This window comes from Simochromis diagramma, unplaced genomic scaffold, assembly GCF_900408965.1.
Source record: "Simochromis diagramma unplaced genomic scaffold, fSimDia1.1 OVJJ01000338.1, whole genome shotgun sequence".
Taxonomy (NCBI): domain Eukaryota; kingdom Metazoa; phylum Chordata; class Actinopteri; order Cichliformes; family Cichlidae; genus Simochromis; species Simochromis diagramma.
In genome coordinates this window covers 80,577-224,755 of record NW_024387088.1, presented here as the reverse complement: position 1 = coordinate 224,755, position 144,179 = coordinate 80,577, and the positions used below count along the sequence as shown (strand labels likewise).

Here is a 144,179-nt window from a genome sequence, read left to right as displayed (position 1 = left end):
ACAACAGGCAGAGATTCCTATAAGTTTTGTTCTTCTGTGTAAACTATGAGTAAAAATATTAGATTGTTCGATTTGCTATCATTTGTGTCAGGACACCTCACAGTGTGCTTTTCCATACACGACTGACCTGATCTGGTAAGTTTAAAGGCCTCATGTGTTAAAACTGGTTAATGTGTAAGTTCAGCAGCTCTGAGTGGCAAAAATCGGAGAGCATGGAAATAAGATACAAATCAAAGTGTTAGTATGCTGATTTTCTTGCAGAAAATAGCCCGATCCCTCCCCTTTGCTTAGGTGCACCAAGCCCACATACCTGGCATCCATCTTTATGTGAGACTGCACAGCATTTTTATTATTTATGCCTCTTACTGAGAATGTATGTCACATTTTGGCTAACTTTACGTTTTACTATTGAACTCACATGCATCTCAAAAGAGATGATTCACAAAAATACAGATGTGCATGCTCATAGAAACCCAAAGATGATGACCGGACAACAGCAGCTGAAGTAACAGTCAACAGTTGTAATACATGAATGTCAGAGGCTATTGAGGCTGTGGAGAAGTTTCAGTTAAGATGACCTGGGGAGCGTAATTCTTCATACAACTGATGCCAAACTTATAACCTGCACAGGGTCTTGTCTGACTTTTTTGGGATGTGCTGTGGAGTTTTCCCCATGGATCGGGGGGACCCTTTGACACTTTGGGATCTTTGTGATGTGCCTTTGCCATACTGCCACACTGGGGTTTGTGCTTTGCCTATAACAAATTGTCTCTGTTTACGTGGGTGGTACTTCTCAAAGTGACATCCACATTATTGGCAGGAACTAAGTTTCCCAGCAGAGCTTTGTATTCTAACAAGATTTTAATCAATATGTTTTTTTTTATTGTTGTGGCTGAGTAGGTGTCACAGAGTGAAAGTTAATCAGAGTGGTTATATGAATTATGGAGGGACAGCACTGGTTGTGTAATCCTAGACGTGTTACTGTGAAGGAGCGTTTCTGTGGGTTGAATGTTGAACTGCCACCTGTTTGGAATGCATCAATATGTCTTGCTGAGGGAATCTGTTATTCCTGTGGGTGTTTGAATCCAGTTCGGCATCAGCTGATGCAGAAGTCATCCAAACGTCAGTGGCTGTGGATAATTAATGAGTCCCAACCGCTTAATGGACACACAGCTGAACGTGTTGTCTAACCCACGTTTTAGCTTAAAACCTGTGTTCTTTTAGGACCCAAGCTTCACATTGTGTCATATTTAGAATTTGATTTGTAGAGATTTTCTCCTTTCTACATTTTCTTTTTACCCGATCGCTCTCTTTTTTTTTTTTACTATAGTTTTGAACTTTTTTTTGTGATAAGTGATGAGTTTTTTACAGCTCTGTGGAGGAATAATGGTCCACTCATATTTGCAGAATTGTTACAAATGTGGAGAAGTGTAAAAACACATATTGGGTGAAGAAAAGTGAATGTATAAGAAACATGGGAATCCCCAGCAGCCTAGACCTATGGCAGCATAACTAAGGGAGGATTCAGGGTCACCTGGTCCAGCCCTAACTATATGCTGTCGCAAAAACGAAAGTTTAAAGCCTAATCTTGAAAGTAGAGATAGTGTCTGTCTCCCATTCTACTTTTTAATACTGTAGGAACCACAAGGTAGCAGTCTGAGTGCCAAGTGCTCTAAAGGGGTGATATGGTTTTGAGAGGTCTTTAAGATAAGATGGGGCCTCATTATTCAAGTAAGTATGTATGTATGTAAAGATGTAAGATGTATGTAAGAGAACATTGATCCATCTTTTATTGTTGATCGGTTTTGAAATGTATGACATGAACACCTTCAAGCTTGTGTATCCCACCAGAAAGCATCTGAACAATGTTGGTTTAGCGTGTTAACATATCAGAGGATGATGGGAGTTAGTGTCCTTGGTTTTTCCTGTGTTTGCTCCCAAAAGGTGAGATGCTAAACTAAGACTTAAGATATCTGAACATGTCATTTGTAAGTTATCCCACTTATCTTCAGTCAGCTACAACAAAAATATAAAATAATTGTTAATATTTAAAAATAATCCCTCTGGTGTTTTATAGGTGGTGAATCCAATTTCAGGCTCATCACGGCCACTATTTTTACTGACCTACTTATTTTAATTTCTTTCTTTACTTTTAATCCTCTTTAATCGTCTTTGCCCGTCATATATTATTGCAGTAGGTCAGTTTGGGTACTTCATATTTATAGCCTTTGCTTTTCTTTTTTATTTTATATATAACCATAGGTAGGAGCACTGGTCAGGTAGCATACCTGTGTGTGTGTGTGTGTGCAGTTGTTGACAAGAAAAGCCTGCCGTGGCACAGCATATTTTTCCAAGTGTTGGGTGTAGCACCGGTGAAGTATATTTTGGTTTTTGACTGACAGATGCACAATGTTTCTCTTTAATCCTGAGAAGAAATGTAACAAAGGGCCTGCAGGAGAGATGAAACGAAATGAAAAGAAAAAAACAACGAGTTCGACAGCTACAAGGAAGAGGCACCGGCTACTGTCAGCACTTCTTAGAAGCGTCATTTTTCATGTGGGATTTATGAACGTCTGTGTGGTGCTCTACAAAAACAAACTAAAACCGACCAATGGCTAAACTTAAACTGTAAGGGAGAGGAATTTACTTTAATCCTCATATTTTTGCAGTCTCCGTGACTCAGTAAAAGAAATCTTGTGTTGTGATATTTCTATTGGGAAGTAAAAGGTCAACAAGGTTGTCAGGCCATAAATCTTTAGATTATTAACTGATTATTAATTCATTTACTATATATCCATCAGTAAAGGATATGGGCGACCGTGGCTCAGGGGGTTGGGAATCGCATCTGTAACCGGAAGGTCGCCGGTTCGATCCCTGGGCTCTCTGTCCTGGTCGTTGTGTCCCTGGGCAAGACACTTTACCCTACTTGCCTACTGGTGTTAGCCAGAGGGGCCGATGGCGCGATATGGCAGCCTCGCTTCTGTCAGTCTGCCCCAGGGCAGCTGTGGCTACAACCGTAGCTGCCTCCACCAGTGTATGAATGTGAGAGTGAATGAATAGTGGCATTGTAAAGCGCTTTGGGTGCCTTGAAAAGCGCTATATAAATCCAATCCATTATTATTAAAGACTTGTAATTCTTTGTATATCTGTAGTGTTTGTGTCATTTGTGTCTTTTAAATGCTTTCAAATTCCCTTTTTGTTCATTTCCTTTTTCCTTTCTGCAGTGTGATGCATTGAATCAGAATCACTATGGCGTATTTATTCAAACCTTTGCATTGATAAGCTTTTCCTCTGTTGTTCTTCTTTTTATTTCTGCCTCATAGAAAGAAAAAAACGAACTGCTTCAGCAATAAATTGTTCATTTTGAATATAATATAAATGTGCATGAAGGATTACTGAAGTCAGTCCAATTCAAACACTTCACACTGTTGAGGAAATTTTGACCAAAGAGACCAAAGACCAAAATACGGACTAAAGTTTACACTAGTGGTTACTCTATTAGACTCTCTGTCAACAAAGTCAACCAATCACATGAGCATCAGAACCGGGAAGAAAACAGGCTGGGATTTTCTTACATAACTATCTCTAGGGTTTACAGCAAAAGTATCTGAATCTGAAAAAGAAAACGTGAGCATGCAGTATGCAGTGAGCATCTCTGAATGCTCTTCTGCACGGATTAGGAGGCAATAAATCAGCAGCAACTGTGTGACGCTGTCATGTTAATATGGACCAAAATCTCTGAGAAGATTTTCCTCTGAGATGTTGTTAAAGCAATGCCATGAAAAAATTAGGTCAGTTCTGGAAGCCAAAATGGTCCAACCAAGTACTAGCAAGGTGTACCTAATGAAGTGGCCAGTAAGTGGCCCAGTGTCTTACTACAGCGTCCCAGTCTAAATCTTTAGGACTGCTCCAATAATAATCACAGTATAATCACAGTATAATCACAGTATTTCACTGGTACTCTGATAGACTCTGATAAACTAGAACATAACCAGTTTCCTTCTTCTTCTCCTGTTGGGGCTGTTAGAGTAGATTTCACTGTTACATCACTGTTATATTAAAAACAACATTTCTCTGCATAATTAGCGACTACTGTCCTACATAATATAGGATCAAGTAGTTTTCTCCTAATAACACGAGACAGTCTGAAAATCTCAACAGTCATCACAACACTGTTTATTTTAATTACAAAAGGAAGGCTGTATAAACAATAACCTGGAAGAAACTATATTATTTGTGGACAGGTTGTTTCTAGATTATATGACTAACCGCATACAAAAGGATAGTAGCCTTTATTACTGCAGCAGCACATGACTAAACATAATGACTTATATGTGCAAGGAAAAAGGGAAGGTCCAGAAATTCAGTCATTATCCAGGAAAACAGCAGATTTGCTCCTCGGTCCAAAAGCAAAAGGTGGCGCTGTTGAGCAAAAAAAAAGTGAATGCAGAGAAAAGTTGCTCAGTTGTGAATCAGCAGAACTCATCAACATGACTTTCTTATTTCTGTGAATTTGTTGTGGGTGTTACTCCACAGCTAACCCAGATCAACAGATCCTCCGTCCACACAGTGTTTTCACTTCCTGCCTGTGCTAAAGTCTACACTATTTTATCCTTTGACTGTTTCTAACTAATCTACATAACTACACTGTGACAGGTCAGATGACGATGTACGAAAATTAACATTTGTGATAATTCAACATTTTAGAGACTGTTCAGGAGTCAACATTAAAGAATGGTTTTGTTTGTGAGTCTTTCACACCAGACCATTTATTTATATTAATTGTATTACAAAAGTTGATTTTATAATTAATAATCAGCATTTACATCAACTTGTATGCTTTTCCACATGAGACAGAAAGACTAAGTTCAGCGCGGTTTCCCTGAAATTACAGCAGGCCGTTCTCACTCCCGAGGCTTAACATCCCGACGATTTGGAGAACGATTTGCTGCCACCTGCTGGCTAACCTGCAAATTATCGCATACATCTGTACATAAAATGTAAAAGCACAGCTTTAAAGTCCATCACTGGTCATTTTGGAAATTGAATCAACAAACTTCTTTATTTTTTTGACTGCACTTTCAACTGGTGTCAATATCCTACCATATCTATCTATAGATAGATAGATAGATAGATAGATAGATAGATAGATAGATAGATAGATAGATAGATAGATTATACACACACACACTTATAATTCAAATTAGTTTTTACTTTGCTGTTTAAAACCTAAATCTAATGATGGAACTATATCAACTATATCAATCAAAATCAATGACAAACAGTCAGATGTTTGTACCCCGTCAACATCAGCAAGTTTATTTATTTGATGATTTAAAAAGAATCACAAAATGATCAGTTCAATAAAATTAAAATCAGAGATTTTCCAACAAAGCAGACGCCTCCGAGAAATGAAACTGCAAACAGAAAAAATACATTTTTAACAAAATCATGAGCAGTTTAGCCAAGCATAAAGCCTCAATGTGGGTGGAAGCGGCAAAATCCAGCATGAAGTCTAAACTTTACCAAGTAAAAACAAAAATATAAAAAACAAAAAAAAAACCTTTGGTTATATATGAAGGTCTTTCCAGCACACACCAAGTCATTTCTGGTCTTTGGGTTACGCTCAAGTGTAACGGGCTAGTAGATGTAGCTAGCAGTTATTAAGTAGCTCCAATCTTCTCAGCAGGAAAGCAGCATACTAAAAAACTTTGAGAACTCCAGCCTTACTTTATCAAATTCAATCTTAAACACAGAAATGTTCTAGAGGAACTCAGGTCTGCAACAAAAGCTGCCTGAGCCTGTCCTGCCAATCCTGGAGATGCACAGGGTCTACAATTGATTGCAAAGGGGACCACAGCAGTTAGCACTACAGCCTCACAACCAAAAGATCCAGTGTTCAAATTCACTCTAGGATCTTTCCTTGGGGAGTCTGCATGTTCACATATCTGTGTTCTCTCTCTGGGTACTCCTGAATACATGCATGGCTTTATGTAAGCTGGTGATTCTAAACTGACTGTTGGTATGAACGTCTGTCTCTCTGATGACTTGGATAATTAGGAGAAAATGGACTGAATAACTCTGAGCCCTGCAAACCCCATTTGAGAACCAGTGCTATAAGGGGATATGAGCAGCATGATAACTGTGAAATGTTTTTCTCTTCCCACACTGACCTTGTTATTGTTCGCTTCTTGCATGTCTTCTGTCAAGGATTCAGAGGACCTATCTGTCAGTTCAATGCTTCGCTACAGCTCCTTATTGTTGCAAGTGCGTGGACAATAAGATTATGCGCACACAGCGACAGTCACCTTAAAAGTGCATGAAACAAGGTGCTGCAGTAATAAGGAGAGGTAGTAAGACACTGTAGTTAATGCTGGATGGACCTGGCCCATCCAGGTCATCGTAGTTCTTCAGAACTCTAGAAAGCTCTCAGATGAGAGGTGAAACGTCTTCAAGAAACTCAAGTACAGAAGCTTTTCTTTCCAAGCTCCTTAGATTTAATTATGTTTGATAGAAAATGTTGTCCAGCATAATATAGTGTAGCTTACATAGCTCCTGAGGTTATTGAGGGACTACAGATATGTTCTTGTCCGTCTTGGAACTAGACGTCAGCACACAGTGAAAGAAACCTTTCAAGACTGAGTGTTGAATACCTTACTATGTGACATTTGACTAATTTTACTTCCAGAAACTCATACATCATACTCATACATCATCATACATCAGTTTCTGTGAAGACGTGTGTGTGCCAACAAAGACCTTTTGCACATACAACAACAATAAACCATGGTTCACTCCTAAACTCCAACATCTTCGTAAGGCCAAGGAGGACGCCTACAGAAGTGGTGACAGGGCCCTGTACAAGCAAGCTAGGAACACACTGACCAAGGAGATCAAAGCAGCTAAAAGCATCTACTCCCAGAAGCTGGAAGAAGGGCTCTCAGCCAACGACCCAGTGTCAGTGTGGAGGGGCCTGCAGGAAATCACCAGCTACAGACGCCCCCCACCCACTATTGAAGCAAACAAAGACCTGGCCAACGAGTTAAACACATTCTATTGCAGGTTTGAGACGGACAGACTCCCACGCCCCACCCTCCCCTCCTCAGGGACATTGCTTCAGACATTGACCCCCAACACACCTTCCACCTCTCCCCCCTTCACCCCCACCCTCCCCAATCCAGTCTCAACGACCACCCCCATCCTCCCCAATCCAGACCTAACGACCACCCTCCCCAATCAAGACTCAACGACCACCCCCACCCTCCCCAATCCAGACTCAACGACCACCCTCTCCAATCCAGACTCAACGACCTCCACCACACCTCTCAACCTCCATTCCTCCTCCCTGAAACTCAGAATACACACTCAGGATGTGAGCCGACTATTCCAGAAACAGAAGCCCAGGAAAGCCCCCGGACCAGATGGCGTCTCACCCTCCTGCCTCAAAACCTGTGCTGAACAGCTGGCTCCCATCTTTACTCGCATCTTCAACAGATCCCTGGAGCTGTGTGAAGTTCCCTCCTGCTTCAAACGCTCCACCATCATCCCTGTTCCCAAAAAACCCACCATCACAGGACTGAATGACTACAGACCTGTCGCCTTGACGTCTGTGGTCATGAAATCCTTCGAACGACTGGTGTTAGCCCATCTGAAAGACATTACAGGCCACCAGCTGGACCCTCTGCAGTTTGCCTACTGGGCAAACAGGTCGGTGGATGATGCAGTGAACATGGGGCTGCATTACATCCTGCAACACCTTGACCGCCCGGGAACTTATGCCAGGGTCCTGTTTGTGGACTTTAGTTTGGCTTTTAACACCACTGTGCCTGAACTTCTCTCCTCCAAACTCTCCCAGCTCACCGTGTCACCAGCTTCCTGACAGACAGAAAGCAGCAAGTGAGGCTGGGGGAGATCACCTCTGAAACTCGGTCCCTCAGTATTGGTGCCCCTCAAGGATGTGTCCTCTCACCACTATTGTTCTCCCTCTACACTAACGACTGCACCTCCAAGAACTTGGCTGTTAAACTCCTAAAGTTTGCAGATGACACCACTGTCATTGGCCTCATTCAAGATGGTGATGAGTCTGCATACCGGCAGGCAGTTGAGCGGCTGGTACTCTGGTGCAGTCAGCACAATCTGGAGCTGAACACTCTTAAAACTGTAGAGATGACAGTGGACTTCAGGAGACATCCCTCAACTCTGCTCCCCCTCACCATATCAGACAGCCCTGTGTCGACTGTGAAGAGTTCCTGGGTACAACCATCTCCCAGGACCTGAAGTGGGAGACCAACATCAACTCCATCCTCAAAAAGACCCAGCAGAGGATGTACTTCCTGAGACAACTGGGGAAGTACAGTCTTCCACAGGAGCTGCTGATCCAGTTCTACACTGCGGTCATTGAGTCTGTCCTGTGCTCCTCCATCACAGTCTGGTATGGAGCAGCCACTAAACAGGACAGGAGCAGACTGCAGCGGACTGTACGGGCAGCAGAAAGGATCATCAGCACCCCCCTGCCCTCCATCCAGGATCTGTACCTCTCAAGAACCAGGAAATGGGCAGGGAAAATCATCACAGACCCCTCACACCCTGGACACAGACTTTTTGATCTGCTGCCCTCTGGCAGACGGTACAGAAGCCTGCAGACCAGGACCACCCGACATAGGAACAGTTTGCCACTGCCACTGCCAGACTGCACCTTATGTACATTTTGTAGTATTCATTCCACCTCATTTCATTTCTGTATTTTATGTACACAAGTTTAGATTCGTTATTTATAGTTGGTTTACACAGCTTTGTGTATGTATGTGTAATGTGTGTATATAGACACGTACGTGTGTGTGTGTGTGTTTTATATTGCTGTGCTTGAGAGCCACCATCTACCGGAACCAAATTCCCTGTATGTGTCTGCACATATACTTGGCCAAAAAACACGATTCTGATTCTAGCACCTCATCTTCTTTTCTACATCATGTGGTACCATGGTGATGTTCTCTGATAAGATGTGAATGTGTTTCGTAGGACAGAAACTCAGAATAAAACCCAGATTCTGCTCCATAGTCTAGGCCTCTGGTGTCCTTGCAGTAAAATGAGTGATCCTTCCTGTTTATACTTCACTTTATGTGATCATATGCAAACACAGCCTTTCTTAACATTTGATTTAATTTTTAAAATTCAAAACACTGCTGACATTCCTCCTGCTCGACACAGGTAAAGTTTCTTGCTTAGAGATGGTAATAAAAAAATTATATATCAGGATGTAATAAACTTTTCTGGCCCTTACCAGATCTTAAAATTAGGTAAATGCAACATCAGATGAACAAAAACACGACATATTACAACATGACATTGTTTGTTTAATAAAACTAAACCAAAATTCAAAAACAATGTGTAAAAAAAAAAAAAAAACCAAATGCAGTCTATGAATCAGTAGCTTGTAGAACCACCTTCAGCAGGAATGACTACGTATGCACTTTAGCAGCCTCAAATCACTGTAGAGGAATTTTAGCTCACCGTTCTTTACACAGTTAAAGGGTTCAGAGCTGGACTTTAACTCTCTGCAACACAAGACCCAGTTTCAGTAAAGACAGACAGATGGCCTCACATTTGAATAGTTTGGTACACAGAGGTGGTCATGGTCGACTCAGTGACCACACCACCGTGTCTGACAGCTGATTGGTGTTTCTGCTGATGCTGTGCTCGTTTTCTCCAAACATGGTGCTGTGCATTATAGCTAAACATCTCTACCTTGGCCAGGTCAGAAGTCTTGTTCAGATACACTTTAATCAACCTAAGCCATGCTGTCACATTGTTTTTAGAAGCAGAAGAGACTTTCTGCTAGCAACCCTTCCAAACAAGCCATACTCGTCAAGTCTTTTTCTGTTTTTTTTTTTTGTTTGTTTTTTGCACTCTTTGAACATCGCACAGTCCGACCTTGGGATCATGAGACGTCAACTTCTGGGAAGCGTGTGGCATTGTGTTAACCTCTGCTTTTATAGAGGTCCACACACATGCTGATGATAAATTAATCAAATGAATTTGACTAGCAGGTGCTGCTAACCTCCTGCATTTTGGCTTAGCGTCTGTTAAATTGGGACAAAGTGTAGTAGGCCGTGTGTTTTTACACATCCAAAGTTGCCTTTCCCCATTTTTAACAACTGGTGAGGACCAGATGATTATTTTATTATGTCCTGATATAAAAAAAAAACCCTTAGAATTGAATGAGGATCTGCTTTTTTACCATTACTACAAACCCGTCTCTTGACATTTCTAACATATACATGACTAATTTTAATTATTTTGATTTCTTCCATTTATCAAAATTAATCTGCCATTAGAACTTCTTACAAATGCTGTGGTCCTACTGAGGTTTTGCCATTGGTTTCTGCAGGAGAATGTACTCAGCAAAATCCCACACAGCTCCTGATCCCCTAGAAAGGGGGCAGATGTACTTTGCAGCCTTTGAGGCCAACTCTGGAGCATCCCCGGGTACTGCACTCAAACCTGCCAGCTTCAGCAATTTCTCATCTGCTTGATCAAAACCTGATGGGGGAACAGAAAAACATAGTGAGGCTAAACTGAAATGATAACTCTCAAGAAATAAGAGTGCAGTTGTTTTACCCATGAATGCCACATGTTTCCAGTCCAGACTCTTGTTCTTCATGACCTCTTGCAAATCGTTCAGCGGCTTCTTTCCCACCTCCATGACCTGGCACCCTGTCCTTTTTTGAAGTTTGGCAGCCAAAGACTGGGCCACAGCGTCATCACTGGAGGTCAACAGAATGACCTTGTGAAACAAGACAGAGGGCAGTTTGTGGGCAATGTTATACATGACGGGTCAGTTTACTCAATTCTGTTCAGACAGCTGATGAAAAAAAGCCAACCTCCACTTGTTTTTCCTGCAGCATGTGAATAGCAGATGTGTTTCTGGTATTACTAGACAGAGCGTTGATTCCTTCTGCTAAACATGCAGAAACATTGCAGAACAGCAGGCGGACTACCTTACCGGGGTACCCGTACCTGATTGAGGAAGCATAGATTAAATGAGGAAAAAGGAGTCGATAGTTGATTAAAAGCAGACTGAGAGGCGCTTCTCACCTGAGAACCCTCTGTTCTGCAACAGGCCAGTCGATGTCTCCATCTATGTCCACACTGAACTCCGGCAGCATCTCATAGTAGATCGACTTACCGCCCTAGAGAGGTGAAAATGCAAGGGTGACAAAAATATGCAGTTACCTGAATGAAAGATGGTGTAGTTTCATGCACTGGTACTTGAGGCACAGTTTTGCCCCATTACCTGCAACTGTCCCGTCTTAATGAGATCTTTTGTGGTGAAGTAAAACGAGCCATTCTCACACAGCTCTCCGGGCCAGTCCTGACGCCGCGGCCGTTTGGCTGGGTCCAGATTTATAGCCTCAGTTTTTTCATCAGCTAGGAGGAGGAAAGAGGCTCAATTACATAAATTGAAGGATTAAAAGCATATGACTGAATAGAGTTTCAAAAATCAAACATAGTGGAAACTCAGGCTATCATTGCAGCAGCCGTGTAACTAAATTTGGAAACAGGAAAAACATAAAATGAACCTAATAACAGAGTTATCGGTTGTTATCAATTTGATAGTGAGTGCTCATTTTCTGTATTTCATGTATCCAGAATTTTAAAAGCCAAGGCAAAACCTTCATCACTCAGAACTAGGATCTTCATCTCGCCGATCTTTCCATTTTTAGTTTCACCTTCAGGTAATCAATTCTTTCCTCTATTGGTGAAGTGGTACTAGCTACAACATGAGCCCAAAGCATTCCCGATCCGTACTTGTGTACATAGGTTTTCCACGAAAATGAGAACAGCACGTTGCCACTCCTCAGTCCGCCAGTCTTCCTGAAAGCCTTTTGCAGTTACACCAGGAGTTCAGATTTCTAGTGAAGAACAACAAGCAACTCTAAAAAGATTTCTTGATCTTCCAGACATCAACTAATGCAACATTTATAGTCCTGCATTGCTATAAGTCTTTGACTAGACAGTGAGGATGACTGTGGGGATTTAGGGAGCAAAATTCTTTGTTTAATGCAAAGAGCTTTAACTAGAGGAACAGAACAAAAACAGCCAGATGGTTGTTCCTCATATTTGAGGCCAAGCCCCTCTAAGACAGTAAACCACTTTAACATGTAAAGTTGGGCCTGCTGTGACAGACAACCTACACACAATACCACCATAACAACTGATATCTAATTAATTAACTGATGTCACTCTAACATCTAAAATTCAAAGGATGTGAGTGATCAGTTGTTTGTTCAGACAGGAGAATATTCGAGTTGCATCGGTAGGATTTGTTTCATCCCAGTTAATAAGTTACTAAGGTGGAGGTCCACTGGCACATTCAAAGTAGGTCCACACTGACCAAAAAAAGAAAAAAAAAAGATTTTGCAGAACTGACAGACTGCAACTTGTAAAGATATGCACATAGATCTATTTAGCAAAACAACAAATAAAACATCAACGAACCAAGACTGTCTAAAATTACTTCAAATAGGCTGTTGTAATGTCATTTACAGATACAATATAATGTCAATATTATTCACTCACTTATCCAAATAATTGAATTCAGGAGTATAAAATCAAACACCTACTATTACACCTACAGGATGCTACCTGTGCAGCAAGTCCAGTTGTGAAATTTCCTTGCTATTAAATATTTCACAGTCAGCTGTTTGTGGTTTTATATCCAAGTGGAAGCAACTGTGAAAGACAGCAACTCGCCTACAAAGTGGTAGGCCACATAAAATCACAGAGCAGGCTCAGCTAATGGTGAGGCACACAGTGTGCAGAGGTTGCCAATCGCTTCGGACCTCCAAACGTAACATGGCCTGTAGACTAGCTCAAGAACAGTGCATGCTATGAACAACTGTCTGTGAACTCAGCATGCACATAACAGTCAAACATGTGTTAACTTACATAATTCATCTACCTCCTTCCACCGAAACTGGTGTCTCCTGACCACTGAAAAGACTGAGTCATAGCCGTCCTCTGTGATCTTTTTTAAGGCCTCCTTCACATCAAACGGGTGGAGGCACGGGGATGTAGCCTGGATGTTGCAAACTATATCCACCTCTGTGAAAACAAAAGCCAAAGAATTTTCAACTGTGTGGCAGAAGAATGATGCTCATGAAACAACAGCGTAAAAACTGATTCTTTGACACTTCAGCAGTTTTGCGTGATGGGGAGGGGCAGCTGTGGGTTGCAGGTGTACCTACCATTATGGTATTCGAGGAACTCTTGGATAGTTTCTAATGATGAAGTAGAGTCTCTGGAGACTTCAGGACTCCTCTGGTGCACCTGAGCACCCCATGCCTCAGCAACTTTCTTAATCTCGGCATGGTCCGTTGATACCCACACACTGTGAAAGAAAAGACGCATTGTTGTTGTTTTTATTGCATTTCAAATAGGCATGTTGCAACAACAAGAAAGTTGTAGAGAGCCGTCTGGTGAAAAAACTACACAATATAAACACTCATAGCATGGTTGAAGGGTGCTTCTCTTCTTCACGTTTCATTTTTATTTATCGGACACTATAAAGGCCCATACTGACAGATGGACAAATTGATAACAGTGGGCAAACATATCCACCAACAAATAAATAAGTCGGCTGAGTAACCCCATCACTCAGACCGCTCACACATGGACTCTATACACACACACAGTCCTTTGCGCTACTTCAAAGCACTTTGTTCTCCAATTTCTCCCTTTCTCTTCTTTTATATATCCCTCTTGATTGTGTATATGACGAATCTGTGGATGCAACACGGAGAGTGGAATATGTAAACAAATCTAACCAGTAATAATAACCCGTAAAAAACAGTTAGCCTGGAACACCGACTCAGAGTAGATTGATAAGCCATTCGTTAATACTTAAAGAGCCACCTATAAGAAACAGGGAAATGCGCAGTAGGGTACAATGATCATCCCATGTGGATCTAATTTGAACTGGTGGTTCCACACGGGACATGGAGGAGTCTCGAGTCCAGCAGACACAGAGATATGAGCTCCTTGCAGCTCTAATTCAGTTTGAAATCACCGTCACACATTTGCAACGTACCTATCAAAGACTTCGGAGTCCACAGCAGCCCTCAGCACCCATCCCATGAGGGGGACACCGGCTAAGGGCTTGATGTTTTTAAGCGGAATGCCTTTGCTTCCCCCCCGTGCCAAAATGAGAGCAGCTACATGTCTCTTCTGGTTCTTGTTGGAAGAAGCAGCTACTTGTCTCTTCTTCTGTTTCATGTCGGAAGAAGCAACTCCGTCCGCATCGTTGTCATCGTGTCTTCGCTTAGCGGACATTAAAGCGGTTCTTGTGGTTAAGAAACAGACTTTTGGGGCAAAAAGGAGGAAATGAAGCTGCTGGAAACAAATTCTTCTACTTCTTTATAGGGTTTACTGGCGGTTAGCAAACAGCAAAATGGTGCATTACCGCCACCAACTGGCGTGGAGTGTGGACCGAAATGACAGAGAAATAAATAAAAAAAAAATCCTCCCAAACAAACGAGTCTGCCTTAAAAACCAAAATATGGCCTGCTAGCTTTCACTCACTGAGTTCTTGCGAAATAAATCAACCAAGTCCAGTTTTACTTTAATATCGTCAAGCTTTTTGATCAGTTGTCTTCTTTCGTCATCGTGCTTCTGACACTGCAATAAAACATGCAGTCACGCTTCGCTGCAAAGGTCTCGGTCGTTGTGTCTTTGGGCGAGACACTTCACCCGTTGCCTACTGGTGGTGGTCAGAGGGCCCGGCAGCCTCAGGGTGGCTGTGGCTACAATGTAGCTTGCCATCACCAGTGTGTGAATGGGTGGATGACTGGATGTGTAAAGCGCTTTGGGGTCCTTAGGGACTAGTAAAGCGCTATATAAATACAGGCCATTTACCAGGCCATATTACAGTCCCATTTTCCTGTATGGCCCTTTCCTGTTAAAAATAACCTGCTGCCCAAATCTAAGTTGTGATTTAACTGTCTCATCTCTGCTGTTTTTCTTTGGATTTTGTAAAACCATCTTCCTTTTCTCTCTTCGCATCATTGCTTTTGCCACCTTTCCTTCATTTTCTGCTTTATTATGCCCTTTTTCATTGTCCCGCTGACACCGATAACCACATCCTCTGAAAGACTTTTTGTGGCTTTCATACCCTTTAACTCCACAGTGTGCTGGTACCCAAAAAAAGTCTCCTTAAGCCAAATCAAGTGTTTTGTGAATTTCTATCAGGATGTCTGCTCTGCTGTCTGAATTACAGCACTGTAAACCGGTTAATGATGAACTTGACTCTAGGCACATCACTGCTCTTTATGGCCTTGTGTCTTCTCTATTGAGTAGGTAAAAGGTATTGAAAGCATTTCTCCTGTGTATACTGACGCCCCAACCAAAGGCCGATATACTGGGGTGGCGTGTGGCACCCAGGTTTTGCATATGACAATATTGTTTATTAATATAAGCTAGCACTAAGACTTTGAGCTTAGCTACAATTAACACAGAATATGAATTCAAAAACTGCATATACTGCATTATGTTACTGCCTCCCATTTAAAAAAAAAAAATGGTTCAGCGCGTAGTCTGAAACTGCATTATTTCTATATTTATATAAATATAGAAACATTTTTATTTCTATATTTATTTATTAATCAACATCATTGGCAATTTAGATTACAACAGAGGTGCTAGATTGCTAAACTCTGGAAAAGCCATGAAGGTGTGAGTTATTAACCTAATAAATCATGAAAAAAAAAAAAGAGGTTTGTTCATGACAGTGCAGATTTTTGACATTTTTTGGAAATTTAAGCATGAAAAAAAAAAAGATTATTTCTGTGTATGTGTATACTTGCTGTACTTGCTGTATTTTAACCAATGATATAGTACACAAAGAATATAACACCTGCATATATGTAAAGAAATGGCTTTGATTTTGTCACCCTATAAGAAACTTTCTCTAGATCCGCCACTGACCCCAACACTGATCCTTTTCCTGCTTTGGCATGAAAACCATGCGCAACAAATGCCATTCCAGCTGGGTTTGTTGGCTTTGGTGCATCTGTATATATTTGGACATAACTGTAAAACTGACCCATGCATGCAAGTTTAAAATGATACTCACTGTCCACACAGAGCTCTTTATCCCTCCTTCCTCTTCCCAGCAGGGTTTAAACACATCTTGTGTTGGATGATCTTGTCCGTGTATCCTGGCATTTCTCCGTCTACCTGTAACCCTACTGCTGGGTTGTTTTAAAATCCAGGAAGCATGTCAAAGCAGTCATCCCCAGTGTGCACGCGCCTTCTAGTGGTCCGCGAAGGTACTGCAGGTGGCCCGCAGTAAAGACAGAAACGATTGCATATTTATATACATGTATTCATTTCTATAAAAATCGACTTAAAGCTGCTTTCTGATGTTACATTCCTCTCACCTGAATTTCCCTTACACTGTAGTTTGTTTGGGGATGACACACTGGCCTCATTAAATCCCCTCAGTCAGTTTGCAGATAGGAGCTTTAGTTTGTATCAATTTTGCTACATCTGGCATTTTTGGTGCAATTTATTGCTTCAAAATTGAATATGGAATTAATCCAGGTTTTTGAAGAAAAAAAATCCATATAAAAATCATGCCAATTGCAAAAGTCGCCATCAAGTGTGGGATTTACTGAGGAAATGCTCTGCCCCCACTGCTGTGTTACATAGGTCTGAACACCCTCAGCGAGATAACTGAAAAGAGTGGCTACACATACCGATTATGGAATGGAGCAGTCTTGAGCCACATCCTCTCTGACATCAAGATGTATGCCAGGAGGGAACGAGTTACTGATTGACTGATCCACACCACTAGTATGTATGCCTACCCTTACATGTGAGAAATGTGTTCACCTGAAGCATGATTGCATACTCCCTCCCTTCAGTGGTGGTGGGGATGAATAGAATAAAATCATTCTATTTTATACTATTTTCATATTCATCTTTGGAGGACACAAGGCCCTGGGTTGGCTAAGCATTTGATCTTGTTAGTGCCCAAGTTCAAAGCTAACCTTGAAAAAAAATTTCAAGAAATTGTAAAGAGTAATACAACATCAAGGTGATGCCAAAACTACCTGATATTATCATATTTTAATTGAAACAGGAGGATGTCAACATGTTGTAATGAAAACATCCCAAAACATCCAAGTATTAGTTTAGCTCTTGCCCTTCAAGGGCAGTTGTGCTCTCTGGGTGCTCTTGTTGTTATAGTCATTATGTAATATTCCCTCATACCTCTCCTTTAGGCTACATGCATTTCTCTGTAGTAGATCATTAATTTATCCCTTTTATCACAAAGCCATCGGACACTTGCTGAACAGGACTTGCAGACAACACCATTCATCCATGCCAAAAATTAAATATTGACTCAAACATCCTAGTCAAAGGCACACACCTGCAGTGCAAACAGAATTTAGAAAGGCACCACTGCTGCTCTGTGTGGTTTTCCTCTCATAGCAGCTGGACAGAGGGAAATAAAGCGAAAAGCCTCTGTTTGAATCTAGAGTATACAGAAATATGAATCTATTTAGATTTTTAAAAGAGACAACCCCATTTCCTTTCATTGATCAGGATATTACATCTGATTTTTAAAAAAACGTGTACTTCATCGTCTCATGGAGTGTTTTTACTAATCTTTCTGGAAGCAGCCCTGTAGAGACTCCAGCAGGTTTGATTTTCAACCATATCATCAAACACACACAACCTCAGAGAGACTTTCTTATAGATTAGTAATTTACACCTCACACCTCACATTGTTAGGTGCATCTTTTCATTTACTCGTTAACCCAAATATCTAATGAGCTAGTCACATGACATAAGTGGTCAACGCAGCCTGTTTAGATTCAAACCCAGCATCAAAATGAGGAAGAAAGGGGACTTTGAACTTGACATAGTTAGTGGTGTGAGTATGTCAAAAGGTTACAGAGGATGGTCTGAAAAGAGAAAATTTCCAAAATTGAGGAATTGTTGATGCCAGAGGTCAGAGGAGAGGGGCCTGATTGCTTTGAGCTGACAGGAAAGCGGCAGTAACTCGAATAACCACTCATTTGGTGCAGAAGAGCATCTCTGGTCTGGTCTGGTCAACAGCAGCAGAAGACCACACCAAGTGCCACTCCTGTCAGTTAAAAACAGGAAACTCGGGCTACAATTGATACAACCTCACCAAAGCTGGACAATAGAAGACTGGAAAAACTTTGCCTGGTCTGGTGAGTCTCAATTTCTGCTGATACATTTGAATGGTAGGGACAGAATTTGGCATAAACAAAATCAAAGTATGGATCCATCCTAGCTTTTATCGATAGCTCAGGCTGGCAATGATGGTGTAATGATGTTGATAGATATTTCATGGCACCCTTCAGGTCTCTTAGTACCAATTGAGCATCATTTAAACGCCACAGCCTACATGAGAATTGGTTGCTGACCATGTCCATCACATTTGTTCCACAGTCACCAGATCTCAGTCCACTAGAGCACCTTCGGGATATGATGGATCAAGAGAGTCTCATTGTGGATGTGCAGCCGATAAATCTGCAATAACTGTCAGCTGCTGTCATGTCAAGTGCCACAAAGAAGCTCCAACCTGGCAAGGGTGTGCCTAATAAAGTGGCTGGTAAATGACATTTGCGGATGCACCTGCAGTCGTCAGGCAACTTGCACAAAAAATGAACGATAAACAGCACAATTGTCACTTTTGCTATTTCAGTATTGGTTCTTCATGCAGAAACAACCGAATGTTGATGATCTGTCATATTGAAAAATCACATCAGGGAAGCTGGATAGAAAGACAAATAGCTCTCTTTCCCAAAATACCTGGGAACTGTAGTTTTTACCAAAAAGGACTTCAAGTGCCTTTTACTTAATGAGTGCTTTAAAGAATATTTGCCACTGTAAGGCTTTGGATAGCCGACAATAGGCTAAGGGTTTTCAATTTCTGTGCATTTTGGGATTAAAATTAAATTAGAGCCAAAAAAAAAAGAAAGAAAAGGATTTGCCATTACGTCAGCATTTGTTAAGAATTTAGTTTCTGTATTCAATCATCGTTTCTGGTGTTTCTGGTGTCTCTGGTGTCTCTGGTGTCTCCAGTTTATTTTTAAAAATGTTTGCTGGTGACTTGCTTTGTTTTTCTTCCTCACCTTTGTTCTCCTTCCTTCATCATTATCGTTTTCACCCAGCCAGAGTAGTTTCACTTACACTTCTTTGCACTTTCCAGTCAGTCCTGTGTGTGTGCAATTTTGTTCCTCCGGCTCCTCCCTGTGAGTTTATCCTGTGCTCAGTTGTCTGCATGCCACAGGGATGAGTTTGTCCATTTAAAGCTCTCAATGAATTGATGACGGTTTAACTTATGAGGAGATGAGAAGGAATTATTGGTTAGATCAAAAGGTTAAATCCTTGCCAGATGGCTCCAAGTTTAATGCCATTTACGCACATCCTTAAAGGAAAGTAGTAAGGCCTTTTAAGGGAACTGAAGACTTCTTTATAGGATTATGACACCTCTTGTAAAAATAAACGCAGTAAGAATCATTAAAATAAAATTGAGACGTTTAGGGTTTTTTTTAAAAATATGATTAAATAAAGTATTGGACCTCCTTACAACTGTATAGTCTACAAGGTTAGGTGTCTGTGAAACAGGAATCTGGGTATCCAAATGAAAATCAGTGAGCCTGACGGTTTTTAACTCCCTGCATAACTCTGGAGAGTAAACTGTGTGAGTTTGATGTTTGCTGAAGGGGAAAACACTCTTAATAGTAAAGAAACATCTCAGTAGAGGTGGGCCCAGAGATGTACTGATAAAGCAGGCTGGTCTAGTTAAGCACAAAGATTAAAAATGTGCTGGAGGGGGTTTGGCAAGCAGACAAAAACTTACAATGACAGCTTTTATTTTCTTAGCAAAAGGCAAAGAAAACAAAAGCAAACACAATAACAGAGCAGACCAGACCAACAGACAATGAGGGTGGACATGACAAAGAGATATAAACACAGTAGGAGAGTAGGGCAGAATGGAAACACCTTGGAGCACAGCTGAACAGATGCTAACTGACAAGACAGGGATAGTAAAAAGGAACATCAACACCAGACAGGCACGGGACCTGACTGGGGAGACAGACTTCGAATCACAAAAAGAGATTAGACTAGAGAGTAAACAGACCGCAAAAAGTTTATATAATTCATGATCAGGGAAAATAACAACATACTAATATTACCAAGACTTAACATAAGATACTAACTCTAAATTACTGGACCCAGGACCATGAAAGAAAACAATGAGCTGCTACACAATAACAATGGACACAATCATTGTACATTTGCTAAAATACCCACCCATTGATTTCAGATAATACACAAACGTATTGCGTTCGTACATTCACAACTAATATCATCGGTGTGTCTCAGTTTGCATAGTTCTGTTAGTTCACTTTGACTTGTGTGTGACAGAAAGATGATCTTTGGCACAGTGTTACTAGAGACAGGTCACTATATCCAACATCATATTCCTGCATTGGGAGCCTCATTGTCAGCATGCTGGACGGGCACAGAGGCCTCCTCATTACCAGTGTCAGTTAGAATGTGTCTTTATTGTCACTGTAATGTTTAACGTGTGCAACTTAATATAGTGCAAAGATCTCAACAGTGCAAAGATCACTCACAGCGGTCATAAAAAAACCCCCAAAGAAACTATAAGCTACATAAGATATAAAAACAGAAAAAAATTACAACAGCTATTCCCAACCCATTTGTGCACAGAGCAGATTCAAATAGATGCTGCTGTGTTTAATGCTCGTACATTGATGCCCCATTAAAGAAGATTCAAGTCATGTAAATAATAAGCTCTTTATGGAGGACAAAACAATCTCAGAGAGACTTGTTCTTCCTGAGGACCCCCAGGAAGTATAGTCTCTGCTATGTCTGCTGTGATGTTTACACTCCAGGTTAGATCCTCTTTGATGTAAAGTCCCTGAAACCAGAGGTCTGTGACCCTCTCCACAGTCCCCCAATGATATTTAAAGGCTTATTATCTTGTTTTTTTCTTCCTGAAGTCAGTGATCAGTTCTTTTTTCTTGGATGCATTCAGGACCAGGTTGTTATCTCTGGATTGCTGACACATTTAAAGCCGTTTAAACATTTTGTAGCCTTCATTTTTTCATTTATCCATTCATTTTAAGAGATTTACTAACAGACAATAACAAATAAATGTCATTGACTGGACTTAGGAGGTGTGGAAATCCTGATTATCTGGTTGTACAGGTGGAATTGGTGACATTTTTCAGTCAGGTGTGTTTGTGACAAGTAGATGAATACTTTAGAGATGAGTCAGTGCAGGCAAGTGGAGACACAAAAAAAGCAGGATTTATTCCTGTCAGTTAATTATTTGTGCATCCTTATCTTCTTTGGGACTAAGACGTAAAGAGGGGAATCGAGGATATGCAGTCTATGAAATGAGAAAGGGCATGGAAATGACACACGGCAAAAAGGGCAAAGCAGTGGCAAGGCAACACTCAAGGCACAGGGACAGTTTGGCAGTTAGTTCTGTCTTTAAAGGCATGACCTTAGATGCAAATGAACAAACCTGATTTGCAACTTTCATATGCAAAGATTTTCATTGTATAAACTTCTAATAAAACAAGACAAAAGCATCTGCACTAAGAAATTCTAGCGATGAGAGTTTGGCATCAAACTATCAAGATATCTTGAAATAAACTCCATGTGCATTTAAGCCTGTTTGTTTTTCAGTGGGCATATTTTAGATGCAGGTGATTCGGTCCCAGGCTGCTCCAGTTTGCATGCCAAATGTCCTTGGGCAAGATACTAACCCCATGTTGTTCTCTAGTCTATGAATGTTAGATAGAGCACTTAAGAGCTTAGAAGAAGTGCTTGTATGAATGGGTGAATGAATTAGTTGTATAAAGCAGTTTGAGTGCTCAGACAGAGTCATAATTAGTGACGTTTACATCCAGAAGTGTTTCCCATGAAATTTAAGCAAAGGTATTAAGAAGTGTTGTCCCCATCATCCCCAGACTCTGCATACTCCACGGAAGACATGCAAGTGGGATTAGGAAGGTGCTCAAAGTATTCCTTTCAACACCCAACCAGAAGTCACTGAGGCAATTAAACAACTCATTGGTGGCAGGGCCCCTGGGGTGGATGAGGTTCGCCCTGAGTTCCTGAAGGTGCTGGATGTTTATGGCTGTCTTGGTTGACATGCCTCTACAATGCTACGTGGAGATCAGGGGCGTGGTGGAACCAGAGGGTATGCTCCAACTATAGGGGGATCACACTCCTCAGCCTCCCTGGAAAAACCTATGCCAGAGTGGTGGAAAGGAGAGTCCGTCCGTCAAAGGCACCTTTGGTAGCACCCAAAAGGCGGAGGAAGATCGCACAAAATGTTGGACTTCTTGATATGCTAAAGGAAGGTAGAAGTTACCATATTTTTTGGACCATAAGGCACACCGGATTATAAGGCCCATTAAGCGAAACATACCAGTTAGATAAGTCAGACTTTACTCAACTGAATCTTCTTGCTTCCTCTACTTCCGTACCACTGATTCATTAATGTTGAATTTTCACGTGCTACTCTATTCCCATGTTCTAGACCTGAAAACTTTGATCTTTGGTTTCATTCTATAATACTGACCTTATTTTTCTATGAAGGTTTGAACTTTGAGCGTTTTTAAAGAAGAGAGAAAAGTGTGAAAATGTTCATACCTGTCTGAGAAAAGTGTATAAAGTGTGTACTGTGGGGTTTTTCAGACTTACAACATCTATAATAATTGTAAAAAATAAAGCTGGCTACTTCGCGGATTTCACCTATCATGGGTTATTCGTGGGCCGGCAATAAGTCGGACTCAACCAGAAACGAGTCAGAAACGAGATCATGTCTGTCACCGATTCTGTTTGTAATTTGAGGACAGAATTTCAAGGCATAGCCAAGTGGTGGAAGGCTTTCACCACTTTCAGATTTGGCAGTGGAAGGCACTGCCAAATCTGAGGCCATGGTCCTCAGCTGGAAAAGGGTGGAGACCAAAATTGACCCGTGCCAGAATTTCTTTTGGCAGAGAAATTGTCCGATGTTCAAAATAACATTAGCAAATGCCATGAAGTGTTGAGTTTTTGTGATGACCTAAATTGTCTTTGTCCAACTACATTCCTGTTAAGAAAATGGATAATGATGACAGTACCCAAACTTGTTTTGTTAACTTGAAATACAAGGAAATTCATTTTATTAATTTAAAAATAATTATAAAATAATCACAATCCAGTCAAATTAAAACCAGAGAATGATTTAAAAGACATTTAACCAAAACAAGCACAGGAGAAAAGCAATGCAAAATCTTTGAATAACAGAATTGAAAATGGAAAGAATACACCTTTACACATACACCTTACCCCACCTTCCCCCCCTCACAAACACTGTTAAATTCTTATTTTTAAAGAATACATTTGCTTTCTTACCCTATTCTAGAATAATCTAGAGTATACTACAGTGAGGAGAAACCTAGCTAAGCATAAAGCCTGCAAAAAGAGGAAAGTGACAGAATCCAGCTAGCTTCACCTCCAAACCTTACTAAGAAACCATCAAACTTCAGTTTTATTTAAGGCATTGCCCTTATGTTTGAAGCAGGGCAGCAGGGCAGCAGGGGATATCAGCGGCATAAACAACAGATGCATGATAACTGTGACATGTTTTTGAGTGAAGAGGTGATAGAGGACTTCATTTCTTTTTCACATCGACCTTGTAATTATTTGGATTTTTGCATGACTTCTTCCCAGGACTTGGAGACACTATCTGCCAGTTTCAAAAAAGAAAAACATAACAGTGACGCCATCTGTAGATTTGTGATTACAGAGAGATCTTACACGGCAGCTTCAGAGTTGACCCCAAACATTGCTTTCTAGTACAGACCTCCAGTGTCCTTGTAGTAAATGTAACAGTTCAGTGCAGCCTTGCTAGTGCTAGCTTAACGCGTTATGTTTACATTTGGTGCTTTACTTTGTGTGATGGAATTCAACCCTAACCTAAATTAACATCTGATTTAACGTATGAAATTCAAAGCGTTGTCAAAATTTCTTCTTTTATTCCATGTGCAAGAATCCTATTCATAGTGTGTGTGTACGTGCGTGTGTGTGGGGAGGGGGGACAAAAACCTTCACTGCATGAGGTCCGGGTGCAAGTTTCTTTGCTTTAACCCAGCTACTGCCAAGTCGGACATGAATGCCAGGGAATATTTTTGACCAGGTTTATCAAATCAACCGGAAAAAAAAAAAAAAAAAAAAAAAAAAAAACTTCTATTAGTGTTAAAAATGAAGACAATTTTGAGAACCTAAGAGGTCAAGTACATTGCTTAGCCATAGTGAAAAAAAAAAGAAAAAAAAAAAGACATTTTTGGTGCAACAAGTTTGTTGTTTGGACCTTTAGTGGGAACAGTTTCCTTGTAGTTTATTTTTTAAAACAAAAGTGTTTTATAATGTGTTAATGTGTTTTGCGTTTATGTACGGACCACATGACTTTTTTTGATGTCCTGATATATAAAACCTTAGATTGAAAGAGGGTGGGCTACTGTAAATCTGGCCTCAATATTTCTAACATGCATGTGCATCGTTTTGTTTTATTACTCTCAACCTTTTCCATGTAGACTTCTTTTAAGATTAGAAGTTGTGGCGGTCGATGCGGTCGTGCTCCCTCTGAGATTTTGCCTTTTGCTTCTGCAGCAGAATGTGCTCAGTGAAATCCCTCACGGCTCCCGATCCCCCAGCACAATGGCAGATGTACTTTGCAGCCTTTTTAGCCACAGCTGGAGCATCGCCGGGTACTGCACTCAGCCCTGCCAGGTTCAGGCATTTCACATCTGCTTGATCAAAACCTGAGAGGGGAACAGAAGATCATTAGTCCCTATAATAATTTACTTAAACAAGCTGCAGAGATTGGCTGCACAAACACAAACAGTCAGACATCTTTGTTAATTTGTTGCCAGACACTATTCAGATTTGATTAAAACAGCAAAACACTTTTACATAAATGTTAAATACACCACTTTTTAAAGCAGTAGCCTCAATATGTTTCCAATTCCTGCCAATTAAACTGTTAACAAATAAAAATACAGTTGTTTTACCCATGAACGCCACATCCTTCCATTCCAGCTTCTTCTTCTCAACGATTGATTTTAAATCATTCAGCGGCTCCTTTCCCACCTTCTCGACTTTGCACATTATCCTATCTTCAAGTTTTTGAAGCAAAGCTGGGTCAATGGGGTCTTTCTCTGTGGTCAACAGTATGACCTGGTGAAGCGAGACAGAGTGCAGTTTTGTGAGCGATGTTCCACAAGATGGGCCAGTTTACGTAATTCTGTTCAGACAGCTGAAAAAAATCCAACCTCAACTTGTTCTTCCTGCAGCATCCAAAGCCCAGTTGTGTCTCTGGTGTTGACAGGCACCATTGCCTCTCCCGACACAGACATAAAGATCTTTCCATCAGTTAAACAGCCGGAAATGTTGCAGAACATTAGGCGGACCACCTCTGGTGTGTCCTTACCGAAGTAACCGTACCTGATTGGAGAAACATAGGCTGCATCAGGAAAGGGAATGGATAGTTGATTAAAAGCTGACTGGTAGACATTATTTTCAGCACTTCTCACCTGAGAACCCTCTGTTCTGCCACAGGCCAGTCGATGTCCACGTCTATATCTACGCTGTACTCCGGCAGCATCTCATAGTAGGTTAACTTACCGCCCTACAGAGGTGAAAACACAAGCATGACAGATGTATTGTTATACAAAGGGTTTGGAAAAGCCGTGGAGCTGTCACAGTCCAATTTGGTCCTTTGGTTTATTACAGATTTTTTTTCCCCTGTTGGGTACCAGCCAGATCTCTGTCCTTATGTTTTGGGTTTTGTTTTGTTTTTTGACAGATTCTTCTCCTAAATACATCAAACTATACAACAATTAAAAAGAGAAATATGCAAGACTGAGTATCAAATGAAATCGAACCCAATATCAGTTTCAGTAAGAATCCCACAAAAATAGAGCACAACTAACTAAACTTTCAACACAGGAAATCCAGCTCAGAAAGTCTGTTTTTCTTTACTTCCTCCCACAGTTAAGTTCAGCTTCTTATTCAATGACACTTTTTCCCTATAAACATAACATTGTTCCTGTTTTAAGCAGACTTTTTTTCCTGCAGTCCAAGGACTCCTTTTCATAATAAAGAGTCTGGAGATTTCAAAAGGTTGCAGACAGCATGCCCAGATATTTTTCCAGCAAAAGGGATTGAACAATCTCTTTGACAACGTAGCTGATGAAATCTGATCCATTTGTCATCAATCTCATCTGCTGCTGTCTTATAGGTGTGTGTTTAATGTTGGTGCCAACCAGGAATAAAAAAGGCACGATTTAACTGTTGGGTATTGGGGCTGTTTTTTCAGTCATTATAAAGACATTATAGTCATTTTAAACCATATATGCACCACCACCATCATCACCACCACCTTTACCTGCAAGTGTCCTTCCTTTTCAATGATCTCTTTTTTGGCGAAGTAAAATGAGCCATTCTCACACAGCTCCCCTGGCCAGTCCTGACGCCGCGGCCGTTTGGCTGGCTCCAGATTGAATGGCACCGTTTTCTCACCAGCTAGAAGGAAACAGGATCCATTAATAACAATGCAAACTCCTCTTTCCATCAAGTAGTTATTTACACAGAGAAGCTGTCTGCTCTTGACATAGTAACCAGTGTGTGAGTGAACTGAGTTTTTAAAAAGACATTTAAGGGAAATTCATGCCATCATAGTAGGTGGGTGACCAAATCTGTGAGAAATGTGTTAAATTCTGTAGCTTTGTTTGTTTGTATGTCTTTTATCATATACATGTTAAGAGTTGTATTGATCTGTTCATAAAACTAATGAAAAAAGGAAACACGAGTGTGCACGATGAAGAAGGATGAAAAGGAAATTCCAGTAAAAGGAACAACAGTCACGATCTATACCTCCAACAACCAGTTTATGAGTTAACCTTTAAACTGGTTGTAAACCTGGAGGTAGGTGTGTAACCAAGTGCACTGACAGGTTGTGTGCATGTGGGTAATTACAAACACAACTTAGAAATACATGTATGTGCCAAAGTGAAATGACTTTATGCCAAGTAAAACAGGATGCATGGTTCAAAATGTCTTATTGGTGATAAGTAAGCAAGGGAAAAGGAATTAACAACTAAATTAGGACTTAAAGTTTGATTTTATGATTCACCGCATCAGGATATATTAGCACTCCGTATGGTGACAGTAGGAACTTAAGAGTCTTTTAGTTCTTGTCTGAGGGGATTCACTGTTCCTGCAAAAACCCTTCACTTCTGAGAGATTCTGGGTCTTTCATGCCTCTTTTAAAATACAAAAGTGTGGGACTAGTCAGCTAGATTTTTAAATGTTAGCTGTTATTAGTTTTGTTTTATTAATGCACAGCAGCAGTTTAATGTTCAAAGTTACAATGCCACCAGCCACTACCTGGAGCTGCGCACCTGACAGATGGCTGCACTCCTCTTTGGCAATGAATGCAAGATATAAATGAAGAAAAGTGGAAAATGAACTAGTGACAGCCGTGATAACCGGCGATGTTTTGGATTATTATTAGTATAACTATGGAGAGTGAACAAGATTGAAAAGATCAGTGTTTTGTTATTTGTTCAAGCTATCAACATACTGGGAAATGATGTAAGTACCTGACTTTTGTTTTGTTACATGAATCTGCTGCATCTGATTTAGGTTGGTAAGAAATGTCAGGCACAGTGTGCAGTGACTTAATTATTGGTACCTCTTTTAACTCAGCCAAAAAGTGGTAGGGCACATATAATCACAGAGCAGGGTCAGCAGATACTGAGGCACTATGTGAGGAGTGAATTAGAGAGAAGATTGTGAGGCAGGTCTTCTCATCATACATCACTGTCTGACCTCGCAAATGTGCCCCAGGAAGAATCATAAAAAAAAAAAAATTCCCATATAACTTCTAAATTTTGTGGAAAGCCTTCCCAGAAGAGTTGAAGCCATTATAGTTGCAAAACGTCAGCAGAGATCATATTAAACCCTATGGATTAAGAATGGGACGTTCATATGCATGTAAGGTTAGACAAGCAAATACTTTTGGCAGTATATTGTATTTTGTAAACACTCTCTGCAGGGAGACGAGTAATCCATGAATGCCTAACAACTGCCTTTGTGCTTCCCCCGGGTGGAAAACAAGCACAAGTGTGAGTAAGTATCAAAACTGAAAGCTGCTTGCATGCAGATCAATAATTATCAGATGAAGGGAGCTGATAAGCTTGGAAATTTAGTACTGTAATAGCTCAAATAACCAGTTCTCAACTTGGGACCAGTTCTCCAATCCCATTTTTAGAAACACCAAGCAGTTAAAAAAACAAGTATAAAAAAGAAAGACTGTCACTGTAAGGATTCATTGTTTGTCCAGTGAAGCACCTGTTGGATTTTGTTTATCGCAGTTAATAATTACTAAGGTGCAGGTGCAAAGATCGTGTATTTAATGGCTGCTCCTCCCTGTCATTTGAATCCTTTAACATACCAACAAGAAATCTGACCTTTTTGTGAAAATTGAGAAAGTGAGTGTAAAAACACAACACACAGGTCTATTTGGAAGAGAAGACAAACAAGATGAACAGGATAACCACACCCTCTAAAAATAGTTTAAATACTTTCCTTTAGGCAGCTGAAATATAAGAAGCACTCCAAGAGCACAAACCTCATTCATTACATAAATTTTATGTTCTTTGTTGTTTTTAAATGCATTTTAAGAGGTTTGTAGTGCAATAAGAATCAGATAAGGGGGGCATTGATATGTTTAGTTATACAAACATGTAGGAGCACGTAATGGATAATAGATGAATAACTTGAGCTTATTATATAAAAATATACTACAGTATATTTCTAACTAACTAGGCAGCTCATTCTCTTTCTCTTCATAATACTTTCTGTAAGACAGTAACACATTTTGTAAAAGGTAAACGTGAGATCAGAGGTCAAATGTGCAGACTTGCTCACTTACATCCTTTTTTAACCTCCTTCCAGCGAAACTGGTGTCTCCTGACCACTGCGAAGACTGAATCGTAACCGTGCACCGTGATCTTCTCCAAGGCCTCCTTCACATGGAACGGGTGGAGACACGGTGATGTAGCCTGGAAGTGGCAAACTATATCCACCTCTGTGAAAACAAAAGCAGAGTAATCTGCACTGTAGTGGCAGCAGGGCCATGCTTTGAGACCATCTTAGAAACACGTTCCTACCTTTATGGTGCTCAAGAAACTCTTGGATGGTTTCTACTGAGGAGGAAAAGTCTCTGGAGACTTTAGGACTCCTCCGGTGCACCTGAGCACCCCATGCCTTTGCAACTTCCTCAATTTTATCATGGTCCGTTGATACCCACACACTGTGAAAGTGAAGGTGCATAATCATTATTATTAATTGTAACCGTCTCTTTTCATAACACTACTAGACATTCTGTATTTTGTCCTCATAGCCAAAGCTATAGTGATTAGAGATCGTCCAATGTAAGCGATTAAGAAAAACAATACTCTGATATATCGCCCGATATTTTTGTTTTTGGATATACAAAACAGTTAATTTCTCTACCAACTGTCATGAGTTATTTTTTTAATTGTTTGTTTACTCCCGTTTTTGTTCGGCTCAGTGTGTTGAAGTTGTGGTGTTGCAAGAGGGAAGTTGGAACTTTGAACAGTCAACACTGGTAATATAGTTGAAGGGTGTTTCTTCCGTCTCTTTTTTGCTTATTTAATTTCTATGTCGACATTTTTATATCAATATCGACTTTTGGTCTATGGATGTGATCCATTATAATTAAGGAGATTAGACTGAGACTCAGTCTCTTCACATTTTATTTTACTTAACACATGAAAGCTCACTGAACAAATTGGGGGTGGATCAGGAAATTTGCAAAATCAAATCTGTGTATCCACCTGTTGGGGCGACTTAAGAGGGATTCTGGGCTTAATATTAATAAATGTGTCCAGTATAATTGTCGACAGTGACACAGCCAGCTGTGATAATGATGGCAGAGAAGTCTCACCTTATCAGAAAACAAGACATGACCTGCAAAAAGCTAACAAAACAAAATGAGAATTTGTGTCTGTAATTAACCACACGCACACAACCTGCCAGCCTCTTGGTGACACACGTACCTCCAAGATTATCGGTAAACTAACAAACCAAGTTAACAAACAATTTGTATAATAAAGGTAATTTTTAACATTTCCAATCGGAAGTACAGAGTTATAGAGACATGACAGGACTGCTTTTGTAAGTGTTTTGTAAAAGAAGTACAACGTCAATCAAGAAAAGTTGGGATAGTGTGTTAAATTTCAGTGTTAAATTTTCATTCAGACTATGCATGTGGGGAACCGTGCACGTCTTCCCCACACTCACTGAAACAACAGCTCAGGTCCCTCCCAAACTTCCTTTGGTCTCTGTATTAATGTCTGATAGCTCTCTGTTAGATTAATCTCAGGACCAAATGGATTCTAGTTTGTTATTTTTATATTATTTTGTTATGGAGGTGAAAATGTAATATATTTGCATTCGTGTAGGACGTTTCTACTCTATAGACCCCTCAAAGTCCTTTAACAAGAATTCACACGTCAATCATACATTCATAGAACACTTAGGCTTCTTCAAGGGGATCCCAAAAGAACCAGTAACCTTCTTACTGTGTCAACTATTATAGACATGAAGTCAAGACTACATCTCTCAGTCACCACTCAAACCTGTATGATGTCTTCCTCATGTGCGCCATAGATGATACCTACAGTATTGTAATTTTAACCAGTAGGTGCATGACTCTGTGGGAATAGTGATAGGTGCTGAGAAAAAAGAGAGATCTCTGACACTGTCAATGCCCCCTTGACTTCTGTCACCACATTACATTAAATCACATATAAATAAATAAAAGGCACACAGATATAATTTTCTAAGTTTAAACATTTGAAGCGTTTTCTATGTTCTATTGTAAATAAATCTGGGGGTGAGATTTTCTAACATGTGCAATCTGGCTTTATTTAGATTTTCCAAATATTTTAGAATTGGATGGAATGGATTGAACAAGAAAATAAAGTCATGGAGATTTGGTGAGTGGACCATTAATCTGAAGCAGGGTAAAGAACACGTTAATTAGTGAACAGAACAAATGTCAAGGAGACGACAAGAAAATACCTCCTTCTTTTGTTCCTCTGTTTTGTCGAAAAACTTTTCAAATCGTATTTTTTCCACTTCTTTTTTTCATCAAAAAACTGCGGACGACATTGATTGAAAAACAATTATTTTCCTAATAATTCTTTTAATTTCTTTTCCACGTTCTTCTGACTCTGGGTTTTAATAAAAGAAATAACTTTTATCATTCAACTTTTTTTACCTTCTGATAGTTGATGTTCTTTGGGCTTTTCATGAACCAGCTTTTGGATTTGTAGACTGAACTTCTTATTTGGATCAGAGTGTCAAACGTACTTAGAAAACCATTAACAGTAGTAATAACAAAGAGAAATTAGTAGGAAGAGATCAAACAAGTAGATAAATTAAAATAATGTCTGATACATGTTGAGTTTGTAAGTGGGGGTGGATTTTATTAGATTTACATAAAATTAATGAATAAATAGTCTTTAAATATACTCACCAAGGCGAGTGTATTTGCTGGCCATATCGGCCATAGTTGATATGATTTTCTGTCTCTGCTGATGTTCTGCTGCACAGTTGTTTCCTCTGTATTGCTCTGCAGTGTTTGAATGTGTAGAAACGTGCCTGAGAGGTGGGGCAGAAAGATCAAAAGGAAACAGGAACGGTTAGTTGTTGGTTAGATGTCATTCAAATTGAGTTACTTTTGTATGAGAGATGAGTTCATACTTTGTGTATGTTGTTTGTGTTTGGTGCACTGAAGAAAAAGGAAGAGCTAATGTCTAATCTAGGGTGTTAAACCTGTGTAAGTGTGGACAGTTAATCACAACCTCGTATTTCATATTGATGTTTCTGTTGCTTTCACACACTCTGCCGGGGTTATTATTTGTGACTCAAACGAGTATAGTTTGTGCCAGCTGACTAAAATGGGCATTTTATATGTTAGCTGAGTGTTAAATTCTTCCTTTCCATGTCAGCATTTTTAATTTGGCTTTTTATTAAATGAAAGAAAAACCATATCAAAAGGTAGGATGTCTGACCGGGCAGCCAGGGCAACGCCCAAAGCTAGGCAAATACTTTCTCTGTCACATACACAAACAACATACAAAAGAGGAGATCAGGCCAGAGTGGACACACATGGGGAACAAAGCAGAACAGAATTTGAATGATGATGAGGGAAGCAAAATTGGAGATGGGAGACTATCAAAATAAAACAGGAAGTACACATACACACACTCTCACACAGACTGGGGAAGATGTGAGACACACAACGAACTAGGTGAGACCAAGGAGCAAAACATAGTGAAACAAACAGACACAGGTACAAAACACTGAGTGAAACAAGGATGGACTAGGCACGAAAATCAAAGGAAAATAATGAGAGCAAATAGGAAACGTTTTCCTTCCTGCGGCTCTATATATTTCTGTTTTCTTGTTAAATAAACTTTTGTTTAATGAAACTGATTTCCACGCCTCTTCTTTGTTATAACGTGCCTGTGTGCCTTTATAACTGTTAAAACTGTTGCACTGGCTAGTGTAATATTCTCTGGGGTGTAGTCTACCTCCAGGTGACGTTATCAGTACCGTTTAATACCTTTACTGGTTTTCCTTCACCCCACCACGCAAACACAAAAATAAATGGAATCTTAATTTTAGAACAGATGACTCAGTTAGTGAAGTTTTTTACATACAAACTGCTCTATTTGAATAACTCAATACATGAACGCAGCTTAACAGGCTTCCATATACAAACATATTCCTCAAACATATTAAAAAACTTTGTTTTTAGATGTTCTGGCTCTCCGCATGAATCCAAGTCGCTTGTGCAGAGACAAGAGCCGACTTTAACTAATTACTGTCCATACACTCCTGAAACGGGCAGAAGGAAATCCAAACGAAAGAAAGTCAAAGCAACACGTCTGTATTTAGCGCAGAGAAGCGGTAGCGGTCCCGCTGAAAGCTATCAGACGCCCCACCCAGAACCAGACGGTCTGTAATGTATCGTGAAATTAGCATGCAAGAGACGATTACGACAGAAGTATACTAGATCGACAAGTCAAAGTTATACACCGATCAAACGGCGCCGCCCGATTCTCAAACAAAGTGCTCCAACCTATAAACACACCTGTTTACTACAAGGTAAAATAATAAACGATGACACAAATAAAAACATACTAGCAATCGATGTAGAGAACGATCTGCAGGTGACTCTGCAAAAACATAAGAAGCACAAATGTAACAAAAATATGGCCAATCAGACAACAGGGACTCGTGACTCTTACCTCTGACAGCTGGGGAGGTCATGAGTCCGGAAACGGATATTTTTTTTTTTTTTTTTATTGAAACAAATTTTCATATCAAAACAAGTCAAGGAAACAGACCAGAATGTAACAATTACATTATAAAGATGGTGAAGCAAGTCATCATAACTTACAGGGAGAAAATAAAAGTTCCTAGGGTAAAGAAATAAGGAACATAGACCTTTTGACACAGGCAAGAAAAAGAATAGCAAGTATTTGTGATTTTACAGTATAGTACAGCAGTTTTTAGGAAACCCGGATACACACGAAAAAAAAAAAAGGGATTGGCCATCTCTTGGATTTTTGTAAGCATCTTGCATGCATTTAACACAATTGCCTCATGCTTTAAAGTTAAGTATAACAATAGTGTGGAAACCACATGAATGCAGAGAGCGTATATTAATGTTCATATCATGTTCGAGTGAAGTAGGTCAATAGCAATGTTAAATCTCTCGACACCGCACGGGATTTCAGTCTCGTGGGCTTGGATCGTGTTTGAGGAAGGCATCCATCTCAGTCAAGTCGAGCAGGCCTCTACTTTTTTTGGTATAGCGAAAAAAGATTCGGTGGTGGTTACTAGTGATGGGTAGATGAGGCCCGTGAAGCGTTTCAGCACATTCCCCAAACTGTATCGAAACTGCGTCGACACAGTGTTGCTGTTTTACTCTATGACACCTGCTGGACATTAATATATCATTGCAGGCAACTTACTTGAGACTCACACAACAGACACTGATTCAATGACCAGTCATACTTGTATACACTGTAAGATTGTACTTTCCATGGAATCATTTTATTATTTTACATTGCAAATTAGACACTTTAAAATATTGTGATGACTTAAGTGAAAATAAATGAAAGTATTGAATAGAATTAAACCCATTTAAATTAATAATGTGCACAGAGTTTTATATAAATTTCCATTCAGAAAAGGATATATCGTAAAGGATCCCTGGACTGGAATGTTCCTCCGACACTCTCCACAACTAAGGGTGGCACTCCTTTATATAAACACGACAGCCTGGTCCAGAACAGCTTCCCAGGGCTTGATTTCAAATAATAAACACATATTAATAAAAAAAAAAAAAAAAAAGATGATAAAGCTGTTCAGTGTCAAATAGGCCGACGTGTTCATCTCAGTGTGTTTGTCTCCTCATTTTCAGTTTGGCTCGGTAGCCTAAACACTGAGGAGGTGCTTTTTGTTGTGGAAGAAAGCTCCGCAGAACAGATGTGACTTCACCTGCATAAAAGAAATAAATAATTTACGCTCAAGTCACATTGTGCTTTTTTTCCTATTCTGATAGATACACTGAAACAAGGCAGACAAACTAATCCTCTATTTGCAGTTAAAAGATCAAAATGATCCCCACAGCAGAAGCTTTCTTTTCTTTCGGGCTCCATTTTGTTATGGAGAGATGTGTATTTTATTTGTTGTAGAGAGATAGGTATTTTTTTTTTTGTCTTTGCAAGAGTAATTTTGTGGGGGGGGGGGTTTTGGTGGTGACTCATTCCGTTGGCAGATGTGGTACCTTTTTTTTGTGTGTGTGTCCCGTTTGGATCTATAGCCATCAGAATTGTTGTCTTAAGGCCAGAAAGATGCCAAGCGGATTATTTACAAGTGGATCATCATGGCCTTGCCATTGGTCCATTGATTGACCTTTATTAAATTATGAATTTATTTTATTTCAGTTGCTAAAACGGGAACAGACATGACTGGAGGATAGAGACAGGGAGAAAGAATGAAAGAAAGAGAGGGAGAGAAAGAAACCAAAGGGGAGAAGAGACGGTGAGAAGGGGGGGAAAGAAAAAAAAGGAAACAAAACAAACAACCTGGATCCTGTATGGAGAAAAAAAAAACAGAAGAGAAAGCAACAAAAAAAAGCAACATAATAAAAAAAAACAGCACCCATCACATAAACTACTAGCAGTAGATATCAGTAATACTAAATAATAAACGATATTGTGCGAGCACGCAAGTAGACAGCGCACAATGTGCTTTGAGGCAGCAGCCAAGAAGGGTGTAGTCCGCGTCGTGAATACCCGAGTGTACACCTGTGTGCACCCTGTGTGGATCAGCATGCTTATATCCATGTAACGATCTGCTAGGGAGTGTGGGGAGCCATAGCCCCGTCCACCAGGGATGAAAGCAGGTATGGAGGAGATCCAGCCCCAGAGTACCTGGATGCGGTACCTTTTAAACACAGTGTTGGCGCGTTGGCAATGAGCGATACAGAGCAGCTTTATCGATCACGTGACTTTTTTTAAAGCGACGCACGCCCCGATACAGGCTTGCGCTCGTGAGCCTGATAAATGCGTCGGTGCGTTAGTGTTGCTGGACCCATCACTACCTAGCGTCCATTCAAATTTAGAGTCATAAAACGCCAGGTCACATGCTTGCTGGGGCAGGCACATTCGATGCTGGAATGCTTTTTTATCGTAACTTGTGTAGTCTGAGGTCACCTGACGCACAGAGTGTCCTGAGCCTCCTGAGCGAGCTGTATGCTCTTTGACATTGCAGTGCTCGTCACACCATCGTCCACGAGAAATCCTTCATATATGAATTGAGATGCAAGAGGAAACTGGTCTCGTTTTCTTTAGCAAGATCATCAATCTATCAATCAATCTTTATTTATAAAGCACTTTACATACAGAAAAAATGTAGCACAAAGTGCGTTAACATAGTTAAAAGCAGCCCACCCCCCCCCAACTCACCCCAAACACTCCAATACACACATATACCCCCCAACCCCCACACACACGCGCACACTTAAAGAGTAAAAATTGGGCTGGGCTCGCATGAGCCAAGTGAGGAAACATAACAGAGAGCCGTCTGCACCGGGAGACGGTCACAGACCGCCGCACCTCCGGGCTGGGCACACAGCGGAGGGAGGCAAAGGAGCCCCCCACACCAGGCTGAGAGACCCCAGAGCCAGCAGCCACGGTCAATAACAGCCCCGGTGCAGAGAGCGCCCTCCGAGAAACACTGTAGAGAGGACCAATACGATAATAACAGGGTAAAATAATAAAATAAATAAGAACAGGATGACAATATAATTAAATATAAATAGAGTAGAAGATTAAAAATGAATAAGAATAAAATCAAAAATATTAGGTAATTCCTAAATTAATAATAGAATACAAATAGATAAATAGCAGAAAAAATAAATAAACGCTAAGTAAAGCTAAATTAAAAAGGTGGGTCTTGAGCCTGTTTCTTAAAAACAGGTACGTTCTTGCGGCCCTGAGCCGCTCCGGCAGGCTTGTTCCCGACGAGGACCGACCACTGAAAAGCTGCCTCTCCGTGAGCATGTGTCCTGACTTTAGGGACAATCAAAGGCCAGTAACCAGAGGAACACTCAGGGTCCGCGGGGTTCGTATGGTAAAAGTAGATCTGAGAGATAAGAAGGCCCAAGACCATTAAGACATTTAAAAACCAATAAAGAACTTTAAATCGTCCTGAAACACACGGGGAGCCAGTGCAGCGATTCTAAAACCGGTGTAATGTGGGCCCGCCCTCTGGTCGTCGTCAGCACACGAGCTGCCGAGTTTAATCCCATAATTTGCACACCCTGGCGAGACGTAGCACCGAAAAAGGTGCACCTTCATCCGAAACTCTTTGGGCTCGGTGTTCATTGCGCCATTTTTCCACCCTAAAAGTTTTTAAATAGTCTCTGTCTGCTTCAACACATGAAATTGATGGAACATTTTTTCAATGTCGCATGATGAATGCATCTTGATACCTTTTAAACTGATAAGAACACACCATTAAGGCTGATCAGCAAATCTGGACCTGACAGCAAATGATCATTAAACTGGTACATCTGTGATTTTGCGGAGCCGTCAAACACTACCCTGAGAGGTCTGGTTTTTGGGGGTAATATATATCGTGGTGAGGAATATACCACCTTCTCCTTCTTTAGCTTCATCTGCGCTTCTCTGCAATCACTTTTTCTATGATTTCCACACTCAAACTTTATATAGCCGTTCCTTGTACCTTGGTCTTTTGACAGTTTGGTTTTTGAGACTTTGAAGCTGCAAACAGTGGCCATTGCTTATGTCTGGTAAGAGAGGGGTCTGTCCTTAAATGGAGTGGCATTTCATAATGTCCTTCAGTGTTTTTGTAAAGGCCTTCCTTTAACATGTTCAGAAAGAGAATGTAATCTGGAGACACTGATTTGTTATCCTTGAATCATCCTTGAAGAGGAATTCAAGTACCATTGATTTACATCAGCTGAGTCACTAGGGAAATAAAATAATAATATATATCTCTCTCTATATCAATCTATCTATCTATCTATATATAACCCTATACTATCTAACTATAACTGCAACCTGTGACACACATTAGACATGCTAGATGCTGCGGTGGGTGGCTGGAATTTCCATAAGCCTGAACTGACCTGGGATCCGCCCTGGGCAGGGCCAACTCCAGCTCCTGCACACCTGGAGCCTATTGCAGGCAATCAATTATTTGTAATATTGATTTTTGCATGACTTCCCAGGACTTGGAGACACTATCTGCCAGTTTCAAAAAAGAAAAACATAACAGTGACGCCATCTGTAGATTTGTGATACAGAGAGATTAACACGGAGCTTCAGAGTTGACCCCAAACATTGCTTTCTAGTACAGACCTCCAGTGTCTTGTAGTAAATGTACAGTTCAGTGAGCAGTGCTAGTGCTAGCTTAACGTTATGTTTACATTGGTGCTTTACTTTGTGTGATGGAATTAAACCCAACCTAATATAACATCTGATTAACGTATGAAATTCAAAGCGTTGTCAAAATTTCTTATCCAGTGCAAGAATCCTATTCATAGTGTGTGTGTGTGGGAGGGGGGACAAAAACCTTCACGCAGAGGTCCGGGTGCAAGTTTCTCTTGCTTTAACCCAGCTACTGCCAATGGACTGAATGCCAGGGAATATTTTTGACCAGGTTTATTCAAATCAACCGGAAAAAAAAACTCTATTAGTGTTAAAAATGAAGACAATTTTGAGAACTAAGAGGTCAAGTACATGCTTAGCCATAGTGAAAAAAAAAAAAAAAAAGACATTTTTGGTGCAAACAAGTTTTGTGTTTGGACCTTTAGTGAACAGTTTCCTTGTAGTTATACTTTTTTAAAAAATAATGTGTTAATGGTGTTTTGCGTTTATGTACGGACCACATGACTTTTTTTGATGTCCTGATATATAAACCTTAGATTGAAAGAGGGTGGGCTACTGTAAATCTGGCCTCAATATTCTAACATGCTGTGCATGTTTTGTTTTATTACTCTCAACCTTTTCCATGTAGACTTCTTTTAAGATTAGAAGTTGTGGCGGTCGAGTGCGGTCGTGCCCCTCTGAGATTTTGCCTTTTGCTCTGCAGCAGAATGTGCTCAGTGAAATCCCTCACGGCTCCGACCCCCAGCACAATGGCAGATGTACTTTGCAGCCTTTTTAGCCACAGCTGGAGCATCGCCGGGTATGCACCAGCCCTGCCAGGTTCAGGCATTTCACATCTGCTTGATCAAAACCTGAGAGGGAACAGAAGATCATTAGCCCTATAATAATTTACTTAAACAAGCTGCAGAGATTGGCTGCACAAACACAAACAGTCAGACATCTTTGTTAATTGTGTGCCGACACTATTCAGATTTGATAAAACAGCAAAACACTTTTACATAAATGTAAATACACCACTTTTTAAAGCAGTAGCCTCAATGTTTCCAATTCCTGCCAATTAAACTGTTAACAAAAAAATACAGTTGTTTTACCCATGAACGCCACATCCTTCCATTCCAGCTTCTTCTTCTCAACGATTGATTTTAAATCATTCAGCGGCTCCTCCCACCTTCTCGACTTTGCACATTATCCTATCTTCAAGTTTTGAAGCAAAGCTGGGTCAATGGGGTCTTTCCTGTGGTCAACAGTATGACCTGGTGAAGCGAGACAGAGTGCATTTTTGTGAGCGAGTTCCACAAGATGGCCAGTTTACGTAATTCTGTTCAGACAGCTGAAAAAAATCCAACCTCAACTTGTTTCTTCCTGCAGCATCCAGCCCAGTGTGTCTCTGGTGTTTGACAGGCACCATTGCCTCTCCCGACACAGACATAAAGATCTTCCATCAGTTAAACAGCCGGAAATGTTGCAGAACATTAGGCGGACCACCTCTGGTGGTGTCCTACCGAAGTAACCGTACCTGATTGGAGAAACATAGGCTGCATCAGGAAAGGGAATGGATAGTTGATTAAAAGCTGACTGGTAGACATTATTTTCAGCCTTCTCCCCGAGAACCCTCTGTTCTGCCACAGGCCAGTCGATGTCCACGTCTATATCTACGCTGTACTCCGGCAGCATCTCATAGTAGGTAACTTACCGCCCTACAGAGGTGAAAAACACAGCATGACAGATGATTTGTTACAAAGGGTTTGGAAAACGTGGAGCTGTCACAGTCCAATTTGGTCCTTTGGTTATTACAGATTTTTTTTCCCTGTGGGAGCCAGCCAGATCTCTGTCCTTATGTTTTGGGTTTTGTTTTGTTTTTTGACAGATTCTTCTCCTAAATACATCAAACTAACAACAATTAAAAAGAGAAATACAAACTGAGTATCAAATGAAATCGAACCCAATATCAGTTTCAGTAAGAATCCCACAAAAATAGAGCACAACTAACTAAACTTTCAACACAGGAAATCCAGCTCAGAAAGTCTGTTTTTCTTTACTCCTCCCACAGTAAGTTCAGCTTCTTATTCAATGACAACTTTTTCCCTATAAAAATAACATTGTTCCTGTTTAAAGCAGACTTTTTTTCCTGCAGTCCAAGGACTCCTTTTCATAATAAAGAGTCTGGAGATTCAAAAGGTTGCAGACAGCATGCCCAGATATTTTTTCCAGCAAAGGGATGAACAATCTCTTTGACAACGTAGCTGATGAAATCTGATCCATTTGTCATCAATCTCATCTGCTGCGTCTATAGGTGTGGTAATGTTGGTGCCAACCAGAATAAAAAGGCACATTTAACTGTTGGGTATTGGGGGCTGTTTTTTCAGTCATTATAAAGACATTATAGTCATTTTAAACCATATATGCACCACCACCACCATCACCACCACCTTTACCTGAAGTGTCCTTCCTTTCAATGATCTCTTTTTGGCGAAGTAAAATGAGCCATTCTCACACAGCTCCCCTGGACGTCCTGACGCCGCGGCGCCGTTTGGCTGGCTCCAGATTGAATGGCACCGTTTCTCACCAGCTAGAAGGAAACAGGATCCATAATACAATGCAAACTCCTCTTTCCATCAAGTAGTTATTTACACAGAGAAGCTGTCTGCTCTGACATAGAACCAGTGTGTGAGTGAACTGAGTTTTTAAAAAGACATTTAAGGGAAATTCATGCCATCATAGTAGGTGGGTGACCAAATCTGTGAGAAATGTGTTAAATTCTGTAGCTTTGTTTGTTTGTATGTCTTTTTACATATACATGTTAAGAGTTTATGTATGATCTGTTCATAAAACTAATGAAAAAAGGAAACACGAGTGTGCACGATGAAGAAGGATGAAAAGGAAATTCCAGTAAAAGGAACAACAGTCACGATCTATACCCCAACAACCAGTTTATGAGTTAACCTTTAAACTGGTTGTAAACCTGGAGTAGGTGTGTACACAAGTGCACTGACAGGTTTGTGCAGTGTGGTAATTACAAACACACTTAGAAAACATGCATGTGCCAAAGTGAAATGACTTTATGCCAAGTAAAACAGGAGCATGGTTCAAAAGTCTTATTGGTGAAGAAGAAGGAAAAGGAATTAACAACTAAATTAGGACTTAAAGTTTGATTTTATGATCCCGATCAGGATATATTAGCACTCCGTATGGTGACAGTAGGAACTTAAGAGTCTTTTAGTTCTTGTCGGAGGGGATTCACTGTTCCTGCAAAAACCCTTCACTTCTGAGAGATTCTGGGTCTTTCATGCCTCTTTAAAATACAAAAGTGTGGGACTAGTCAGCTAGATTTTAAATGTTAGCTGTTATTAGTTTGTTTTTAATGACAGCAGCAGTTTAATGTTCAAAGTTACAATGCCACCAGCCACTACCTGGAGCTGCGCACCTGACGGATGGCTGCACTCCTCTTGGCAATGAATGCAAGATAAAATGAGAAAAGTGGAAAATGAACTAGTGACAGCCGTGATAACCGCGATGTTTGGATTATTATGTATAAACTATGGAGTGAACAAGATGAAAAGATCAGTGTTTGGTTATTTGTTCAACTATCAACATAGGGAAATGATGTAAGTAACCTGACTTTTGTTGGGTGTTTTCCCAATAAGAACAATCCGAAGGTCAGCCTCTCTGAACATTTCAACTGTGAAGTATCTTCCTGCATTTCTCTGAACCATGGTGTTGACTTTCTCCAGCAGCTCTCTGACCTGAGAGGGATCCGTGTCTCTGTTGTTAAAGAGGTGATATCCTCCACCACACTGACTGATGAAGTCACTGAGAGCTGGATTTTTACTGATTAATTCTTCTATGGTGTTTCCATCTGACTTCAGGTCATCTCCATGGGTGAACAAGACTAATGTGGAACATGCTGACCTTTTTCCAAACATCTTCTGAACAATTTTCACTGTTTCTTGATCTTCTTCTGTGAAGCAGTTTCCCTGAATCACAACCAGGAACACATGTGGACCAGGAGCAGCATAGCAGATGGCTCTCTCCATCTCTGCTGTCAACTCCTCTTCAGTTCTACTGGAGTCACACAGACCTGGAGTATCAACTATAGCCAGTTTTTGACCTTCAAACTCTCCCGTTTCCTTCTGACACTCTGATGATGTCAATACAAAAGCATTCCCTTTTCCTAGGATGGTGTTTCCTGAAGCACTCTTTCCAACTGCAGTTTTTCCAAGAAGCAAAATCCTGAGCTCTGGCTTCTGTGGCTTCTCTGGTTCTTCTTGTTTTGCTGAAGAGTATTAAAAAATGTTAAAGTTAAAGTTTATTTTCACAATTCACACTCAGAGGACAAACAGTGTATACTTTCTACATTGGGATGCAAAAGTTTGGGCAACCTTGTTAATAGTCATTATTTTCCTGTATAAATCATTGGTTGTTACAATAAAACATGTCAGTTAAATATATCATATAGGAGACACACACAGTGATATTTGAGAAGTGAAATGAAGTTTATTGGATTTACAGAAAGTGTGCAATAATTGTTTAAACAAAATCAGGCAGGAGCATAAATTTGGGCACTGTTGTCATTTTATTGATTCCAAAACCTTTAGAACTAATTATTGGAACTCAAATTGGCTTGGTAAGCTCAGTGACCCCTGACCAAAATACACAGGTGAATCCAATAATAAGAAAGAGTATTAAAGGGGGTCAATTGTAAGTTTCCCTCTTTTAATTTTCTCTGACGAGTAGCAACATGGGGGTCTCAAAACAACTCTCAAATGACCTGAAGACAAAGATTGTTCACCATCATGGTTTAAGGGAAGGATACAGAAAGCTGTCTCAGAGATTTAAGCCGTCTGTTTCCACTGTTAGGAACATATTGAGAAAATGGAAGACCACAGGCTCAGTTCAAGTTAAGGCTCGAAGTGGCAGACCAAGAAAAATCTCAGATAGACAGAAGCGACGAACAGTGAGAACAGTCAGAGTCAACCCACAGACCAGCACCAAAGACCTACAACATCAACTTGCAGCAGATGGAGTCAGTGTGCATCGTTCAACCATTCAGCACACTTTATACAAGGAGATGCTGTATGCGAGAATGATGCAGAGGAAGTCTTTTCTCTGCCCACAGCACAAACAGAGCCGCTTGAGGTTTGCTAAAGCACATTTGGAATAAGGTGCTGTGGACTGATGAAACTAAAATTGAGTTATTAGGGCATAACAAGGGGCGTTATGCATGGAGGAAAAAGAACACAGCATTCCAAGAAAAACACCTGCTACCTACAGTAAAATATGGTGGTGGTTCCATCATGCTGTGGGGCTGTGTGGCCAGTGCAGGGACTGGGAATCTTGTGAAAGTTGAGGGACACATGGATTCCACTCAGTATCAGCAGATTCTGGAGACCAATGTCCAGGAATCCATGACAAAGCTGAAGCTGCGCCGGGGCTGGATTTTTCAACAAGACAATGACCCGAAACACTGCTCAAAACCCACTAGGCATTCATGCAGAGGAACAAGTACAACGTTCTGGAACGGCCATCTCAGTCCTCAGACCTGAATATTACTGAAAATCTGTCTCGAGTTAAAGAGAGCTGTCCATGCTCGGAAACCATCAAACCTGAATGAACTAGAGATGTTTTGTAAAGAGGAATGGTCCAAAATACCTTCAACCACAATCCAGACTCTCATTGGAACCTACAGGAAGCGTTTAGAGGTTGTAATTTCTGCAAAAGGCGGATCTACTAAATATTGATTTCATTTCTTTTTTTGTGGTGCCCAAATTTATGCACCTGCCTGATTTTGTTTAAACAATTATTGCACACTTTCTGTAAATCCAATAAACTTCATTTCACTTCTCAAATATCACTGTGTGTGTCTCCTATATGATATATCTAACTGACATTTTTTATTGTAACAACCAACGGAAAATAATGACTATTAACAAGGTTGCCCGAACTTTTTACCCCACTGTATATCATGTGCAGGCCAAACTGACATTAAATCACTGAGTAAATAATAAGAAACACTGGGCTCCAGCAATTATTTTTAAACTTCGACACAGTCCAAGAAAAGAAAACCTACAAGAGCTGATCAGCAGGAGTGAGAGAAGGAAAACTGGTGTTGGGTTTCCCACTGATGGCTTATTTTTTAACAAACAATTTTGTATAATAAAGGTAATTTTTAACATTTTTCCAATCTGAAGTTACAGAGTTATAGAGACATGACAGGACTGCTTTTGTAAGTGTTCTTGTAAAAGAAGTACAACGTCAATCAAAAGAAAAGTTGGGATAGTGTGTTAAATTTCAGTGTTAAATTTTCATTCAGACTTTATGCATGTGGGGAACCTGCACGTCTTTCCCCACACTCACTGAAACAACAGCTCAGGTCCCTCCCAAACTTTCCTTTGGTCTCTGTATTAATGTCTGATAGCTCTCTGTTAGATTAATCTCAGGACCAAATGGATTCTAGTTTGTTTAATTTTATATTATTTTGTTACATTGGAGGTGAAAATGTAATATATTTGCATTCGTGTAGGACGTTTCTACTCTTAATGACCACTCAAAGTCCTTTTAACAAGAATTCACACGTCAATCATACATTCATAGAACACTTTAGGCTTCTTCAAGGGGATCCCAAAAGAACCAGTAACCTTCTTACTGTGTCAACTATTATAGATCATGAAGTCAAGACTACATCTCTCAGTCACCCTTCAAACTCTGTATGATGTCTTCCTCATGTGCGCCATATATGATGATACCTACAGTATTGTAATATTTAACCAGTAGGTGCATGACTCTGTGGGAATATGTGATAATGTGCTGAGAAAAAAAGAGAGATCTTCTGACACTGTCAATGTCCCCCTTTGACTTCTGTCACCACATTACATTAAATCACATTAAATTAAATAAATAAAAGGCACACAGATATTTTAATTTTCTAAGTTTAAACATTTGAAGCGTTTTCTATGTTCTATTGTAAATAAAATCTGGGTGTGAGATTTTCTAATCATTGCAATCTGGCTTTATTTAGATTTTCCAAATATTTTAGAATTGGATGGAATTGGATTGAACAAGAAAATAAAGTCATGGTAGATTTGGTGAGTGGACCATTAATCTGAAGCAGGGTAAAGAATCACGTTAATTAGTGAACAGAACAAATGTCAAAGGAGACGAACAAGAAAATACCTCCCTTCTTTTGTTCCTCTGTTTTAGTCGAAAAACTTTTCAAATCGTATTTTTTCCACTTCTTTTTTCATCAAAAAACTGCTGACGACATTGATTGAAAAACAATTATTTTCCTAATAAATTCTTTTAATTTTCTTTTCCTACGTTCTTTCTGACTCTGGGTTTTAATAAAAGAAAATAACTTTTCAGTCAAACTTTTATTTTACCTTCTGATAGTTGATGTTCATTTTGGGCATTTCATGAACCAGCTTTTGGATTTGTAGACTGAACTTCTTATTTGGATCAGAGTGTACAACGTACTTAGAAAACCATTAACAGTAGTAATAACAAAGAGAAATTATTAGAGGAAGAGATCAAACAAGTAGATAAATTAAAATAATGTCTGATACATGTTGAGTTTTGTAAGTGGGGGTTGAGTTTTATTAGATTTACATAAAATTAATGATATAAATTAGTCTTTTAAAATATACTCACCAAGGCGAGTGTATTTGCTGGCCATATCGGCCATAGTTGATATGATTTTCTGTCTCTGCTGATGTTCTGCTGCACAGTTGTTTCCTCTGTATTGCTCTGCAGTGTTTGAATGTGTAGAAACGTGCCTGAGAGGTGGGGCAGAAAGATCAAAAGGAAACAGGAACGGTTAGTTGTTGGTTAGATGTCATTCAAATTGAGTTACTTTTGTATGAGAGATGAGTTCATACTTTGTGTATGTTTTGTGTTTGGTGCACTGAAGAAAAAAGGAGAGCTAATGTCTAATCTAGGTGTTTAACCTGTGTAAGTGTGGACAGTTAATCACAGACCTCGTATTTCATATTGATGTTTCTGTTGCTTTCACACACTCTGCCTGGGTTATTAATTTTGTGACTCAAACGAGTATAGTTTTGTGCCAGCTTGACTAAAATGGGCATTTTATATGTTAGCTGAGTGTTAAATTCTTCCTTTCCATGTCAGCATATTTAATTTGGCTTTTTATTAAATGAAAGAAAACTCATATCAAAAGGTATGATGTCTGACCGGGCAGCCAGGGCAACGCCCAGAAGCTAGGCAAATACTTTCTCTGTCACATATCACACAAACAATACAAAAGAGGAGATCAGGCCAGAGTGGACACACATGGGGAACAAAGCAGAACAGAATTTGAATGATGATGAGGGAAGCAAAATTGGAGATGGGAGACTATCAAAATAAAACAGGAAGTACACATACACACACTCTCACACAGACTGGGGATAGATGTGGAGACACAACGAACTAGGTGAGACCAAGGAGCAAAACATAGTGAAAACAGACAGACACAGGTACAAAACACTGAGATGAAACAAGGATGGACTAGGCACGAAAATCAAAGGAACATACATGAGAGCAAATAGGAAACGTTTTCCTTCCTGCGGCTCTATATTATTTTCTGTTTTCTTGTTAAATAAACTTTTGTTTAATGAAACTGATTTGCCACGCCTCTTCTTTGTTAATAACGTGCCTGTGTGCCTTTATAACTGTTAAAACTGTTGCACTGGCTAGTGTAATATTCTCTGGGGTGTAGTTCTACCTCCAGGTGACGTTATCAGTACCGTTTAATTACCTTTACTGGTTTTCCTTCACCCCACCACGCAAACACAAAAATAAATGGAATCTTAATTTTAGAACAGATGACTCAGTTATGTGAAGTTTTTACATACAAACTGCTCTATTTGAATAACTCAATACATGAAACGCAGCTTAACAGGCTTCCATATATACAACATATTCCTCAAACACTATTATAAAAACTTTGTTTTTAGATGTTCTGGCTCTCCGCATGAATCCAAGTCGCTTGTGCATGAGACAAAGAGCCGACTTTAAACTAATTACTGTCCATACACTTCCTGAAACGGGCAGAAGGAAATCCAAACGAAAGAAAGTCAAAGCAACACGTCTGTAATTTAGCGCAGAGAAGCAGTAGCGGTCCCGCTGTAAAGCTATCAGACGCCCACCCAGACCAGACTGTCTGTAATGTATCGTGAAATTAGCATTTGCAAGAGACGATTACGACAGAAGTAATACTAAGATCGTAACAAGTCAAAGTTATACACCGATCAAACGGCGCCGCCCGATTCTCAAACAAAGTGCTCCAACCTATAAACACACCTGTTTACTACAAGGTAAAATAATTAAACGTATGACACAAAATAAAAACATACTAGCAATCGATGTAGAGAACGATCTGCAGGTGATCTCTGCAAAAACATAAGAAGCACAAATTGACAAAAATATGGCCAATTCAGACAACAGGGACATGTACGTGACTCTTACCTCTGACAGCTGGGGAGGTCATGAGTCCGGAAACCCGGATATTCTTTTTTTTTTTTTTTTTATTGAAACAAATTTTCATATACAAAACAAGTCAAGGAAACAGACCAGAATTGTAACAATTTACATTATAAAGATGGTGAAGCAAGTCATCATAACTTTACAGGGAGAAAATAAAAGTTTCTAGGGTAAAGAAATAAGGAACATAGACCTTTTGACACAGGCAAGAAAATTAGAATAGCAAGTATTTTGTGATATTACAGTATAGTACAGCAGTTTTTTAGGAAACCCGGATACACACTGAAAAAAAAAAAAGGGATTGGCCATCTCTTGGATTTATGTAAGCATCTTGCATGCATTTAACACAATTGCCTCATGCTTTAAAGTTAAGTATAACTATATAGTGTGGAAACCACATGATATGCAGAGAGCGTATATTTAATTGTTCATATCATGTTCGAGTGAAGTAGGTCAATAGCAATGTTAAATCTCTCGACACCGCACGGGATTTCAGTCTCGTGTGCTTTGGATCGTGGTTTGAGGAAGGCATCCATCTCAGTCAAGTCGAGCAGCCGCCTCTACTTTTTTTGGTATAGCGAAAAAAGTAATTCGGGTGGTTGTTACTAGTGATGGGTAGATGAGGCCTCGTGAAGCGTTTCAGCACATTCCCCAAACTGTATCGATACTGCGTCGACACAGTGTTGCTGTTTTACTCCATACTGACACCTGCTGGACATTAATTATCATTGCAGGCAACTTACTTGAGACTCACAACAGACACTGATTCAATGACCTAGTCATACTTGTATACACTGTAAGGTATTGTACTTTCCATGGAATAATTTTATATATTTTACATTGCAAATATTTTAGACATCTTTAAAATATATTGTGAATGACATTAAGTGAAAATTAAAATGAAAGTATTGTGAATGTAATATTACCCATTTAAATGTAATTGACTCAGAGTTTATTATAAATTTCCATTCAGAAAAGGATATATTCGTTAAAGGATCCTCTGATCTTGGAATGTTTCTCTCCGACACTCTCCACAATACTAAGGGGTTGGCACTCCTTTATAATAAAATTCACGACAGCCTGGTCCAGAACAGTCTTCCCAGATGCTTGATTTCAAAATAATAAAACACATATTAATAAAAAAAAAAAAAAAAAGATGATAAAGCTGTTCAGTGTCAATATAGGCCGACCTGTGTTCATTCTCAGTGTGTTTGTCTCCTCATTTTCATGTTTGGCTCTGTAATGCCTAAACACTGAGGAGGTGCTTTTGTTTGTGTAAGAAAGCTCCGCAGAACAGATGTGACATTCAACCTGCATAAAATGAAATAAATAATTTACGCTGCAAGTCACATTGCTGTTTTTCCTATTCTGATAGATTACACTGAAACAAAGGCAGACAAACTATTACCTTATTTGCAGTTAAAAGATCAAAATGATCCCACACAGCAGAAGCATTTCTTTTTCTTTCGGGCTCCATTTTGTTATGGAGAGATGTGTATTTTTATTTGTTGTAGAGAGATAGGTATTTTTTTTTTTGTCTTTGCAAGAGTAATTTTGTGGGGGGGGGGGTTTTGGTGGTGACTCATTCCGTTGGCAGATGTGGTACCTTTTTTTTTTGTGTGTGTGTGTCCCGTTTGGATCTTTAGCCATCAGAATTGTTGTCTTAAGGCCAAGAAAGATGCCAAGTGGATTTATTTTACCAAGTGGATCATCATGGCCTTGCCATATTGGTCCATTTGATTGACCTTTATTATAATTATGAATTTATTTTATTTTCAGTTGCTACAAACGGGACAGACATGACTGGGGGATAGGACAGGGAGAAAGAATGAAAGAAAGAGAGGGAGAGAAAGAAAACCAAAGGGGAGAAGAGACGGTGAGAAGGGGGGGAAGAAAAAAAAAGGAAACAAACAAAACACCTGGATCACCTGTATGGAGAAAAAAAAAACAGAAGAGAAAGCAAACAAAAAAAAGAGCAACATAATAAAAAAAAAACAGCACCATCACAATAAACTAGCTAGCAGTAGATATCAGTAGATACTAAATAATAAACGATATTGTGCAGCACGCAAGATAGACAGCGCACAATGTGCTTTGAGGCAGCAGCCAAGAAGGGTGTAGTCCGCGTCTGTGAATACCCGTGTGTACACCTGTGTGCATACCTGTGTGGATCAGCATGCTTATATTCCATGTAACGATCTGCTAGGGAGTGTGGGGAGCCATAGCCCCGTCCACCAGGGTATGAAGCAGGTATGGAGGAGATCCAGGCCCCAGAGTACCTGGATGCGGTACCTTTTAAACACAGTTTGGCGCGTTGGCAATGAGCGATACAGCAGCTGTATCGATCACGTGACTTTTTCTTAAAGCGACGCACGCCCCGATACAGGCTTCGCTCTGTGAGCTTGATACATGCGTCGGTGCGTTAGTGTTGCTGGACCCATCACTACCTAGTGCTCTTTCAAGTTTAGAGTCATTAAACGCCAGGTCACATGCTTGCTGTGGGGAGGCACGTTCAGATGCTGGAATGCTTTTTTGTCGTAACTTGTGTAGTCTGAGGCCACCTGACGCACAGAGTGTCTGAGCCTCCTGAGCGAGCTGTATTGCTTCTTTGACACTTGGAGTGCTCGTCACACCATCGTCCACATAGAAATCCTTCATTATAAATTGAGATGCAAGAGGAAACTGTGTCTCGTTTTCTTTAGCAAGATCAATCAATCTATCAATCAATCTTTATTTATAAAGCACTTTTCATACAGAAAAAAATGTAGCACAAAGTGCTTTACATAGTTAAAAGCAGCCCACCCCACCCTCCAACTCACTCCCCACACTCTCAATACACATATATCCCCCCACCCCCACCCACACACACGCGCACACTTAAAGAGTAAAAATTGGGCTGGGCTCGCATGAGCCAAGTGAGGAAACATAACAGAGAGCCGTCTGCACCGGGAGCCGGTCACAGACCGCAGCCTCCGGGCTGGGCACACAGCAGGAGGGAGGCAAAGGAGCCCCCCAACCAGGCTGAGAGGACCCCAGAGACCAGCAGCCACGGTCAATAACAGCCCCGGTGCAGAGAGCGCCCTCCGAGGAAACACTGGAGATATGACGCAATACGATATATACAGGGTAAAATAATAAAATAAATAAGAACAGGATACAATATAAATATAAATATAAATAGAGTAAGAAGATTAAAAAATGAATAAGAATAAAATCAAAAAATATTAGGTAAATCCTAAATTAATAATAGAATAACAGAATAGAATAAATAAGCATAAAAAATAAATAAACGCTAAGTAAAAGCTAAATTAAAAAGGTGGGTCTTGAGCCTGTTCTTAAAAACATGTACGTTCTCTGCGGCCCTGAGCTCCTCCGGCAGGCTGTTCCACAGACGAGGACCGTACCACTGAAAAGCTGCCTCTCCGTGAGCATGTGTCCTGACTTTAGGGACAATCAAAAGGCCAGTACCAGAGGACCTCAGGGTCCGCGAGGGTTCGTATGGTAAAAGTAGATCTGAGAGATAAGAAGGCCCAAGACCATTAAGACATTTAAAAACCAATAAAAGAACTTTAAAATCGATCCTGAAACACACGGGGAGCCAGTGCAGCGATTCTAAAACCGGTGTAATGTGGGCCCGCCCTCTGGTCTTCGTCAGCACACGAGCTGCCGAGTTTAATCCATAATTTGCACACCCTGGTGAGGACGTAGCACCGAAAAGGTGCAGCTTCATCCGAAACTCTTGGGGCTCAGTGTTCATTGCGCCATTTTTCCACCATAAAAGTTTTTAAATAGTCTCTGTCTGCTTCATACACGTGAAATTGGTGGAACATTTTTTCAATGTCACATAATAATGCAACTTGATGCCTTCTAAACCTGATGAGAACACCATTAAAGCTATTCAGCAAATCTGGGCCTGACAGCAAATGATCATTAAGACTGGTACCTCTGTATTTTGCGGAGGCGTCAAACACTACTCTGAGTTTGTCTGGTTTTTGGGGGTGATATATCCCGTGGTGAGGAATATACCATCTTTCTCCTTCTTTAGCTTCATTCTGCACTTCCTCTGCATCACCCCTTTCCAATATTTCACTCATGAACTTTATATACTGTTCCTTGTACCTTTGGTCTTTTGACAGTTTGGTTTTGAGGCTTTGAAGCCGCACAGTGGCCATTTGCTTATTGTCTGGTAGGAGGGGTCTCTCCTTAAATGGAAGTGGCATTTCATAATGTCCTTCAGTGTTTTTGTAAATGCCTTCCTTTAACATGTTCAGAAAGAGAATGTCATCTTGAGACACTGATTTGTTATCCTTTATATCATCCTTGAAGTAGGATTCAAGTACCTTGATTACATCAGCTGGAGTCACTAGGGGAATAATAATAATAATATATATCTCTCTCTATATCTATCTATCTATCTATCTATCTATCTAACCATCTATCTATCTAACTATAACTGCAACTCTGTGACACACATTAGACATGCTAGATGCTGCGGTGGGTGGCTGGAATTTCCATAAGGCTCCTGAACTGACCTGGGATCCGCCCCTGGGCAGGGCCAACTCCAGCTCCTGCACACCTGGAGCCTATTGCAGGCAATCAATTGTTTTGTAATTATTTGGATTTTTGCATGACTTCTTCCCAGGACTTGGAGACACTATCTGCCAGTTTCAAAAAAGAAAAACATAACAGTGACTCCATCTGTAGATTTGTGATTACAGAGAGATCTTACACGGTAGCTTCAGAGTTGACCCCAAACATTGCTTTCTAGTACAGTCCTCCAGTGTCCTTGTAGTAAATGTGACAGTTCAGTGCAGCCTTGCTAGTGCTAGCTTAACGCATTATGTTTACATTTGGTGCTTTACTTTGTGTGATGGAATTAAACCCTAACCAAAATTAACATCTGATTTAACGTATGAAATTCAAAGCGTTGTCAAAATTTCTTCTTTTATTCCATGTGCAAGAATCCTATTCATAGTGTGTGTGCGCATGCGTGTGTTTGGGGAGGGGGGGACAAAAACCTTCACTGCATGAGGTCTGGGTGCAAGTTTCTTTGCTTTAACCCAGCTACTGCCAAGTTGGATTTGAATGCCAGGGAATATTTTTGACCAGGTTTATTAAATCAACCGGAAAAAAAAAAAAAAAAAAAAACACTTCTATTAGTGTTAAAAATGAACACAATTTTGAGAAACTAAGAGGTCAAGTACATTGCTTAGCCATAGTGGAAAAAAAAAAAGACATTTTTGGTGCAACAAGTTTGTTGTTTGGACCTTTAGTAGGAACAGTTTCCTTGTAGTTTATAAAACACTTTATTTAAAAAATAATGTGTTAATGTGTTTTGCGTTTATGTACGGACCACATGACTTTTTTTGATGTCCTGAAATATAAAACCTTAGATTGAAAGAGGGTGGGCTACTGTAAATCTGGCCTCAATACTTCTAACATGCATGTGCATTGTTTTGTTTTATTACTCTCAACCTTTTCCATGTAGACTTCTTTTAAGATTAGAAGTTGTGGCGGTCGATGCGGTCGTGCTCCCTCTGAGATTTTGCCATTTGCTTCTGCAGCCGAATGTGCTCGGTGAAATCCCTCACGGCTCCTGATCCCCCAGCACAATGGCAGATGTACTTTGCAGCCTTTTTAGCCACAGCTGGAACATCGCCGGGTACTGCACTCAGCCCTGCCAGGTTCAGGCATTTCACATCTGCTTGATCAAAACCTGAGAGGGGAACAGAAGATCATTAGTCCCTAAAATAATTTACTTAAACAAGCTGCAGAGATTGGCTGCACAAACACAAACAGTCAGACATCTTTGTTAATTTGTTGCCAGACACTATTCAGATTTGATTAAAACAGCAAAACACTTTTACATAAATGTTAAATACACGACTTTTTAAAGCAGTAGCCTCAACATGTTTCCAATTCCTGCCAATTAAACTGTTAACAAATAAAAATACAGTTGTTTTACCCATGAACGCCACATCCTTCCATTCCAGCTTCTTCTTCTCAACGATTGATTGCAAATCATTCAGCGGCTCCTGCCCCACCTTCTCGACTTTGCACATTATCCTATCTTCAAGTTTTTGAAGCAAAGCTGGGTCAATGGGGTCTTTCTCTGTGGTCAACAGTATGACCTGGTGAAGCGAGACAGAGTGCAGTTTTGTGAGCGACGTTCCACAAGATGGGCCAGTTTACGTAATTCTGTTCAGACAGCTGAAAAAAATCCAACCTCAACTTGTTCTTCCTGCAGCATCCGAAGCCCAGTTGTGTCTCTGGTGTTGACAGACACCATTGCCTCTCCCGACACAGACATAAAGATCTTTCCATCAGTTAAACAGCCGGAAATGTTGCAGAACATTAGGCGGACCACCTCTGGAGTGTCCTTACCGAAGTAACCGTACCTGATTGGAGAAACATAGGCTGCATCAGGAAAGGGAATGGATAGTTGATTAAAAGCTGACTGGTAGACATTATTTTCGGCGCTTCTCACCTGAGAACCCTCTGTTCTGCCACAGGCCAGTCGATGTCCACGTCTATATCTACGCTGTACTCCGGCAGCATCTCATAGTAGGTTAACTTGCCGCCCTACAGAGGTGAAAACACAAGCATGACTTAGATGTATTGTTACACAAAGGGTTTGGAAAAGCCGTGGAGCTGTCACAGTCCAATTTGGTCCTTTGGTTTATTACAGATTTTTTTTTCCCTTGTTGGGTACCAGCCAGATCTCTGTCCTTATGTTTTCGGTTTTGTTTTGTTATTTGCCAGATTCTTCTCCTAAATACATCAAACTACACAACAATTAAAAAGAGAAATACGTAACACTGAGTATCAAATGAAATCGAACCCAATATCAGTTTCAGTAAGAATCCCACAAAAATAGAGCACAACCAACTAAACTTTCAACACAGGAAATCCAGCTCAGAAAGTCTGTTTTTTCTTTACTTCCTCCCACAGTTAAGTTCAGCTTCTTATTCAATGACACTTTTTCCCTATAAACATAACATTGTTCCTGTTTTAAGCAGACTTTTTTTCCTGCAGTCCAAGGACTCCTTTTCATAATAAAGAGTCTGGAGATTTCAAAAGGTTGCAGACAGCATGCCCAGATATTTTTCCAGCAAAAGGGATTGAACAATCTCTTTGACAACGTAGCTGATGAAATCTGATCCATTTGTCATCAATCTCATCTGCTGCTGTCTTATAGGTGTGTATTTAATGTTGGTGCCAACCAGGAATAAAAAAGGCACTATTTAACTGTTGGGCATTGGGGCTGTTTTTTCAGTCATTATAAAGACATTATAGTCATTTTAAACCATATATGCACCACCACCACCATCACCACCACCTTTACCTGCAAGTGTCCTTCCTTTTCAATGATCTCTTTTTTGGCGAAGTAAAATGAGCCATTCTCACACAGCTCCCCTGGCCAGTCCTGACGCCGCGGCCGTTTGGCTGGCTCCAGATTGAATGGCACTGTTTTCTCACCAGCTAGAAGGAAACAGGATCCATTAATAACAATGCAAACTCCTCTTTCCATCAAGTAGTTATTTACACAGAGAAGCTGTCTGCTTCTTGACATAGTAACCAGTTTGTGAGTGAACTGAGTTTTTAAAAAGACATTTAAGGGAAATTCATGCCATCATAGTAGGTGGGTGACCAAATCTGTGAGAAATGTGTTAAATTCTGTAGCTTTGTTTGTTTGTATGTCTTTTATCATATACATGTTAAGAGTTGTATTGATCTGTTCATAAAACTAATGAAAAAAGGAAACACGAGTGTGCACGATGAAGAAGGATGAAAAGGAAATTCCAGTAAAAGGAACAACAGTCACGATCTATACCTCCAACAACCAGTTTATGAGTTAACCTTTAAACTGGTTGTAAACCTGGAGCTAGGTGTGCAATCAAGTGCACCGACAGGTTGTGTGCGTAATTACAAACACAACTTAGAAATACATGCATGTGCCAAAGTGAAATGACTTTATGCCAAGTAAAACAGGATGCATGGTTCAAAATGTCTTATTGGTGACAAGTAAGCAAGTGAAAAGGAATTAACAACTAAATTAGGACTTAAAGTTTGATTTTATGATTCACCGCATCAGGATATATTAGAACTCCGTATGGTGACAGTAGGAACTTAAGAGTCTTTTAGTTCTTGTCTGAGGGGATTCACTGTTCCTGCAAAAACCCTTCACTTCTGTGAGATTCTGGGTCTTTCATGCCTCTTTTAAAATACAAAAGTGTGGGACTAGTCAGCTAGATTTTTAAATGTTAGCTGTTATTAGTTTTGTTTCATTAATGTACAGCAGCAGTTTAATGTTCAAAGTTACAATGCCACCAGCCACTACCTGGAGCTGCGCACCTGACAGATGGCTGCACTCCTCTTTGGCAATGAATGCAAGATATAAATGATGAAAAGTGGAAAATGAACTAGTGACAGCCGTGATAACCGGCGATGTTTTGGATTATTATTAGTATAACTATGGAGAGTGAACAAGATTGAAAAGATCAGTGTTTTGTTATTTGTTCAATCTATCAACATACTGGGAAATGATGTAAGTACCTGACTTTTGTTTTGTTACATGAATCTGCTGCATCTGATTTAGGTTGGTAAGAAATGTCAGGCACAGTAGTGCAGTGACTTAATTATTGGTACCCCTTTTAACTCAGCCAAAAAGTGGTAGGGCACATATAATCACAGAGCAGGGTCAGCAGATACTGAGGCACTATGTGAGGAGTGAATTAGAGAGAAGATTGTGAGGCAGGTCTTCTCATAATACATCACTGTCTGACCTCGCAAATGTGCCCCAGGAAGAATCATAAAAAAAAAAAATTCCCATATAACTTCTAAATTTTGTGGAAAGCCTTCCCAGAAGAGTTGAAGCCATTATAGTTGCAAAACGTCAGCAGAGATCATATTAAACCCTATGGATTAAGAATGGGACGTTCATATGCATGTAAGGTTAGACAAGCAAATGCTTTTGGCAGTATATTGTATTTTGTAAACTGCCTGAAAAACAAACATTCTCTGCAGGGAGACGAGTAATCCATGAATGCCTAACAACTGCCTCTGTGCTTCCCCCGGGTGGAAAACAAGCACAAGTGTGAGTAAGTATCAAAACCGAAAGCTGCTTGCATGCAGATCAATAATTATCAGATGAAGGGAGCCAATAAGCTTGGAAATTTAGTACTGTAATAGCTCAAATAACCAGTTCTCAACTTGGAACCAGTTCTCCAATCCCATTTTTAGAAACACCAAGCAGTTAAAAAACAAGTATAAAAAAGAAAGACTGTCACTGTAAGGATTCATTGTTTGTCCAGTGAAGCACCTGTTTGATTTTGTTTATCGCAGTTAATAATTACTAAGGTGCAGGTGCAAAGATCCTCTATTTAATGGCTCCTCCTCCCTGTCATTTGAATCCTTTAACATACCAGCAAGAAATCTGACCTTTTTGTGAAAACTGAGAAAGTGAGTGTAAAAACACAACACACAGGTCTATTTGGAAGAGAAGACAAACAAGATGAACAGGATAACCACACCCTCTAAAAATAGTTTAAATACTTTCCTTTAGGCAGCTGAAATATAAGAAGCACTCCAAGAGCACACACCTCATTCATTACATTAATTTTATGTTCTTTGTTGTTTTTAAATGCATTTTAAGAGGTTTGTAGTGCAATAAGAATCAGATAAGGGGGGCATTGATATGTTTAGTTATACAAACATGTAGGAGCACGTAATGGATAATAGATGAATAACTTGAGCTTATTATATAAAAATATACTACAGTATATTTCTAACTAAATAGGCAGCTCATTCTCTTTCTCGTCATAATACTTTCTGTAAGACAGTAACACATTTTGTAAAAGGTAAACGTGAGATCAGAGGTCAAATGTGCAGACTTGCTCACTTACATCCTTTTTTAACCTCCTTCCAGCGAAACTGGTGTCTCCTGACCACTGCGAAGACTGAATCGTAACCGTGCACCGTGATCTTCTCCAAGGCCTCCTTCACATGGAACGGGTGGAGACACGGTGATGTAGCCTGGAAGTGGCAAACTATATCCACCTCTGTGAAAACAAAAGCAGAGTAATCTGCACGGTGTGGCAGCACGGCCACGCTTTGAGACCATCTTAGAAACATGTTCCTACCTTTATGGTGCTCAAGAAACTCTTGGATGGTTTCTACTGATGAGGAAAAGTCTCTGGAGACTTTAGGACTCCTCCGGTGCACCTGAGCACCCCATGCCTTTGCAACTTCCTCAATTTTATCATGGTCCGTTGATACCCACACACTGTGAAAGTGAAGGTGCATAATCATTATTATTAATTGTAACCGTCTCTTTTCATAACACTACTAGACGTTCTGTAATTTGTCCTCATAGCCAAAGATATAGTGATTAGATATCGTCCAATGTAAGCGATTAAGAAAAACAATACTCTAATATATCGCCCGATATTTTTGTTTTTGGATATACAAAACAGTTAATTTCTCTACCAATTGTCGTGAGTTATTTTTTTAATTGTTTGTTTACTCCCGTTTTTGTTCGGATCAGTGTGTTGAATTTGTGGTGTTGCAAGAGGGAAGTTGGAACTTTGAACAGTCAACACTGGTAATATAGTTGAAGGGTGTTTCTTCCGTCTCTTTTTTGATTATTTAATTTTTATGTCGACATTTTTATATCGATATCGACTTTTGGTCTATGGATGTGATCCATTATAATTAAGGAGATTAGACTGAGACTCGGTCTCTTCACATTTTTTTTACTTAACACATGAAAGCTCACTGAACAAATTGGGGGTGGATCAGGAAATTTGCAAAATCAAATCTGTGTATCCACCTGTTGGGGCGGCTTAAGAGGGATTCTGGGCTTAATATTAATAAATGTGTCCAGTATAATTGTCGACAATGACATAGCCAGCTGTGATAATGATGGCAGAGAACTCTCACCTTATCAGAAAACAAGACATGACCTGCAAAAAGCTAACAAAACAAAATGAGAATTTGTGTCTGTAATTAACCACACGCACACAACCTACCAGCCTCTTGGTGACACACGTACCTCCAAGATTATCGGTAAACTAACAAACCAGTTGTAGGAAGACTAAATAACTGGTAATTGCTATTCTTTTCGCTGGAATATAAATTATGCCCTAGCTCAGTGCGCATTTTTTTATGAACGGAGCTGATGTACGATAAAAACAAACAAACAAACAAACAAGACAACAACAACAAACCTGCACTTATAGTAAGCAGATTTTTTTGATGAATGATCTCATGTTGGTTAAACGATGGCTGCAGCGGCACTAAACTGTTAACGGATAATTAAACTGAGCTCACAGTGCAATAACTTATTGGCAGTTTGGACGTTTTAGGGTTTTGTTGCATAATTGTATGAATTGCTGTAACTCACAGTTTAAGTGTATGAGTAGTTATGTTTCAGCTGAGGGTGACTTTAATAGGAAGAGACAAATTCCAGATCGTAATAGTGTTTGTAAAGTCAAAATAAGTTTGACAAAAATGTTAGAAAATGTTTCTCATAATCTGCAGGTTATGTCTGCGGAGTCACGCCGATGAAAAAAAGAAGTGGAATATAGTAGATAAATGCGAGCAGTTTTCTTCCTTTGTGACTTTGTTTAAGTAAACATCCTAAAAGGACGCGTGGGACTCCTCCACGTCACACTGAAAGCTGAACACGCAGCTGCTCAGCAGTAGCGGTCAGGGAGCAAACTGATGTATTTTATATTCCCTGACTTTACTGATGTGCAGAATACTTTAAGGAGGCCGTTATGACACGTGGGCAGAAGTAGGTTAATATAATCAAATCTGCTCTGATTTGATGTTTTCATTACCAAAATAAATTAAAGTTGGCTGCTGTTGATCGTTCATCTGACCCTACAATAAAAGCTCTTGTCCTTCCTCACCTGTCAAACATTCCCGAGTCCACGGCGGCCCTCAGCACCCACCCGATGAGCGGGACCCCGGCCAGCATCTTGATGTTTTTCAGCGGGATCCCTTTACTCCCCCCTCGAGCTAAAATTAAAGCTGCTATGTGACTCTTGGCATTCCGCGGCATCTTGCTCGATGACTGACATTCGTCTAACGAGGTCTCCTTGTTTCTCCGTCTAGCGGATGCCATAACGACATCAAAGATCTACTCCTACTACGAAGCAAGGTCTGGTTTTATCCGAGTGACTTCCGTGGCCTACTATGAAGGTGGCTCACTTATTACCGACATAAATCGCTATGATAACCTGTGCAGTAGATCTACCTGCTCCGGAGCAGGTTAAGTAAAATTTTAGAGAGCGACAGGTGTGAAAGCACCGCCCACTGACCAATCAGGTCTCCGGAACACAGCGTCATCATTAATGAAAGATTCCTCAGCCCTCTGCAGGGAGAGGAGGCGGGTTTATAGTTTGTTCTATGCGCCTTATTATATGAGCTGAACCAGGACATACGCACTGTACCGACCTGTGTGTGTATTAACGTGGTGATTTGGAAAATGTATTAAATTTTATTCTCCTCGCTTACATTTTGCTGTACCTGCAGCTGTTTGAACAGCGAACACACACCAGGAACACCTGTTCAATCAGTAACATTAACTGTGATCTGCAGACAGACTGAAGCGATACCTCTTTTTCCTAACTGGAATAAGAGGTTAAAAGAAGGGTAGGGGAACTGCAGTCAGGAAATGAAAAGAGCTGTCCGCTGTGTTGAAACTACAATTTGAATGAGATGGATTCAGCAGGCAAAGGATAAAAGCCTGTAAAACAAAAACAAAAAAAAAAAAAACCCCATCGGTTACAAAGGCTGTGATTTTAAAGAACCAAACGTTGGCTCTTGTCTAAAATCCTTCACTCAGCCCTCACACTGAGTGTTTAGATGCCAGCCCCATTTATTGCTCTGTTATTGTTGATTTTTCCAGCAGCTCTCTGACCTTATAGAGCGGTTTTCGTTTCTCTTGTTAAGAATACGATGTCCTCCCTCACATTCACTGATAATGTCACTGAACGTGTTGCACTGAGATCTGGATGTTTATTGATTATATCTTGCTCCTTCAGATTATCTTCACGGGTCAACAAGGTCATTGTGTAACGTGCTGCTTGTTCACCAAAGGTATTTTGAATTACTTTTTCCTTCTTGGTGAATCTGAAAAAACAACAAAAGAGAACAATCTGTCTATTCACCTCCTTTTCAGTTAGTCCAGTTTCCGTACCAAATTGTGAAACACAAATCAGTTTAAAATGACGAAATTTACAAGCTGCTATGAAACCAGATGCTTAACTGTACTGCATGCTTTTAGGAAGGAACATCTGGTTTACTTACTCCTAAATGACCCATTCCTAAGCAGCATTTTCTGAACTGTATTTCTGATTTCACCACAAGTTGACAGCGTTTTACAATAATGTGTTTGTACTGAAATAGGGCTGATCCAGTGACATTGAGGCGGTCTAGTAGTAAATACCGTATATCACAGTAGTTGTTGTAAGAAATATTTCAAATACAATAATTGTCAATTTAATATAATGTATTTGATGTAATTTAATTTACAGTAAAATTACAATTATTACAATATCTCATATTGTATCCTGTTTGAGTAAAGCAACTGTAAGTTTAATTTAGAGTAAAATTAATGTATAAAACTATTATAGTGTTTTACCATTACTGTAATGTCTTAAGTTTTTTGCAGTGTTTGCATCAGTCTTATTTTATTATTATTTAAACATTGTTGTAGTTGTGTTTAATAAATGTGCGTTTTCAGTTCCAGCCTTAACTTCAGGTCTTTTTGTACATTATTCTCATATTAACAAGTTTCTCTGATCTTTTTTGACACAATTCACACACATTATTTCTGATTAATTATTACTTTGAGCTGATTTTGATAGCAGCAGTTGATTTAAAAAAAATCCATCCACATTCAGTCTCGTTGATTTCGCATCTCTCAGCACAGATGAGCACACGCTTAAAGTTCAGAGGTGAAATAAATATTTCTGCTTCGTTTGAAGTTTGACTGCAGGTTAGAGTTAGTCCAGCAGGTGGTGCTGCTGGATGAAACCAAACAAACTGATTCACAATGATGGCTGGTGCATTTTTTCCAACCCTCTGTGTGCAGATTATTTTCACTTGACTGTTGACTTCTTAATTTGTTCCATCTAATCACTGAATAAAAATGTATTTAACCCAGTGGAGAAAACATGAAATAAATGTCATTTGATCAGCTCAAACACCTCAGTGAAACTTCTTCATGGGAAACTGGTTCATTCCAGGTTTTTTTGTTAGAAAAGAAAAGAAAACCCCCCCATCAATACATTTAATCTGTTTTAGTAATGAAACATTATTTCAGGAGATCAAACTAAATGTGAGACCACAGCTTCAAGACACATTAAACCAATAAGTCTGTCAGATTATGTACAAAGTAGAATTCAAAATTCAAATTCCCCCAATCATTAACTAGGCTCAGAATCGTGAGATGACATGTTTCTATCAGCAACGAAGAAACTAGTTATTGAGAATATTCCGTCCGGGGTAACCAACAAGGGCAATATAAAAGTAGTTGCTAACGTATTGTGTTAAGTCTTGAACATGTGCTATTCAGCAGATGAACAAAACTATGTGTATTAAGAGGTTGGGTATCAGACGCTACCTCTCTGGGGACATCTCAGGCCCTCCAAGGTTTGGAGGCCTATCTCCCCCTACCACCACTTCCCCTGCCAGTGGCGGACCCCCTCAGACATCGGTGCGTTGGTGGTTCTTTGTGTCCGGGGGTGGGCGTCCAGGTACACACCGGCTCACTCCTTGGCGGCCGCTTATCGGGGCCTGGAGCCTGGGGCTCGCTCGGGCCACTTCGGAGGTGGGGTGCCCCCGGCCTCTCGGCCTGGGGCTCGGTCACTCAGGCACAGCTGGCTGCCGGCGGAGCTCACGGGCGCGTCACTGCAACTCCCCCTGGCTTCTGCTCCGCGGCTGCTGAGTGAGCCCTCATCTGGGACTCTCCTCAGCTCTTACTGGGACAGTGGCGCGGCTGCCCCTCTGTTGGTCTTCCTTGGTCTCTTGTGTTCTGGGGGCCTCTGGATGTCTGGAGTTTTGATCTCCTCCATACCTGCTTCATACCCTGGAGGACGGGGCTGTGGCCCCCCCACACCCTCTAGCAGATTATTACATGAAGGAACCTTTTAAAAAAAAACAAAAAACAAGCGCGTCCATGCTCACAGGTGTACACACGGGTGATCACACCCACAAACTACACCCTTTTTGGCTCCTACCTCAAAGCACACTGTGTTCTGTTGATCTTACGTGCTGCACAATAATGTTTAATATTTAGTATTTACTGTCATATTCACATATATCATTGTGATGTTGTTTATTCTATTACTCTTGTTCTCTTCTGCTTGCTTTCTTTTTTCTTTCTCAGCAGGTGATCCAGGTGATTGATATATGCATTTTTTTTCTCTGCCCGTTCTGTTGGTTTTTGTTTTTTGCCCTTCTCCCCCGTCCCTCTTCTCAGCTGTTTCTCTTTCCCTCTTTCTTTCTCCCCTTCTTTCCCCCAGTCAAGTCTGTCCCGTATTCAGTAAGTGAAAATAAAATAAACAATAAAAGGTGAATCAAATGGACCATTACGGCAAGGCTGGGATGGATTATATTCACATAAAAAAAAATTAACATAAAAAAGAGACTTATAAAGACAGTTATGCTATGCTGTGGTTATGTTCTTCTGTCTTTATGATAATTTGTCCTTAATAAGTTACTGCTAAATGATCACAAAAACTCAGCTGTCCCAAAGAAACTGATTGTTTCTTTCAGCTTCATGTCCTTCTTCTTTGGGTAACATATTGTAGCAGGTCAGGGCTGTTTGGGGTCATGACAGCCATGTTCTGTTGTTCCAGGCGGCAGCGTCATGTTGCCATGGTTACAGGTAGCGCTCTCTTTCTCTCTGCGACTGTGTGTTTCTGGGTGGAGAGAACGCCTTTTTGATGTTGTTGTGTTTTCTGTTTCTGCTCCCTGGCTAACTCACGGGAAGCAAGACCAAAGGACACCTCTGTCTCCTCCTTGTATAAGCTCGCCACAATATATTCTGTTTCTCTTTCTAACACATACTGAAAAAAGGTTCACACTATTACTGTTATTATTTTTCATTTAATTCCTTGTTTACCAGCTGATGATACATTGGGGCAAAAAAGTATTTGGGAGACACAGATTGCTGTCCCACTTAAAAAGATGAGAGAGGCCTGTAATTTTCTGCATAGGTTCACTTCAACTGTGAGAGACAGAATGTAAAAAAGAAACCCAGGATATCACATTTTATGATTTTTAAATAATTTATTTGTATAATGGTGCAGAAAACAAGTATTTAGCACCCACAAACAAGTGAGAATTCTGTCCCTCACAGACCTGTTACTTCTTCTTTAAGAAGTTCTTCTATCCTCCACTCGTTATCAGTAATAATGGCCTCTGTTTAAACTCGTTATTAGTATAAAAGACACATCTCCACACCTTCAAACAGTCAGACTCCAACCTCCACTATTGCCAAGACCAGAGAGCTGTCTAAGGCCACAGGGACAAAACCCGCGAGAATGTTATGTGGTATAAACGCCACTTGCCATGTTTGGAGGGGGAAGAATGTTGAGTTGCATCCCAAGAACACCATACCCACTGTGAAGCATGGGGGTGGAAAAAATCATGCTTTGGGGCTGTTTTTCTACAAAGGGGACAGGCCAATGAAGGAGTGGCTTTGTAAAAAGCATTTCAAGGTTCTGGAGTAGCCTAGCCAGTCTCCAGACCTCAATCCAATAGAGAATCTGTGGAGGGAGTTGAAAGTCTGTGTTGCCCAGCGACAGCCCCAAAACATCACTGCTCTAGAGGAGATCTGCATGGAGGAATGGGCCAAAATACCAGCTACTGTGTGTGAAAACCTTGTGAAGACTACAGAAAACGTTTGAACGCTGTCATTGCCAACAAAGGGCATATAACAAAGGATTAAGATCAACTTTTGTTATTGACCAAATACTTATTTTCCAAATAAATTCTTTAAAAAGACAATGTGATTTTCTGGTTTGGGTTTTTTTTCTCATTTTGTTCTTTACAGTTGAGGTATACTTATGATGAAAATTACAGGCCTCTCTCATCTTTTTAAGTGGGAGAACTTGCACAATCGGTGGCTGCCAAATACTTTTTTGCCCCACTCCAAATGTTGACTTCCACTGAGTATTACTGTGTAACACAATCCCCCAATTTCAATTTAAAAATTGTAGTTTTTAATGCCAAATCCACTACAGCTCCTGATGCAAATCCAGCCGACCCTGCAGCTCCTATACCTTTCACTCCTTGAGCAAAATATCCAACTCCAACACTAACTGCAGCACCAACAGCAGTAGCAACTCCAGCACTAACTTTTGCAGCAGTTCCACCAATAATGGCATCCCAATTCCCCTGAGTAACCTCGTTCCTTCTTTCTGCTTTGTATCTTGCTTCTTTGGCCGTGATCTCTGGATTTTCTTTCCGAAGTCGTTCCATCTTTGTTTTAATGGCTTTCTCTGCCTCTTCAAACATATTGGTGGTGTAGCATCCTCCTTTTCTTTCAGTCAGATTGTTGATTTCCTTCAGCACCTCAGAGGGATCCTTGTTTCTGCTGTTAAAAACACGATATCCTCCACGGCACTGACTGATAAAGTCTTAGAGATCTGGATGTTTGATTGCTTCTTCTATGGTGTCTTTATTCACATCATCTTCATGGACTACCAAGGCCATTGTGTAATCAGCTGCTTGTTCACCAAATATCTTCTGAATGATTTTCACAGTTTTTTGTTCTTCTTTAGTGAATCTGTTTGGTTGGATCACAACCAGGAACACATGAGGACCAGGAGCAGCAAAGGAGATGCATCTAACAATCTCTCTCTTCACCTCCTCTTTAGTTAGTTTAGTTTCATACAGACCTGGAGTATCAACTACAGCCACTGTTTTACCTTCAAACTGACATGTTTCCTTCTGACACTCTGATGTTACAGAGGAAGAAGAGGATGTTGATCTAAATACTTTTCTCCTTTAAGATGATGTTTCCTGCTGCACTCTTCCCAACTTTGGTTTTCCCAACAAGAACAATCCTTAGGTCGGCTTCTGGTTTGTTCATGGCTCTCTGAGCTTCTCTGAACATTTCATTGGTGTAGTATCCTCCTCCATTTCTCGCAATCATTGTGTTGATCTTCTCTAGCAGCTCTCTGACCTGAGAGGGATTTTTGATTCTGTTGTTAAAGACATGATATCCTCCACCGCACTGACTGATGAAATTAGAGATATTTGGATTATCATTGATCATTTTTTCTATGGTCACCCCATCTGCCTTAAGATTGTCACCACAGGTGAACAAGACCATAGTGTAACTTGCTGACTGTTCTCCAAACATATTCTGAATGATTTTGACAGTTTCTTGTTCTTCTTCTGTGAATCTGTTGGCCTGAATCACAACCAGGAACACATGAGGACCAGGAGCAGCAAGGTTGATGCAGCTACTGATCTCTTCCTTCACCTCCTCTTCAGTTTTTCTGGTGTCAAATAAACCTGGAGTATCAATTACATCCAGTTTTTGACCATCAAACAGACCTGTTTTCTTCTGACACTTTGACGTTACTACAGGAAAAAGCTGCTACGGCTTTAAAAGCTTTTTCTCCTAAGATGGTGTTTCCTGATGCACTCTTCCCAACTCCAGTTTTCCCAATAAGAACAATCCTAAGGTCAGCCTCTCTGAACATTTCAACTGTGTAGTATCTTCCTGCATTTCTCTGAACCATGGTGTTGATCTTCTCCAGCAGCTCTCTGACCTGAGAGGGATCCTTGTCTTTGTTGTTAAAGAAATGATATCCTCCACCACACTGATCGATGAAGTCACTGAGAGCTGGATTTTTACTGATTAATTCTTCTATGGTGTTTCCATCTGACTTCAGGTCATCTCCATGGGTGAACAAAACTAATGTGGAACATGCTGACCTTTTTCCAAACATCTTCTGAACGATTTTCACTGTTTCTTGATCTTCTTTTGTGAAACTGTTGGCCTGAATCACAACCAGGAACACATTAGGACCAGGAGCAGCAAAGCAGATGGCTCTCTCCATCTCTGCTTTTAACTCCTCTTCAGGCTTACGGGTGTCAAACAGACCTGGAGTATCAACTACAGCCAGTTTTTGACCTCCAAACTCTCCTCTTTCCTTCTGACACTCTGATGATGTCACTTCGAAAGCGTTTTCCTTTCCTAGGATGGTGTTTCCTGAAGCACTCTTTCCAACTCCAGTTTTTCCAAGAAGCAAAATCCTGAGCTCTGGCTTCTCTGGTTCTTCTTGTTTAGCTGAAGAGTAATAAACATTTTAAAGGTAAAATTTAAAGTTAATATATTCACAATTCAAACTCTGAAGACAAACAATGTGTATTTTCTATTATGTCAAGTGTGTCTCTGGACTGTTGGAGGAAGCTGGGAAGTGGGAAACGCATGCAAACTCCAGGAAAAAAATAAAAAGATCCCAGAAGGATTTGAACCAGTAACCTTCTTACTGTGTCAATTATTATAGATCATGATGTCAAGACACCATCTCTCCCTCACCCTTCAACCTCTGTATGACTTCCTCTTCATGTGCGCCATATATGATGATACCTACAGTATAGTAATATTTAACTGTTTAGAGACTCCAAACCAGTAGGTGCCTGACTTCTGTCACCCCTGTTACATCAAATTAAATAGAGAAAAGGCACACAGATACTGTAAGTTTCTCAGTTTAAATATTTGATGTGTTTTCTATGTTCTATTGTAAATAAAATCTGGGTGTTAGATTTTCTAATCATTGCAATCTGGCTTTATTTAGATTTTACAAATATTTTGGAATTGGATGGAAATTGGATCAAACAAGGAAATAAAGTCTTGGTAGATTTGGTAAGTGGACCATTAATCTGAAGCGGGGTAAAGAATCATGTTTATTAGTGAACAGAACAAATGTTGAAGGAGACGAACAAGAAAACACCTTGCTTCTTTTGTTCCTCTGTAGTTTTGTAGGAAAACTGTTCAAATCTTTTTTTTCCCACTTCTCGTGTCATCAAGAAACTCCAGATGACATTAATTGAAAAACAATTCTGTTCCTACGTTCTTTCTGACTCTAAGCTTTAATAAAAGAAAAGAACTTTTCAGTCAAACTTTTCTTTTAACTTTTGAGAGTTGTTGTTCATGTTGGGCATTTCATGAACCAGCTTTTGGATTTGTAGACTAAAATTCTGATTTGAATCACAGTGTACAAAGTACCATTAAAAGTAGTAATAACAACGGGAAATTGTTAAAGGGATAGATCAAACAAGGACATAAATTAAAATAATGTCTAGAATCTGATACATGTTTGGTTTAATAAGTGGCTGTTGACTTTTATTAGCCTTTATATAAAATTAATGTTATAGATTAGTATTTTTAAATGTACTCACCAGGACGAGTGTGTTTGCTGGCCATGTCTGTCTTTTATTGGCAATTGATGTGTGATTTTCTGGCTCTGCTGATGTTCTGCTGCTCAGCAGTTTCCTCTTTATCGCTCTGCGGTGTTGGAACGTGTGGAAACGTGTCTGAGAGGTGGGGCAGAAAGGTGAGAAGGACACAGGAACAGCTAGTTGTTAGTTACACGTGATTCAAGTTGAATTATTTTTGTATGAGAGAAGAATTCATATTTTGTGTTTGGTGTATTGAAGAAAAAAGGAGAGCTAATCTCAAATCCTAGTTTTTAGCCTATGTAATTGTGGAGATCTGAGTATTGACAGTTAATCACAGACTCTGTATTTAATATTGATGTTTCTATTGCTTTCACAAACCTGCATGAAGACCCTGTCTGGGACATTAACTTTGTGACTCAAACTAGGAGTACAGTGGCTTGTGCCACCCTGAATGAAAATCGTCATTATATATGCCAGCTGAGGGTTTAAATTCTTATTTTCCATGTCATCATATTTCTGTTTGGCTTTTGAATATCCATCCATCCATTTGCTACTGCTTATCCTTTTCAGGGTCACTGGAGCCTATCCCAGGTGTTTTAGGGCGAGAGGCACGGTACACCATGGAGAGGTCGCCAGTCTGTTGCAGGGCTGACACATAGACAGAGACAACCAAGCGCACTCACATTCACACCTATGGGCAATTTAGTGTTTCCAATTAACCCAACCCCTCTAACTGCATGGAGAACCCACACAAACATGGGGAGAACATGCAAACTCAGGACCTTCTTGCTGTGAGGCAACAGTGCTAACCACCATGCTGCCCACGGTGGCTTTTTAATAAATCAAAGAAAGAGCATATCAAGGGTATGATATCTGACCAGGCATCCAGGGCAACGCCCAGAAGCTAGGCAAATACTTTCTCTGTAACATATCACACAGCCAAATCTAGCCTCCACTCTGTACAACTGAAGAGCATAGCATGTTACATAATGTTACGTTACATATGGCCTAAAATTCATATCTCGATATTATTTAGCTGGATGGTGATACACGATATATATCTCAAGCTTTTTTTTAAAGCCATAAAGTAAGAACAAAAAGAGAGTTCTTAGTCAAAGCTGTGTCCCAGATCTCACACAGGCACTTTTATTAACATCCAGTGTAGATGTACATGAAAAAAACAACTCAGAAATAAATTATCAGCATTTATTAAATAATAATGCTCCATAAATAAAATAAAACAATGTTGTTTTTGTGTATAAAAAAAGCTCACAATTGTGCAGTCGAAATGTAGCGTTAACGTCATTTTAACGAGCTTAACGCGACCAGCACTAAAATAGTAATTTCCAGATGTTTTCTTTTAACCGACCAGCTCCTCTTTGATAGCTGCCGTGTGCATCTTGTTGTTGCCTGCAGGTGAAGCGATGGGGGAGGGGGAGTTGTGTTCAGTGAAGGAGAGAGGCAAGGCAGAGTAACGTTGCGTAGAGACAAAAGTGGACGAAAGAGAGGAAAACTTTCAGCTCCACGAGTATAATTACAACGTGACAGAACAGAGGGCGACACAAACAGCACACAGGAGGAGATTAGGTCAGAGTGGACACACATGGGGAGCACAGAACCTGGAGGAATCAGGGTGAAGCAAAACTGAATATAAAACACACAAGATGGGAGACTATCAAAATAAAAAAGGAAGTACACACACACACACACAGACACATACAAACTAAGACACGTGAACTTGACAGTGGGACAGAGGAGAGACATGGAGACATGATGAACTAGGTGAGACCAAGGAGTAAAACGCACAGGCACAGGCACAAAACACTGAGATGAAACTAGGACGGACTAACAGAATGAAATTAGATGCAGAAAATACAAAAGTAAAGACCAACTAATACAGAACTAGAATATGAAAATCTCTTGAATCCAAAAGAATGAGTCACAACACAAACTCATAATCTGGCTCAAAGACCCAGGACCATGACAGTGATATAAAGACTTGCACAGACATTCATACATGTATGTAACCCTTTAAATATAAGTGTGGACACATAAGGGGCTGAGAAAATAATAAGGAAAAGGCCAAAGAACCAGAAATTTCACACGGATGTGTCTCTGCTACACGGCACTTTGGTTGAGGTCTACACTAATCCGGATAAATTTGAGAACGGCGTTTTCGTCTAAAAACGCTGCGCATCCAAACTGAGCCCGTTCTGGTAGTGAGAACGTGTTATCCAAACTATCATTTTTAATCATTTCCGAAGAGTTGTTCATCCACACTGAAACGACTGAAAACGCGTACGTTCCTGTACTGCGCATGTGTGAAACTGCTCCATTTGAACAATTCAATACATGAAAAGTACATTAACAGGCTCGCATATAGTCCACATATGCCTCAAACACTATTATAAAAACTTTAGTTTTTAGATGTTCTAGATGAGCCCATAAATCCAACTCGGTTGTGCATAAGACAAAAAGCCGACTGTAAAGCTAATTACTGTGCATCCAGTTACTGAAACGGGCAGAAGGAAACCCGAACGAAAGCTTAGAAAGTGAAAGCAGAACTTCTCTAATGTAGCCCAGAGAAGTAGCAGTCCGCTGTTAAGATATCAGCCTCACACCAAGACCAGACTGCCTGTAATGTACCGTAAAATTAACATTTACAGTAAAGAGACCATTGTGACAGCAGTAATGCTAAGATTGTAACAACTCAAAGTTACACACCAATCAAACGGCGCCGACCGATTCTTAAACAAAGTGGCCAAAATGAGGTTTCTGCAGCTCCAACCTATAAAAACACCTGTTTACTACCAGGTAAAATAATTAAACGTACGACACAAAATAAACACATACCAGCAATCGACGGCGAGAAGACTTCAGAGAAAACGATCCGCAGGTGATCTCTACAAAAACATGAGGCACTCCAGTCAACAAAAATATGGCCACTTCAGACAGCTTGGGACACGACTCCTACCTGTGGCAGGTGGGAAGGTCTGGGCCCTATTTCAGGAAGCCGGTTTAGTGCAAACTCTGAGTAAGTATACCCTGAGTTAACGAAAACTCTGGGTTTTCGGTTTCACAAAGCGAGTTTAAATTAATTCTGAGTGAGTTAGTATGACGACACACTCCGTGAAGCTAACCTGCCCCCTAGCAGGTTTACTTCAACTAACCCTGACTTTCTCCGCCTCTTTGTCGGAAACCTGTAGGAAGTGTCAGCAGGTGTCAGACATGGCGTGCTCCTTCCTTGAAGAGCCAGTAGATGTTGAAGCCCAAATTCTCCGCAGAGCTCTCCGCCGGGAGAGAGTGATTAGAGCGCGTTCGGACATTTTATCATTTCCTGATGATTTCCTGTGTGAACGTTACCGTTTTTCAGCACAATCTATAATTTATTTGAATAACATCCTCAGGCCTAATATTGCTCATGTGACACATCGCGGACATTCTCTCAGTTCTGTACATATTATTTGTATTGCACTTCGGTTTTTTGCAAACGGGAGCTTTCTGTATAATATTGGTGACGCTGAGCACGTTTCCAAGGCTACCGTCTGTCGGGCAGTCAGGAATGTTACAGTTGCACTGAAACGTCTCCTGTACTCGTTTGTGGTGTTCCCCGGTCATAGACCCACAAGATTTATCAAAGAGGGATGCCACAAAATTGCAGGTATCAGGATGAACGAAACTTAATTCATGATGTGGTGATACTTGAACTACTACTTAAATGTTACATTTATGTTCAGGGTTCCCAGGTGTGATTGGCTGTATAGATGGCACTCACATTCCAATCATTGCTCCTTCAGTAAATGAAGGAGACTATGTGAACAGGAAGTCTTTCCACAGCATTAATGTACAGGTACATAGTTCCCTGTAGCATTTCAAACTAACAAACTATTTCATTATAGTAATGGATGCTAATTTGTGTTCTCTGCACTGTGAAGATCATATGTGATGCTGCCAACATTATCACAAATGTGGAAGCCAAGTGGCCAGGCTCTGTTCATGACTCACGAATTTTTCGTGAATGTACACTGAGCACAAAATTTGGACATGGTGAGTTGAAAATACTTTAAAATATATAAAGACCAATTGCTTCAGGGACATTTGACCTGAAGTGTATCCTTCTGTCTTAGGAGAGTTCACTGGCTACTTGCTTGGTGATAGGGGGTATCCATGTTTACCCTATTTGCTTACCCCTTACCCTGACCCTGAACCGGGCCCACAGCAGCGATATAATCTGGCTCATTGCAGGACAAGAGCCAGAGTTGAAATGACTATCGGAATGCTCAAGGCCCGGTTCCAGTGCCTTCAAAGACTCAGGGTCACCCCAGAAAGGGCATGTGACATTATTGTGGCATGTGTGATTCTTCACAACATTGCCACAATTAGAGGAGAACACTGTCCTTCTGAACCAAACATCAGCAGTGATCCAAACCATGAACATCCTGACCCTCCCACGGACATACAAGATGGAAGAGCAGTCAGAGACACCATATGTCACAATCATTTCCTTTGACCCATCACCTCAACATGTTGAAAGAAGAATAAACAGATTTTCTGTTCAACTGGCTTTATTGGTCGCCTGTATTTCCTGTACACAAAGTATTAATAAGTATATTATTATGTTGTTCAAACACTGAAATAATTCGTCCATCTCTGACCACTTCACCCACCCTTAACTGATGTTCCAGTAGTAAAATCTCAATCGTGGTCTTTTGGATCTGCTGCTTGAAGTGTTCCATTTCCAAGTCACATTTTTTTATTTTCTTGATCAAATAGGTCTTGTACAGCTGCTTTACAGGGAGCTATTGAAACACAGAAAGTAGCATTGACATTCATAGTACATGCCTACTTAGGTTGGTTGTAAATCAGTGCTGAACATCTTACTGAGGAAAGGTTTGTTGGAGAAGTGGCTGGACCCTCTTCCTCTGCATTTCCATCATCACTCTGTTAGAGACATAGAAAGTCCATGGTTTTATTATAGTACCACATTTTATTCAATTGTTATATTTTCCATTGTAAGATGTAAACCTCATAAAGTGTCTCTGTTGCTTCCTCCTCTGTAACAGCTGTCACTGTTTCTTCATTATTTTCCTGCAGTAAAGAAATTAACAACATTGCTGTTCTACTGCAAACTCATATAATCTGTGGAGTATTAAGAGTACTCACAACTGCATGTTGGTCTGGCTCAACAGGAGGCTGCACCAGATGCAGTACACCATCACCATCAACTGATAGAATATGAGGTTTATACAGGTCACTTATAACTTACAAGGGACCAAATGGCAATTAACAAACATATAGCAATCACTTTACACTTCATTGTCATTATGCTCTCAAAGACAGCCAAGACAAGGGAAGGCAAAATCAGTAGGAAAATAACTTCATTACAAAATAATTCATTATGGTAAAGAGTTTATCAAATGAATGAGTAGCACTGCAAAGGTGACTGTGAAGAAAGGATGTATGCACATCATGTATTATTTTGAATTTACCTCTTATGTAGGCACTATGTAGGATGTCCCCGCAGAGATGCCTTCGGCCACAGGGCGCCCACTGTTTTGGCTGAGGGCCAACTGCTCAGCCTCTGTGAGTGGTGGTGGTGGAGGACCCCCACCTGTTTTTCGGGCCTCCGCTTTTTTTCTGTTGGCTATAACAGGTCGCATATCAGCATACAGAGTAAGCAAATATGTACTTGTAATGTGCTCAGATAATTTCAATAAGTGCTTACAGAAAGAAAATTAATGTAGCCTCTAACTGCAATTGATTTACATCGGACAAACAGACCAAGCACTATGGCTCATAATACAATTACACCTTACCTGTTTGGACTATATTTTTATATTTCATTTTTACTTGCTGCCAGGAACGTTTGGGGCCTGTTGGGTTGCACCTGCGCTCACATCACATCACAAAATAAAATGTATGAAATAAAAAATAAAATAAAATATAATAAAATAACGTGTTAAATGGGTGGAAATCCCTAGATCAATGTTTAAATTAACACTCACACATTGACTCTGTTGGCTATGTTTTGCCATGCATGCTCCCTTTCTTTTGCAGCTGAGGCTGTGTTACTTTTTTTCCGCAAGCTTTGCATGTTATCGGCATATACTGCCATCAGAATTTCGGCCTCAAGCGCTGTAAAATACATTGACCGCGCCTTCTTTCCCTCCGTCTCCATGGTGACTCGCTTAATCTGTGCTCCACTAATCAGGGCTTTATGTATCCTCGTGCGCGCGCTTAACTTGGGGTTAATAAAGCAACTCCGCGTTGACTGAACTACTTGTTATCAGCCTTTCTGAATCCGAATATTCCGAGTTGGACAGTTCGGGGTTACTCAACCCTGAGTATCGTTTTTCACTCTGAGTTTTCTAAACCGGCTTCCTGAAACAGACCCCTGGAGACAGAAGTGACATAAAATAAAAAGTGGTTAATGTCTTAATGAAAAAACATGGGATAACTCAAGAAACACATAGTTTAACACAGGAGTACACATATTTGAAAGGTTTTATGGAAAATTATAATTCACTGAAGGCAGAGAAAGAGACTAAACAACCAACACAAACCTCTGTAGAGAAGTGTGAGAAGCTGACATCAATGTTTCTAAGAAAGAAGCTTTACAGGAAAACATGATAAACTAGAATTTGAGACTAAACAACCAGACAATCTAATCAGAAAAATGCTGTGCTTTTAATGAGCAGCTTTGACAGCGACCAATCAAACACCAGCAGCTTCATGCTGACAAACTCATTCTTCAATCAACTGCGTTTCAGTCACCTTTTGTGAGAATTCAGACTTTAACATGTTGTGTTTAAAGCTGCTCTCTTTGATTAAATATCAAAGAGAGCAGCCTCTGTCAGTGCGCTCCCAGGGTGGCTGTGGCTACAATGTAGCTGCCATCATCAGTGTGTGAATGTGTGTGTGAATGGGTGGATGACTGGATGTGTAAAGCTCCACACTCTTTAGAGTTAATTAAATCAACATTTTTGAAATAGTTAAAATATTTAACACCGTGCCAGAGTTCATGTTTTAACTTGCAAAACAGAGTTAAAATAACACTTTAGAGACTGCTGAGACTCTGACATACAATTTTTAACCTTCTGGTGAGTGTTGGCTTCACTGAAAAGTGTTAAAATTAAATTCTGAGAAAGAATTACACTATGCATCTCTCCTCGGTATGTACAACTCTTAATGCATATAGATTGTTAAATCCTCCCAATTCTTTTAATCTTTGGGCTGAAGGAAGGACAATACTCAGTGTATAAATGCTCAATCAACAATCATTTTATTCCATACAATTCAGCACTTTATGAGCATAAACCATCCGGAGGGGAGATGACCGCGGGAGGGTGTCCACCTGATCTCGAAGTGTCTGAGCGTTCCTCAGATTCTTATAGCTTCAGTCCCCCCTCCACCTAGTCATAAAACCTAAACATCCACATTCTTTCTCTCTCAGTGAGCCTAAATTATGACCTTGGCTTCCTGTGCAGTATGTTCTGTTCTTTTCTAATCAGACAAATAAGGTGATGACTCTCTGAAAACAGTATTTCTTATAGTTTAATAACTGTAATAGTTATCACCTCTTCAGGAGAATAATGCAAACTAAAACTACATAATGATTTCACAATCTTTAATTAGGGGTCTAACATGGCATAAGCTAATATAATAATCTCACAAGATGGTTATCAAAAGACAGACATGTCTTCTTCCACTGCACTGCAATAACAAGTCCAGCTTTATATTATCTTGGTACAAATTAAACACAAAATGTGCTTTGAAAAGTTCATCAAATGGCCCGACTGAGTGGCTCGCCTGACATGGAATGAGATGCTTATCCATGGTGATGTAAAAGGTGTCAGTCTTGCTCTTCTGATGCCCAACAGTGAGGGGGTATGGTTGCTGACCTTGATTGCAGAGATGCTCTTCCAGACTGCAGCATGACTGGGGTTAACATAAGGAAACTAAAAATTATTCACAGAAATAATGTCTAAATACAGAAAAAAAAAAACTGTAGAAAAGATTCAAAGACTTTCATATTATTGAAATTTCGTGATAAATCACAACCTTATGAAAGACTAGAAGTCTGTGACTTGCATCACTTGCCCTGAGTTTTGGAGACCTTTGTCCTTCTGGTGGTGGTGGAAGGAGATGTAACAACAACAACAGCAATGCCATTTCATGTTCAAAGGCTGAAGATGAAAAGACACAAAATCAATACCATTTCATCAAATGTACTGATCTGTTTTACAATGAAAACCAAGTTATCAAAAAGTAGACACACTTTTAGAGACACTCAAGAAATAAAAACTCTATCGGATTACTAGTTCTGGATCATCATATGAGCAAAACAGACAATTCTTTGTTTGACATTCAAAACTAGAAAAAGTGGACAAATATTTAATTTGTCTTAATTGTATGAATTTAAATGTAAAAAAAAAAACACAGAAACAAATTAATATTTGCCCCTGAATGCAGCTTTAACCTTTAATATACAAAAAAATACAACTCACTGGTAGAATCATCTTGATGATTTTCTGGATGACCTTCTGCTGACTGAACCAAGCGAAGCAACTCTGATGTTGAAGTGAGCTTCTTAGCCTCTTTTATAGCTATGAGTACTCCGGGAGAGTAGAAAAGCACTATATAAGAATCAGTCCATTTACCATTTACCAAGAATGTATTCCATTTCTGAAGCAACCTGGAGGATGTGTCGTCATTGAACAGGAGAGTGAAGTCTTGCTCCGTCTTTAAGAAAGAAAATTGTATTTGAAACAACTGCTAGCTCCAAATTCCAAAGCATTTTAAAAAATGAATTCTAACTTACCAGTCCTTTTGTATCCAGGAATCTTAGAAAAGTGGATAGAATACCAACGCTTCTGCTTGGGTCATTAACAAGCCGCTGATGGTGCTAAAAGGTCTCTTTCATCTTCTGGAAAATCACAAAATTGTCTGTAGTATGGTTAAGCAAAGACATGGCCTCCCTGCAAGCATCCCCATCAAGCATGTGTATAACATTCACAATCCTTTGGAGATTTGGGCCACCTGAAGAACTGTCTCTCAACCTGTTAGGTGGTGTTGGAGGTCCATGACGAATCTTTCTTTGGACAGTTTTCAAATGCCAAGAAATGTATCCTGTACCACTTGCTGCATCATAGAAGTGCTCCTGGTTACGTGAAAACACGAAGTATTTTGTCAGATTTAGCTCATAACAAAATATCAGATATTTTTTATGTCCATCATTAAATAATTTTCTGTTGAATAAATAAATATTGACTATTACATAGCCTTTGTCTGCATATGGATCTTTGAGCGAGGGGAACAGCATCACAATGCCCAAAGCATACTCCTCTCTGATTGCTTTTGGGAGAAGGTGTCTGTCAGTTTTGGCCGGCGGTCATAGGTTCTGTCCAATAATATGATGCGAGACTGGAGTAAAATACATCCATGGATTGGCACTTTATTAAAGAAGGCGCATGATAACAGCACAAAATACTAACTACAACTAAACAAAATGGCTTCCTTTTATACTCTACCTTTTCAGGTGAGCATCCGGAATAGCCCAAGTATGGGGTTAACTAACCAACATGAAAACATAACCCTCCACACAAACAAACATACAATAACATTAAAGCACATAACAAACATATACATATTCCCAACACGTACTATAAACAAACCAATAACATAAGCTTCACCCATTACTATACAAATTAAAACCCTCTTTAACCATACTCCCTAACCTGGCACACTGGTCTGCTCCAAGAGCTCTTAAGCAGGTGATTGAGCCACTTTCAGTCTTTTGCTCCACATCCTGCAAGAAGCAACCAGGACAGGTGAGTACCTTTACAAGTTCTCATTTCACATATATTTAGGTTATTGACAAATGATTAACTGCAAGCAGCTCTAACTTTGGCTCTTCTCTGACGTAAAAATATTAGTTGGTAGTGATGGGCAGATGAAGCTTCATGAAGCACTGAAGCTTTTCATCCAATTGCTTCACCCCAGCGCAAAGCTTCTTGAAGCTTCATTTGCTCTAGTAGGACACCTACTGGATGTAAAAATATTAGTTGGCATTAATTTGAAGAGTGTGGCCTTTTGCACACAGCCTGTAAATGTCAACAACAAAAGGAGTGTGTAAAACATGTATATTGTAGTGATGGCAGTACACTGTGTATATTTATACTGGCAGTATGGAAAATGATTATTTGGAAATGCTTAAAATGGAAATGATCATTTACTGTGAGGTGAGGTGTGGTTGGGGTGTGGACAGTGATTGTGCTTTTGTAACGTTGAGGTATGGACAGCTACACACTGAGGCTTTGAGCCTCAGTCCTGCCTGTTCACATTTTATTCTGTAAAAACTAAATTTTCACTGCTTTTATGACCTTTTTAGTGGGGAGAACATAGCTAGGATTTAATGATTTAACAAATCTTTTGAATCCTTTGTCCTCCACAATGCTAAATGGCTGGGAGTCCTCAATCACCATGCTAACCAGGTCTTCATCTATTTCAGATTGTTCTCCTGAGGAAAGACAATAAAGACAAAGCACAAATATAAATATCACACACGTAACTTATTGCATTGTATAATATTGTTATATCATTTAGTAACATTACTGCATGCTATATTATCATTGCATTTGATGGCTCACCTGGTCTTGCTCCACAATTGGTGTTCCCCTTATTCTCATGCAAAGCTCTGTAGTGCCTAAGCATGGATGAGGTGTTGTTGTTATATCCCAGCTCCCTGGCACATAGCAAACACTTCATCTTGTACAAAAGTAACGACAGCTTAACATAAATTGTATTGCTGATCAAAGGGTCAAACATCCTTGGTCAGGAAGAGGGTAGCCTCCCCCTCACCCTAGATGGTTCATCCTAGATAATACGGTGAAGAAGTCCTGCAGTTCATCTAAACAAAGAGCACTTAGACTAGAACAGACGCAACTACGTTAATCCTACCATAAAACAATAAGACACGGTATGACCTCTCATGCTCCCAAAGTGCTGTCTAATACACACAAAGTTTGCAGACTATCAAGGATCAAAACCTCTACCAATCTACAACTAATTACAAAACTCTAAGCATAAATGACAATCAACAATACAAACCTAACAGCTCCATTCTCTCCTGACTTTCTCTCCTCACTCTCATAAACTTCCAAAGCGCCTCTTCTTTCTCAGGAGACTGAAAAGATTCGGCATGAGCCCCCGCATCCTCAGGACCTTCTATCACTGTGCCATTGAGAGCATCCTCACTGGATGCATCACCACCTGGTATGGCAACAGCACCGCCTACAACTGCAAAGCTCTCCAGCGAGTAGTGCGGTGCTCTGAACGGATAATTGGAGGTGAGCTTCCCTCCCTCCAAGACATCTACAGGAAGCGGTGCCTGAGGAAAGCGGGGAGGATCATCAAGGACTCCAGTCACCCCAGCCATAAACTGTTCAGACTGCTTCCATCAGGAAGGAGGTTCTGCAGCATCCGGTCCCGTACCAGCAGACTGAGAGACAGCTTCTTCCACCAGGCCATCAGACTGCTGAACACGTCATAGACACCTCAGCTTCACTACTGGAACTTCAACATTATGCACTCCACACTGTATATAAATGCCACTTGTTTTGCACATATTCAACTCTGTATATTTTATATATTTTATTATTATTATTATTATTATTATTGTTTTGTTTTTTTTACTATTTAATTTGTAAAAATGTGTATACACACAAGAAAATATTTAGTATACACATCCAGAAATGCATACACTATTATATATTGTACATATATTTATTAGTTTCAGGTCGGCCATTGTATTTTGCTCGTTTGTGTTGTTGTGTTTGCACATCTCTGTTGCTTGTGGGGCTCGCACACAAGAATTTCACTCGCATGTGCTGTGCCAGTGTGCCTGCACATGTGATGTGACAATAAAAGTGATTTGATTTGATTTGAAACTGTCTCCAAACTCTCACTAACCGCAACTCTCCATCAAACACCTACATTTTTGAATGAAGTCTGAGGGGTGTATATCGCTGTCATATCTCGCGGCAAAGTTCGAACCACTTCATGAACCAGTCACGTGGTGCAGCGAGGCTTCAGACGTCATCATTTTCAGCTCCTCCCATAAATGAAGCAAGCCTCGATACGCGCATCGCGGAAACGCCCCCTCCATTACTCGACACAAGCTTCGAAGCCTCGATACAGAACGTCACATCACTATTAGTTGGTAGTGATGGCCAAATGAAGCTTTCCGAAGCACTGAAGCTTGTATTGAAAAATGGTTCATTACTCGAAGCTTTTCAACACAGTCCTCTCCGGTGACATCTGGTGGCGAAAATTTTGAAGAGCAGCTTGAATCTTCAAAATAAAACGGACTGCTCAATCATCACTGCTCACTCAAGAGTGGAGTCCTCTCTGATATTGGGCCACCGTTCCGTTGCTTTGAACATGTAATTGGTTTTGTTTTCTCGATTGGGGGCTGAAAAAATGTAATGCGTGTTTGCGTAATACATTTTGATCAATAAACTTTCCCTATTTAAACATGCACTATGGTGTGGCCTTTCTTTGCTCATAACTCCTTGATGTTGGTAAATACAATAAGTGAGCAATATATACATTATACATATGATAACGCACAGCACATTATGGAGTATGCCCCTGCTGTGGAGTCCTGCCTCCATCTACTTGTCATTTAATCACTGGACAGCTGGACAGGTTCATACAGAATATTAGATGAGGCCAATTGTCCTATACATATTTTTGACCTAGGGGTGGGATTGATTGTGAACTGGAAAGGGAAAATGCTTAGTTGAGTACGGCTGCATCGTTACTGATTTGTAGAATCATTTTGATTCGATACAGGATCCGATTCAATTTGATTGAAATCTGGAAAGTTTTGCCTCAGTCAGAAATATTACAATTCTGATCATGTATCAGTATATATCCATAATTTCGTATTTATTAAAAGAAAGCTGACACATGTGAGACTTAATTAGAGATGTAAACAGAGAGTTATGAAACCTGCAGCTGCAGAAGCCAGCGAAAAAAAGAGGCAAACACAGCGCGGACCCGACGACACATCAAAATCTGATTCTGACGCGTCGGGTCCGCGCTCTGTGTTCTCGTTTGTATGCAGAATCCGTAAACCTGCTCCCAGTTACTGTTTTAGCTGTATGGTGTTTGACGACATGTTGTGAGGTTTAACCTGAGATGCTGGCATTTCAGGCATAATAACGTTAATTTACAAATCGACACAGGATTGTAATGAATCAATATCACTTTATTCAATTTAGCATGGATTGTAATCAGAAAGGCGATAATCAAAACCCACCCCTAATCAAGAACTTGCAAAGTAAAAACATGATCTATGTCAGGTAGCCCTTTTGTTATTTACATTTAAAAAGAGGATTAGTGTTACTGTGCGCTGGCTGAGTCTGTTTCTTTTCTTAGAAATAGTTTCTCCTGCCCTGGAGAAAATCCACTTGCATGGAACAGAAGAGGCTGGAGTGCAGGAACCACACTGCAAGCTGGTAGATATGCAGGTATTCCTGGGTCCTGCAGACTATCACCTAAAAACAATAAACAAAATGATTTTCTAAACTGTGTAGCAATGTAATGTACGTATAGTGTCAAATACATTTTTGTAGTCTTCATCAGCTTTAATTCACATGGAAGTGTTCCTAAAGTCATATGCTGTAATGGCATTTCCATTATGAAAACATGATTTTGGACATTTCAGGTTTTTCACTTCGGCAGATAAAATGGATTGAGCAAAATCAACTCAAATTAAAGCTGCAAGCAGCGTTATGAGGGCCCTCGCACCCCCAGCGCGTCGAGCCACGCCCAACACCTACAACCAGCACGTCCGCTCTGATGTCACATTGATGGAATTTATGCATTTAACCACCAGCTAACAATTCATCTCATTCAATCATGATTAGTTAGTCGTCCCACTAGGTGGCGCTCGAACCATTACTTACAAATAGCGTAACAAACCTTTCCAAGCTCGAGTCTAATCATGCCTGCGAACTTTGGGAGAGACTGGACATTGTGTTTTTGAGTGACAGCAGATTACTGCTTTTTGGCGAGTGATTGAAACCACGTGCCGCCATTACCACACCGTTTCCCTGAATGTAAAAAGCTTCGCAATTTAATATCACAAAGGTCTTTAGATTCGACACACAAGAGATCGCGTCAATATGATGAAATCCCTTGGAGGAGTTCGTAAAAGTATGAGGCCTGAAAAGAGGGGAAAATGTTGCCAAAATTACACATTAATTTTAAAATGGCTGACTTCCTGTTGGATTTGGGATATTGCTCCAAGAGACTTTTTTTGTACATCTTGACATCTTCCATAAGCTTACCAGGTTTCAGACTCATAGATAAAACACAGAGCAGGGGCTGATGTTTTGAAATTTTGTAGGGGGCGCTGTGGAGCCATTTTGCACTATTCAAGGAAAATGATATCATAACAACAAAGCCTTCTTCACATTGGAGGGGTGCGCTAACTTTCAAGACTTCTTAAACTTTCCAAGCCCCTCAAAAGCCACTTCAGCTTTCATGGTGAACAGTGTTGCCAACAGGGTGCGCCGTTCAAAGTCACAATTTTTGCACTGAAGCATCATGAGGGACTGATGGTGATATTCACCGCTTTTGAGGTGGCCATGATGAACCTGTGAAAATCAGTACAACAAAATGAAAGACATGATATTTCCTGTTGCCACTAGTTGGCGCTCTGCGTATTGCTGACAATGGGCACATCAATCTGTTCAGGGCGGGTCTGACATCATTCCTGTAAAGTCTGGTACTGATCAGACTGGATTTCATTGAGTTATACTAATTTGTTTCTTCATGGCGAGACATCAAAGTTCGCCATGCTTCTGGGGTCACACCCTTTCGCGAAAACTCAGTTTTCACTGTAACCCAAGACCAACTCCTTAAGGCTTTCCTGGAGAAATTTGAGGCTGCAGATGTCACCCATCACAATACTGTACCCCAAAGTGTAAAACATGACATTTCCTGTTCCCACTAGGTGGCGCTGTCCTTGATGTCAAATATGGCAGTTGAAATATGTTCAGGGCTGGAGCCTTATCATATGTGTGCTCTTTGGTCCAGATCGGACAATGTATGAGGGAATGAGAGGCAATAAGATTTTCATGGCGAGTTATCGAAATTCGCCGTGGCGCCACCGCCATATGGAGTGCCAGGACTGCCATAATGCATTAATTAAATACACCATTAAATAATTAATTAAATGTGTCAATAATTAATTAAATGTGTCAATAATTAATTAAAATGTGAAATACATAAATAATTACATGTGTCATAACTATTTATTCAATTAATTAATTCCAATTTTAATTAATTATTGACACATTTAATTAATTATTTAATGGTGTATTTAATTAATGCATTATGGCAGTCCTGGCACTCCATACCGCCACACCATATCACAAAAACTCAAAAACTCCGCAATTTAACATCGCCCAGGTGTGTAGTTGGCACTGACCAAATATGAAGCTTATACGACCAATTTCCAAGGAGGAGTTCGAAAAAGTTCGAGGCATGGAAATGGCAAAATTAGAGCCAAAATGTCACCTTCACTTCTAAATTGCGGACTTCCTGTTGGGTTTGCATCAATGGGCCCACAGACTTTTTTGTTCGACTCGGCATGATACACATGTGTGCCAGATTTCATACATGTAGCTCAAACTATATGGTCGTAGGGCTGCATTTAACAAGGCATAGGTGGCGCTCTAGAGCCATTTCCCAGTGCTCATATGTAAAACCATTAAAATACAAAATTTTTCACCAAACCTGGCATGTGTGCAAAATTTCATGAGTTTTTGAGCATGTTTAGGCCCTCAAAAAGGCCCTTGTTTTGCCTGAATAATAATAATAATAATAAGAAACGGAGCAGATACAATAGGGCCTTCGCACTCTCGGAGCTCGGGCCCTAAATATTCCCACACGCCAGAACGTCCTCTCTTCCTTGCTGGCTCCATATCTGTCAGTGGAATGATCACCTCTTCGCTCTCTGTCACCGTCAACACACTCCACGAATCCCGTGGATGATTCACTTCCTTATATCCGTTTGAATCAGGTACCGAAGCAGTTACGTGCGTAATGAAGCGTCGGACGTCACTGGTCACGTGACTTTTGCCAAACGAAGCAAGCCTCGACACAGTGCTTCTGAACCAGTGTGTTGTTTTTTTCGACACACGCTCCGGAGCGCCAGCTTCAAGCGGGCCATCACTATTAGTTGGCATTAATTTGAAGAGTGTGGCCTTTTGCACACAGCCTGTAAATGTCAACAACAAAAGGAGTGTGTAAAACATGTATATTGCAGTGATGGCAGTATACTTTGTATATTCATACTGTCAGTATGGAAAATGATTATTTGGAAATGCTTAAAATGGAAATGATCATTTACTGTGAGGTGAGGTGTGGTTGGGGTGTGGACAGTAGTAGCTTTTGTAACGTTGAGGTATGGACAGCTACACACTGAGGCTTTGAGCCTCAGTCCTGCCTGTTCACATTTTATTCTGTAAAAACTAAATTTTCACTGCTTTTATGACCTTTTTAGTAGGGAGAACATAGCTAGGATTTAATGATTTAACAAATCTTTTGAATCCTTTGTCCTCCACAATGCTAAATGGCTGGGAGTCCTCAATCACCATGCTAACCAGGTCTTCATCTATTTGAGATTGTTCTCCTGAGGAAAGACAATAAAGACAAAGCACAAATATAAATATCACACACGTAACTTATAACAGTTGTATAATATTGTTATATTCCACCAGTGTGTGAATGTGAGAGTGAATGAATAGTGGCATTGTAAAGCGCTTTGGGTGCCTTGAAAAGCGCAATATAAATCCAATCCATAATAATAATAATAATAATAATAATAATAATATCATCAAGTAACATTACTGCATGCTATACTATCATGGCATTTGATGGCTCACCTGGTCTTGCTCCACAATCGGTGTTCCCCTTATTCTCATGCAAAGCTCTGTAGTGCCTAAGCATGGATGAGGTGTTGTTGTTATATCCCAGCTCCCTGGCACATAGCAAACACTTCACCTTGTACAAAAGTAAAGCCGCTTAACATAAATTGTATTGCACCATCAGTATTGTGAAAATACATCTTCTGTAGAAATTTACATACCTTGTTGGGAGGAATAAAATCAAAATGTTCCCACACAGGGGAGGACATCCTCCTCTTCTTAGCTGGCTCCATTCTCTCCTGACTTTCTCTCCTCACTCTCATAAACCTCCAAACTGTCTCCAAACTCTCACTAACAGCAACTCTCCATCAAACACCTACATTTTTGAATGAAGTCTGAGGGGTGTATATCGCTGTCATAGCTCGCGGCAAAGTTCGAACCACTTCATGAACCAGTCACGTGGTACAGCCGGGCAGCGAGGCTTCGGACGTCTTCAGCTCCTCCCATAAATGAAGCAAGCCTCGATACGCGCATCGCGGAAACGCCCCCTCCATTACTCGACACAAGCTTCGAAGCTTCGATGCAGAACGTCACATCACTAGGTAGGATGGCCAGTCCCACTGTCTCGTCACCTTCACAAGCTGTCAATTTAATCGTATGTTAAATAAACCTAATAAAAGATTCCATAAGAACTAATGTGTTTTTCTTTATTACCCTATTTTAAATTCCCAATCCAACAATTTATCATTAACAATGCCAACAAGGTAATGGAACCCCTGGTCTCCATTACAGTGCCTGAGAGATTTTCAGGGTTTTTTTGTTTTGTGTTTTTTTTTTTTTTTTTTTTAAATTTAGACAGTATGCATTTATTTGGCACAAGTATAAAGAACACAACACTGAACTTGTCAGGGTAGTAGGCTGTAGCTCAGGAGGTAGAGCAGGTCAGCTGTTGATCGGAAGGTTGGGGATTCGATCCCTAACATGCAAGATACTAACCCCCATTTGCTCTCTGATGCATCCATCGGATTATGAATGATAGTTAGAAAGCACTCAAATACATATAACAGTGAATGTGACGTGTTGTATAGAGCGCTTTAAGTACTCCAGGAGAGTAGAAAAGCGCTATATAAGAATCAGTCCATTTACCATTTGAATGCATACTCATGACTATCAATCATGTGAGCCACAAGCATGTTAACCATTTGTCATCTTGTGGCATATCATGGTGTTTGTTGCTTGGTATTCCTGTATTACTTCGTCACCACCAGACTTGCTTCTTAAGACAGTTTCAATTAACTTTTAAAAATGATAACACAAAAAGAGAAAAGAAAATGAACATTGAAAATAAAAAATCTGGCAATAAGGGCGATCGTGGCTCAAGAGTTGGGAGTTGGTCTTGTGATCGGAAGGTTGCCTGTTCGAGCCCCGGCTCAGACAGTCTTGGTCGTTGTGTCCTTGGGCAAGACACCTCACCTACCGCCTACTGGTGTTGGCCAGGGGGGCTGATGGCGCGATATGGCAGCCTCGCTTCTGTCAGTCTGCCCCAGCGCAGCTGTGGCTACAATTGTAGCTGCCTCCACCAGTGTGTGAATGAATAGTGGAACTGTAATGCTTTGAGGGTCTCAAAAAGCGCTATATAAATGCAATCTATTATTATTGTTGAACCTTTCTAGAACCTTGAGAGGGAAAACAAAGGTCAAGAGTCAAGCTTTGTAGCAATCTGTTCAGCCGATACTGCAGCAGTATTGTAAATCCTTCCTCTCTTGCATGGGACCTTATTTAAGACCATCTAAGATGTAAATAATTTTCCCCAGGGATCAATAAAGTATTCTGACTCTGATTATAGTTGAGGCATGTGAGCTGACGCTTGAGTTGGAGTCAGACAAATCAGTAGCAGAAGACAGGTCAGAAAACACTAAAGAAAAAAAAAGTCAATTTGTTTAATTCAATGTTAAGTGCTTGATTATAGAACACCTTTGTATTAAAATATTATTTTGAACATATTCGTTATCCAAGATAAAGTAGAAATAACCTACACACCTTTTACGTTAAATTGCAGAACATTGTACTGTCCGTCATCCTCATTTAGCTTCACATACTTCAGTTGTTGATTAGACATAACCTGGACCAATATTCAAGATCCAAGATTAAAATTTTAAGAGGACAAAATAAAACCTACCCTGAGTCATTCATGTACTATATAAAACAGTGCATGTTTGAAGACTTTATTTTTTTTGCAGTTCTTTTGATGTCAAACTACATGTCAGATTCCACAAAAAATGAAACAGAGGGGCATTAATGCCAGCCTGAGCAGTTTACTTTGTTTTTTCATCACTAACAGCTTGAATGTGAACTGTAACATTGATATAGTTAGAGGCTATTTACAGTTTGCATTAACAGTTATTGCTAGTAAGTTTGACTTGATTCTACTTACCCTGTAGAACTGCATGCAGGTGCAAAATCAGTACTGTTCTTCCATGAGGCTCCAACCGATTAAGAAAACTGCCCGCACTGGGAGGGCTGGGCTTAACTTGAGTTCACAATCAACTCTATACAGAGTTAAAGTTATTAAACTCATGACAGACTTAACATTTTTAACCAGCCTCTGTGCAGAGTTACAGTATTTAGAATTTTCTCTTTCAAGAGTTAAGTCAACACTGATTGAATACATGTTGTCAAATAACTCCAACATTGCACAATTTAAATCAGAAAGTGTTTAAATCACACTTTGGGGGTTAAAATCAGCTCTGAGACATTTACTCCAGCACATTGTAACACTCCAATTTTTTTCTGTGCAGCTGTGATTTTATGAAACTATAAGTATGACTGAACTTAAACTTTGTTCTATTAGTATGAGTTAGAGTATGGAGAGCCATCCATCCAACCATGTTATTTGAGTCCTCAGCAATGTAATGTGTAAATGGTGATGTCACACAGCTGCCTCAATCTTCTCTTTACAATTTATATTCAATATATGTTCATAAATTTACTTACTTTGGCTGCAGCAGGTTGGTGTAATCAGAGACTGACTGCTGACAGCAGGCTCAAACAATCAGAGGAGGATGATAGCACTGCACTGTAAGAGGTGGCTGTAAATTATAACACTTACTGGCAGCTGGATGCAAGTAATTTACTGTAAAAAGTGTTCACAGTAACTTTGTAAACATTTGTATAGCAAAGAAAAAAAAATCCTGCTGTAACTGATTTTGCAGCAAAAGTTCTGCAACTGAAATTTGCAGTAATTGATATCACTTTAATGCAAATATCACAGTAGCAATCGCTGTACTTGTTGTAATAAATATTTTCAATCTAATTAATGGTCAATTTAATTTACTGTTTTTGAGGTTATTTAATTTACAGTAAAATTACAAACCTATTACAATATTCTGTTCCAGTAAAGTAACTGTAAATTTAACTTCGAGTAAAAGTACTGTATAATTCATTTGTTTTGTCTTAACATTACTGTAATGTCTTACTGACATTACAAAAGCTTGCTGCAATATGTGTATCAATCTCATTTCATTATTATTTAAACATTGCTGTAGTTCTTTAATAAATGTGTGCCTTCAGTTCCAGCCTTAACTTCTGGTCTTTTTGCATTTTATTCTCATATTAACAAGTTTCTCTTGTCTCACACACAATATTCAGATTGTTTCTGATTTTTTTTTTTTTTTTTTTTTTTAATTTTTGAGCTGATTTTAGAAGCAGCAGTTGATTAAAAAAAATAATCCATCCACATTCAGTCTCGTCCATTTCACATCATTCAGCAAAGACGATCACATACTTAAAGTTCTGAGCTGAAAGAAATATTTCTGCTTCGTTTGAAGTTTTACTGCAGGTCAGAGTTTGTTCAGCAGGTGGTGCTGCTTCTTGAAACTAAACGAACGGATTCATAATGATGACTGATGCAGTTTTACTATCCCTCTGTGTGAAGATTATTTTTCACTTGACTGTTTTTAATCACTGAATAAAAATGCGTTTGACACAATGGAGAAAACATAAAATAAATGTCTGCTGTTCTTTTACATCACAATTTGATCGGCTCAAACATCTCAGTGAATCTTTTTATGGGAAACTGGTCCGTTTCAGGTGTTTTTGTTAGAAAAGACAACAAGAAAACAACTTACATCAATAAATTTAATCTGTTTAATTCATAATTCTGAATTTGAATGTGAGACCACAGCTTCAAAACACATTGTACACAATCTGACAGACTGATTGGTTTACAGTAGAATTTAATATTTCCCCAATCATTACAAGTAAGCTAATAATCAGTAATAAGTTCCTATTCAATTAATTAATAAAAAAACTATTATGTTATTAAAGATATTATTTCATGTAAAAAAAAACAAAAATAATAAGAATTACACTACTCTATCATGGCCATTTTGGGCCATGATAGAGTCAAGAGGAACAATTTGGTGTATAGTGTATACTATTGACATTAAGGAGCTGATGTTGAAAATTAAAAAATCAGAAAAAAAAATATACACCTTTGGGAATTTTCATTCCATTTGTATTAACCGAATGAAAATGGTTGAAAAAAGAAAAGTGGCCACAAATGGCCAGGATAGAGCCCAGAGGGTTAACTTTATGTCTTTCTTATTTGCAGCTCATATATTATGTTTTTCTTTAGTCCATCTACTAAACAACACATACTCAAAAAATGATTACTATTACTGTTTTTTTTTTTTAATCTATTTCCTTGTAAATGGAACATTCACAAGCTGCTCATAAATGTTATTTTTCATTGATTATTACTGTGTAACACAATCATTTAATTTGCTTTTCAAAGTTACAGATTTTGCTTTCAAACCAGCTGCAAGTCCCATAAAACCTCCAACTAACGCTCCTACTGCAACCCCCACTGTACCCCCTATGGCTCCAACACGAGCTCCAAAAGCAACTTCAATGCCAATTCCAGCACCAATACCAGCAGCAACTCCAGCCCCAGCTCCAGCACCAGCAGCAACTCCAACATTAACACCGGTATCAGCAATGACGTTCGTTCTTTCAGCTTTGTATCTTGCTTCTTTGGCCGTCATCTTTGAATTTTCTTTCTGAAGTCGTTCCATCTTTGTTTTAATGGCTTTCTCTGCCTCTTCAAACATATTGGTGGTGTAGCAGCATCCTCCATGTCTCTCAGTCATTGTGTTGATCTTCTCCAGCAGCTCTCTGACCTCAGAGGGATCCTTGTTTCTGCTGTTAAAAACATGATATCTTCCACGGCACTGACTGATAAAGTCATTGAGATCTGGATGTTTGATTGCTTCTTCTATGGTGTCTTTATTCACATCATCTTCATGGATTACCAAGGCCATCGTGTAATCAGCTGCTTGTTCACCAAATATCTTCTGAATGATTTTCACAGTTTTTTGTTCTTCTTTGGTGAATCTGTTTGGTTGGATCACAACCAGGAACACATGAGGACCAGGAGCAGCAAAGGAGATGCATCTAACAATCTCTCTCTTCACCTCCTCTTCAGTTAGTTTAGTTTTGTATAGACCTGGAGTATCAACTACAGCTAGTTTTTGACCTTCAAACAGACATGTTTCCTTCTGACACTCTAATGTCACAGAGGAAGAAGATGATGTTGATCTAAATACATTTCCCCTTAAGATGATGTTTCCTGCTGCACTCTTCCCAACTCTGGTTTTCCCAACAAGAACAATCCTGAGGTCGGCTTCTGGTTTATTTATGACTCTCTGAGCTTCTCTGAACATTTCATTGGTGTAGTATCCTCCTCCATTTCTTTCAGTCATTGTGTTGATCTTCTTCAGCAGCTTTCTGACCTGAGAAGGATCCTTTTGACTGTATTGTTAAAGACATGATATCCTCCACCGCACTGACTGATGAAATTAGAGATCGCAATTGGATTGTCATTGATCATTTTTTCTATTGTGACTCCATCTGCCTTAAGATTGTCACCACAAGTAAACAAGGCCATAGTGTAACATGCTGACTGCTCTCCAAACATATTCTGGATGATTATAACAGTTTTTTGATCTTCTTCTGTGAATCTGTTGGCCTGAATCACAACCAGGAACACATGAGGACCAGGAGCAGTAAAGGGGATGGATCTACTGATCTCTTCCTTCACCTCCTCTTCAGTTTTTTTGGTGTCAAATAAACCTGGAGTATCAACTACATCCAGTTTTTGACCTTCAAACAGACCTGTTTCCTTTTGACACTGTGGTGTTAGAAAGGAAGATGTTGATCTAAATACTTTTCCCTGTAAGATGCTGTTTCCTGCTGCACTCTTCCCAGCTCTGGTTTTTCCAACAAGAACAATCCTGAGGTCGGCTTCTGGTTTGTTCATGGCTCTCTGAGCTTCTCTGAACATTTCATTGGTGTAGTACTCTCCTCCATTTCTCGCAATCATTGTGTTGATCTTCTCCAGCAGCTCTCTGACCTGAAAGGGATTTTTGACTGTGTTGTTAAAGACATGATATCCTCCACCACACTGACTGATGAAGTCAGAGAGAGTTTGATGATCATGGATCAAGTTTTTTATGGTGACTTCATCTCTCTCCAGATTGTCACCACAGGTGAACAAGACCATAGTGTAACTTGCTGACTGTTCTCCAAACATATTCTGGATTTTGTTGACAGTTTCTTGTCCTTCTTCTGTGAATCTGTTGGCCTGAATCACAACCAGGAACACATGAGGACCAGGAGCAGCAAGGTTGATGCAGCTACTGATCTCTCTCTTCACCTCCTCTTCAGTTTTTCTGGTGTCAAATAAACCTGGAGTATCAATTACAGCCAGTTTTTGACCATCAAACAGACCTGTTTTCTTCTGACACCCTGATGTCAGTGATGACAATGATGGTAAGGATTTAAAAACGTTTTCTCCTAAGATGGTGTTTCCTGATTCACTCTTCCCAGCTCCAGTTTTCCCAATAAGAACAATCCTAAGGTCACCCTCTCGGAACATTTCATTGGTGTAGTATCTTCCTCCATTTGTCTGAACCATGTTGTTGATCTTCTCCAGCAGCTCTCTGACCTGAGAGGGATCCTTGTCTTTGTTGTTAAAAACATGATATCTTTCACCACACTGACTGATGAAGTCACTGAGAGCTGGATTACCACTGATTAATTTTTTTATGGTGTCTCCACCTGACTTCAGGTCATCTCCATGGGTGAACAAGACTAATGTGTAACAAGCTGACTTTTTTCCAAACATGTTCTGAATGATTTTCACTATTTCTTGATCTTCTTCTGTGAATCTGTTGGCCTGAATCACAACCAGGAACACATTAGGACCAGGAGCAGCAAAGCAGATGGCTCTCTCCATCTCTGCTGTCAACTCCCCTTCAGTTCTACTGGAGCCACACAGACCTGGAGTATCAACTACAGCCAGTTTTTGACCTTCAAACTCTCCTGTTGCCTTCTGACACTCTGATGATGTCAATTCAAAAGCATTCCCTTTTCCTAAGATGGTGTTTCCTGAAGCACTCTTTCCACCTCCAGCTTTTCCAACAAGCAAAATCCTGAGTTCTGGCTTCTCTGGTTCCTCTGGTTCTTCTTCCTCTGTTGAATTACAACAGTAGTACAATTTTTTTTAATTTATCATTATCTTGTTAATAATTTTACCTCCTCACTACATATGACTCTGGATACTGTATCTCATGTGAAAAAGGGAACCTCAAATCAAAAGTATTTGACTCCCTGGTATAATTCTCCAACACATACCTTACAGCAGATTAACTCGTAAGGTGGAGAGGAAATGGAGTATCATAAAGGGCTTTGTGACTGAAACTGGGAAAAATATTTTAAAAATTCCACCTTGTCAGGTTTTTTTTCGCAGAACTCATGGTTTTAGTGTAATTACGTGTATAATTTACCTTTTAAATTGAAATCTGGTATCCTATAGAGTAAAAAACCATATCCAATAATGATTTCTTACATTAATATAATATTTCTAGAAGGGAGACTCAAGAGAAATACAAATAGAAAATGTGAGGAATTCCTTTTTTGCTAAAGCATATAGTTAGGGCTGGATCAGGTGACCCTGAGTTCTCCCTTAGTTGTGCTGCAATAGGCATAGGCAGCTGGGGGGTTCCCATGATGCAGTATTTCTTCTTCAGTCACCTTTTTCACTCACTACGTGTTAATAGACCTCTGCATTGAATCATACTTCTTATCAGGGCTGGCTATACGCTGGGGCAAGAGGGGGCAATGCCCCCTTAAACAAACGTCCTGCCCCCTTAAGTCAAACTTTTAGAAGTTTAGAAAGAAAATAATTTATTACCCACAAGCTGAATATGGACAAGATTTACTACAGTAGCTGGAAAAAATCAGCAAGAAAAGGCACAAATTAAATGATAGGTTTCATGCACAGACTCACACAACACTCGGCAGAGAGCTCCCCCTCCCCCCAGCTAAACATCCATGCGACGCATCTTGCCACCGCCTTCAAGTTGGACTCCAGTTAAAGAACCCATGTCAAAGTATTGTGGTTAAGTTAAATCCAATTTATTAACCTACCTCTGAGATGAAGTGCAGCTGCGAAAAGCATACTTTTTCCATTTGGCTACTGCAGGCAATGAGGTGCGTTTAATGTCTCTCTGATTCCATGAAACTGTGATAAACAGGTATTTATGTTGTGTTTTTTTTGTTTTCTGTTTTTTTTTTTTTTATTACTATGCCAGCCCTTTTTAGCTTTGTAAGTATTGGCTGTATTGAGAGATCTTATTTTATTCTTATTTAATTTTGCAAATTTATTTGAATTAGGCCCTCCAATTATGATAGATTTTATGTTGTTAATTGTAAAGATCTGGATGGATATTTTATTTTATTCTGTATTTCTATTTTTACGTTTTATTTTTCAAGACTTTGTGAATTCTGTTTTTTTTTTTTTTTTTTTTTTTTTTTTTTTTTTAAACCAGGCCTACCCTTTTTAGTTTTGTTAATATTGGCAATAGTGTGAAGTGTTATTGTTTGCTTCAAATATATTCGATATAGGCTATCCAATTAAGTTAAATGTCATGTTTTTAGTTGTTAGAATCTGATGAGCAATATTTTATTTTAGTTTTTGTTTATTTGGGTTTCTGTTATCCCCCTGAGAGATTGCCACCTTAATATGGTCAGCGGGTTTGCGCACCTTAGTGACCATAATAGCTTGACCAGCAGAAGCTCAGCCTTCAGGTGGGACACCCAAGTTGGTCAGGTGTTAGGGTAGAGGCCTGACTAAGTGCAATCCAATTACATGACAAAAACAGTTATCCAGAGTAGGGCTGTCATGATTAGTCGACGTTCAAAATCATCAATGACTTATTTCATAGTCGGCACATCGTTTGAAGCTTTGTAAGATCCTGAAAGACGCGGGAATAGGTAGTAGGATTTAAGAGTGTAGTAACGGACTGAAACAGAAGATGTCAGCACTGCATCTACAAGGATGCCAGCTGCCGTTAAACCCCGACAAAGAAGAAGCTGTGTCTGGTATCGTATCTGTGTCCAAATTCAGGAACCGCATTCTCCTGTCCCCCTATGTATAGGCTGATTACGTTACAGCAACGCAACGAAGGCTGTCCAAATTCATAGATTCCTACAAATGCGGCCGACAAATGCGCCCTTCATTTCTCCAGATTTGAAGGATGGGTCGGGTGTATCCTTTGGACGAAACCTATCCTAGAATTCATAGCGTGGCCCAGCCAATTCCAGTTTTCAACAATGGCGGCAGCTAGTTAGTTTTAATATTACTCTTATTACTCTTTCTGGGTCACAAAATAATGTTTTCAGATATTTTCAGGCGAGAATGTAGCTGTGTATACTTCAAATATCTGAGCCGGTGAGAACACCAAACTCCCAGCACATCGTTTTCAGACCCCCAGTGGTCTTTCACTACTCAGGTTAAACATGATATATAAGTCACGTAGATAACTTACAAATTTTATTGTTTGGCTTTTTTTCAGTGTTTTATTTGTTCCTGAATAAATCAGTTTGGCTTAGATTAAAGTTATAGTTTTTACACAGCTGAATAAACGTCAAGCAGACAACTGATTAAACAGAAGTGTGAGATGGTAGAATTTAGTCCTGTTATATTTTAGGGAGCAAGGAGCAGACGGCTGAGTTTATTAAACTTCACCGAGACAATCTCCAAATTTCATTAAAACTTTAATAAACTATCATCTTGTCTTTATTTTTAGTTACCACATACCTTAAACACTTCACGCTGTAAGCTAATGATAGTTATATAAGAGCAGATGCTGCTGGTGCAATAAGCTGTATATTTTACGTCCAATGGATGATGATCTGATTAGTCGACTAATCACAAAAATAATCGATGTCTAGTCGACTATCAAAATAAATTTGTGGCAGCCCTAATCCAGAGAACCCCACCCAACCCCCACACCTTTCTCGCCTCCATTGCCACTATGTGCCCCCTTTACATTTCTGTCTGCCCCCTCATATATGCCAGTCTAGAACCGGCCCTGCTTGTTATTAATCTCTGTCTCTCTCCCACAGCATGTCTGTATCCTGTCTTTCATCTTTCACCCTATTTGCTCGCAGCAGATGGCCCCACCCTTCCTGAGCTTGGTTCTGCCGGAGGTTTCTTCCTGTTAACTCCTTGCCTTCACGCTCAAAGTGCTTGCTCATAGGGTCATATGATTTTGGGGTTTTTCTCTTTATGTATTATTGTAAGATCTACCTTACAATATAAAGCGCCTTGAGGTGACTGTTCTTGGGATTTGGTGAGGTATGAATAAAATGGAATTTAATTAAAAGTCAAATTTTACCATTTTCTGCATGCTCTCTTGTGTGCAGCCCGAACTGACATTAAATCACTGAGAAAATAAAAATAAACACTGGGCTCCAGCAATATTGTAAAACTTAGAAGCAGTCCTAGAAAAGAGAACCTGGGAGAGTTGATCAGCAGGAGTGAGAGAAGGAAAACTAAAGGCAGGTTTAACCCTTGTGTGGTGTTCATATTTTTGTTACTCAGCCAGTGTTCATGGGTCTGGTGGACCCGCTAGAGTTTTGGCTTTCCAAATTAACACTATCAAACAATTTTATGTTAAATTACTCAACAGATGTTTACTTCATCCCAATTACAAGCCATATGAACAGCAAACATGGTAAATTTTTTCCCTTTACCTTTGTTAGATCACATTTATGAATTAATGTGCTTCTCGTTTTTTTATTATTTTTTTATAAAATGTTATAAAAAAAATAAATCAGTTATAATCAAGTGGAGTGAGTGGAAAGACACAACACATTTACACGTGAAGCAATATGTTTCACAACTAAATGGGATCAGCTGCTCATCAATGGTGACATTAGGCCCAGGGTTGTAAAACAGGGGGAGGTGGTGCACCCACTTATCCCACACTGTCCTGATGGCAGCTAGCTTGTCTCTCTGCCGTCGAGCTGGTCTGTCGTCTCGGTTATCAAAACGGATAATCCTGGAAATTTTGTGGAAGTTTTCCAGAGACATTGATGCACGGAAAGGTTCGTGCCGGTTTCTGCATCCCACAGGGATTCTGTGGATTCCCCTTTGGACCTGAAAACTCCTGCAAGGATAAGAACCCCAAAGTAGGCCTTTGGGGTTCTTAGATGAATTTGGTCCATCTCCTTCCACCTCTCTCCAAAAACACACCGTCCTTCTAGATTACTGCAATCCAGAATAATTTTCTGGATGGAATCTGAGATGAAAAGCTCAAATGAAGACTTGATGCCCTGCACATGAGTAACTGTCAGCCGTGTTGGCCCTGGCTTATCACAGTAACAGCTCTGCAGGGTGGCTCATTTCTTGGGCAAGAAGGCAAGAAGACCATTCAATTTCACCAGTTATTGACATCCATATTTCTTCACTTGCTGTCTGGAGGGCTTGTTCTGGTCCTGGAGCTGGCAGCAGATGGGGTACTCGTCTTCGTTTTGTTACTAAATGGTGCTCAACCTCATCCTCTTCTTCAAAGTCACTGTCAGACTCTGAATTTTCAGAAATGTGAATTATTCTGAAACCTTTTTGTCAACATCATCCTCCGAAGCCCCTCTCTCTTCCAAAATCAATTGGATGGCCCTCGCAGCAGATAATCTTTTGCCATCTTGATCAGTTGGGATAAAGAACCACACTGGCAAAGTCTTATTTATAGTATTATGCCCCTAATTTGCAGGTGGGACAGGTTATGAGAAAATAAAATTTGGATCCCTCAAGAAAGAGGGTAAAATGTGCAGGAATGTAAGAGCAGACGGTGTTGATAGTTGAATTTTCAACGATGTTGCAACTTTGTGCGGGAGCAGGACGGGAAGAAAACACTATGAGCAGCACCAGAAAGGAGGAAGACAGAGTGTGGGAACACAGGACCTACACTTTCAACACTTTTATTAGACCTGGGTCCAGTGGACCCGAACACCTTGTATGTAATGTAAATGCGTGGGGGGAGGTACAATATGAGGTCATTGAAAATTAGTTCGGATTTATGTTCTTCACAGAAAATAAGCCAAAGCCAATGCATTTCAGGTTGAAAAAATAATTAATTGTTTAATTTTTCTTTTGAAAAAAACTAAAAACGGGTCTCACAGACCCGAACACCATACAAGGGTTAAGGTAAGTAAGGCTTGTGTTGGGTTCCCCACTGATGGATTTTCTTTTCTTTTTTTTTTTTTTTTTTTTTACAAAAATATTTGAAGACTGATTCCCTTAAAACTTGTTGTTTTGTACTAACATAAAATAAAAACAAAACAACAATGATTATTCTGAGATGCAGGTGCGAGGCACTCACTAATTTTCCTAATCCTTCCCCGTCTGTAGAAAAAAAAACAAAAAGAAAGGAAACCTGAAGTTAAAGAGTTGTAGAAAATTGACAGGACTGACTTTACGCACGTATCCTTCCAAGGGAAGTACAACCCTAATAAAAAGTTCTGAGGATGTGTTAAATAATAAGGAATGGAGTAATTTTACAAACCCGTATTTACAATTGTTTAAACTGTGATATTTTGATATTTCATTAAAAATATTGGCTCATTTTCAGTTTAATTGCAGCAAAAAGTCTGAAAAACTTTGAAACAGGTGAAACAAAAGATTGGGAAAGTAAGTTATTAATCTTATCTCTAACATGGGTGAGTACAAGCTGCACAAAGCATAAGGAGGAAGTGTTTGAATAGATACGTACTTTAATGCAGCAATGAAACCTCAAAATTGTTTCACTGCAGTTTGCTGCCCTATACTTCCTGCTTCAGAGTGCTAAATGTTTGTTTGTGAAGAAAACAAGTGTTCAGTGCGACGACTAAGGAAACACCTTCACCACTTCATTCCTCTCTGCAGGTTTACTGTATGTTCAAATCATATTTCTTTTCTTCTTGTGTCATCAACAAACTGTTGATGATAATGACGAACCAATTATTTTCCTAAAAAAAAAATTTGTTTTCTTCATGTTCTGACTCTGGGTTTTAATCAAAGAAAAAAAAAAATCAGTCTGTTATTTTTTTTTTACCCAGCTTTTGAAAGCTAATGTTCATGTTGGGCATCAGATTGTGCTTAAAAAAAAACGTCAAAAGTAATATTAACAAAGAGAAATTGTTAGAGGAAGAGATCAAACAAGAAGATAAACTCAAATAATGACTAGAATCTAATAAATGTTCAGTTTGATAAGTGGGTGTTGAGTTTTATTAAAGTTTTATTTAAAAATAATGTTACAGATTAGTCTTTTTAAATGCACTCACCTAGACGAGTGTATTTGCTGGCCATGTCTGTCTCGTACAGGCAGTTGATGTGTGATCTGTCTGCTGATGTTCTGCTGCTCAGCAGTTTCCTGTTTATCGCTCTGCGGTGTTTGAATATGTGGAAATGAGTCTGAGAGGGGATGTAGCAAGATCAACAGGAAACAGGTAGTTGTTCATGTCATTCAAGTTGAGTTACTTTTGTATGACAGAGGAGTTCATACTTTGTGCATGTTTTGTGTTTGGTGCATTGAAAAAAGGAGAGCTAATCTCTAATCTGGGTGTTTAACCTGTGTAAGTGTGGAGCTCTGAGCACTGACAGTTAGTCACAGACACTGTTCTTAATATTTATATTTCATTTAGGGTTACATGATCTTCCTCTGCTGTAGTGCTCAGTTGTGATTTATGCTAAGAGAACAGCTTCCAGACAAGACAGCATAATAAATCAACTCAACTGAACAGGAGCCTCACACTCTTCAGGTCTGATGACAGCACCAGTCTTTGATGGGTGGTGTTGGAGTCCAGAGTTACATCAACAGTTTTGAAAGAAGACATAAAGAACTTTATTTTCTGTGTAGTTCAACTTTCACTGAAATTGGTTTGGTTAAATGTTACTCACATGCATATTCATGTGTCCTCTTTATCCCTGCAGACAAACAAAATTATTACAGTACTGCTGTTAAAACTCAGCAGATATATTTGGATCTCAGTTATCAGCAAATTTATGTACAGTGTAAACATTATTAAAGGACTTGATACAGTAGAGAGGACGTGGACACTCGTTGGGCTGTTATCTATGATCAAGTGCTTTGACAACATAATCTGAACAAAAACAAGTCAGGTATTAATTAGGAGCTGGCCTGAGCTTACTTTAGGTACAATTCAATTCAATTTTATTTATATAGCGCCAAATCACAACATAAGTCGCCTCAAGGTGCTTCATAGATACAGAGAAAAAAACCCAACAATCATATGACCCCCTATGAGCAAGCACTTTGGCAACAGTGGGAAGGAAAAACTCCCTTTTAACAGGAAGAAACCTCCGGCAGAACCAGGCTCAGGGAGGGCCGGCCATCTGCTGCAACCGGTTGGGGTGAGAGAAGGAAGACAGGATAAAAGACATGCTGTGGAAGAGAGACAGAGGTTAATAACAGATATGATTCAATGCAGAGAGGTCTGTTAATACATAGTGAGTGAGAAAGGTGACTGGAAAGGAAAAACTCAATGCATCATGGGAATCCCCCGGCAGCCTACGTCTATTGCAGCATAACTAAGGGAGGATTCAGGGTCACCTGGTCCAGCCCTAACTATATGCTTTAGCAAAAAGGAACGTTTTAAGCCTAATCTTAAAAGTAGAGATAGTGTCTGTCTCCCGAATCCAAACTGGAAGCTGGTTCCACAGAAGAGGGGCCTGAAAACTGAAGGCTCTCCCTCCCATTCTACTTTTAAATACTCTAGGAACAACAAGTAGGCCTGCAGAGCAAGAGCGAAGTGCTCTAATAGGGTGATATGGAACTACAAGGTCATTGAGATAAGATGGGGCCTGATTATTTAAGACCTTGTATGTGAGGAGCAGGATTTTGAATTCAATTCTGGATTTAACAGGAAGCCAATGAAGGGAAGCCAAAACAGGAGAAATATGCTCTCTCTTTCTAGTCCCTGTCAGGACTCTTGCTGCAGCATTTTGGATTAGCTGAAGGCTTTTCAGTGAGTTTTTTGGACATCCTGATAATAATGAATTACAGTAGTCCAGCCTGGAAGTAATAAATGCATGAACTAGTTTTTCAGCGTCACTCTGAGACAGGATATTTCTAATTTTAGAGATGTTGCGCAAATGGAAGAACGCAGTCTTACATATTTGTTTAATATGTGCGTTGAAGGACATGTCTTGGTCAAAAATGACTCCAAGGTTCCTCACAGTGTTACTGGAGGCCAAGGTAATGCCATCCAGAGTAAGAATCTGGTTAGATACCATATTTCTAGGCTTTTCAGGGCCGAGTACAATAACCTCAGTTTTATCTGAATTAAGAAGCAGAAAGTTAGCGGCCATCCAGGTCTTCATGTCTTTAAGACATTCCTGCAGTTTAACTAATTGGTGTGTGTTATCTGGCTTCATGGACAGATAAAGCTGGGTGTCATCTGCATAGCAGTGAAAATGTATGCTATGTCTTCTAATGATACTGCCTAAGGGAAGCATGTATAATGTAAACAGAAACTCAGAAAATACTGAAATGTTACTGAGTGTTTGGATGTTCTGCTCTAATCAGATAGTCCTAAAATACATTAAAGGCCTATAACATATAATATCATTCAGTGCAAATGAACAGGCCTCCTTTTACCTGGAAGTCTGTACATTACCTTGTGAACATCTGTCAAACTGTATCCCAGGCAGCAAATAAATGTTTACATTACCTGCTACTACATTAACTTTCAGCTCCATCTGACGGAGAAGGAGGTTTTTGTTTATTGTTTTGTAGAATGATTACAAAAAAATACATTTAAACCTGTTACATCGTGGGAGGCTGTGGGAGTGTGTGGGCGTGGTGTTGTCTTCTCCCTCTCCTCCTCCTTCGTTCTGGCCCCTCCCCTTGTCTCTCTCTGCCCCTGCCCTCTCCTTTAGGTCACACCTGCTGCTCATCTGCTCTCGTTACAACCAATTACCCTCAGGGGTGATATAAGCTGGAGAAGAGCAGTGTGGAAGAGGAGGGAGAGGTTTCTGGTGGATTTCCTCTGTGCTGGTCAGAGTGTGCTACTGGCTTAGGTGTGGAACAGCCTGCTGCGTGTGACCAGCCTTCTGGTGTGTGGCTCTTTGTGAGTAGTGCTTAACTGAGCAGTGATTGCCCATGAGTGACGGCGGCCTTCGTTAGTTTGTGTGGCCTGCCTGGATATTGTTTGCTAGCGGCGTTGCTGTCTCTTTCTGTTGAAGCCTTATTGTTGCTTTCTTTGTTGTTCTTTGTTTATATTAAATACCTCTGCCTGGCGTTCTTTTCATTCCACCTGGATCTAACTGTTACTGTCCCCCCACCCTCATCGCCTAGCATTTAAGAGGGGACGTAACAAAGTGGGGGCTCGTCCGGGATCGGAATGAAAGGAATTGGGTTGATTACAAGTGCGTATAGGTGTTTGTGTGTTGTGTGAAGGTCATTTGGCAACTGCTGCTCTCCCCGGCTAGCACAGGGGAGTGTCTAGTTGAGCATTTGCTCTTCCTTCGGACACTCGTTTTTTTTGTTTTGCCTTTTTTATTTTCGGAGCAAACCCGGGTGGGGATTAATTCTCTGTTGGGGGTAGGCTTGTCGGTGCCTTTTGGCGCTTGATGATTCGCCTTTAAAGTGGCCTCGAGCCTGGTACGCTCCAGAAGCTAGGACAGGCTAGATTCTGAGCAGGCAGGACTGGGGGGAGTGTGGGTAGATTTTCAATTAATGGTTGACTTTACACAACACATTTCTCTTTCGCCTGTGTGTAGTTCTGTAGTGAAGGCGTTGTGTGTGTGTGTGTGTGTGTGTGTGTGTGTGTGTGTGTGTGGCCTTTCAGTGGTTTGCTTGTGTTTTGGCAGGCCGTTTTGGGTTTTCATGGCCACTTTTGATATTGCTGGGTTTACGGCAGAGCCGTCGCTTGCCTTGCTGGATGTTTGTAGGAAGAGAGACCTGCACGAGCTGGCTACACATTACGGGATCAGTGTCTCCACTGGTCTACGCAAAGCCGAGCTGAAGGCCGCTCTGGTGTCCGGGTTGTTGAAGAGGGTGGTTGTAATGAAAGAACCGCCGAGCACACCCGGTCCGGCTGGACCAAGTGCGGCGGCGCCTCACGTTCGAGGCCAGGTTGTAGAACCAGCAGTGTCCACACCTATGGACCAGGGGTTGCCCGAGGGGGGGCCTATGACGCTGCCCCACTTTGATCCACTCTCCACCCAGTCATCAGAGGGTTCTAAGCAGGATGCTAGGCTCAAAGTCCGTCTAGCTCGCCTCCAGCTGGAGAAAGAGCAGAGCGAGAGAGAGTTCCAGCTGAAGAGGGAGATAGAGCTTAGGCGTTTGGACGCAGAACTGGCTAGGGCTAGAGAGGTTGAGCTGATGAAAGTGGAGGCGGAGACGAAGGTCAAGCTGCAACAGCTGGAACTCCAGCATGCCTCCACCCCTCCTGTGGTGGCTTCGCTGTCACATACAGACGTTCAGTTTGATGTAGGAAGGAATAGTCGTCTGGTCCCTGCATTTCGTGACACTGAGGTGGAGATTTATTTTGAATAGTTTGAGCGGATAGCGACAGCCTTGCGTTGGCCGCGGGATGCGTGGGCCATCCTGCTACAGTGCAAGCTGGTGGGCAAGGCGCAGGAAGTTTGTTCCTCGTTGTCCGCTGAATGCAGCTTGGACTACGACAAACTGAAAAGTGCAATCCTGTTAGCCTATGAACTAGTTCCCGAGGCTTACAGGCAGCGATTTCGGGGGCTGAAAAAGGTGCAGGGTCAATCCTTCCTGGATTTCGCAAGAGAAAAGAGTGTCCTCTTTGATCGGTGGTGTATGGCCTGTAAAGCTGCAGACCTAGCTTCGGTACGGGAATTGATTCTCATTGAGGAGTTCAAAAATTGCGTCACCGAGCGGATGGCGGTATATCTGAATGAGCAGAAGGTCTCTACGTTGCAGCAGACCGCGACCCTGGCTGACGAGTTTGCACTCGTCCATAAAACCAGTGTTGTTAAGCATGAGCGACGCGACATACTAGCAAAGGCTAGCGGTGCTAGTGGTGAGCAAGACACAAGGAGAGAGGTGCCTGTGCCTCGTCCCAGGTCAGACCGGAAATGTTTCTATTGTTTTAAATCCGGCCATTTAATAGCGGATTGGGAGACCTACAGGCAAAGACAGCTAGTTTCAACACCACGTAAACCAAAAGGGATAGGGCTGATTAAAAACGCTTCTTCTGGTAGCAGACCACCTGGCACCGAAAAACCTGACGAATGTTTTAAACCCTTCATTATCAAAGGAGCGGTGTCACTCTCTGGTAAGCCTGGAGATGGGCGTAATGTGACCATTCTACGTGACACAGGTGGTTCACAGTCCCTCATACTGGCTAGCGCCCTTGCCTTTGATGAAAAGACCGCCAGCGGCACTGATGTTATTGTTAGGGGTGTTGGAATGACTTATGTGCCAGCCCCCCTCCATCGAATTTGGGTGCAAAGTGACCTGATAAGCGGTGTTTTTCCTGTAGCTGTGTGTCCTTGTTTCCCGATTGATGGTGTAGACTTCATAATGGGCAATGACATTGCAGGCGGGAAGGTTTATCCTACCCCAGAGGTCACAAAGACCCCTGACCCAAGCCCCTTGCCAGATGTTTTAAATCGGCAGCACCCGGATGTATTTCCCGTAGGTGTTCTTACCCGGTCACAGGCCCATCGGCGGGGAGAAGTGGTTGACTTGTCAGGGTCAGTGGTCGGCTCTATGCTGGAGATGGATGTGATGCCCTCCGAGGAGGTGGGTCCTGATGCCAAGGAACTGGCTCAAGAAGTGGCTGAGCCTGCTCCTGAACCCGCAGCCCCCCCCCCACCTCCTCACACGGGAGGCCCTTATTATCGCTCAGAAAGAAGACCTGTCGTTAACCAAATGTTTTGCTGGCGTAGATGAGAGTGATCATCCGACAGGAGACAGGAAGCAGACGTTTGTTGTTTTTGATGGATTGCTAATGCGCAGGTGGACTTCAAAGCCAGGGGAGGACTGGAGTGTAGTCCAACAGATAGTGGTCCCGGCTAGTTTACGTCAGCACGTGATACAGTTAGCCCATGACCATTCATGGTCAGGACATTTGGGGATAACTAAAACATATGACCGTATTCTGCAGCACTTCTTCTGGCCGGCAATGAAGACAGATGTTGCGAAGTACTGTAATACTTGTCATACGTGTCAACTGGTGGGCAAACCAAACTGTGCCCCCCGCCCCACTATGTCCAATACCTGCTGTTGGTGAGCCATTCGAGCATGTTTTGGTCGATTGTGTTGGTCCGTTGCCAAGAACACGAGCAGGCAATCAGTTTTTGTTGACCATAATGTGCTTGTCCACGCGGTTCCCCGAAGCAATTCCTCTGCGGAGGGTCACCACTGCAAACATTACTAAGGCGCTAATCAAATTTTTCACCACCTTTGGTCTTCCAAAAACAGTGCAAACAGACCAGGGAACTAACTTCTTATCTCGAGCTTTCAAACAGACTTTAGCTTCCCTGGGCGTCTCTCATTCTGTGTCTAGTGCTTATCACCCAGAGTCGCAGGGTGCACTTGAGCGTTGGCACCAAACACTTAAGGCCATGCTAAAAAAGTACTGCCAGGACACGGGCAGAAGTTGGGATGAGGGTGTCCCCTTTGTACTGTTTGCAATACGCAATGTTAAGCAGGAATCCTTAGGGTTCAGCCCAGCTACCCTTGTGTTTGGCCGCGAGGTGCGGGGCCCGCTAAAGATGTTGAAAGAGAGGTTCCTTAGTGGGGGGGTGTTCCAAAAACTAACGTGGCAGATTTTGTGAAGACATGTAAGGATCGTTGGCAACGTGCTACCTCATTAGCGAAAGAGGCCCTGTGTACTGCCCAGGCGTGCATGAAGACGTGGCATGACAGAAAGGCTGTGAAAAGGCATTTTCAGGCTGGGGACAAGGTTTTAGTGTTTCTACCGGTGCCTGGTTCTGCTCTTACGGCCCGTTTTGCGGGACCGTACGTCATAGTGAGGAAAGTGTCTGAGACAGATTATGTTCTCAGTACCCCAGAGCGCAGGAGGAAAACACGCCTGTGCCACATCAACATGTTAAAACCCTACCATGATAGGGAAACCCATGAGACTGTTGCCAGTGCGGCAACCTCCAGCTCTGTCTCTGCCACCGTGCTGAGTGTAGAGGCCAGTGCTGACGACGATCTGCATATACTTTCTGAGGGACAACAGTGTGGACGGTTGGCGAATTCAGCTTACTTAGCCGAAGTAACGGCCCACTTGTCTCATCTGTCCCCTTCACAGTGCGAAGATGTGCTTAATCTACTGCACTCCTACCCCTTTCTCTTTGGTGATGTGCCCTCGTGTAGGTCAGTTATCTAGTGGAGAATGGTTTGGCGAAACAGAGTCACAGCCCTTGGAGCTCTCCATGTTTACTCACGGCCAAGTCTGATGGCACCCCACGTTTCTGCACAGACTACCGTAAGGTAAATGCAGTGACTGTCGCCGATTCTTTTCCACTTCCTCATATGGAGGACTGCATTGATAACATAGGTCCTGCCACATTTATTTCCAAACTGGACCTTCTTAAAGGATATTGGCAGGTGCCTTTGACCCCCAGAGCCTCTGACATTTCTGCATTTGTCACACCCGACCATTTCATGCAGTACACCGTGATGGTGTTTGGCAAGAAAAACGCTCCGGCCACATTTCAGTGTTTGATGCAGCTGGTTGTAGGAGACGTGCCTCAATGTAATGTGTACTTGGATGATGTGGTGATATACACAGCCACGTGGGAAGAGCATGTGGCCATCCTGCGATCGGTATTTCAGTGACTGGCTGACGTCTCGTTGACTCTAAATCTCGCTAAGTGCAAGTTCGCCAAAGCGACAGTCATGTACCTGGGGAAACAGGTGGGTTTCGGGCGGGTACGCCCAGTGGAGGCAAAAGTCGAGGCTATCCTCAGCTACCCTGCCCCAGCCACTAGGCGGGAGTTAAAGCGGTTCCTGGGCATGACTGGATACTACCGCTGTTTTTGCAAGAACTTTGCGGTAGTTGTGGCCCCTTTGACAAGGCTATGTAGCCCCAAAGTCCCCTTTGAGTGGTCAGGGGAATGCCAGCACGCCTTCGAGTCTGCAAAATCCCTCCTTTGCAGCGCCCCAGTTCTGGCTGCCCCTAACTTCTCTCAGCCTTTCAAGCTGGAAGTTGACGCCAGTGCCACCGGAGCTGGTGCGGTGCTGTTACAAGACGACGCAGAGGGTGTGTGTCACCCAGTCTGCTACTACTCTGTAAAGTACAAGCGCCATCAGCTAAACTATTCCACCATAGAGAAAGAGGCTCTAGCAATGCTGATGGCCTTGCAGCACTTCACTGTGTATGTGGGCTCTAGCTCCTTTCCGGTAACGGTGTATACAGATCACAACCCCCTCACTTTCCTCCAGCGCATGTACAACCACAACCAGCGACTAATGCGCTGGGCATTGCTGGTGCAGGATTATGATCTGGTTATCCAGCACAAGAAAGGGACTGAAAATCTGGTGGCTGATGCACTCTCACGCAGTGCATAGTGATGAGTTTATTCTGTGTTTTGTATAGTGTGGATATAGGGTGGGGGAATGTTACATCCTGGGAGGCTGTGGGAGTGTGTGGGCGTGGTGTTGTCTTCTCCCTCTCCTCCTCCTTCGTTCTGGCCCCTCCCCTTGTCTCTCTCTGCCCCTGCCCTCTCCTTTAGGTCACACCTGCTGCTCATCTGCTCTCGTTTCAACCAATTACCCTCAGGGGTGATATAAGCTGGAGAAGAGCAGTGTGGAAGAGGAGGGAGAGGTTTCTGGTGGATTTCCTCTGTGCTGGTCAGAGTGTGCTGCTGGCTTAGGTGTGGAACAGCCTGCTGCGTGTGACCAGCCTTCTGGTGTGTGGCTCTTTGTGAGTAGTGCTTAACTGAGCAGTGATTGCCCATGAGTGACGGCGGCCTTTGTTAGTTTGTGTGGCCTGCCTGGATATTGTTTGCTAGCAGCGTTGCTGTCTCTTTCTGTTGAAGCCTTATTGTTGCTTTCTTTGTTGAAGTGGTCATTACCACTTTGGGTTGACCTCCCTGATTTCTCATTAAAGCAGCGGTGCTATCTCCTTTTGTTGTTGCCATTTATAATTATTGAGGTGTTTGCCTACAATAAAGATCTATTTTATATTAACTACCTCTGCCTGGCGTTCTTTTCATTCCACCTGGATCTAACTGTTACTGTCCTCCACCCTCATCGCCTAGCATTTAAGAGGGGACGTAACAAAACCACAGATGATCCCCTAGTGTTATGAAGGTGTTTCCTTTTTATGGTAATAAAGATCAGTCGGACCAGAGACTCTCTGTAGCTCTTTGTATAATACTGGTTTTCAGTGTGTTACACATAAATTAACAGTAATGTTGCACAGAATAACCTTATCACAAGACTTCAGTTAAGTTTGTGTAAATTTATTATTAGTTTGTTTACTTTACTTTGTCTTCTTTTTATTTATAATCCATGACATTTACATTTTAGAGTTACTGCCAGGTTAAAAAAAAAAAAATCATGAAATTAATTGGTTTAATGTGTGTGCGTTTAGTAGAATAGAATTCAACTTTATTGTCATTGCACATGCACAGGTACAGGGCAACGAAATGCAGTTTGCATCCATCCAGAAGTGCTTTAGTGATATAGATATATTAGCAATAATATATATATGTAAGTATATTACAGAAATGGGTCTATTATGGTATGTTGTGAATATTCTATAACTATAAGTATGTACAGGCTATGAACAGGATATAAATATGAAAAACTATACAGAATATGAAATAAATAACTTTACAGAAATCTGAGATATACAGTTATACAGAAATGGGAACTATGCAAGTTGTAAACAGTTGTAGGATTAAAAATTACTGAATGTACAGAATGATTATTTACACAGAGCTATACAGTAGTGCAGTTAAGATAAGTGAGATATAATTCCCACAGAGGCTATATAAAGTGCTAGTGGCTGTGAGTGGTGGTTCAGTCCATGTTATTGTGTGTTTGAGGGTACTGTCAGAGATTTACAGTTATCAAACAGTTAGGTGAATAAACAACACTGAGACACTTGGAGACTGTTAACATGCTGCACGGGTGAGAGCTCAGAGAGGCTCACACCGAGCTGCAGCAGTCGTTTTTATTTATAGCAGGGTGAAACAAGCATAGCAGTTTCCTTTAATTTTGCATACGTGTGTGTGTGTGTGTGTGTGTGTGTGTTAATCTCTTGCGGTAAATGTCACAGGGTGAGCTTCCCGTTTCTAGAGACAGAACGAGTAGTACATTTTGTTCTTTTCCTATTAAGAGTAAAATATGAACATATACTTTAATGCAACATAAAACTCATAAAAGCGTTTCTTCTTTAACAGGTACAGTTGTCCATTGTGTGTGTGGGTGGTTGTGGGTGTGTGTATGTCCAGTCCATGAGTTAACGTGGGTCAGATGTCAGGAGGCAGAGTTCAGGAGTCTGACAGCTGTGGGGAAGAAGCTGTTCCGGTACCTGGTGGTCTTAGTCTGGAGGCTCCTGTAGCGCCTCCCAGAGGGCAGGAGGGTGAAGAGTCCATGTGATGGGTGACTGGGGTCTTTGATGATTTTCCCAGCCCTTTTCAGACACCGCTTCCTGTAGATGTCTTTTATGGCAGGAAGTGGTGCTCCGGCGATGCGCTGGGCAGTTTTCACGACCCTCTGCAACGCCTTCCGGTACGAGGTAGAGCAGTTCCCATACCAGACTGTTATACAGTTGGTCAGGATGCTCTCGATGGTGCAGCGATAGAAGTTTACCAGGATGTCTGAGGACAGGTGGTTCTTCCTCGGAGTCCTCAAGAAGAAGAGGCGCTGGTGAGCCTTCTTGACCAGCTTGGAGCAGTTGGTCGTCCAGGTGAGATCCTCGGAGATGTGGACTCCCAGGAACTTGAAGCTGCTCACACGATCCACAGCCGTCCCCTTAATGTGGATGGGTAACTGACCTTTTTATGTTTAATGGTGTGTTATTATGTAAATGTTATGGTACATTATGAAAAAATATTTCCAGTACTGAGTAAATTTAATAATTTCAGGTTATTTGGTTTGATGGTGTTATTATCTCAGTGACACTGTTTTTGGCAGATTCTAAAGTGGATCAGAAATCATATATTACAAATGGTTAACTCGTTGCTCATGCTGTGTGCATTCACCAAGATTTTCTTTTCCAAATATTGACATGTGACAGTTTATTTTTGCTGTGTTTCAAAAGCCTGACTTATCTCCTTACACTGTAAAAAAATATTCCGTAGAAAAACGGAAAATGTCCTGGTAATTTTCTGCCAGTTCATTTTCTGTTTCTTTACAGAAGTTTGACGGACTTTTCTGTAAATGATAAAACGGAAAATTCTGTAGATTTACAGTATACTCTCTGTACTATTTACGGACATTTCCTTCAGCTATAAAACGGAAAATTCCGTTTATTCACAGTATATTTTCTGTATCATTAACAGATATTTTCCGTTAATAGAAAAATTGAAATTTCTGTTTATATTACTATTTCCAAGCACTTCTTTTCACTGTAACTCATTAAATATAGTTCTTTATATCCTTAAACATACATTTCTATGCAATTACAACCTAGTACACCATGTACTCAAAAATTCATAAATTAAAAGTTAAATTAATTTGTGCTTTGTACACAACAACATTGGTACAATTAATGTTAAATATTCTTTTATTCTCCTCAACTCAAACACTATACTAAAATATAACAACAGCATCCATCTTGTCATAAAACAACTAAATAGCTGATACATGAACAAAATAACTCACAAGCTTTCAAATTTTAGCATTTTTATTTCCTTGAAATCAGGTTGCCCTTGTGTAAATGTGTTTATTTACATTCATTCAAGTGGCTACCAAGTGTTTTCTTCAAACATAACACCTGACAAACAAAAAATATCATATTTAACGGTATGTTCACATTTAATAATATCCAGAGTACCTTTTAATTAGAATCACTGCCTTGTGGTAGTTTTGCCTCAGCCAAATGGTTAAGGTGTGGTTTATAATAATGAATAATGGATTGGATTTATATAGCGCTTTTCAAGGCACCCAAAGCGCTTTACAATACCACTATTCATTCACTCTCACATTCATACACTGGTGGAGGCAAGCTACAGCTGTAGCCACAGCTGCCCTGGGGCAGACTGACAGAAGCGAGGCTGCCATATCGCGCCATCGGCCCCTCTGGCCCACACCAGTAGGCAAGTAGGGTAAAGCGTCTTGCCCAGGGACACAACGACCAGGACAGAGAGCCCAGGGATCGAACCGGCGACCTTCCGGTTACAGATGCGATTCCCAACCCCCTGAGCCACGGTCGCCCACGGTTTACATTCATGTCTGTCCACTTATGATACAGTATACACATGTAGTCAGTTATAGCCAAACACCTTTGATTACTGAATTGCATTCACTTCATTAATGAAGTGAATGCAATTCACATTTGTGTGAACATTTGTCTGAGATTAACTCTTTGGGGTCTTTACCTTACAATATAACATACTTGAGTCAAAATTTGTTGACTGTTTAAGTGGTGCCACATGAATAAAACTGAACAGATCTAAAGATGTTCCTGAACTTTGGGTTTATTCGAACAGGACGGATGGATAACCACAGGACTTTTCCCCATATGATAACTACAACACAAAATAAATTAAGACAGATCACTGTCCCAAACCTAAAGATAAAAGTGTATTTACTGGACTTGTTTTGTCAGTGAGGAGCAAAGTACAATTAGAAGTGCTTGTTCTGATGAAAAGTTAAACTGTAAACAGCAGCGTAGTGAATAAGGATCTGTGTCCACGAATCCTCAGCAGTGACAACACTTAAACATCATAGTTCAAAATCCTTAATGCACACCTTTCTCTCCACAGTGTTCAAATGCTCTTAGCTGTTTAAGTAGAGGAAAAAGTCTGACATATTTCATGACCATTAAATGTTAGACAAGGCTCTGAAAACGAGGTTACGGTTACAAAAAAAAACCTCTGCTTGTGCGCACAGACCCTAAATCACAACAAATAAGACAATAGTAAGAAAAAATTACTACAAACTCTTGTTACCACTCTTCATATACCAGTGTGACAAAGTCCTGAATGCAGACTGCATGTTAGTCCATCAAGGTCCATCTGAGCTTTAAATAAAATACACTCAGCTTTTCCTTGGATTTTCAGAGTTGCTCAGTTCATACAGGAACCGCAGCAGTCAGGGTTAACGTGTCGCTGTGTTGTTCCTCCATGTCAGCCATTGAGACTAGTCGCAATTTATTCTGAGGAAAAAAAAGAGAAACAACAAGACATTTTTAAAAAGTTTGGATTTTTATAATTTTTTTTACCTAGAACATAAACAACATAAACAAAAAAAAGGATTAGGGATGTGCAATATGACGATATATATCAGATGACGATATAAAAATGTCTATCGTTTCATATTATACACTGTTGTTTGTTTTGTGGTGTTGCAAAATAAACTGTTTACGGCAATATTTTTTTTCATGATTTTGATGGTCACTGTAGTGGCTATATTATTTCTTGAAGTTCTCTCTTTCTCTTATACTTACAATAACCACACTATGGACGGACAAGTGAGTGTTTTTACGCGTACTTTCGTTACCAACAATGACGGTAAAACCATTGTGTGGCTCCGCCGTCCGCTTGTTTATTTTCCACATAAACCTTTCACAACAAAGCTCAAGTTTCTGTTGAGACCAGAGATGGGCAGTAACGCGTTACTGTAATCTGATTACTTTTTTCAAGTAACGAGTAAAGTAAGGGATTACTATTGCAAAAACAGTAATTAGATTACCGTTACTTTCCCGTAGGAACGCTGCGTTACTGCGTTACTAAAACCCCGATTTTTTGCGAGAATGTCTCACGACAGTGACGTAAGCGAGTGCGCCGTTAGTGACAACAGCTGTGTGCAGATCAACAATGGATCACATATCGATTGTGGGAGAGAGTATGAGCGTGCAGCATTTAAAGCGTGGAAGTACTGACCTTACTTTGAGTTTGATTCCATAAAAAGTGACAAAAACATTAGTGTCCATTGTGCGTGGGAAGAAAACTTCTTTTTACAGCGAAAAAAACCCCTAAACTTCCAAGCAAGCACCGAGTGCGCAACGACGTAATGGGAAATTCACAGAGAAACTCGCGGATTCTTCAACTGACCGCGGCACACCTGCACCAGGGTAAACCTCCGCCTACCACAGTCCTGCTTTACAGGTGAAAATAGAGCAAAAGGACCGCTGAGTCTTTGACTTTATTTATTTTCTGCTGTGTTTTACTTGCATTTATTTGAAAGAGTGAGTGTAAACACAAAAAATATTTTATTTTAGGTGCTGGAATGTGTAGAAAATAGGTTTAAATGTTAAACTAATTTATTCAAGTCAGAGAATGGTGCATATAATTAAATTTTTGCTTGATGCATAAAGTTAAAAGATTAAAACTAATAAAACAAGTTTTAAAAAGGGACCTTTCCATTTGATTACATTTTGTATGATGGATTATATAGAAAAAGTAGAATTGGGCTGAAAGATCTATCGCTTTATCACCTCTTCAGGTTGTAAATCGTGTTTTTAAAAAGTAACTAAGTAACTAAGTAATTAATTACTTTTGAAAATAAGTAATCAGTAAAGTAACAGGATTACTTTTTTGGGGAAGTAATCAGTAATTAGTTACTGATTACTTTTTTCAAGTGTTAGGGGTGAACAGTTATCAAACACTCAGGTGAAGAAATGACACTCAGACAGTTCAACAGTTTAACGTGCATGGGTGAGAGTTCAACAAGACTCACACCCGCACTTGTCTTGCTTCTTTATTTATACACTTCATTGTCACATGGCAAAGCAAAGATAAAACAGGAACTTAGCTGCACGCTCTTTACTCGTGGGTGAAGAACATGCAGTTCCTGGAACTTAATCTATGGCAGTCCTTCTGTTGCTATGTGCTGACAACTAAAATATACTTAAGGAAATGAGCTCTTGCAAGGATGGTTATATTTGCACACATCTCTTGTGATTTCCTCGAACAGTGGTGGCCCACTGTTCAGAGAGTTCATGATAGAAAGACGTTTGCATAAGCAGAAATATTAAACACTTATCAGTATATCACTCAGTTGCATTTCATGACAATAAAACTTAAAAATCCTCTAACATCCCCTCCTGTTGTTTAAATTTTATCTTATGCACAATACTGTCATTTTGTCAGTTCATAACCTGTTGTTGGGACATGTTCAGTTGGAACATCATTAAACATTTTTGTATCATGTCCTTTTTCAGACGCTACTGTATGCATCCTCATACAGCTCGCCGTCGATTTGGGGCAATGTTACATAAGCTCCTAATGTAGCTGTGACCATGTTTGACACCATGCTTTTCAAACAAGGTATTATACATGTTACGAAGATTCACAATAATAGCAATAGAAAACTAATGCCAAAAAGTCCTTTAGTCAGCAGGGACTTCCACGAACCACTCAGTAGCCATGTCCACCAATCATCAGTGTTTGTGACATAGTCTTGTTGTTGGGCAACTCTGAGTTTTCTCAGGGTATTTAGGGCAGTGATCATGTTAAGTGAGTGTACATTGTCTGGGATGTATGTGTAACATGTGGTGTTAAACAGTACACACAAACCTCGTTTTTCAGCTAGGATCATGTCCAGTGCAACCCGGTGTTGCATTACTGCAATGCGCAGAGCATCAATTTCTTGATTCTGTTCGTCGTTGATTTTACATGAAGCATTCAGAAAAAGTCCAAAACGATAATTCAGAGTCTCTATTCTTAAAGCGTGTTTTCCTACCCCCACCCATGGGAAGAGTGCATGAACAACCTTTTGTTTTTCAGTCCAAAGTTTAAATTCCTCTGGGACATCCGAACCCCACAGGGAATCATGCTTCTTGAGGTCTAGAGTGCTTCGTTTTTTCCTTGTTGTTGACGTGGCGTCCACAGTTATCTTGAAAGTGTGGTCAGATATGAAAATGGGAGCGCACTGACCCGTCCAATTCCTAGGAAGGATAAAATAGGCTTGTTGGCCACAGAGCCAGGCCATTCCTTGCACCCAATAGGTGTCATTCGAGATGTTGTTGTTCTTCACTGGTCCTCCAGGACCATGTATCTGTACTGTTTCACAGTTGGTGGTTTTTCCCATTGGCGTGGATCCAATCCGTTGGTAGAAGCATAGGGTGTGGCTCAAATTCCCATTGTTTTCGAGAAAGACTGGGAATGATCTAGCCTTACTCCTGTGGTTTTCTTTCAGGTCAACCCAGAACCATTCGTCACATGTGCTACTTGGTAGTCCTATCTCGAGAGGTTTCTCATAGTCAGTCACAATCCCCCGGTATTGATACCCAAGGCTGGCGTAACTTGCGGCACACTGTGCCTGAACCATGTTCATTCCCTTCGCGTACAAGGTGGCGTATTGTGTCGTTGGGGGCATATAGGAGCAAACATAGCAGTCTTTCCTGAGTGTGCTGTCATGTATATATCGATACCATGCGTTGTTCATCCATGGGTGAATGTGGTCTTGCGTCATGTCACGCAGGTGGGAATTGTCATGTGTCCATCTCTTCTGCAGGTGATTCTGTTTCTCTCCTTCCTCCTGGATGAGTGTCAATAGGCTCACTAGGAGTGCGATGCCAGCCACTATGAGGACAAGTTTCTTCATGGTGACCAGGCACACCTAGACTTCTGGTGAGTAGACCGTCAGCGAGAAGACAAAGGGCGGATTATACCCAATCAGCCCTTTCCTTCACCAACAGATCACCTGGAAGCTAGGGGAACCGGCGTCTAAGCGTCTGGATTGTCACTCACTTTTTTACAGTGGCTTTGGTGGATCCAAGATAGTCTTTCTGCTATTTTGCAGGCGGTTGGCGTAGTGAGTAGGACCTGATATGGGCCCTCCCTCCTAGGTGAACTCCAATTTTTCCTCTGGAGCACTTTGATCAGGATCCAATCTCCTGGTTGTAACCTGCAAGACACTGGAGAGATATCACTCGGCAGTTGGTTGTTTAGCACAATCTCTTTATTCTCAAGCAGCTTAGTCATCCACTCTGCTAAGGTGGTTTCTCTTATAGACTTGTTAATAGGCTCACTAGCGAGAGGCAGCGGAAACGGCCTCCCGTGAACGATTTCAAAGGGTGTGAGTTTTTGTGACCCCTGGGTTAGCCTCATCCACATCTTTACTAGGCCCAAACATTCAGGCCACGGCCTTCCTGTTTCTTCCATGCATTTTCTTAATCTCTGTTTTATTGTGCCGTTAGTTCTCCCCACCATTTGACCTTAGAACTGAAGAAGCTTCACGGATGAGAGGTGAAATGTCTTCAAGTAACTTAAAGAAGTCCAGACACTTTTCTTTCCAAGCTCCTTTGACTACGATGATCTGGATGACTGAGAACCTTCACAGACAAAAAGACAGGTTGAACAAACACTGAAACATTTTTTCTCCTTTGCCTCGCCCGTCCCCCTTTGTCCTTTGATAGTGTTGTCTTGTCATTTGTGTCACACAGAGCATCAGTGGTGCCTTTAGAAATCTGTTCTTTCTGCACTCGAAGTCTTGACACAATCCATAATTGGTTGGTTTAAACTCTTGTTTTAAAAGGGCTATACATACAGAGAAGTTGATTAGAGGAATGGGGAACAGATGCACACGTGGGGTCAAAAATGACCCCATGGGTTGGTTTTCTTCAAAATCTTTAAAATGAAAAGTTGTAATATATTCATATTCCAGGTATTCTCATAAAATATGTTTGTAACATGAGGCCATTTGCATTTTTATTTATTTTTTCATTAATTGAAAAAAAAATGCAGTTTTTGTATCACTACCCCACTCTTCCACAAGTGGGGTCAAAAATGACCCCAAGCAGTTCCTATGGAATCTTCTGTGAAACTTTCATTCTTAGCAACTCTGACTGACCCACTTACACTTCTGATGGATCAAGAATTAATTTTTACACAGTAACATACATGATTTATAGTCAGGGCTGCACATAAGTGGTCCGCAGGTGCACATTCACTGTCAAAATAAAAGTATTCCCTGAAATCCAGAGAATTTGCTTATGGAGCTTGCTTCTTCGACATCTTTAAGAGTTCTGAACAAATGTCTGTCCTCCTCCAGAACATCTTATGTACGCAAACGAGTCTTCCAACTTCTTATCTGGTATGCATCTTTTATTTTGACAGCAAATGTGAACCTGCGGACCATTTATGTGCAGCCCTGTTTATAGTGTCCTGTGCATTTTCAACATTGTCCTTTCTGATGTTTTTTTTTAATATCTAAAGTAACATCGCTGCTATGAGGCCAGCTAGGATCCCTGTGGATCTTGCCCTACAAATGATCCAGGACGGATGGGATGAAGAGCCCATCGGAGGCATTGACTCAGAATCTGACATCGCAGATATAGAGGACCCAGACTACTGCCCCCCCCCCCCCCCCCCCCCCCCCACACACTGAACAAGGCCAGTCAGATACGGAGGCGCTTCTTCTGGGGTATATTCTCAGCAGCATATTAAACATATCAGGTCCCCATAAGGAGAATCATGTGCTAACGGCTGTCTAAATGACTCGGGTAAAGTTTGTAGCATGCATGCTTGTTGTTTTTGTCTGCTTCCACTTGTCTTTGCACTAGGATGATGTCGGCGTAAATGTGCAGTCATATTCGTTGTGTTCCCACTAGTGCTGTCAGCGTTAATCTTGTTAAAATCACATTAATGCCATAACGCTGCAAATCTCCGTTAGCGACTTACCGCGGATCGCCCCGTGTGTGGGGCTGGACAGCGTCAACATGTTAACGAGCTAACTGCGCTAACACACTAGTTCCCACCAATTGAGCATTGCGTGGCACATCTGACATAATATTTTACTTTTGTCCATGACGCGCTTCATCCATCAGGGTCATACTTCACATGAAAACCAAAATAGTTCCAAACTCCAGGTCTGAATGAGGGTGGGGGAGGTTCGATTTTGGCTAGCATTGAGGCAGTTGCCATGTTGCAAAGAGCTTAACTTCTGTCTTGCTAGCTTGCGCTGCGCTCAGTGGATCTGCGCTCGACAGTGCAGCCTAGGCGGAGTAGTTGAACGCAGATCCACTGAGCTCAACACAGACAGCATCGTCAGAAGAAAAGTTGATGAAATAAATTACAATTTTTGTATTGTTCGATACATATAGGTACCGAACCGAAAGCACTGTATCGGACGGTTCAATATCGATACGAGTATCGTTGCAACCCTACTAACTATATATATATCATGTTTAACCTGAGTAGCAAAAGACCGCAGGGGGGCTGGAAACGATACGCTGGCAGTTAGCTGTGCTCCCCTACCGAGCCTTGACCTCCCGGTCAGCTATGGGACTGGTGGATAACAGAGGTCTCCGAAAACGTGGAAGCACTTTTGTAAATATGTGATATTTTGAAAAATTAAGTAGATATTTGAGCATTACACAGCTACATTCTCGCCTGAAAATATCTTAAAAGGTTATTTTGTGACCCAGAAAGGGTAGTCTGGGGAAAAGGAGGATCGCATTTGTCGGCCACGGTTGTCGGAGCCTGTGCGTACTTGTAAGCGCGGCAATGGCGGAGGAGCGAGGCTAAAAAACTTATTACTTTTTCTGGGTCACAAAATAAACTTTTAAGATATTTTCAGGCGAGAATGTAGCTGTGTAAAGTTCAAGTATATGCTCGATTTTTCAAGACATCACATATTTGCAAAAATGCTCCAACGTCTTCGGAGACGTCCATTTTTTTTTTTCATGCTTTGTGGCAGCTTTTGAAAATCTGTGGCATCTATATCTAATGTCAAATCTAGCCTTTATTTAACAACATAAACAAACTCCATGTTACAATGATTGCACAGCCATTAAGGATCAAATCAGTTTCATTTTTTTCTGATTTTTCTCCCTCTGCTTGCTTCTTACTGTCTTTGAGGCTCGGGACCAGCACTCCTATTGTTGGACAGAAAGACATCAGTAAGTATTTTGGTTTTCCAATATATTAGCAACTGTCAGTGACATTTATATTAATCAGGCTGAACTTTAATCATACTTTAGATCAGCCAGTTTTCCTTATTGTTTTATTTGTGCTTTTGTTATGAGTCCCAGATGTGAAGACCACAATAACAAAAAGAATACAAATCTGTAAAAATAAAGGTAGAGTCTCAGAGAAAGAATCACAGGAGCACTCGTATCTTTTCCCGTCTGAGACGACAGGAAGTTGGTCCGCTCTAGGCAACCGCGGGCGAACGACTACAGTGTCAACAGCTCCGCTTATTATTTTTCACTTTTACTCTCCCCAATTGTTATGGAATACACGTAATGAATGTAAAATAATAATTGTCTTAATTGCTGGCATATGTTTTTCTTAAAAATACTAAAATTTACCAAAATGTGGTAGCACATTTGTGTTCACCACACTTTGGTTTGGGGAAGGGTTTTCTTTACTGATCTTTTCCTGTCTTCTGTTATTAGACTTGAGATATGACTGCACTATGCTGTAGCTGGTGACTCCAGTTAATTCTACAAGACATGCTGTATAAGTAAACAAACAACAACAGTTTGGTCTGCATTTCTTAAAAACTGATTTTAACATCATTACAAAAAGTGTTGTTAATTATTTTTAATCATATTCATGGTAACACAAATTGTTTTTAATTTAGTTCAACTTGAAATGTTTGTCAGTAGGTAAACAATTAGTATTGTACAGTCAGAAATATCAAGTTATTCTTAATACTGCAGACTTGCAATGAATAAGTTGTCCTAACAGTCATTTTAAGTAAACTTTACTTAATTGTTTTGAGGGTTTACATAGTTTTTTTTTTTAGTTCTGTGAACTAATTAGATTTTACAGTGCACACATTCACACACTGGTGATGGCAAGCTACATTGTAGCCACAGCCACCCTGGGGCGCACTGACAGAGGCGAGGCTGCCGGACACTGCCGCCACTGGGCCCTCTGACCACCACCAGTAGGCAACGGGTGAAGTGTCTTGCCCAAGGACCCAACGACTGAGACTGTCCGAGCCGGGGCTCGAACCGGCAACCTTCCGATTATAAGGCAAACTCCCAACTCTTGAGCCACGATCGCCCCGTGTAAGACAGTAAAGAATTTAAGAAGAAGTCTATGACTAATAACCATAGAAAACCATTTTATCAAAGTGCCATGGTCACATAATGCAGTCCGAACATGTCACTTAAACACATTGCACATACTTTTGAGGAAAAACATACAAAGCAAGTAGCCTCTGAGCTCGCCCAGGATCTGAACCTAGGATCTCTCACACCCCAAGCATGAATCCTAAACTTATATCAACAAGCTACAAACCCCCTTCCTATTCCTGTCTAAAGAAACTTGCAGCTGATCTGCATCTAACATAAACTCAGCCTCAATCTCACAGCCTAGATGTTGTAACAAATTCTATGAATCTGATTTAAAACTGACTCAATACCAAACACACGTTCCTCCAGCTCCATCACTTGTATGTAATGCTGCACATTACATTTTAAGAAGTGCGCCCCTGTGCGAAGAATCACTGAGCTGACTTGCACCATAAAAAAGACGAGAACCTACAAAATCAAATTGACGTGGTTAATGAACGGCTCCAGATCTATCAAACTTTCAAGGAAAGATGCCTGAAACTGGCCAAGCAGGTAGATCACTGTTTATAGTCATACTAAGGCCGTGAATAATCATCACAAGGAAGCAAATTGGAGATAGAAGTGACATTAAAAAAAAGTGGTTAATGTCTTAATGAAAAAAACATATGGGATGACTCAAGAAACTCACAGTTTAACACAGGAGTACACATATTTGAAAGGTTTTATGGAAAATTATAATTCCCTGAAGGCAGAGAAAGAGACTAAACAACCAAAACAAACCTCTGGAGAGAAGTGTGAGAAGCTGACATCAAGGTTTCTAAGAAAGAAGCTTTACAGGAAAACATGATAAACTAGAATTTGAGACTAAACAACCAAACAATCTAATCAGGTCAGAAAAATGCTGTGCTTTTAATGAGCAGCTTTGACAGCGACCAATCAAACACCAGCAGCTTCATGCTGACAAACTCATTCTTCAATCAACTGCGTTTCAGTCACCTTTTGTGAGAATTCAGACTTTAACATGTTGTGTTTAAAGCTGCTCTCTTTGATATTTAATCAAAGAGAGCAGCCTCTGTCAGTGCGCTCCCAGGGTGGCTTTGGCTACAATGTAGCTTGCCATCACCAGTGTGTGAATGTGTGTGTGAATGGGTGGATGACTGGATGTGTAAAGCGCTTTGGGGTCCTTAAGGACTAGTAATGCGCTATACAAATACAGACCATTTACCATTTTACCATTTAAATAGACACACGTAATCAGTTGAACAAAATATTAATTAAACAAACTGGCATCAGTCAATAGTTAGGCAAGCAAGCAAAGTAATTTCGCAAGTTGGCAAAACAATCAATCCATCAGTGAAAAAAAATATTAACTTGTCAAATTATTAAAACATCAAATATGTATCATTTGTGTAACTGTGAAGGAGTGTCTTCCTCCCCTCATCCCCAACCAGCAGGTGACTGCACCTCACTGCACATGGTTCTGCTGGAGGTCTTGTCCTATTAAAATGGAGTTTTTCTCTTTCTATTTCTCTTGGCTCTTGGCGAAGGCGGTCGCACTTTTTCTCTTCTCCTCCTTCCCCTTACAGTGGGGCAAAAAAGTATTTAGTCAGCCACCGATTGTGCAAGTTCCCCCACTTAAAATGATGACAGAGGTCAGTAATTTGCACCAGAGGTACACTTCGAATGTGAAAAAAAAATCCATGAATTCACATGGTAGGATTTGTAAAGAATTTATTCGTAAATTAGGGTGGAAAATAAGTATTTGGTCACCTCAAACAAGGAAAATCTCTGGCTCTCACAGACCAGTAACGTCTTCTGTAAGAAGCTTTTCTGTCCCCCACTCGTTACCTGTATGAATGGCACCTGTTTGAACTCATCATCTGTATAAAAGACACCTGTCCACAGCCTCAAACAGTCAGACTCCAAACTCCGCCATGGCCAAGACCAAAGAGCTTTCGAAGGACACCAGGAAAAGTATTGTAGACCTGCACCAGACTGGGAAGAGTGAATCTACAATAGGCAAGCAGCTTGGTGTGAAAAAAATCAACTGTGGGAGCAATCATCAGAAAATGGAAGACATACAAGACCACTGATAATCTCCCTCGATCTGGGGCTCCACGCAAGATCTCATCCCATGGGGTCAAAATGATCATGAGAACGGTGAGCAAAGATCCCAGAACCACACGGGGGGACCTGGTGAATGACCTGCAGAGAGCTGGGACCAAAGTAACAAAGGTCACCATCAGTAACACACTACAACGGCAGGGAATCAAATCCCGCAGTGCCAGACGTGTTCCGCTGCTGAAGCCAGTGCATGTCCAGGCCCGTCTGAAGTTTGCCAGAGAGCACATGGATGATACAGCAGAGGATTGGGAGAATGTCATGTGGTCAGATGAAACCAAAGTAGAACTTTTTGGTATAAACTCAACTCGTCGTGTTTGGAGGAAGAAGAATACTGAGTTGCATCCCAAGAACACCATACCTACTGTGAAGCATGGGGGTGGAAACATCATGCTATGGGGCTGTTTTTCTGCCAAGGGGACAGGACGACTGATCCGTGTTAAGGACAGAATGAATGGGGCCATGTATCGTGAGATTTTGAGCCAAAACCTCCTTCCATCAGTGAGAACTTTGAAGATGAAACGAGGCTGGGTCTTCCAACATGACAATGATCCAAAACACACCGCCCGGGCAACAAAGGAGTGGCTCCGTAAGAAGCATTTGAAAGTCCTGGAGTGGCCTAGCCAGTCTCCAGACCTCAACCCCATAGAAAATCTGTGGCGGGAGTTGAAAGTCCGTGTTGCTCGGCGACAGCCCCAAAACATCACTGCTCTCGAGAAGATCTGCATGGAGGAATGGGCCAAAATACCAGCTACTGTGTGTGCAAACCTGGTAAAGACCTATAGTAAACGTTTGACCTCTGTTATTGCCAACAAAGGTTATGTTACAAAGTATTGAGTTGTATTTTTGTTATTGACCAAATACTTATTTTCCACCCTGATTTACGAATAAATTCTTTACAAATCCTACCATGTGGATTCATGGATTTTTTTTTCACATTCTGTCTCTCACAGTTGAAGTGTACCTCTGGTGCAAATTACTGACCTCTGTCATCATTTTAGGTGGGGGAACTTGCACAATCGGTGGCTGACTAAATACTTTTTTGCCCCACTGTATTTTCCCTGCTTAGCCTCTTGTGTCCTTGTCTTGTCTTGTGTGCATTACTTTTCCCTCGAACAGTCTCTCACTGTCGTTCTCTAAAACCTAAAAGAGAATTATGGATTTGATCAACTGGTCTCTGAATGCTATTGACACCCTTTTCTCAACGAGAAGTCTGGGCTCGGGAGAGCCCGAGTGCCCTGGAGGGACTTTCCCTGCCGGATACACGATGGATGGGTGGCAGACCTGGAGGGTCGTGTGCCTGGCGGGACTGTGGATCGAGGACGCTGAAGACATCTACCTATTCGGAACCATGATAACAGGGTTCTTGCTGATCGGAGCTGGCTTGGCCCTGACTTATCGGAGAAATAAGAGAGCGGAACCAGCTGTTCAAACCCCCCCAAGGCTGACCGCTGGGATTGAAACAATGGGTCGAGGCGCGACCTCTCACACCGAATGCAGCATGGTTAACACCTTGGAGACGCTTACAGCTGCCGTGAAGACTCAAACTAACACCATTGAGCGTATGATGGGATACATCGGAGAGGGGCCTGCTCAAAATGACACCCTTGAGCGAAAGTTGGATCACATCGCAGAACGGATCACTGCAGTTGTGGGGTCTCAGAATCAAAAGAATGACAACACCACGGAACAGAAGTTTGATACCATCATGGGGAGGCTCGCGGCTATCCAACGGGAGATCGAGAGACCAGTGTCAGAGCTGCTCGCATAAAGGAGAACTCAACAATATTCAACTTATGGACACCACGGCGCCAGCTGCTCAGGCCCGAGGCTGGAGCCCACCAAAACAACTCCCTGATAACGACTGTGTGATGACTATTCTTCCCATCCCATGCAAGGCCACCTGGGTTGGCTGGCAGACTTTTTACTTAGCCTGATAGAGCGAAGGACACTGTCTCAGCTGAACTCTGGACACGCGCACACACATACACTTACACTGATAAGCACGCACTCATCCCCCTCCCTTTCCAAACGCCTTCGATGCTTGTTTCCTGTGGGGGAAGACGGCGGGTCTGCGTGCCGCGCTGAAATGGTAGCGCTGTGTAGGACGACTGCTGTGTTCCTTCGGATTACCCCCCACCCCCCTATCCAACCCCTGTGGCTTGTCACGTGCTCTAATGTTGTGATGTGGACATTAATGTGCTCTCTGTGCAGAGGAGTTTTTTTTGTTTCCTGTTCTCATGCTGTCCTCCCATAGGTGCCCAGTGTGAGAAGAGGTCTCTTTTTTTCCTCTTGTACTTCTCCCATTGTTGTGTACTTTTTTAGTGTTTTCTCTGTAACGCTGCCGATCTCCGACTGTATTCCCATGTGATGTCTTTGTTGTGTGTGTAAGTCGGGGGGGCAACCTGCATATGACCAATAAAGCATTCATTCAATTCAATTCCTTCCCACTGTCACCAAGTGCTTACTCACAGGAGGTTCTTTAAATGTTAGGGTTTTCCCTGTACTCTCTGTACTGTAGGCTCGGGATTGTGAAACATATGAAATAAATGCCTACAATTTGATCTTGTAATAAAAAAATAAATAAATCAGAAAACAACCAGAAAAACATGCTCAAAGTGCTGAGCTTCTTTATTTGAACTATACCAGACTGAGCAACTCATCAGAATCGGAGTTTCTGCAGCAGAAACCTTAAAATGTTACATCTACAACCTAAAACCTGATACTTTCTGATATTGAAGCAGGATTTTATCAAATAATTCATCTGTCTGTTTGAGCAGATTAAATGTGAGAAAACAAAAAACTCTGTCTTCATTATTTCCATAAAATTACCATATCTTTAATATGACTTCACTCAGCTTTCTAAAAGCTTCACAAATTAAAACTAGAACACAGTATGGTTATGAGCAGTTAGAGGCTCAATACGTTTGAATCGGTGATCATTTCAAAGAATTTAAAGGATGAGCTCAATAATAATCCCTAAGAATCTTCTAATCAAAGCTCAAACGAAAAACGTCAACAATTTTGAGCCTGTGAGGGCTTTTTAGACTCAGAACGGCATCCTCTGGTGGCTGTGGGAGGAACTGCAGCTGAGTTTAGTAGAGCTTCATGGAGGCCTCAAAGAGCCGACTCAGATCCTCCACCGTGTGCGCTCTGGGAGACAGCTTAGTCACTCGCTCCTGGAAACAAACCAGAAGAAATAAAACATAAATCAACACATGTATCCAAACAAATATCTCCTTAACCCTTTAAGACCTACCATTGAACCAAGTCCACCAGAGCTTATCTTTATATTTTTACATGCTGTGGAGCCATTTTTGGGAGCATTTCAAGTTGCTATACATCAATACAACCATTACAGCCTAAATTTTAATAATATGTATGCATTAAGTGCATAGTAATTACATAAACTGTAAAAAAGTGCAATAAACTACAAAAAAATTGAAAATCATTTTTGTTTTTTAACATATATTTCTAGTTAGAGAAATTTAAGAGGCTTATCCCTCAAAACTGTAAATACAAAAAAGTTGCACAAAATAGTTTCCCACCACAGGAAATTGATTTTGAGTGTCTTCATAGTTTTATTTTTGAAATACACCAATTTCTATACACTGCAGGAAAAACGAAAATAAATATTATAATGCAAATTTGCAAAAAAGCAGCATATGCATCAAAATAAACTATTTCCAGCAGTGCAATATGAGTCCTAAGCATCCCAGAAACGACACAGAAAGTCATAAAGTCAAACATAACTTTTAAAAACAGCAGTATAAGCTCCTGAGGCCTTGATGGTAAAAAACTACATTTCTACGAAAATGACGTCACTTCCGGTTTCGGGCAGGTCATGGCGGACATGCGATAGTTCGTGCTGATGGACGTAGGAAGTGTTACAAACAGCTGATCGGACCGGCAAAGCGTGTTTCTGGAATATTATGTTTTTGTTGCTGCAAGTGCTTTTTATGCAGTTTTTGCAAAGCTATATGTGGAAGGAAACCGTGACCTAGGACAAGCTGATGGCATAAGATGTAAGTACAACTCCTCCGGTTTCATATGCAAAAAAAATTATTGCGCTAGCTTACGTGGTTGCAGTGCTACCGGTATTTAAAAATAGTTACGCAAAACGGAGCGTGCCCGCTCTGACCGGTTTTAAAGGGTTAAAGCCATGTTACAAATAGCACCTCCTTGTGAAGGACACAGGGCCAGGGTCCACCCTTCACTATCTCACATTACATCACATTTGCAGATATGAAATCAGCTAATTCAAAGAATCAAAGAAGTCTATGAATAACAAGGTCACATAATGCAGTCCGAACATGTCACTCATAAAATAGCTTGCACAATCGAGCATTAAAAGATTACATGGGGAGAAAACACAATACTACGGGGCCTTCCACTCTGTCTGGACAGTTTAATACTCTTCTAACATTCAAACCAGAAAACAAATTGCACATGTTTTTGAGGAAAAACATACAAAGCAAGTAGCCTCTGAGTTCGACCAGGATGTGAACCCAGGACCTCTCACACCCTAATCACTAAGGTCTTGAATAATCGTCACAAGGAAGCAAACTGGGGATAGAAGTGACATCAAAAGAAAGAGGTTGATGTCTTAATGTAAACATATGGGATGACTCAAGAAATTCACAGTTTAACCCAGGAGTACACATATGAAGGGGGACTCTGACCCACCTGAGGGATAGTTCCTTTCACTAGTGCCGGGATGTCGTCTTTGGTGTATCCCACAGCTCCCAGTCCATCTTCCACGTGCAGGTCGTACAGAATCTGACGCAGCGTGTCGGCCAGAACAGCACCCGCATCCTCCCTCTTCACCTGCCGGATATCTGCACCTGAACATAGCGCAGAGAAAGTCTGTTACTGCACAATTTTTAAAGAGTGATGGCAGTTTTGGTGAATTTGGATATTTTCTATTGATAGCTGAAGAAATAAAGTGCTACTACTGCAAAAAAATAAAGAAAGAAAATTACATTTTTTCTATTTTAGACTTCTTTAAAAAGGTACAAAGAGCCTTTAAAAACCTTATTTTTGAATACCTTCAATATTCTTAAATAACTGAAGTCTCTCAATGGAGGCATTTAAGGTCCCGCTGACTGTCTTGGATGTTTGATGTTTCACCATTTGTGTGCCCTGTTGTTGTTGGATGTTCCTCTCCAGTGTATTTCTGTCTTTTTTTCTAACTGAGTGATTTTATTTGGCTCATTGAAGTCTGGAAACCTTTTGGTTTGGCTGTCTACTAAATAAAGTAGACATTCCACACAGTCTCTATTATACTAAATCTAATATGGCCTAGTGTGAGGCGTTCAGGTACCGAGGATCCCTGCGGCCTCAAGGTGGCGCTCTGGACACATCGGGGCTGTGAAGTTGAAGACGGCCGGAGACGTAAGGACAACGGAGAGCCCATGAGGCTGAAAACACAAAGTTTAACAGAACATTTTATTTAAAAGCTGCACAGGTCGAGTATGAAACAAAGTAAAGTTCTGTGTGGAGTTCCTCAGGGAACCTGCACGGGTCCATCTCAGTCAGAGGTGTAGTGTTTTGTTTAAGCACCAGAGCATTGGCCACGTTTGAGTCATCCTTTGTTTCTAATCTTGTTTGACCATCATTCAGCTCTAATTAAGCAAAGTGATCAAATGTCAGAATGAATTTAAGAATATGAAGTCATCTGTCTGACCATCCTCATCAGTTCTTCCATGCTGCTCACAGCTCTCTCCCTCCCTGGTGTCTTTTCTCTCAGTCTTTCCAACGTTGCCATCTCTCTACTTCACTTATTTCTGCTCAATTTTTAATTCTGCATTATTCTCATCAGAACATGTGAGTAATTAATAAAATATCACTAAAAACTTTATAATAATGCCAGAGTACCTCAAGTTTTTTGTTGGTCAGTTTGTACATAAATGATTTACCTGAAATTTGTACCTGTAGTGTAACTTATAAATGTTTGCTAATGATATGCTTTTATATCTATATGTTAAAAACCAAGAAGCAACAGTCCCTTTAAAATAAACAAACCCATAGCTCTTCACTCACTCCTGACCCTGCATGTTTATAGCTGAGCCCCCTTCTGCTGAAACCTGCAGAACTGAAGTTAACTAAGTTTCAGGGTTTTAGTCTCATTTCTGCACAGAAATCGGGTCATAATCTAAATATTTTTGTGGGACTTTGCTCAAAACACCATTCTCCTACAGTGTCTTCTTTCTATTAGACTCATACACTTCAGATAGAAATGTGTATCAACCTCATCTGTTAATGTGACTGTGTTAAGATATGAAGGAACTTTATTGTCCCACGTGGCCAAACAGTACTAAATATAGCAGCACTTGCATGTGAAAACCAGCTCCAAACCTCGAGAAGTAAATTACTTATCTAATTAGTACAAATTTGTTTCCCTTAATACAGCTCCAGCAAACATTCAAGTACATGATGATGTGACTCCAAAGTACAATAGATGTTGGGACAAAGGAGAGCTTATAGCGATTTGTTTTACAAGTATTTGCTGTTTACTGGGGCCGAGGGTAATAAGTCATACTCTGAAAAATGGATCATTAACAATTTTATGAGCCTGAAGAAAAAACTGATTTCTTGTATCTTGATTGGAGAGATTGGTGCTCTTTCATTTCTATGTTTGCATATTTTCATTGCCGTTTTTACCAGTTTATCCTTCAGTCTTGACTTTACTGTAAGTAAACCAAATCAAGCTGCTGCACCATATCTAATCAAACTTTAAAGCACTGCATTATAAAAAAAAAAATACCCATATAACCTTATCGCTACGAACGATGTGTGTTAGACTTTAAAAAGTACCTGCAGAAAAATAAAGGCACGCAACTGTCCACATGTCACAGTAACAGCACCTTCATGTACTCAGGCCTAGAATGAGCGATAAATTGTGTTCATGGTACAGGCCAGCTGCTTCACACAGAGTTCTGTTTGTAATAATGCAGCTCTCTTTTGGATAAATCCTAAATAAATAACCGTGGAAATGTTTTTTTTCCCTCTTGGAAAATGAAAATCATCACTCCAGCTGCACTACACCAGTGATCTCAGCCAAGAACATCTGTTTGCAGTGCCAGCTGTCAGTAGCGGTTTTTGATACGGGCGACACGGGCGGTTGCCCGGGGCGGCATCGTGGTGGGGTGCGGCATCACGGGCATTGGCAAAAAAAAAAAAAAAAAAAAATTGTTCGTACTCATGCTGCCCCAACATCAGCCAGCGCATATTGGGAATGGCATAGGCACCGATCGGCCTTCTATTGCGGCTAGCTTGACTGTGACTTCGTAAGTGAGGGCTCACTTGACCGCGGTCCCATTAGCTGGGAGTTTGCAAGGTGCGACTGCTGCTTGTGGCACAGGGAGGAGGGGGCGGGGCGGCGGGACAGACACCAGACATTATGATACAGACTTGTAATTTGTACCGATGTTTTTTCTAAATTCTGTACGCGAAAGGTGGGTGCACCTGCTCTGCTGCTGAGTGTCAAAGTAAACTTTATTGTCATCTCCGCTACAGTCCAGTATATAGAGAGACGAGACGACGAGGCTCCGGTTACAGCAGTGCAAGTAAACAAACAATAAATATAAGAAGAGTAAGAAAATAAATATAACTTTAGGACTCAGGTTAAAGGGATCAATAACAATTTAAAATTCATAATTTACAGTTTGATGATTTAAAGTCTCACACACAACCCGTCGAAAGGGGAGGGGGGCCAGCTGCTTCCAAATAGAGCACATTTCATTCATAATGTTGTAAATCAAAGCTCATTGTGTATTCATGATTTGAATTCTGGGTTGTGCAAAATCCCAGAAATACACCTTAGACAAAGCAAATCTGTGAACTATAAGGTGTAGGTCTATTAGGTTATGTTGTGGTGATCATCGAGTTGGGGGACTTATGTTCATACTGAAGTGCAAAATTAAAACCAATGGAAGATGGACAAGAAAAGTTCAAAGTCATCAGGTGCTCAGTTTAGAAAAAATAGAAAAGAAGAGGAGGAGAAACGAGCAACAGATACAGGTAAGCAGATGTGTCATTGGGTAATGGCAGGTCATCCTGAAACAATCAGAATCAGAATACTTTATTAATCCCTAAGGAAATTATGTGCGTTACAGTTGCTCCAAAAAGAAATGGTAAAAATAGTAACAGTAACAGACTCAACTCCAAACAATTCATTATGTTACAGATTTTAATATTAATTAGTCATTGTCAATTGTTGATTTGTCCTGTTCTTATTGTATGACGTATTATGATGGCTGTTTGGTAGCCGTTTGCATACAATGCTTACTCTCTCTAACTTCATATATGTGTGTGTGTGTGTGTGTGTGTGTGTGTGTGTGTGTGTGTGTGTGTGTTTCTCTGGTGAAATTCAGTATGGTGCAGACAACAGTTTTATGTTAATGTACAATCCTTAATATGTTTTGTGTGTGTGTGTGTGTGTGTGTGTGTGGCGCCCAGGGCGCCAAACAGGCTAGGACCGTCACTGCCAGCTGTGATGTCCAGTAATGATCACTCACCACTAGGGGGTGCTCCACGTTGTAACCCTTGGCTGAGTGAGTCTTGACGTTTCCTGCGATGGGGTAGGACATCCCGTGACTGAAAGGAGGGAACCACAAACAGGTTTATTTAGAAACGCTCACGCAAAGGTCTGGATCAGTTTAGCTCAAATAGGAAAATATGCACGTTGGCTATGAGAGCTCAAATAAACTGCAAAATAAGAAAAGTCCAGCAAATAGAAAAACACCACAAAAGCACACAAAACACATTGCGGGAGGGGGCAGTAAAGTTGTATGTCTCAATCACATGAATCACACAATACTGCAGATACATGTTTGCTATTAGCTGTATACCATTAGCTTGTTACTTTCATCACATGATTGACTCCACAAAAACACTTCTGGTTTGTTATCTGTTTTTTTTTTTTTTTTTGTTCTTCTGCATCGTCTGCTGGTGTTTCTACATTTTCAGTGCATTTCATCCACTCATCACTGTAAATAAGGCCTTAAACTGTCCCTAAAGTTTCAATGTGATGTCACCAAAGTGTTAAAGAACACCTACAATCACAGGTGACATTTTAAAAACACAATCAGCTGTCTGTACTGCAACACTGCAGAAACAGATCCATGAACTAATGAGCTAAAAACCCTCTTCAAAGCCTGATTTCCTTTCTCACTGATGAAGTTCAAGGAAACATTTGCAGTTTAATAGAAACAAATTAAATAATTAAACAGATTTCAAAAGAAGATCAGCTGATGAGCACAAACAGCCTGCGTGCAGGATTACAGGAAATCTCAGTCTTAGTCTTACCACAGATGAACCCCGGCATTCCCAAAGCCAATCCCGGCAAACACGCTGGCCAGGTGCATGCTGGAACGAGCCTCCAGGTCCTCAGGGTCTCGCACAGCTCTGTAATCAATCAATCACGACTTATTTCAATTACAAATGAATCCAGTTGAATGAAATGCATATCATGGATATACTTTAGTTGTAGTTGGGGCCGTACCGTTTCATGTACTTGGCGACCACGTGGAGAGCATGGCGGGACCAGACATCGCTGATGGGGTTGCTGCCCTGGTAGGCTGGGCGGTTGATGGGGTTTGTAGGGCAGGGGCTCCTCTGGTCGTAGGGAAGGGCGGTGTATGACTCCAGGGCATGACTGAAAGGCAGAGATCAATCAGTGTGATGGAAGTGTCTCACATCAGGTTGGCAGTATCTCTACCTCTATGAAAAACATGAAGGGAACATGCCACCATCACAGCAAATAATAATTATATTAATACTAATAATATAATGATAACAAAAATATTAATGATGAATCAAAAAATGCAGAAAATGAATAAATGTCCTTCATAAGTACAGACAGACCAGAGGACGTCGAAGCCACTGTTGGCGGCGACTCTCTCAGGCATGCTCAGTGTGTGCGTCGGGTCCACGATGCCCAGTGTGGGTCTGATGGCTCTGCTGGCAATTCCTGAGCATAAACAGCCAATCACAGCTCAGGGTCCATCATAAGAACTTGGATAATGAATAACAGCTCCCGCAGCTTGGTTTCTATTGGCTGATTTATGTTTTCTATTAAATCTTCACTGACTGTCTTTCTATAACATCTCAAAGGGGAAAATCAACTTCTAATATGCTTTTATATCCCTATTTTTATACCTGTTTTGGCTTTTAAGGGTTCGTAGTCGAAAATGGCGACACCTGTGGTCTCACTGCCAGTGCCTGCAGTTGTGGGAACTGGACACAAAAACCCAAAGTTAGCCACAAAGATGGAGGAAGAAGGAAAAAAAGTGGGATGCGTCATACCTGCAATCAGCGGTTTCAAAGCTCCAATCACCGGCTTCCCTTTGCCAATCGGAGCATTGACAAAGTCCAGGAAGTCGGCATCGGGGTGACACGCGTACAGATTGGCCGCTTTACATGTGTCGATCACTGAGCCACCGCCCACCGCCACAAACGCATCAAAGGCGTGGTTTTTAGCAAAGGAGATGGCATCTTTAAAGCTGAAATTCAGCAGAGATCAAGCTAAGGTCATTTCATCTGATAAATTAACTTATTCATTTACTTACTGATTGTCTGCCATTAACACACTGCCTAAGTATTTCAGCACTCTGATGTGCACACGGTTCATTCTGTGAGGAGGAAGAGTCATGTGACCCTGTGAAACGCCCCTATGTAGGTATGTGAGCCGACTCAGAGCCATGAAAAAGCCTGGCTCTGATGAACTTTCTTCTCTCCTCTCTGATGAGACATTTTGGACACAAAGACATGTTTTTTTCTCTTCATCTGACAGGCAATCATTAATCAGACCGTCACTTGTGACAGCGACCTCATTGAACGCACCTGGAGTCCGTTGGCTCGACGCGGACATTGTCATAGACTTTGTACTTGACTCCGTTTTTCACTAGAGACTCCAAAACAGCCTTCATTGGAGGAAGTTGGGACAAGTTCCTGTCTGTCATCACGCAGACGTTTTTTGCGCCGAGGTTCTGCAGGTCCTGCACGCAGAGAACAGCGAACAGCCACAATGATAGGAAGGACAACACAGAGAGCCACATTGGTCACTCCTTCTCAATGCATCACATTAAAAGAAGAAAGAAAAATTCCTATCTGACCATCACATGACAGCAATGAGGAGGATGAAGATGGTTACCATGCCGATCTCTTTGCTGACTCCTTCTCCATAGCGGATGTTGGAACTCGCCATCTGAAGGAAATAAAAAGAGAGTGAGTGCAGTACCTACCTGAGTAGGTGCTAATGGAAAAGGGATATAAGTGTGTAGTTTATCAGTCTGTTTATCATTGGGATAAAGACTGTCCACACAAAGACAAGCAAGTCAAGACTGATGGTGGTACACATAAAGTTGAGGATTGTTACCTCACCCACAGAAATCCTTATGACCCAGTGACCTTACGCATTTATCCAAGATAGATACACCTAAGTATCAATCTGAAAATCCTATATCGCCTCATTCTTGAGTTACTGTGTTCACAAACTTGTGGGTCTATGCCATGGCCTGTCCAACAGGGTGCCAATAATACCCCATCAGCCTTTTACGGCTAAGGAGTAAAAATGCCACTGTGCAGACTTTGCATGAAACAAAGATGAGATGAGCAGCATCAAAGAACTTATACAAACTCAAAACTTGGAATTTTTGACAACCTCAACAGTCTGTAGGTGGAGGTCACAGGTGTCAGTTCCCGTTAATGCACCACAGGAAATACAGATATGGTGGTTTGGGAGTTAGTTCTAGATCAACAGATCCATGTGTAACATGCGAGCCGCAAAGTTTGTACTAAAATAAGCTGTGTAAACATGTTGGGACTATTTCTGCTGGAAAGTTGGACATGTCAACATTGAAGTCTATGGGGACTAAGTTACTCCTTGGACCCTCTGCTGGATGTTAGAAGAACTGCAGCTTTCATGCTGCTTTGATTTTTAGTCTCTCCTGTATTTGTACAGGTCAAAGCTTCAAATGAAATTCAGTGCATTTTCAGAGCAATCCCACAGACTAAAGGAACTACTTTGTGGGTCTTAGAAAAGTGAGGAGCTCAGTTTGGAGAGCTGACAGTTTTAGCTACTTCTGCAGATGAATCCAGGAAAACATTCAAAACTGTAAGTTCTCATTCTGTGGTTGGTTGAATCCATCAGTTGATTAAAAAAATGAAAGAAGCTTCATTTGAATGTGTGAATGTGAGCTGAACTCTGAGCTGAAACACATTAATGATTTACATCTCCGAACAGCCTTCAAGCTGAACTTCTTAAATTAGACACTTATTAAACAGAGTCTGGTGTGACGTTACCTCAAAGGCATAGTCAGTTTTCCGGACGGTGCAGGGTGCCGCTCTGACACCTGCAGAGATAGAAATCAAGCCATCAGTTAAGGATCCACATTGATCAGGATGCACTTGTCTGCCTTTTCAGAGACTCTGATAAATACATGAATGATGTGTAGATGAGTGCAGGTTACCCTGGTGGAAGGTGTTGGAGTGAGCAGGACATCTGCACCTGTTCACACAGAGACACACAGAGCAGAAGTCATTTCACCAATCTGCACATTTAATAATAATAATAATAATAATGGATTGGATATATAGCACTTTTCAAGGCACCCAAAGCGCTTTACAATGCCACTATTCATTCACTCTCACATTCATACACTGGTGGAGGCAAGCTACAGTTGTAGCCACAGCTGCCCTGGGGCAGACTGACAGAAGCGAGGCTGCCACATCGCGCCATCGGCCCCTCTGGCCAACACCAGTAGGCGGTAGGGTAAAGTGTCTTGCCCAAGGACACAACGACCAGGACAGAGAGCCCGGGGATTGAACCGGTGACCTTCCGGTTACAGATGCGCTTCCCAATCCCCTGAACCACGGTCGCCCCGTGAATTTAGAGAAGGTTCAGCAGTTGAGTTGTTGCAGTAGCTCCTGAACATCTCATGCACAGGAAGCATTTCCTTGTCATTCTTCCTCCAACCTGACAAAGATGGGTTCAGTATTTGAACCCAAACTGCCGATGTCCACTCATGAAAACATCCAAAAAGGAGACCATTAGGTTTTTATGTTAGTGTCACGATGTTTCCACGTCCTATGACTCCACTACAATGTGATTGGTCATTTGCAATGTTGAACCTGGACAAAGATTAGTTTTGTTAATTCAGGAACAACACCAACACAACGATATCAGAGCGAGCATTAGACGTCAAACTGTTAGAAACTGTGCAAAATGTGAGGATGCACTGACAATTTACATGAGAGAATGTGAAAGGGGCTCTAAAAGCATTAGATATTCCAGGTGCAGCTTTACACCTGTACCTGGTCACATGTGCTCCCAGAAATCACTCAAATTTCACTTTTTTTTTTATCGGAAATGTATGCAGTCACATTTGACCACACGTCAAATGTGACTGCAAAACTAGGAGTTTTAATTAAAAAAATCTTTCAGTGAAACATGTTTTTCACAGGTGAGCCGGATTTTAAAGAACTCTCCTCTGATCCAGAACTTGTGGCCTCCTGAGCTCTTCCCTCAATAAAACTGAACTTTAACCGGAAAATTCAAAAACGCTGTTATCTTTGAGCGGACTCTGGCACACTCAGTCTCCGCCCCTCGAAGGAAACCAGTAACAGTTCTTCTCAGTCTGGATGAATCTATTTCCGGTTCGAATTTAACTTACGCCGCGCGCTCGAGTTGCCTAAGCAGGTGAACGACCCGGTCCCGACCCGCCATGTCCAAGATGTGAATGACCCTCTGCAACGAGCAGCCGACCCCGGTCAACAGGTTGCTTCCGCCTCTGATTTTCACAATAAAGGCCGCTCAGACACATTAGAAGCACGAGGGTAGAAAACACCCGTTGGGCTGTCATTATTATTATTATTATTATTTTTATTATTATTATTATTATGACAAAATAACGAAATCAAGGCAATAATTCCTCACATGGTACAAAAAACTTTAACACAAAAATACTGATATGAATATAAATATAAATCACAATATTTAGATATAATTTACTGTGTATGAGAAAGTAAAATGTTTAATACGTGTATATGCTTCACACATTACATTACATTCACAAATTTACAAATACCCAGTAAGAAATAGATATAAGAAAAAAAAATCATGTGCATGGACTAAACATGATGTATTTGCAGGCCATGTGTATACATATTTTATGTATATCCTGAGGCTTTTAGTTGTTTGGAGTTGAGAAGTACAAAGTGAACTTTATTTACATATTATAAACTGTAGTAGTTACGTGGGCAAGGGATAGGATGTGGGATTGGGCAGAAGACTGTTGCACATGAGGGTGGTACATGGGTGCTGCGGTGTCAGGTTCAGGGGTGCTACAGTCCTAGGGAACAAGTTGTGTTTCAGTCCGTTTGTATGTGTTTGGCTAGTTTTTAAAAATGGAAGCAGCGTGAACAAATGGTGTCCTGGGTGTGTACCATCTTCATGGATTCACCCAGCCCTCTTCACACAAGTGGTGTAAAGATGACCCAGAGATGCCAGCTGTTAGCTGACTATGTTTTGTCCTGTTTCCACAACACGCTGGGGGCCCTTTTTGTCACTTTTGGTGCGACTACCATACCGGACAGTCATGGAGGTTGTTAGGATGCTCTGTAAAGTTGACCTCCAGGAACCTGAAGCTGAAGTGAATGTACGAATATTGGTTTTAATTCTCATCAGCCTGCAGCAGCACAGAGGACTTATTTTTAGATACATGTATTAAATCACATTCAGGATATTTTCCCCTTTTCCCTTTTTTAACAATAAAACAATAAATCAAAGAGACACAAAGAGTGATGCGTTGTAGTGATGATGTATCAGAACAGGGACTCAAACTAGCAGCCTTCAGCCTCTTCTGTATCTAGGCTTGCTCATTCACACCTATTCACACCTAGCTGCCCACCATAACATCTCTGTTTACAGTCAGTCCTGCTTTTTTTCTCCATTAGCTGCAATTGAGTTGAAGTAACACATAAACAAGTTTCTCCTCTGATGGACTTTGCTTTGTATCACAAAGTGGCTTGTTATAGTGTCACTACTAGTGAAGTTTTCTACTCAGCTTCACTTTTAAAAGGTAGAAATTTGTTGTGTGGATCAAGTGCTGTTCATCTTCTTTCGCTGTAGGGGTCGCCACAGCTCATCATATGTTTCCTTTCACGCTATCATTGGCATCACACCTCTGCGTTGGGGTATGAGTCTCGCTACGGCTGGGTCTCAGGTTCAAATCCCGTACGAGCCCTGGCAATCTTGCGTCAGGGTTTCTTCATGTAGTCTGTTCATGTTATCAAGTTATGTCATGTTATCATGTTGTGTTTAACACAAATGTGCATGTCCCGTATGTGCACGTCTGTGTGCCCCCAGTACAGGTGCAAATGTGCGGGCGAAATTCCAGTTTTATTTTGCATAAATGAAATGTGCAAAACACAATTTTAAAAATCTGAGCAAACAGAGGTCTCCTGTTTTCCAACGTTTTCCTGGAGAACAGGCAATGTGAGGTTCACACACAAGGGTACAGATGAAATTATGTCGCTGCTAATTAATTAAAAAATATTGAGGCCAGACAGAGTTCGTCATGTGGAATATTTGTGACACTTTTATTGGATTTGTTACATTTGGTACCGGGCTGGCAGCATGGTCTCTGTGGCGCAATCGGTTAGCGCGTTCGGCTGTTAACCGAAAGGTTGGTGGTTCGAGCCCACCCAGGGACGGCAGTTTTTGCTAGAAATGTTAGATAGGGGTTAAAAGCAAGCCAAACAGCTTTGCGATAACACAGATACGTCCTGCTTGGTTGGGAATTAACAGCTGGCACAAAAGTTGTCTAATGTTGTGTTTTCTCTGAGGTCATCTGATTAACTAAGTAAAACTCTTAGATCATCTAATTTAGCTTTCTGTGAGAATACCATGAGTAATTAACAGATCACTACTAATCACTAATTCAAAGCCACTTCTTGACATAACAGGTTTATCCAGGATTTGATTCTTACAAAGTGAGAATCAAATCCTGGACATAGAGTCACAAAGGCCTACCATAACTTTCAGCTGTCTAAAGAAACGTTCTTAAACAGAAGGAAAGTCAAGCATACAAGGTGGGTCGGCTGCTCCATTTTCCAATCAAAATGTAAATACATCTTTTTATGTTATACATGATTCATTATGTAAACAAATAACAATGTGGGAGAAAATCTAATTATGTCAGCCTCTCCGGAGAGAGGAGCATTTATAGGACCAATATCTTCTAATTAAAGTGATTGAAGATGTTGGGTGATGCACACAGTGTCGTTAACAGATTAGAAACATTCACAGCAGTACACACACGCATACACACACAAATTATTTTTGTCCCTGCTCCCTCAAGTCAGCATGCTTCCCGTAAGCCCTCTACGTGCTCGCCCTAAATGTGTAGATGACTGCAGCGCAGTGGGTAAAACTATAAATAGAAGATAAACAAAATCCCCCCATGTCTGTTTGCAGCTTGACCCCATTACTGAACATTAGCAGGATTTTTTCATATAGTTGTATTATTTACTGCATTATATATAAGCTTCTGCTGAAGGTTTAGTTAGTAGAAGAGAAGCAAATTCCAATAAGTCACGAGTTCAAATTCCTTTGCTGCCTTCTCTCATTTGTGAGTTGGTAAAACTTTAGTCATGCGAGGCAGAGACTGGAATGAAGCCAGTCACATGAAGAGTCTTAATCTCTAGATTGCATTGTGATTCTGTTCACTGAGTCGAATAATATTTAGTGTTTGACTCAATGATAATTTATGCATGGTGTAAAGTATCACACTCATTCTTAGTCTGACTTTATTTGGAATTTAAAAGTGTATTCATCTAATCCCAATATCTTCATCACTCATTCCGAACACCTTGGTGTCCCCTTAGAAGAAGGTCTGGTCATGTTTTCTTACACTGCTACCCGCAAGACCCAGACAAGCAGAAACTAGGAAATTGATTGACTGATTTTTCTTAATTGCATTTCTGCATTAAAACGTAAGTGGAAACATAATTTTGCATGGTTATTTTCTGAAATATTCAGAAAAATTCTCCCTCTCTCTCTCTCTCTCTCTCTCTCTCTCTCTATATATATATATATATATATATATATATATATATATATATATATATATATATACACACACACACACATATATACATATACACACACACATTTGAAATTCCTGATGATATGAACCAAAGCGTTCTAATTTGGACTTATTACTCACTAAGGTAAGATGGTTTTTCGAGTTGGTTTTGAAGTTGGTTCAATTGAGTAATTTGGCACACCTCAGCCTTATTCTCAGTCTCTCTTCCTTAAAAATGACATGCCAATCTTTGGCTAACTGCATTTTAGGAATCACCTTGTTGGCACAGCGCTGTTGTTTTATGCTTGTCAAACTGTGCTATTTTTGACATTTACCTTAGATTCAACTAAAGAAACAAAATTTTTTGTTTGTTTTGTTTTTTGTAATTTATTTTGCAACACTTTGTGTTGACTCAACACTGGCTCATTCACTTTCTCTGAAAATTGTCAGGAACAAGGAATGGGCTTAAAATGAGTGAAACAACAGTTAATCTTCTGTCCCTTGAAGTGGACAGAAGGTCTAGTTTGATCGCAGTTATAGGATGGTTGAGTGAGACAGAAAGGATTTTCCTCAGAACTGTGGAGGTGGAGCCATGCTTAGAGCTGTTAGGAGATGAGGTGGAGGTGGAGGAAGGTCAGACACAGGACATTCCAGGTTTTGAGGAGCCGGGGAAGAAGCAAATTAATGACCCTCAAACTTCATTATGGATAAGAAGTATTGTGTGAGCCAGGACTCTGAAGTTGTGGGATTTGGTTTCTCAGCTGCCATATAGAAAGGGAGCCATCGTTCCATGACAGCCTTGCTGCACTCTGTTTAAGACAGTTCTCTCTTTCCAGTAGCCTTTATTAAAGTCTATTCAATTCAACTCCTTATTTATATAGGGACAAATCTACACACACACAGTCTCTTCAAGGCACTTTATATAAAACCAGAGCAATCAGACCATCCCCAAGAACAAGCACTTGACGACAGTGGGAAGGAAAAACTTCCTGGGCCTTAGGACATAAATAGAAACAGTTTACTTCAAAACTACAAGTGCATATTAATTTCTTTTAGGGGTGGGGTTGGAAGAGGTTAAGCCAAGTTGTATTTAGCATTGTCCTTGTTATTCAAGGCTTTTTTGTGATATCGCTGCCTTCTGCTGGACAGTTGGGTGTCCCAATAACTTTCATTCTGAATTAACTTGACTACACAGAAGGTCTCTTTAGTGTACTTCAACTCCTGGAGCGATTGGAGGGGGGAGGGGGGGATAATTCATGAGAAATCCACAGATTGTGACAGTGAACCCAGCAACTATAGTTGCTCTACACCACCTTTAAAGATCATCTTTGATTGTACTACACCTTGCTCTGTTGCATCTGCATCGACTGGCACATTTTCTAGCCGCCCATGTGTTGGTTTAAGTTGGCAGTGTTTGAATGCTGATTCTGTTGAGGTAAAAAAAAACTAAAGGCCATTGTGTTTGTGTGTGTGTGTGTGTGTGCATAAGTATGTGTGTTTGTGTGCCTTACTGGCCCTTTAAGCCAGCTGTGATTGAAAGGACAGTGTGTGTGTGTGTGTGTGTTCCTGTCTAGCTATCTTTGTGAAGATCGAAATCTGCATCCTACTATACTTGTGAGAACCAACAGTCACTTGTGAGGACACACTCACCGGTCCTCACAAGTTTGAAGGCCTTTTTGAGGCTCAAAATGTCGTTTTAGTGTCAGGGTTACAATTAGGTTATGGTTAGGTTTAGGGTAAGGAGCTACTGAAAGCATTATGTCAATGAAGGTCCTCACTAAGATAGCTGAACGGGCTTGTGTGTGTGTGTGTGTGTGTGTGTGTGTGTGTATGAGTCAGCTATAGTGCACTATGGTCTGTGCTACGTTTGTCTCGCGTCTGTGGGGAGTGAGGGAGACAGCTGAGAGCTGCAGATAGACCACTCGCTCTCTCAGTTCTGACTCGTGTCTCTTATTCTCATTTCGCCCTCTCTCTTTCACTGCCATGGATCTCTTTTTATTTTAAGGATACGTTTTCTATATTGTCACCCTCATATGGATCACAGTGTGCTTCTTGCTCGGATTTGACAGCTGTGTGTGTGTGAGCCATGCTACGCGTGTTCATTCTGTGTGCAGAGCGGTTGCAAACGCCGGACGATGACATCAGTGATGCCTACTGCAGCGTCACCTATGAAGGTACGGGCGGCTTGTTCAGGGGGCCTGAAGGGAAAAAAAACAGCTGAGAAGTTGTTATTTGAAAGTGACCTCTGATTATCTTTCATGGGGTGGGGCAGAGAAAGAAGAGCTTACAGGAAAAAGAGACAGACCTAGAGGAAGAGGGAGAGAGAGGAGATGAGGATGTGAGCAACATGAAGAGTTAAAGCAGTCCAGAAAGTATGCCGACTGTGTTTCCAGTAAAGCACTTCTGTGTTTATAGATACCTGCAGTCTTTCAGCAGAGTTTATCTTATGAGGCGCTTCCTCGCTCGGCTTCAATTGCAGCTTCAGTTTACACTTCAATTTAAAGTAACATCCAGGTTCTTATATTTAGGTGACCTGAAAAAAAAAAAGAAATCTTGTTAAATGAACTGAGATTTCACACAGTCATGGTCTACATAAAACAAAGAAGTTATTCTTGTACATGACAAATGTCTGACTGTCTCTTTTGTGCTCCCATGAAATTGCCATTTGTGGTTATGAGTGATCTGTCGTGATAGCCATTGGCCTGATAGTCTTGAAATTTAATCCACTCATTCACTTCCCCCCTTAGGATGAATTATAATAGATCACTGCAACATTTCAACTGTCCAATAAATTGGTTTAATTTATTGAGCAAATTCTAGCTTACCTTCTAACAAGTTTAAAAACTTTGGTAAACATTATGCCTACTAAAGGCTTGTATGCTAATGTTGTTACTGTTAGCTGTTATCTTTAAGTAGAGGAACTGAACCCTGAGCCTGAAACCTGAACAGAAATCTGAAACTTCAATTTTAAGTTAAAGTAGAGTGCATTTAACTTCCACAGGCCTCAGGTTTATAACCAAATACCAGCAACATTTCGTCCTGTATCGTCTGTAAACGTTGTTTAGTTGTGATTAGCAGATGCTAAGTAGCATGCTAAGGTTTGGAATTGGTAACCATTACCATAATTATTATTCTGTCCTATTATTCTGAAACATTTGTATTATTTGAAAATTAATTAATGTAGATTCAAGATGTGTAGAGTTTTCCATGGATCTCTTTTGGATCACACTTTTCTATGTGCCTACAGGTCATTTCAAAGAGCTTGATGTTTAGCTGCAGAGCATTCAGATGTAACCTGACTTCAAATCTGTTAGTGCATTTCTGTACTTTGTGCCAAAATGGTGTGGAGTACAGAAGTTTCGATCTAATTTCAGGACACTGGAGGCACACTTAAAAATAATAAAACCAGTTCATGAAGGATTCATTTAAAGCCCCAAAAAGCAAATACAAAACTCAAATCCAGAAATAACCAAGGCACAACACACACTTTGCCCAAGACTGAAGGGACAGCAGGGCTATTTATACACCGAGGGCTGTTAGGCACTAAAACGATTGTAATGACTGAAGTCCGTATTCACTCTTGTTAACAGGACTGCAACACATAAAACATAGAAATACCAAGGACCACAGCATTTTGTCATTCTGCTCGAGTGTTCAGCAAAAAAAGACTTTTGGACTTTTATGGACAAAAATATTTTATGTCTCAGCCAATGTAAAGCTTGGATAACTTGTTACTCTGAGCAAATTTAAAGTATCTGGAACGTTTGTCTATGTTCAAATTAACAGTAAACACGTTGGTACTAATCTTGTATCCCAGCTGAGGGAAGTATTTTATTCATTTATTTATTCATCATTTGTTTGCTTTTAACATTTGGTTTGTTTTTTGAAAAGACTGTTTTGTCTTAAATGTGTCATGAACTCTTGACACTATGACTATGCACAAATGTTTCCCTGTGTGATATAGGCCACACACACACACACGCACGCACACACACACACACACACACACACACACACACACACACACACACACACACACACACACACACGCACGCACACAACTTCTGCAAGTCCTCTTTGCAATCTGTTTCAGGACAAACAAGTGTATTAGACTCGCAGTGTGTTATTGTGCATTCTTTTGTTTTAACGATTTCTGCTTGGTTTTTCTAAGCAAAGTAAACTTTTTCACTGGAAGCACAAAGATTAATGGGGACTGTAACGTTTAACAAAAATTCTTAATATAGTAGTGCTGGTATAATTATTTGTGTTAGGGTTTGGCTAGTAACAGACCACTTTGATACTTAAGTTTTCATCCTTAAGTAATGGTCACTCAAAACTATAAAGTTAGTGTAACTTGCCTCTCTTAAGTTAAAGTGAGTTATTTTTTCTTTTGAAGCAGTGAGTTTCCAGTCATCCATCCATCATCTTCCAGTTATCCATAGAGGATCCCAAGGCATTCCTAGGCTTATGGGTTCTTTATTTACAATGGGATATTCCAGCTGAATGTCTGGAAATCACCCTGAACAGATGGATGAGGAACCTCAACGGTCTCCTTTTAACATGGAGGAGCACTGGTTTCATCATACAAAACTGCAGGCTTCTATGCACACTTAAAAATGGCATGATGACTTCCTGAAAGCAAAAAGATGAAATGCTTGGTTCTATGTCTTTGGCTTGAAAAAATGAAAATATTCTAATATTCTAATATGGATCACAAAAAAAGAGTTAAATTTTCCAGCATGCAGATAGTTTATCCTGTCTTGAGGTCGGCAACATTTGCAGGTGAAATTCATGTCTAGTTAACCCTTGGAGACGAGAGATTTTGCAGTAAATGGTCAATCAGAAATTCATATTTTCTATAGATGTGGATCTGATGTTGTGCTGTATAAAATGTTGCCTTACATAAAAGCTGCAATATAGTTTTATTGGAGAAAAACAAGTGATGCTCTTAGGATCATGCAGTTCTTGCACAATCTTTAATGCATCACTGAAATCACCATCTTTAAAATGTGACCATTTGGCAGGTTTAAATGCCTGAATCATAGTAATGGTGAAACAACATAATCAGACTTTGTGTAATTATCAAAATTTGCAATATGATATAGTCTCCTGCATGCAAATGAAAAAGTGGTCATTACTGTGGTGGGTTAGGACAAAAACTCTGTGGCTGCTCAGTGAAAACATTGACGAACAGCTGAACACTCAGGTTGTTGTTGAGCTTCTCCTCCTCACTGATACAGTGGAACCCCGACTTACGAAATTAATTCATTCCCGAGGCTCTTTCGTAAGTTGAAAATTTTCGTAAGTCGAAGCACCCATCGCGTCTTTTGAGTGAACGATAGGCTATAGGCTAATTGCTAACTGCAACAACAATACGTCGTTCAAGTGTAACAGCAAAGCGCAAGTATGAAAGCCAAAGGGGTTGTCACATGATTCGGAAGGCATTGTGAGCATTGTAGGCATTCTGGGCT

General features: G+C 40.6%; 7 protein-coding genes, 3 long non-coding RNA genes and 1 other non-coding gene across 12 annotated transcripts; 3 read left to right on the top strand and 8 right to left on the bottom strand.

Annotated features, from left to right (window-relative positions):
• Positions 1-9,647: 9,647 nt before the first annotated feature.
• LOC120742705 (N-acylneuraminate cytidylyltransferase-like) lies at positions 9,648-14,470 on the bottom strand. Its single transcript, XM_040046147.1, has 8 exons — positions 14,090-14,470; positions 13,248-13,390; positions 12,949-13,104; positions 11,294-11,427; positions 11,095-11,189; positions 10,881-11,016; positions 10,618-10,783; positions 9,648-10,539 (listed from the first exon to the last, which is right to left on the bottom strand). The coding sequence occupies exons 1-8, from the start codon at positions 14,329-14,331 to the stop codon at positions 10,358-10,360; spliced, it is 1,254 nt and encodes a 417-aa protein (XP_039902081.1). The 5' UTR covers positions 14,332-14,470; the 3' UTR covers positions 9,648-10,357.
• Positions 14,471-23,296: 8,826 nt separating this feature from the next.
• Positions 23,297-29,484, bottom strand: LOC120742706 (N-acylneuraminate cytidylyltransferase-like). The gene is made up of 7 exons (XM_040046148.1): positions 29,307-29,484; positions 29,069-29,224; positions 26,519-26,655; positions 25,665-25,759; positions 25,404-25,575; positions 25,143-25,308; positions 23,297-24,893 (listed from the first exon to the last, which is right to left on the bottom strand). Exons 1-7 carry the CDS (start codon positions 29,473-29,475, stop codon positions 24,679-24,681), a joined length of 1,110 nt encoding a protein of 369 aa, XP_039902082.1. The 5' UTR covers positions 29,476-29,484; the 3' UTR covers positions 23,297-24,678.
• Positions 29,485-41,749: 12,265 nt separating this feature from the next.
• LOC120742692 (GTPase IMAP family member 9-like) lies at positions 41,750-46,261 on the bottom strand. The gene is made up of 2 exons (XM_040046121.1): positions 45,807-46,261; positions 41,750-42,435 (listed from the first exon to the last, which is right to left on the bottom strand). The coding sequence occupies exons 1-2, from the start codon at positions 45,838-45,840 to the stop codon at positions 41,750-41,752; spliced, it is 720 nt and encodes a 239-aa protein (XP_039902055.1). The 5' UTR covers positions 45,841-46,261.
• A 6,692-nt stretch (positions 46,262-52,953) lies between these two features.
• On the bottom strand, positions 52,954-59,951 carry cmasa (cytidine monophosphate N-acetylneuraminic acid synthetase a). Its single transcript, XM_040046146.1, has 8 exons — positions 59,552-59,951; positions 57,779-57,921; positions 57,542-57,697; positions 54,982-55,118; positions 54,124-54,218; positions 53,863-54,034; positions 53,602-53,767; positions 52,954-53,352 (listed from the first exon to the last, which is right to left on the bottom strand). The coding sequence occupies exons 1-8, from the start codon at positions 59,764-59,766 to the stop codon at positions 53,138-53,140; spliced, it is 1,299 nt and encodes a 432-aa protein (XP_039902080.1). The 5' UTR covers positions 59,767-59,951; the 3' UTR covers positions 52,954-53,137.
• A 5,194-nt stretch (positions 59,952-65,145) lies between these two features.
• LOC120742701 (GTPase IMAP family member 8-like) lies at positions 65,146-98,802 on the bottom strand. Its single transcript, XM_040046141.1, is given in 5 exon segments — positions 65,146-66,246; positions 66,248-66,801; positions 90,552-90,628; positions 91,249-92,548; positions 98,684-98,802. Coding segments are annotated over 5 exon segments (2,556 nt in total). The 5' UTR covers positions 98,709-98,802; the 3' UTR covers positions 65,146-65,646.
• On the bottom strand, positions 66,820-71,154 carry LOC120742711. Its single transcript, XR_005697932.1, has 3 exons — positions 70,926-71,154; positions 68,073-68,207; positions 66,820-66,957 (listed from the first exon to the last, which is right to left on the bottom strand). It is a non-coding gene; the product is annotated as an uncharacterized LOC120742711 (long non-coding RNA).
• Positions 75,713-77,151, bottom strand: LOC120742713. The gene is made up of 3 exons (XR_005697934.1): positions 76,894-77,151; positions 76,580-76,814; positions 75,713-76,258 (listed from the first exon to the last, which is right to left on the bottom strand). It is a non-coding gene; the product is annotated as an uncharacterized LOC120742713 (long non-coding RNA).
• LOC120742712 lies at positions 95,820-97,852 on the top strand. The gene is made up of 2 exons (XR_005697933.1): positions 95,820-95,924; positions 97,562-97,852. It is a non-coding gene; the product is annotated as an uncharacterized LOC120742712 (long non-coding RNA).
• A 399-nt stretch (positions 98,803-99,201) lies between the features above and the next one.
• LOC120742707 lies at positions 99,202-106,044 on the top strand. The gene is made up of 2 exons (XM_040046149.1): positions 99,202-99,206; positions 103,168-106,044. Exon 2 carries the CDS (start codon positions 103,192-103,194, stop codon positions 104,287-104,289), a length of 1,098 nt encoding a protein of 365 aa, XP_039902083.1. The 5' UTR covers positions 99,202-99,206; positions 103,168-103,191; the 3' UTR covers positions 104,290-106,044.
• Positions 106,045-124,215: 18,171 nt separating this feature from the next.
• Positions 124,216-135,415, bottom strand: adhfe1 (alcohol dehydrogenase iron containing 1). 2 transcript variants are annotated; one of them, XM_040046144.1, is made up of 14 exons: positions 135,295-135,415; positions 134,092-134,129; positions 133,925-133,974; positions 132,774-132,827; positions 132,464-132,618; positions 131,927-132,123; positions 131,780-131,857; positions 131,486-131,591; positions 131,124-131,276; positions 130,928-131,026; positions 130,138-130,216; positions 126,942-127,038; positions 126,305-126,462; positions 124,216-124,797 (listed from the first exon to the last, which is right to left on the bottom strand). In XM_040046144.1, the coding sequence occupies exons 1-14, from the start codon at positions 135,345-135,347 to the stop codon at positions 124,714-124,716; spliced, it is 1,401 nt and encodes a 466-aa protein (XP_039902078.1). In that variant the 5' UTR covers positions 135,348-135,415; the 3' UTR covers positions 124,216-124,713. The 2 variants fall into 2 exon arrangements, with proteins under 2 accessions (XP_039902078.1, XP_039902079.1); XM_040046145.1 differs by lacking the exon at positions 135,295-135,415 and adding an exon at positions 134,598-135,264.
• A 1,846-nt stretch (positions 135,416-137,261) lies between these two features.
• trnan-guu lies at positions 137,262-137,335 on the top strand. Its single transcript has one exon. It is a non-coding gene; the product is annotated as a tRNA-Asn (tRNA).
• Positions 137,336-144,179: the final 6,844 nt, after the last annotated feature.

Bases quoted from the DNA above. Each gene is read 5' to 3' on its own strand.
- LOC120742705 (XM_040046147.1), bottom strand. From the start codon at position 14,331: ATGTCCGCTAAGCGAAGACACGATGACAACGATGCGGACGGAGTTGCT. The intron at 13,391-14,089 runs GTACGTTGCAAA...TTTCTTTCACAG, and splicing joins GACTCCGAAGTCTTTGATAG to TGTGTGGGTATCAACGGACC. The intron at 11,428-12,948 runs GTAAGTTAACAC...TCCTCCTCCTAG, and splicing joins GAAGGAGGTAGATGAATTAT to CTGATGAAAAAACTGAGGCT.
- LOC120742706 (XM_040046148.1), bottom strand. From the start codon at position 29,475: ATGATTATGCACCTTCACTTTCACAGTGTGTGGGTATCAACGGACCAT. The intron at 26,656-29,068 runs GTAAGTGAGCAA...GTTTCCTTCTAG, and splicing joins GAAGGAGGTTAAAAAAGGAT to CTGGTGAGAAAACGGTGCCA. The intron at 25,576-25,664 runs GTGAGAAGTGCT...TTCTCCAATCAG, and splicing joins GCAGAACAGAGGGTTCTCAG to GTACGGTTACTTCGGTAAGG.
- LOC120742692 (XM_040046121.1), bottom strand. From the start codon at position 45,840: ATGGCCGATATGGCCAGCAAATACACTCGCCTTG. The intron at 42,436-45,806 runs GTGAGTATATTT...AATACTCTTCAG, and splicing joins CAGCAAATACACTCGCCTTG to CAAAACAAGAAGAACCAGAG.
- cmasa (XM_040046146.1), bottom strand. From the start codon at position 59,766: ATGGCATCCGCTAGACGGAGAAACAAGGAGACCTCGTTAGACGAATGT. The intron at 57,698-57,778 runs GTAGGAACATGT...TTGTTTTCACAG, and splicing joins GTTTCTTGAGCACCATAAAG to AGGTGGATATAGTTTGCCAC. The intron at 55,119-57,541 runs GTAAGTGAGCAA...GTTTCCTTCTAG, and splicing joins GAAGGAGGTTAAAAAAGGAT to CTGGTGAGAAAACAGTGCCA.
- LOC120742707 (XM_040046149.1), top strand. From the start codon at position 103,192: ATGGCCTGTAAAGCTGCAGACCTAGCTTCGGTACGGGAATTGATTCTC.
- adhfe1 (XM_040046144.1), bottom strand. From the start codon at position 135,347: ATGGCGGGTCGGGACCGGGTCGTTCACCTGCTTAGGCAACTCGAGCGC. The intron at 133,975-134,091 runs GTAACCTGCACT...CTATCTCTGCAG, and splicing joins CTCCAACACCTTCCACCAGG to GTGTCAGAGCGGCACCCTGC. The intron at 126,463-126,941 runs GTACCTGAACGC...CGCTATGTTCAG, and splicing joins TGAGGCCGCAGGGATCCTCG to GTGCAGATATCCGGCAGGTG.